Raw genomic sequence first — 124,394 nt, forward strand, 5'->3', positions numbered from 1 at the left:
ACTTAAAACACAAGCATATCTTAAAGGTAGAGAGGATAATCAGAGTACTACCCTACCTTTTGAAAAGATCTCATTATTTTGTGATTTAATCTCTGCCTGCAATTTGTATGTGTGTGTGCACTATAATCACATTTAACCTTGAGAAAATCCCGCATCTGGTGCATGTTTTCAGCAGGGAGTCCTTATACTAGTAAATCTGAAAACCAGATCTGACTTTATACTTGCTGTGATGCCAACAATCGCTCATGCAATTATTTGTCTGCTTTTAGTTTAGTGTTTGTGAATAACTTCTTATGCCAGCTATCAGTTGTTACCTTTTTGTTAATATTTTTCATCATCATGTCTGTAGAGGTCACTGGGATAGAAAGGGCAATTCATGTAGAAAATATCTTTAGTCATGAATAAGGAGTTTGAAAATAATGCCATTTCTTTTCCATTGTTTCATCCACAATGTTACCTTTCACAGTCTGACCTCAAATGTGTAACAATACCTGATGAGAGCATAAGGGTAGCAACAACCACATGTTTCTCCATAATTGCTGTTTGTCAGTCATTTCTTCAGCATTAACAACATTCCAGACAACTCAAGGTCAACTATATCTTATGCTAAGGGACAAAGCCCTGCTTATCAAAAGAAATGGGCAAACCAACAAAATCCATTGCCAACTTCCAGATGAGTGCCTGATTCTGGCCCAGTGTTGTGCCCGTGACTAAGGAAAGCAAAGCCACTGAGAATATCCTGGCAATATAAACTGGAAATCAAAGCAACTGAAAATATCACTACTAGTATGTTCCCCTTTTCTATGTGCACAAGCAATGCCACGTGTTTGCACAGTATTTTAATAGAGAGTCAAACTAGTTCCCTGAGATGACCTTCCCTGTAAACCTGACTTTAACAGAGTTCCAGAGGATATTTATATGAAGGCAATTCTTCACCTATTTCTAGAATGTATTAAAAAGTATAAAATTTCAAGACATCACCAATTTTCCACCTTCAATCTCACTAATATTAAGGAATATTAAGCTTAAAATAGATTAAATAGGATGGTGCTATAGATTTGGTCTAAGACCCTTATTAGGCCCACAAAGCTTGAAGAATTCACTTAAGTATTGTTTTAGCAGAGGTGCACGTGAAAGCAACAGAATTAGGAGGAAACCGATTAGAGAGAGTTTGGTGAAGAAAGTAACCAGACATGAACAACCACAAAGATAGCAATAGCACACCTTAAGGATGCAAATAGGAATTGCTGTTTGCTGTTTTCACCAACTGCACAATAAAACCGTAGGGGAAAAAAAAAAAAAGAAAAAAGATAATATACTTTGATTTCTCTCACACTAAAGGCAATGGGATTTTATTTGTTCTTCACAATTCTGTACTCATCTTCTATTTTTATAGAGAAAATTAAAACAAACCTATAAATATCTATCAGCTCTGGTTAGAAAAGCATAAAAGGAGAATATAGTTTTGTTCAAATACCTAAATGCCATTAAAAAAAAAAAAGGATTTTTTAATAAGAAAAAAGTTCCAGATCTAATATATACTGTACTCACCCCTTCTGTTGAGTATTAAAGGGCAAGATTAATGTATTCCAATCTTTTGATGCAAGATTTTTAAAGAAAGATTTAGAAGGGTCTAATGCCATGAAGCAATTGGCGAGAACATCAATTGACCTTATGCACCAATTGTTTCATCTCTTTTGGCACCAAAATTGTTTTTCTTCAGATCCACAGTATGACCCCTGTCCCACTGCCAAAGCAGTCCTTGACATTAAGAAAAGAAATTCTGGTGGCAGCAGATTTTAGGGCATTAAAAATGGAAGGTTCGACATCATCAGTCTCACGAGAGCAGTGGACTATGCTGATGGAATTTTCCCAAAATAAAATGTTCAACATCAACCTACTGTTACTCATAAAAATTGAGTGATGTTGCTTCTCTGCTGCTAAATGCCACACAAGAATGATTAATTCTAAAACTTGTAAAAAGGTATCTGTTTTTTCCTGGCTAAAAACCGCTCGGTGACAAAGATGCATTTCTCAACAGGAAGAAATCATTTAATGAAACCTGACACCACTCTAAACACACTATTATCAACTTCCTATGAAATTTTACAGATTAAGTGATGTTTAACTCTGCTCAGTCCAAGTTCTATGTTTAGAATGATGTGCATTAACCAATATTGTTTGGGCTCCATACAACAGGTTTTTAAGTCTTTTCATGGTAAGAATTCAGTCTGTAATTAACAGCCAGATTCAGCTCCCAGTTTCTTCCACGTATATTTAAAAAAGACATTCTGATGTGAGAACCCTCAGGTGTCAAGGTATCGTTATAACTTGATAATGTAGCACAATAAGTAATGTGTAACATATTAAGTATGCTTGTTATACCTACATACCATTTAATTTATTGTAAACTGAAAGTCTGCCTTACAGAATCCCATTGTCCAGAGTTATTTGATTACATACTCACTAAAGGTCTTAGTGTGATGGGTGAGGGAATAGAAACAAACACAAACCAAGAAGGATCAAAAAGATGATGAGACAAACAGGAGGAAAAAAAGATTTAGAGACAACAAACACTGAAACAATGATATTCTCTAAAATTTCTTGCTCCTATTAAATTTAATGCTATTGAAGTTTTGCTTACCTACATAGTACTCAAGGAAATACATGCCTATAACTCTACAACTTTTACTGCATCTCATCTTTCTGACACTTTTCTTCTTGAGTCCCCAGTTTGCTGCAAACACATGCTTAATTTTAATGTGTGTGCAGTTCCAGTGAAGTCACAATGAGGTGTCTGGTATACAGGTGTAGTATCTCTAAAGAAATCATCATTTCACATCTTTACATGAACATCTCCTACAGTAAAGTAGTGACTTCGTGTGGGACATTCAGGCATTTTTATGCACAATATTCAGTAGTTCAATAGAATAAACAAGCTGAGTATTATGTTATATTCTTCTCTAAAGGCCAATTATTATGTTTTGAAACATTTTCTATGGTGGAAAAAAAAAAGTTATCCAAGAAACTCAAGATTTCTATATTTCTGTTGAAATGTCTATTAGAAAATTCCTTCAGAAACAGTTAATGCACTGTTGCTACCCTAGAGTAAGTGGAGATATGCACTCAGCAGGGTGCCAATACTGCAAAGGAAATATTGATTTCTTTGCATTGCCTTTTTCACCATTCTTTAGACATACACAATACAACTACCTGATGCCATACAGAGTGCATTCAACTTTTTTAATGGGAGGAATAGAAAAGCTATGTGGCCCCAGAAGTGTGTCTGATTCATGTGATGCAGGGGTGTGTATTGCATTGTCGACTGCTAATAAGGTTTAAAGTTTTCTCTAGACTCCCTTATAATTTGTTAAAAACAGTAAGGATGTACCACAATTCTTTCCTTGACTGCTAATTCACAATTACAGCATTAATCACAGCACACCTAAAACTATGGTATAAGATCTTGCATCTCCAAATGTTCTGCATTTACACTATTTTTCTACAGCTAGACTGAGAGGCCATGTGAGATATGTATCAATCATCACAAAAACATCTTGGTGTTCTTACAGTCTTGTACAGCAGCTGGGCACCAACAAAGAACCCAACAATGAATTAAGTACTCATGTGTCTATTAATGATAGAATCATGGTGTGCTTAAAATACGTACAGCTGCATACCTCTCAGTATTTAATTTTTCATAGGTGTCAGTGTTGAGACACCATCTAAAGAATTAACACAAAAAATTGGGTACCTGAATATGTATTCCTTGTTATCACATTAAAATATTAGATAATTGTAACTCTGCTTTTAAAATGTTGGAATACTACAGAAGTAACAATGAGTTTAACCCAATCGTGTGGTGACATTGCAAGTAAAGCTACACTGACTTACAGCAGTGATTAAATATTCTTGTTTTTATGGAAAACATGCATTGGAAATAAACTGCACACTTAATTTTTTCTAAAATAAATCTGACCAAAAGTATGAAGCAGGTTTACTGCTTCTACAAGAGTCTTTCATAGTAGATGTGAAGAACTCAATTCTCCTCTCAACAATGCTCATGGTAGGTAAGATGGTAAAGAACTAACATAACTTGTAGTAAGTACATTGTGTCAAACCTTTGATATGCATGACACTTGAGCTAGTTTTCCCCTGCATATTTACTCTGAAGGAAAATATTAAAAGATATTTCTTCTACAACATTACTTCACTAGAAAAAGCAAGTTACAGAGCCCTTCATTGCTAGTGCTTGTTATCTGAAATTTAGAAATATATAATCAGAAATAGTGAGTTAAATGGAACACGTAGCAACTTTAGCTACATTTAGAGAATCACGGAACTCGGAGATGGAAGTTGGAAGGGACCTCTGGAGGTCATCTGGTCGACCTCACTGCTCAGGCAGGGCCACCTAGCACCAACTGCCCAGAACCATAGACTCTTCCAAGCAGATCCTTAAAGAGGCTAAAATCATCTCTCCTGAAGTCAAGGTTGCAACCTTGCTTTTTGCCCTGCTTCTTGCTCTCTAGATCCTAAGTGCCACATATTTCAATGTCAGTACAGCCAAGGATGTCCTCAGCCTTCATATTCCCAATGAGCCCACCCTTTTTTGTGAGCGTGAGGGCCAGCAGATCACTGCTCCTCATTGGCTCCTCTATTACTTGGAAAATGTCACTGATGCCATTCAGAAACCTCCTAGACTGGATTGTGTCCCACTGTGCTGTTCCTCCAGCAGATATCATGGTAGTTGAAATTGCCCAGGAGGCTATTTTTAATTGGCTGTAGAAGGCTCTGTACTGATTTTCTTCATAGTAGATAGTATGGGGCTGTGTTTTGGATTTGTGCTGAAAACAGTGTTGATAACACAGGGATGTTTTCATTACAGCTGAGCAGGGCTTACACAGACCCAAGGCCTTTTCTGCTTCTCACCCCACCGTACCAGCAGGATTGCTGGGGGTGCGCAAGGAGTTGGGAGGGGACATAGCTCGGACAGCTGCCCACATCTGACCAAAGGGATATTCCTTATCATATAGTGTCATGATCAGCATATAATGCTGGGGGAAGAAAAGGGAAGTAGGGGACCTTTGGAATGCTGGTATTTGCATTCCCAAGTAATGGTCAAACGTAGTGGAGCCCTGCTCTCCTGGGGATGGCTGAACACCTGCCTGCCTATGGGAAGTGGGGAATGGATTCCATGTTTTGCTTTGCTTGAGTGTGTGGCCTTTGCTTTCCCTATTAAACTGTCTTTGTCTCAACCAAAGAGTTTTCTCACTTTTAACTCTTCTGATTGTCTCCTCCATCCCTCTGTTTTTTTCTTTGCAATAGTGCCTTATAGGCATATCCTTGTTTGCATACAAATGCTTGAGATGACCCCACTTAAGCCTTTTGTTTTTGTTGATTTTGTGCTCCCTTTCATTCACATCATCCTAAGCTTTTTGCTGGCAACCCTGACCATAATTTCAAAGGGCTGCCAGCAACTCACCCTCCACTCAGGGGCTAGTTGAAATCCCTCCTTACTGGGTCAAACAGCCTGCTGGCAAAGATACTGTTGCCCCACTTATGAGGGTGGATCCCCATCTCTTCCAACCAGATGCAGAGCCTCAAAGTCCCATAGTCATAGAAACTAAATCTGTGTTGCTGTCAGCAGTTCCACAGCCAAGTGTTAACATACAGTATCCTTACACCCCTTCCCTGAAAGACCAAGACTAACACCTGGGCCCCAGATCCCTAACTACTGCCTCCAGAGCTCTGTAGTCAGTTTTGATACTCCACAGATCACCCCTGGCAGTATTATTGGTGCCCACATGGAAGAACAGCAGGAAGTAACAGCCATAGGTCTGGACAAGCTTTGGCAGTCTCTCCAACATGTCTTGGATCCAGATCCTGGGCAAGCAGAAAACTTCTCCAGATGATGGATGGGTCAGGTTAGCAGATGGTTGCCTCCAACACCTGCTGCACAGAGTCACCTACTACTATCACTCACCATTTCCTCCTGGTGATCTTACATAGCTCAGGGTCAGTTGGCCCAGACGCCTTGCTTGAAAACACATCTGGCTCCTTCTCAGCTTTGGGGAGTTTCTTTTTTTCTCCTGCCAACGTTTCAATGTTTTCCGCTGCTGGGTATTCAATGTGGAACCACATTCTTACCTCCAGAATTAATACATATAACTTTTCAGATGCTGATTAGTTAATCTCCTACAGCAGCTACAAAACCCAGAATTTTTCTTTCAGGGAAACTACATCACAAATTATACACATGCAATGTATTTAATTTTGAACATTACTGATTAACAAGGAGTTATTAGGACACTTCCTGTATTATAGTCAGACTTTGAGTTACACTTATTATGATTTATTATTTTTATGAAGGGCCTTAGACTACCAGACAGGCATTCATTATGAGACCGTGACAGTAACTGAAATAAACAAAATACTTTTTGTATATCCAATATCAAACATTTTTTGTACATTGAGTATTCTAAATAATTAATGTTTGATATATGAGCCAATTAGACAAAAAGAACCATTCAATTCACTTTATAATAAATATATTTTACTCAAAGTGCCCTTGAAAGAAACTATACACATCCTGAGTGTTCCTTCCTATGTACTTTCTAATCCTTGCCAATGAAATTAGTCCTTATTGATTGCCATGCTCACTAACAAAAATGTCAAAATAGGAGATATAAATGAAAATAGTACTGACCTCACTTTTGTACTTTCTGTTCCTCTTTACACAAATGACAATTTTATTCATAAGGTATTTTTTGTGGGGTTTTTTTTTGTCTTTTAAAGAAGTTCCAGTCTTTAGCGCAGAATTTAAAGCACATCAGGATCCTAACATAGTTTTTAAAATTAACTTTTTATATTTGTCTTCTGTTAGTTTAATGCAAAGGTAGGTAACACAAAACTATCAAACCCCACAGACAAGTGGGGCCATCCTCCACATTTTAGCTTTCTTCATCACATTTCACATCTCAGCAGGCAATAGCAAATGTAATATCTGTGACAGACATCTCCCCAAAAGGCAGACAGTAAAATGAATAATGATTTATAGAAGTACTATGGCTATCGGAATACTGAGCTTTTTCTGGCTTCCTTTGATGTGGAGGTCAAAGAAAGTTTTAAGTATAAGAAGTCCTGGCATTGATTAAAGTAATAAAGAATCAAGCTGAATTAATTGGTCTTGTGTGCAAAGAGCTCTGCATTTTGTGATGTCTCAATTCGGGGACCCAAATTCTTTCACTTGGTGCCAACTCCATTTTTTAGCTGCACAGCAGAAGAAACGTACAAGCCAACCCCTTTTCATATGCTTATCTCCCTTCTGTGATTTGGTCCAGTTGCATTGTTTTGTTTATGCACAATGTTTTTCATTTCAGACATAGAGATAAAATAATGAGGGAAGTTCAGCAAATTGTTCAGTTCAGCCTCTGCAATACTTTCACTTTTTTTGTAACCTTCTAGCAAGAAGTAACAGGATTTGTTCTAAACTTGTAGATTGGGTCTCTGATGTTCCTTTAATTAAGAGAATTTTCCATTAATCAAGCTATTCTGGAGATTATTTTAGAATTTATTTGTAGATCATAAATGTTATTATATATGTGGGAAGAAGAAGTATTGGTAAAAATTATTGTTTCCTTTTTTGTTAGAATTATTATTTCATGCCACAATTAGCCTACAGTGCCTACCTTAAAACTTCATGGCATTTGAGGATGTAGAAAGATGTGAAGATGCCATTATACATGCCATTATAATATTAATTATAATTTGATCTTTGAAAATTTATTCTGGTTTTTCGTCACCTAAACTCAAAAATGACAAAGTAAAGGTAAAAGAAGAGCAATTATCTGACTTAATATATTTGAAAGAAGTCTTAGTGACTCATCTGTTATGCAACTGAAGAACAAATAATTACTTAGGATGAAATACCAAACAGCACATTACGTTAAACAAGTTGTATACAATAATACAATGAAAAACTAAATACTAACACACTCCTAAATGTTTTCTTGTTCCTCTCATTACTTGGCACAACCAGAGATCAATCAGAAGTTAAACAGAGTGATCACAAAAATAAAATAAAAAAAAAAAAAACAAGCTGTACTTTCCCCAATATAAACCAAGGTAAACTTTTAAGAAGTTAATCCAGACAAAACCAACCAGTGTTAACAACATCCTTATATTTATTATGACACAGTTCTATTAAATATCTCCAGACCATTTAAAGAACAACCATAAATAAAATTTTATAAATGCACTTGCATTTATAAACACATTATTTAGGACACCTGTTCCATTATACCCAGCAATACAGAATGAAATCTACCACTGCACAGGAAGACAGTACTCATCTGTAAATATATTTTCTGACTACTAAATGAAGCAAGTCTGACTGGTTGGCTGCAATAACTGACATGTAAGGAGGGAGTCTCTAGCATTAAAAAAAAAAAAAAAACAAAACAAAAAAAGAATTTAAGGATAAGTACTGGAGCTATGACAGCCAGCATACATATATATACACATATACACACATATATAAAGTTTCAATCTGAATTTAAAATTAAACACTTTGCACAGAAAGTTGTAAGTTTTCAGCTTTCAATTCCAGAACATCTATGGCACAGATTACTTAGGAAAGAAGAAAAATAATGCAACCTCACTGCTGTCAAACCTGAAACTCAATGACACTATTTTAACAGATTTGGAAAAATGTGTAAAGAGACAGAGTATGAACATCTACAAAACAGCTTCTGGAAGAAAAAAAAAAAAAAACTGTAAAGCCAATCAGTATGTTTAAAATGCAAGACAAAAAAAAATATATATTTCAACTAGAAAAACAAATGACTACCAAAACCTCCTGATGATATGCTAAAGAGAGGCACCTAAAGAATAAGGAAAAACCAGTCAAACTCCCCAGCTTGCAGGGAATTTTGTCAAATCATTTAATATCAGAAAAATGGCATACTGGGTGGGATGATTTCTCAGTCCCTTAGAATCTCTGATCTGAAGAAGGAGAGCCCCAAAATAGTCACCACTGCAATTAATAAAAGTAATGCACAATACTCAGATTACGTGCAGCAATTGTCTTGGGTATTACCCATCTTCACCTCATGGACATGCATATCATTTTTGCATTTTAGTATTTGCACAGAATACTGTATTTCTCATTCATTATAAGCTAACAGACTACTACATCTGTTACATACACAGCAAGCAATATACCTGATAAATATTTAGTATGTAACTCATTTTGCCTAAAAGCTGAGGGCTTGAGAATGAACAGCAACATATGATCAACAAGTTTTTCCCGGTTCACAAGATCAGCAGCTGAGAATCTTATAAAACACTGAAAATAATATAATGAAAAGGAAAAAAATATAAACTTACTGCAGCAGAACTATTCTTATGACAAGGGAAGAGGAAAGAATGAACACACAAGCTCATACACAAAAAAAAATTGAGAGCTTTCTGCCCTTCCCTTTCAAAGTAAAAGACCCAAAGACAATGTTACTGGTGGAATAATGTTATCATTGAGCCAATGAATTAGAGGATGACACTGAATGAAGTCAGGGTTCTCTAAAAAACAACAATGTAACCAACTATAGACAAACATATTCCCACATACAGCCCTACAAACATGTAGACTTAGCATATATTCCTGTAATTACACACACTTGGAAATAAAGAGTTCTTGCTATTTTTTTTTTCAAATAACATAGCAATAACTCTGGGTCAGTCCCCAAAACCTCTGCAACTAATGTACAGGTTGCTCTTTAAACAGTTTCTCTTTCCTGCTGTAGTACCAACTTTCCAACAACTCTGGATCAAAGAGAGAAAGTTGGGTCTTAAGGTTTCATATAGATTTCTCAGAAAAATAGTAAGGATCTTTGAGAAGCAGTCCCAGGAACTTCCATATCAGGTCTAGAGTCTGCTCTGCTCTGGCTTTTAATGCTATTAAGATGGCTAAGAACTTCAATCAGGCTATACTTCAATCAGAACTATTAACTTCGATGCAAAAGATTTCATTGTCTGGGTTTAGAAAGTTGCATCACATGCTAATGATATTCAAGAATGAAAGCTCAAACTCTGCAAACTTTTTTTTCCATTGGTCCTTCTGATTCAAAAAATACAGACTTTGAGAGAGTAAAATGTTTATTTGTTTCTAAATGTTGAAGCATCTGAAACAGTTAAAATCTCAACACAGATGAAAAGATTTATGGTTATCACTGTTCAGTATATCTGAACCTTAAGCCCAGAACAAGAAGCCATACTGGAAGACCTATAGAACAAATACCAAATACAAACCAAACAAAACACTCAAAAAGCAAAATGAGTCATTATAGCAAGCATAAACCCTTATTTCTTAAGTAGTAACATCAAAATGTTGGGAAAAACTCATCAAGGTTAGCACTAGTGGCATAACTAGCTTAGCATAAGTTGCTACATTTGCTGAAACCTTATGCCACAAGCTGTGAAGTTTCACCTAGAATTTTCATTGAACTTTTGCCTACTTAAGTAAAGATGACCGTAGAGTAGATTCAAGCTGGAAAATAAGGAAGCCACAACCCTCAGGAACAGCAGCAACCTTAGGTATGAGAAAATAAAGAGCCTGTCAAATGAGTGGAGAGGAGCTCCGACGACGTAAAATCCCTGGGTATAATTGCCCACATATTGCCTTTGTCTGGGTCTCGCTGTGGAGGCACCCAGTTTGAACCAGTGCAAGTGGTGTAAAACCCAAATAAATTATCTCATGGGATTTAGAGCCTCAAACTCTGCTGTGGGCTAGGGTGAAGAAACATCCTTAATGAAAATTATTTCTAATAAAAACCAGGAAAAGTTGAAAGGCAGAATAAGTTGGAAAAGAACAGAAAACTTCACTAAGTAAAACAGTCTCCATTAAAACCTAAATTACACTTAGCTTTAAAAAAGCACTGAAAACCATATAAGTCCACTCAATGATTTCCAGAGAAGAAAACATTTTTAGTCACTTACCCTGATAGAAGAGATAAAAGCATCGTTTTTTCAAATGTATATTGGCCAAGAGCTTGAACATCAATTATTTTGTTCTCTAACTAGGAAGATGATAGTGTTTTCTTTATAGAATAAACAGAATTAGAGTAAAAGCTTCAGTCAAACATAACTGACAACAATCGGAAGAAAAGCTTTTGCAAGAATAATCACAGAAAATGCACAAGTATGTAAGAGTGCTCATTTTTTCCTGGGAAAATTAGTTTCAACATATAGCATATAAACTACTTCACCAAAAAAACTTTTAACTGCCTGTGAGACTGTAAAACATTTTCTTAAGCATTGCTTAGGTAAAGAATTCTAGAAAATGTGAAGAACCTAGAATATGAACAAGTCTTGGATGTAAAGTCTTATTGTTCACTATAAAATATACATATACTGTATGTGAATGTATCAGTGAAGCCAATTTTAAATAAATTATTTTTTCTGCTTATTTTTCTTGGGCTACATTGTAGGCACTGCCTACATATTTACCTGAATAATTAAAGGTATTATTTACCTCTGAACTGTAACTTTTATGTAAAACATTGTGATACAAAAAAGTGAGTGCTCAACACTTAAAATCCAGTCCTGTGTTTGGATCTACAGACATGTATTTCTGGCTGTGTGGAGTCTCATTCTTCTTGATGGATCTGGACTGGTACGTGAATTTCAATTCCAGGAGACAGGTAAATCTCTCTACAAGGTTATCAGGTTGGGGTATTTAAATTCAGCCAAAGCAGCAGATGTTTCGTGTTAGTTCAGTGGCTATTCATGAACACACATAACAGGTACCAGAGGAGTTGTTATCATAGATGATTCTAATAAAATACTACTACCAACTGTCAACATTCTACTATTTATCACTTCATGTTCCTAAATATATTCCAATTTGTTTTCTTTTCCTAGATTAAGAAAATTAATAACACTGAGAACATGTGAAATGACAGAACATTAACTGAAAATTCTAAAGATTTTTAAAGCATTAAGAAATAAAACTGATGCTTTTAAAAAGCACACAAAATGTCTACCTGGCAATAACCTCTGCATTTTTTGCCATTGATTATGAAGTACTAAGGGAAAGAAATGGATTATTTGGAGCTAGGAAAGTGAATAATCCATTGTAAAACAATCATTTAAGAAAAGGATACAACAGTGAATGTTGTGTATATCACATAATAATAGAGATATGAAGAGAAGAGAATAAGGAGATAAGAATGTAGGGCGTGTAATACAGTTCTTTTGGGTAAGAGCATTGAGAAACAGCAGTGTTAACTTTCCATCAGAAGCTGTTACTCCTAGAAGCCTGGTACCTGACCTGATTCTTCAGGATATAGATCAGATTTCTATGAATAAGAAATAATGAGTATATTTAAATGTGTTTAAATGAAAGAAACACTATATCTTTACTAAGACACAAAGCTTAGCAACATTTTCGTAGACTCAGAGAACATAAAGCTCCTTGGGCCAAAGACTATTGTCCTTTTTTACATGATTTCATGAAAAATGAGTATTGTTGCCTTGCTCAGCTCCTCTGATCACTTCCAGTAACCAAATGCAATCTAAATCCAATGCATAGGAAAAGGTCTCAAAGATATGACATTCCTACAAACTTTGTGAAAGCAGGCAGCTGGATAGGGTGTCTACTAGCTGAAAGAAAATGAAGTAAATGCAACTTTCACTTAGCAGTGCAGAATCTACTTCTCAGTCAAGGCTCCTGTTTCAAATTGATTCTCTCTTGTCTAATAAAGGTGAGTCTAGACTGCAGCCTCAGTATTAAACACTTAAAATATTAATTCACAAATACAAACCCATAGGAAATAAGGAACAGTCTTATAGAACTATTTCTTAAACCAAATACCTCTAATTCAAAGTGTACAAGCAGTCCAGTAAGCTGCCCCTTCCCTTCCCTCTGTCTCCCTGGCATGCAGCCAGCCACTCACTCTTATTCTCCCTTGCCCCATGAATCTGGCATTCCTGCCTGCACAGTGGCTGGATACCAAAAAGCCCAGTGCCCGCAGGCTACCCATCACCAGTCATCACCCTCAGACTACTAACAGCTTCAGGAAAAAAAGAGATGTGATCACACGTAGGGATTTATGCAGAACTTAGTGCTGCTCAGCTGCACTGAGAGCACACTGAGTACCTCTCCCAAAATGTTTCAGACACCTCCAAAGATGAAGGCAGCATTTCAGTGCCACTCTTTTTTTATCTCTAGTTTTTAACAGATATTATGGAGAAGCAAATGATCACACTGAGTAATTATAGGCTGGAACCCAAATTTGAGTGGACATTAAGATCAGAATAACATGTATGAGCTGAGTTTTAAGCATCAAAATTAAGAAAATTCCTAAGAATTACACTTGTTGCTATTTAATTTTTACTGGATCTCTCTGGAAGACATTACACAGTCAGGTACGTATGTTGAAAGCAGCAGTTGGAGAACACACTAACAGGCAGTGGATCATATTACTTCTCTTATTACTGCAACTGAAAAATGCAGAATTTAAATGGAAAAAACCTCTTCACACACTATAGCATAATAGTACAACTTACATGACCATTTATTAACAAATTTTAAATTTGAGCTGGATAAGAGTAAGTTCATAAACAGCATTAATACTAGCAAAAGAGAAGACTACTTTGCCTCCCCAACTAATAACACTTTAGAGAAGCACAAACGCTTTGAAGACAGAGTTTCCAAAAAATCTACTACTCAGAATTAATACAGTGAGAACAGCACTTTGTGTTTGCAGCAGAGTACTGGGAAGATGTCCCACAAATTTGTTTGGATCAAGGTATCTCCTGAAGCAGAAGCAGACAGCATTATGGCGTGAGCACAAAGCTGTGCCTAATTTAACTGGCATGTTGAGATGTACAACATCTCAGCTTGGACAAAACAATATGCTAATTCAATGATATAATTTTTGAGACCCTAGGCAGTGTCTTTGCACTTTGAGTATGACATAATCAATTTGATTGACCCCATTTTCAGGTCAGGAAAAAATATTGTGGGTTAATTGTCAAACTGTTTACTCATAATGGATAGGTGGCTTTTGTGTAGCTATAATTATCTGGTATATCTAGCTGATTTCAGTGCTAATAATGGCTTGCTCTGAGAAGTATTAAGATAAGGTATTGATTTCAAAAAGGCTGTATCACTATGCTAATACACAAGAGATTCAATTAGTAAAGATGACTGGCAACATTTATCTAAAAATGCTCCCTGCTTTCCTGTGAATATCTAAAGTATGACTTAGCTAAATACTAAAAATCAAGACCAAAATATTCAAAAGCAATCAGAAACATGAATTCTAAAACTTCAGAAACAAGAAACAATTTCCAGAGAATAAAAGTTTGGAAAGCTTGGTCACTTTAAGTATCTCAAACGGCATATTCATAACTTGAAGACAGAAAGGAAATAATTAGCTGCTTCCATTTAAAACCTCTAAAATAAATCTACTGTCTTTTGACTTCAAGGTGCTCTTTTCTTTCTATTAGCGTAGGAAGAATCTACTATCTGATTATTCAAATGTTGCTCCAGTGAGTGGCTGTCCAGCACACAGGAATAAAACTGTAATTTTTTGTCATTAAGTTAAATGATCAGATCTCATGGTTTTCTTCTGCTGAGAATCACATCTGTTCAAGCACCAGAACAGGAGCTTTTCCTGTCAAAGTGCAAAGGTGATCCCTATACGCTCAGAGTTGCAAGGGCTACCTACAGTTCATCCTTCAGTGGAAGATAAATACCATCCATTCAATACATCTTTGAAAATACATTTTTTCCAAAAGGAAAAGGGAGATAAGGGAGAACCATTGCCTCAGTCCTTTCTCTAAGATGGGCTGCCACAATCTCCTGGAATTTTAAGCTTGTATTTACATTCAGTGTTGAACTGGAAAAGGGTGTTTTTCTAATTTAGTTCACACAGGATAGCCATATACTGAAATCCACATCAGTCTGGGCAGGGGATAAATTACTGTATATTCTGAGTATTGTTTTCCTGGATTAGGCTGACTAAAAGTGGTTAGCTCTAAACATAATTGTAGCACAATTTTATGGCTTTTATCAACCTATTTGAAATTATTAGATCTAAACTTTTATATAGTACTATTGTACAATTTTCATTTTTCAAAAATAGCAGTTGCCATTTTTTGGTAAGTACTGTTAAATCTATTAGAATATACAACATGCTATTAGATATGACTCATTACTTATGCCCACTAGTTAATCTGAGACACATTTTCCAATAGTTTTCATGATAATGCATTTTCCTATCTGTAGTTTAAGCCCAATGTAAGAGAGCTGTCAATTTATTCTCACTGTTCTCTACTTCCATTGTTCCAAGCTTAAGCTTAATATGTCAGACTGACAACAAGGAAAGTTTAATGCACTTCTTAGTCATATAAACACACATGGAAAAATTACAGTACAAAAGTCTCATCAAGAAACCTGAGAAATCTCTGAAAAAAATGTAATTCCTTGCAGCTTCTGTGTGAGTGGTTACTAAAAATGCTGTGGACAGAACAAAATATAAAGCATTTTAGAATGTGGAAAATTACTCCAGTAGCAGACAGACAAACTTCCTGTCCTCTCCTGGCAGGAAGAAATTTGCCTCTGGAGATTTCAGTCATTGGACATCATCATCATCCACCTATCCCACAAAACCCTTCACTGCAGAAAGGACAGTGCAACTCATATTCAGATCACAAAATGGACATGTTGAGACAGTATCTTAACAGTAGCTTTATTTTCAGTTATAATACAGACCTAGTCCTTTGAAGGCTAGATACCAGACACCAGGAATAAAACTCCTCCCTTTTTTCTCCTTGATAGACACCTCATAATTGTTCCTTTGTACAGTCATGCTAAAGTTTGTTATTACGAACTCTTCAGCCAGAATGTCTGTTTCAGTCATACTTACTTAAGTGGCTGCTGTCAAAACAAAGATTACATCATTTTACACTCATGTTTTACAAATTAGATAGCCAGAGCATCTGCAAAATGAAGGTTAAGCTCATTTACTTTGGCAAAGGCTTTGAGATCAACTGATGAAAAATGGTATCTGTATACAGTTGTCTTAATGTATTAGCTAACAGCTCATTTTCAGAAAACCTGCACTGATTTTTATATAAATTTTTAAAAGCATTTGTTTTCACTGGTTCCTTTAAGGTTTAGGAATCCCTTTAAAGAAAAGCTCTTTTCTTCACTATTCATTTTACTCTAGGGAAAAAAAAAAAAGAAAAAAACCCACAAAACAAAACTAAGAAACATAACAGGAAATAGTTTTAAGAACAAGTTTTTTGTGTAGTTAGCTAAAAAGTAGCTCTCTCACACTCAGTTTGGACAGTCTCATCCCACACAATAAAATAATTATTGCGGTTAATGAAAACTAAAAGGATAGAGGAAAGCTTCTAGGCTATATGGACATCATTATAAAGGTGTGCAAAAGATGAACAGGATAGCGATGACCTAAAATAAATAACAAATAAAAAGAAACTAAAGAACTAAACTCAAATTTGAAGACCTCAATGTGGAACTCCTTTAAGAATGAGTATTCTGACAAATTTGCCCTACAAATCTCGAAATACACTGCAGTTCCCATTTCATTTCAAAAACCAGCTCTTTTCCCATCTTCTTTCAGGAATCTCACTAGACAGATGCTCAACAGAACTTCATTTCATTGACCATTGGAAACATGGTGAATGAAATTTTTAATTTCCACACTTGTCCATAACAACTCATTTTTATATATTTGCTCCATCCTAGAGTATCTAGGAGCCTCCAGAAGACTTTAAATGAGAGTAAGATGTCACTGTTGTACTTTGATGACATACTAAGAGAGAGCACCTGCATTAAAATTCATACAGTCCAAAGAGATTTGAACTTTAGATTCTACAAAAAGTAGGAAGCTTTCCTTTTCTATTACACAGTTGACAAACAGAGATGCATGGACAAACTGAGTTCCTGAAATCATACAGATAAGCTATGTAGAATAAGAAAGTGAATTTGAGCCATGGCCTTTGTATCCTTTTTACTACAAACATCTGTTTTCTATGTTGTTAAATGAAGACCTGAGAGACACGGGGGACTTTTTTTTTTTCTTCTTCATTAGATAAATACTACTACAAAATCAGAGGAAAAATAAAAATAAACAGATTTTTTTTAATTCAAAATCTTTGAAGGCATGCTAAGTATCCAATAGTAATGCAAAACATAATTTTTGGCAGGTTATATTGAGATAAAGAGATCAAAACACTGAAAAAAATGAAAAAGCAATACTACTGAGATGACCCAAGAATGGAAACCACAGTTTATTGGAGATCTGCTTTCTTGAATAATTATTCCAATGCTCAGATTACACTGGCGAAAATGTAATTGTTCTTTAGGCATCTATTTGAAAATGTGGTTTATACTTAGGGTGTCTATGTGTGACCACTGATATGCTTTCTAAATTTACAGCCTCTGGAGAAGCCAGGAGAAAAAAGCTTTGCTAACTAGCAAAGCAGGAGTCCAGCCTTGTTTCCCAACATAAGACAGTGTGAGTTGAAGAGTGACAGCTGCCCTCACAGAATTAAACTCTTTTCTAATTAACTGCCCTCATGCAAATACTGTCCACTACAAATCCATGCAGAGGTTTTAAAAAATTCTACACAAAAAGGTTTGTGATATGGCTTAGGAGGAGTTTCCTGATGAGCTTCATATTGGATTGCAGAGTTGTTCCTTTCAGTTCCCCAAGCATCCCTTCACATTTAATACTATGAACACACAGCACACCAAAATGCTGATAGACATAAACCCAAGCTCCAACACTTAGAATACGTCTGCATTGCAACATCTTAAGAGTGCTGGTTCTTTCCAGGACTGTGCAGTATCTTTTCCCCCGTCACTCTTTGAACAAACTCCTCACTGATGTTGGCTACTCTCTATAGACTTCTCCCAGCCTGACCTTCATTCTAACCCCTGTACACATTTATGCTCCAGAGGTCATAGCTCTTAGAGTCCTATTTATTTCAGACACATTTCTATGTCCCTCCTTGTCCAGCAACCCTTCATGAATTTCCTTGCCGGCAAGCTGCATTGCCTTTCAACATCCTGTCGCTTCTTTGCACCACCACAGCTTTATGACATATCTTTTTCACTGAATTACTTTGCTCCACCACGGTCACTTTTAGCCAATGCTCTTCCTTCTGGCAACCCCCCTTCAGTCTACAGCTGGACTGATAGAATCCTTCAGCCGTACTTACAGAGTCTGTATTACGCGTGTACCACACACACGAAACTATTTATGCACTCAAGAGACAAAAAGCTTTCAGCACAATTGTCACTGGACCTAGAGAGTTTCTGAAAAAGTATTAGTCAGGAGAAGCAAAGACAATAAATAGAGAGCACTGAACAGAAATATTTTGAGGATAAGTTCTGCTTTGCTTGTATTCAGACCCTTTCTTCTTCAGTTTCCTACTGCTCTAACCTGTCAAGTCCCCAGGATCCAGAGGTGATTCTATTGCAGAGAAGTTGTTAGGAGTTGAAAAGTCTGTTGTGTTACTAAGAATTACAAGGGTAGCACTTAAAACTATTAAATGCACACATTATTTGTATTACTACTGTTAGGATTATTCGTTGTATTAAGACAGAGCTTAAAAGCCCTCTGTTTTGCACTCCACAAACACGAAAAAAAAACCCTCCAACATTGTTTTCACCAGAGACCTTGTAATCTAAACATTAAGAGACAAGAAATGGGATAGTATGAGAAAGCAATGAAAAAAGATAGTGTAGTAGGAAGAGATCTCAAGGACATTAGCAGCGTAACTGCTGACAGTTGATACAGCAAAAAGTTTAAAGGAGGGATATTTTGCAAATAGAAAAATCCTCCTGAACTTCATACCAAACATGGGGAAAAGTTTAAAAATGGTTGAAAAATTAACAAGTGAGCAATGAAAACTATAATTTAATGAGGATACCAAGTAAATCCTAGCTCATAAGTGGGTACAGATAGAGTGTTATAGATGATGGGACAGAAGAGAAGACAGTTGGAAGCAGCAAGATGCTTTTGTGCAGTATTAAATATTCTACTATTTTTTTCTGGCCTACTATGGATACAGATAAGAACTGCAGAGTTTTATGGATTTACATTTTACAGAAGATTGCGTAAGTGAACACATACAGTACGTTACACTATTTCCAGTTTGACTTTGCAAAAAAGCCCAAACTGAGTTTATGGTATGAATATTTATCACTATCCTACTTTACATAATATATACATAGGTATATATATAGGCTGGAATTCTTAATATCGAGTCAATTTCTATGGAATTTTACTGCATAGAATGCATATGATCTACTTGTGAAATATCTCTTGGAAACTATTAGCAAATGTAAATGCATGTGAGATTTCTATCACATATTCTGATTACTGTTACTCCATTGCCATATTCTTCCAGTGGAGAAACAGGTAAATTTTTAATTCAAAATATTATCAATAACTTTCCTCTCTGAATATTTGCTTCTTTTGTCAATCAAGTTAAAACAATGACCCAAAAGGGAGATACTCTGGAATCTGTATCCATTATTCATTCTACAGTGTAGTATTATCCCTGGTTTTCATGGGAATTATGCATATGAAAGAACTGTATTATTAGGCAAGATTAAGAGAATACATTTGGAAATACTTAACTCATCATACCACTTCAGAACCTAATATTTATAATGGTACTTGAGCCTGAAGCAATATAAATAAAAGCATAAAAGACTATTCCTGGAAATATGTTATGGATAGATTTTTCTTAACTTTTTGTTAGAGGTATCACTAAAAATTGCAGTGAGATAAAACTACTTTCTTAGCTTTTTCATACAAGAAAAAATACAGAAATATGAATCAGATCACTCAAAAAAACACTTGTAATATTCTTGAGTTACGGCCCAGTAAGAGGACAGTAAAAAGATCGCATTTCAAATTTAGGAAATACATGCCTGAGTAATCACATAAGATCCTTAAAATTCTCATTGGTAGCCACTATGTCTTCATGATCAGATTGTATTAAAGTTGACCCCTGGAAACATCGCGAGTCATCTTCAATTCTCCAGACACATGGCTCTTCCGTTTTGTCTTTCGAAACATTGTTCTCCTATGCCATGACAATTCAAGGATACTATGAACTGTTGTGGTTTTGTGTGGCAAGGTTCTGGTGGAGGAGGGGTGGCTTCTGCAAGAAGCAGGCAGAAGCTTCCCCCAGGCCAGACAAACTAAACAGCAGCTGGGCTCAAGGCTGGACCCACCACTGACCAAGGCCAAGTCCATCAGCAATGGTCACAGGCCTCTGGGAATCACATTAATACATTTAGGAGAAAAAAATATGCAGCCACTTTTTGCCACCAGAGAAGGGAGTGAGAAGATGTAAGAAGCTGTGCAGACACCAAGGCCAGTGAAAAAGAGAGGAAAGGAGGTGCTCCAGGCGCCGGAGGAGAGAGATTCCCCTGCAGCCCATGGAGAAGACAATGGTGGAATGGATTGTCTGCCTGCAGCCCATGGAAGATGATGGGGAGCAGAGATCCCACCTGCAGCCTGTGGAAAGACCCCACACTGGAGCAGGTGGAAACCTTTGGAAGACGCTGTGACCCATGTTGGAGCAAGGTGCTGGAAGAACCTGCAGCCCATGGCGACAAAGGCCCACACCTGAGCACATCTTGCTGGGAGCACTTGTGACTTGGGGGGGAACCAGGCTGGAGCAGTCTGGGCCTGAGACACTGAGAGACATTCTATGATTTATGACTGCACCCCATAGCCGTGACCCACAATGGGGCAGATAGAGAAGAGCTGAAGCCCTCTGGGAAAGAACTCATACTGGAGAATTTCATGGAGGACTGTCTACCGTGAGTGGAATCCCACACTGGAGCAGGAGAAGAGTGTGAGGAATGCCCCTCCTGCTAAGAAGGAAAACAACTCATGAAGAACTGACGGAACCCCCCATTTCCCCTTCTCCCCCTGTGACACCTCTGATGGAGGAAAAGAGCAAAATCATGTATAAAGTTAAGTCCGTGAAGATGGAAGGGGTGTGGGGAGATGTTCAAGATTTGGTTGTACTTCCCACCAGCTGACTGGTTTCTGTGTGTGCTTCTGTGTAATAAATTAGATGGTTTTCTTTTTTTTTTTGTTTCGTATTGAGTCTGTTTTGCCCATGACACTATTTCCAAACTGGTCTCTCCCTGTCCTTATCTTGACTCCTAAGCCTCCCAATATGTATTTTCTCCCCTATCCAGCTGAAAAGGGGAGTGATAGAGCAGCTTTGGTGGGTGTCTGGGCTCCAGTCAGGGTCAAACCACCACATGGTCCTTTCCTTCCTCAGAGCTAAAAAAGAATTGACCTCTACTTTAATAAATTGGGTAGACAATATTTACTCTTTCCCAGACACACAGCTCACAGCTCAGATGCAGAATTATAGAATCACAGAATCACAGAATGAGTCTGCCAGGATAGTTAGAATGGGCTAACTATTTTTTTTTTCTTCACTACTGTAAATCTTTGCTGCAGTTAACCTGGACTTTATTTACTGGTTGCCACTAACACCCTTGGCCAGTTTCAGAAAAAAAGTTTTCTCACCACAATGTTGCAGTGCCTCAAACTCAGACTGTCCAGCCTGGTTGGGGTTATATGGAAAAGTTCAGACTTTAACAATTCGTGGCCACCCAAGCTGCTTTACAACAGGGCCACAGGCCAAAATTGTAACTTTCCAATATTGTTTCTACACCTTGAAACAACCCCCTGAGAATTGAGCACTTCAGATATTCTTTTCAATAAGATGGCTCACATCTGGACAGTGATGACATCACTAATGAGGTCAGCCATGTGAGGTACTTACCATGTGAGTTAAGCCTACTGGATAATATATCCATGAAGACTCCTACTAGGAGCATAAACCTTTGAATTAAAAATCTGTTCAGACACATGTTGCTTCTTTTCATATTGTACTAGACTGTATCCTGAATCAAAAGATGTCGTTGCATCCGTAATGTGCAAGTCATATTGTTAAGATTTTCTTAAGAAAATAACAGAAGTGGCAGACTGTCTTTCATTAAATGGAAATGGCAGTTGGAATATCATACTTAAGTCTGGAGCCGTGCATTCCAAGGAAGAATAAATAGGGAGAGGCCAGAGGAAAGCAACAAAAATTAATGATGTGAAATACAAGAAAAAGAACCACATTTTTTCCTATAAAAAGAAAATAATAAATGGGGATTGATTAAGAGAACACAGTGAAAACAACTAAGAATCTTGAATATGTAAAAGTCTGCTGCAATGAGGAAAAGAAATTCCCTGTAACCACCGCACAAAAAGTAAGAGGTTTGAGTAATTTACTCATTAAATAAATTTTAATTAATTAACTTCTCAAGTTAAGCTTAAGATCAGAAACCAGGAGAAACTTTCTAATGGCAGAAGAGTTGTAACTAGAAGATTTTTAAGGTCCCTTCCAACCCAAAGCAGTCTATGATTCTGAGAAATGCTGGGATAGATTACATGGGTTGCCCTTGGCTGGACCCAATACAGTAAGTAATCACAAAAAATCTTGATGAAGACAGGCAAGCATTCATTGAAAAAGACAGATTTTATTGATCCTGGCTTCAAAGGAAGAGTGAAGGGGTGGGCATGACACCTTCTTGGAGTCCTTTTCAACCATATGATTCTGTGCTGAAGTGACTGAAGAAATGAAGCTATGTAGTGACAGTAATACCATATTATAGTACTACTTGCTGTGGGATCTTCACTTGGGATGAAAAGTCATATTCTGCAAAAGACTCAATGAATTTCTTCATCAATTACTTGGATTCTGATAGAGTCTTCTACCCATGGATCACCTTGTTATATTGATCTAATCTGCAGGTTAATGATAATTACTTTCAGCACTGGACTATACACAAACATAATGTCTAATCCAGTCGCAATATATACTAATTGTAAGAGAAATTACTTAGTAACTTGTCCCATGGCCTTAAGGCCAGACAACACTAGCAACAGTTGCTGCTACAACCAATTTCCAGATGTAGCCTTCAGTAAAAAAAATTTAAAGGAATTATCTTTAAAATATTTTGCTTCAAAAAGCAACATGCACTCAAATTTCTTAATCCTGTATCTGTACTTGACTATCTGGATGGGATTTTAGTTCTTTTAAGCTTAAACCTAAAATTTGTATTGGTAGACAATCTCTAATAATTACAATTATTAGAGCAGAAAAGCAGGTTTATTTCAGAGTGGCCTTTGGGGAGTTAACACAAAATAAGTGAATAACCTTCTCTGGTCAGATATTTTGTTTCCAGTAAAAAGATATGACTGTTCCAATGTGAGCAAATGCCAGTCTAACTTAGCAACTAAGTATGGGAAAGGTATCATTCTCCAACTTCAATATTCCTGGGTTTTGTTCTATAGTAAGCAGCATATACCAGTAGAAAAATTTTGTAACAATGAATATTCCCTACATTTAAACCACGTGACATAACACCAAGTAAATGATCTGAGGAAAGAAGAATAAACTTGCATTACAATTCACATTGTGGATGGTGAGAACTAAGCTGTTAGAAAAAGAATGTTTTCTAAAATGCGTACACAGTAAAGAGCATGACAGCTGAAAAAGGTACAACAGCAATATAGCAAGCATCAGGTGTTCTCAAAGTTTCTACATGTAAGTAGCTCCCATTCAAAACATCCTAATCTGACAGAAGTTACAAACGCCTGTTCTTGGGATAAAATCCTTTAAAACATATATAATAATCCTTTAAAATATATTTAATCTTTCCTACTGATGATTTCTCCCTGATGGTGTGCACATTATTGCTTTTTTTTCCCCCCACAACCATGAAAAAGAGGCACAAAACAAAACTCCACTTCCACCCTCCGATCAGTAAAGTTGCCAAAACCACTGTTCCAAAGTGAAACGAGCCCCCCGGTTGCCCCCTTGGGCTGTCCGCAGAGTACTCACCATGACGGGCTAGTTTTGAAGAATTTCTTCCCCTCCCCCTGCACCTATGCACAATGAGGGAGAATGGAGAGCAGTTTCAGCATTAAATTTGAACTTCCCTGCTTTTGTTAGCATGAGTCACCACCTTAACATTATCTCAACTGTAGAGTTTTATCTGTGAATATCTAAGCCCTGTCTTGTGGAAAACTAATTACTGAGCCACTGAGAGGCTTCATAATGTCCTGCATTTAAGTCCTGAACATCATACATAATGCATAGGAAGCAGTCTCTGCACTCTGATTACAGAACACTGTCATTAAGAGAGCAAATTAAAGATGTGAATAATTCACTGGCTGAGCTTATTGTCAGTGCTGCATTGTGAAATTAGAATTTCTAATAAGTACTGCAATTTTTTTAACCCAATTAACACAGAGAACATCTTGAGTCTGATTAGTACAATAAAAATTATTACCTTATTCTTTTGCTTCACAACAGCCAAATTAAATACTGTACTTAATTATGCAGTATTCATTGCTTCTGTGCTAGAAATAATAATAATAAAAAAATCCCACTATCGCTTTAATAAGACTTCCAATATTTACAGTGTAACTGAAAAATAGAGCATATGAATCTCCACCACAATTTCTTATCACAAACTTACTGGGTTTTCTTTCTTTCTTTCTTTCTTTTTTTTTTTTAGACTTTGAAAATCGGTTTTAATATCAGCAGCCGACCATGATGTCACTGCTGAAGTCTTCTCTGGAAACAAAAACATAATCGGGAAAAATCCCACAAAACAACCCTTCTGAGCAAGCTCTGAATATATATTATGAATTAACTTTCTCTGGGTTGATGTGAAGATAGACAAAAAAATGTTACCACTTACTGGCTTGAAACCAAATACACAAACATGCAAACATAGATATACACAAATATATACATATATCTATATATAGGTTATTTCAGAAAAGGTGTTAGGAAATATACTAGGAAAAAGCAGGAGCTGGATCAGCTCTCTTACCTCAGTTCCCTCTTGGCACGGGATAGATAAGATCCTTTCATCCTAGAAAGGAGGAAAGTCCCAACATCCAGAGTGCTGATTTTCCCCCACACGGCGCCTGCTGCCATGTTAAATAAAGAAAATGATCACTGAGGATGCAGCTTTTGTCTCCAAATATTTTAATACTGCCTTTTAGTGTCAAGGACCCCAGGAACCTTAGCACATCTGGCAGCAGACACAACTGGCTGCAGCTGCTGAAATGGGATTTTTCCTCAACCCTATTTCATTTCCAGCTCCTTTTTCTTCCTCATCCTGGGGAAGTTTAATCACCAAATATGGTTGAGAAAAAAAAAAAAAGAAAAAAGAAAAAAAAAAGAAAGGTGGCATTGCAATCACGAGCTTTCTTGGTTTTGTCCTAGAGACAGGGACTGCAGCAACCACCTTGCATCTTTGTCTAGTTATTTTAGCATGTGCATGCAAGAGGAGAGAAAAAAAAAAGGCTGAAAATTATTCAGGCATAATGCAATAGACATAAAGAGAGACAAAAAGACAGAGCAGGAGAGAAAGAGAAGGGAAGAGAAAAGAGGAAGAGAGGAAACAGAAAGACTAAGAGAGGGAGAGGGGGCTGTCAGTGCAGATAAATCTGCATATGGAAATCAGGGTTATCCTGGGTACAGTTTTATTTAACCATGATGTACTGTTTTTTTAATTAGACAGGAATTTAAAGAAGGAAATGAGGGATTCTTACAGGCACAGGAGCAAATGAAGCATTTTTAATCACAGGAGAGTTTTCACAGCAAGCTCTAGCAGCAACAGCAAAACTTTTTATAGTAACTTTCTTGTTAGAAATAGAAGTTCCATACACTGCTGTTAATTTACACCCCAAAACCAGGCAAAACTGGGAGAGCATTTTGAAATTAAAAGAAAGTGAGGCAATCCAAACCAACAACATAATTTTCAAAAAGCCACTAGGTGCAGACTATGCATTTTTAGCTAAATTATGCCAGGCACAGGATGTAGGACTTTCTCCCTGGCCCCTGTTCTGTGGTGACTGTCACACTCAATGAAGGCCCTTTGGTAAATTAAGAGAATGATACCCAGCTTGAATTTCAAATACATTAAACACCATTTCCCATGCTTGATGAGAACTGCTTGCCTCTAGAGATGGCAGCAATACCTGACAGACATGGGAAAGGTGGATCAGTGTCTGTATGGCTTGAGAGAAGACCTGGACCTCTTGCTCATGGCTGTGAGGGAGCATGGGAATGAATGAATGAATGAATGAATGAATGGAGGCAGCTGAGAAGGAGAATGAAGTTCAGGTACAGGCTGGACAAGAAGGAAACCAAGGAAAGGTGGTGGATATACAACTTACAGGAAGATGAGGAAGCAGCAGTCTGATTTGGGGCACTTACTAGCAGTGTCAGGATGGTGGCATTCAGGTAGAAGTGGCTAGAAACCACTTGTGGTGTCTGGCCAAGCAAGGGACATCTAGAGAAGCAGTGACAACAGGGTGGTGGTGGTGGGGGGAGGTTGACGACACTTAGGGGAGCTGCGACAGCGCCATGGGCTGGAGGCAGGGGCTGCCAAGAAACCCCACCTAAATATCAAGAAGCAGGCGAGTAAGACCCTCACTGGTAACAGGGACTGGGAAAGGTGGCTGCAGAGAGGGTGTGAGGAGGGAGGAGGCCGGGGAGCGAGGGGCAGAAGCCACGGGTGGGCAGGAGTTCACGCTGAGGGGGAGCACGGCGGGGCCTGAGGGCAGGCTGGCCGAGGCTCAGCGGGCGCCGGGGGCACGCGACGGCAGGACGGGGCTGGCAGCGACCCCACAGCGGCGAGACCGACCGGCAGCGGCGAGCAGCCGCCCCGCGGGCGGCGGTTGGGGGCGCGCGCGGCGCTTCACCCTGAGGCGGGCAGGCGGAGGGGCGGGCGCGGTGCGGGGCGGGCAGCGGCGGTCCCAGGGCGGAGGCGAGCCGGGCAGCGGGGAAAGGAGGAGCGGCCGGCAGCCAATCGGTGGCGCGGCGCTTGCGCAGTGCTGGCGTGACGGTGGCGCGCGGGTCCTACGGAAAAGTGTCCGGGCGCGGAAGGAGAGCGGCGCTGCCGTCGGCGCACAGGTACCGAGTCACCTTTCCTGTCCGTGCCGCGCTCTCCTCGCGTCCCGGCTCGTCCGGGGGCTGGCCCGCCGCCGTCTAGCGGGGCTGGCGCGTTATCCCCGTCCCGGAAGCGTCTGCGGGAAGTGGGGAGTGACGCTGGGCCGCAAGCGTTATGGGTGGGGGTCGCGTTCGTGGCGGGTGCCGGCGGGATGCTGGTCTCGGCGGCTCTGTCGCCCCGCGGGTTGCGGCAGCCGGTGCAGCCGCTCTCCAGTGGGGCTGGCCTAAAGGGCTGCGGTGCTTCCCCTGGGTCAGGGGCGTGAGGGCCCAGTGCGGAACTGGCGGGAATCGCTGCCGGAGAAGCGGCTCTTGTCGCGGTTTTGTTTTCCCTGGTGTTTTCTACCGCGTGGGGCGGCTTTGGTACCCGAAGTTGGACAGGACCCTTTAGGTTTAGGGTCTTCCCTTCAGCTGCTCGTTTCTGCCTTACCAGCTGTGCCAACACGCAGGGCCCTGCTGTAAACTGGAGTACTGAAGTCACTCGCTCAGGAGTTGTGCTGCTTCACTGCAGGAATGGGGCGGGGAGGGGGAGGGAAGTGGCACAGAAGTCGTTTTCTGTATTTTCCTTGAGCTCATATTTCAGTTGAGCTTCTGTATTTCTAATGCCTGACTGTGGTGTAAGCTGGTTTCTGCAAGGCTGCTGTCAAAAACTGGCAGCGTTTAAGTTAAAAACTTAATTAAACTTAATAAGTTGAAGACTTATAAACTTAATTATTGAGTTAATAGTTTTGATTATATTGTAGAACTCTGTGGCACCTGTTGCCCAGTTCTTCTCTTTCAGTATGCTGTATAAAACATTAATTCCCTGGTGTACAGAGGTATTATGTATACAGTGAATTCCCTACAGTTCTGTATACAGGATGCTCCTGGACATGATCTTCATTCTTCATTTGCTTCTCAGATTCCCGTGAAGTCAGACTTTTTTAGTAGAAACTTCCAACTTGAGCTTTGTGAGAATCATTTTCTGAGTTCTAAAATTTCAGTATTTCAGGGCTCCATAATTATCACGTGGGGTGTATTTGCTGCTTATTAGAAGGAATTTGAGCTATGATATTTCCTTAAAATCATGGACAATTGGGAGCCTGTGCTGTATGCTTTATTATCATAGCATAGCCACTGTGGTTGAAAAACAAATTGTTGTTGAAAGTAGCTTGCCCATGCCTTGTACTGCACTTCTATCTCCTGTTTTTTTAACCCGTGTTGGTTTCTGTAGGGTTAGCATTTCACTGATATGATTCCCTGAACAAGTTGCACAAAGTGGAAGTATTGTGTAGCAGGGCACGAGACCGTGATTGACTGTGGTATCTCTGTTAGTTTGATGTTACAGGTTGTCAGATCTTGAGCTGAAGGATTATGGGAACTTGCAACAGTAAGAAAATTATTTAAGGAAACACCATGACTGTTTTTTTAATATGTCTATTTGTTTTCTGGATCAGATGGCAACAATGAACAGTGACTTTATGGATTCCTCCACACCCCTATTTCTTACTGAAAGCTTGGAGATGGAAATGGAAATGGAGAAGGAGAACTCAGAGCCACCTTGGTTTTCCTGTGCTTTTGACAACCATAATGGAGGGAGAAGCTTCTCTGCAGAGTCTTATTTAGCAAGTGGATCTCTTAAGAGGTATGGGTTATTATCAGTTTGCTCTTCAGCTCTTACGATCTTGATTATCAGTTCGGTAGTATACCAAAGTGGGAAGGGAAGTTGTGTTGTTACAATGCTTTGAACAGCATTTCAGGTCTAGTTCCTAGCTTTGTGAACTTACTTTAAGATTTTGTAAAGGGCCTGTTAAAGGCCTGCTAGGACACTTCAAAACCGGCCTGGTGGGCAACAGCATTTGAGACCCCTGAAATTTCTGAGGAGGCCACAGCATTGCTTTTTCCAGTCATATGCCCTATTCAGTGCTGGCTCCTTCTCTCTTTTCCACATGATAGAAACAAACCTGCTCTGCCCAGCTTCCCCAGATCACTACGACTGTCTCTTGTAGCTTTAAGACCATCTTTCCCAGAATTCTGGCTTTGCACACATTCTGGATTTAAGGTTCAAAAGTCACATATGTAACAAGTAAGTATTTTCTATGAGATTCTAGAACGTTGCTCTAGTTCAGCTTCTTTACTGTCTGTGATCTATCTTAGCTTTCTGTGACATTTGATGATCCTGCAAGTGTTGTCTTGTTTTTCCTACAAAAGCATAATCTTTGTCTGCTCTCCTGCCTCATATTTTGCATTGTTACTTTGGATTTTTCTAATCTTAATTTCCACACCCTTTTCTGGAGTTTTAAAGGGGATTCTGTTGCAGCTTCCCCATTCCCTACCTTTTTATCCTTTTTTGTTGTTGTTGGATCAGAGCATGTTCATTCAAATTGATGTCAGGTAAAGGAATGAGAGTGTCTCTGCGTGAACATATCAGTATGGATTCCATATTGACAAAGAAGCATTTCATGACAGAAATGATTTTATGTGAAAACTCATTCAGGAGCTTGTGTATAGATAGGTTGCCCATGTTACCACAGTACTAACACTGTTCTGTTGATTATTCACCTTGTCTACTTGGACTGTAAATTCTTGGACAAGCCTGCATGTGAGGGACTCCTCTGTTGTTGTTACCTAGGACAGGAGTAACTGGATTGAACTGCTAAAGACTTCAAAACAGACCAATGTTTAGGCAGCAACCAAATGAACTTCAGGTGCTGTGGGAGGTTGAGTTGACTGTTCAACAGATGCTTTTTCTGCCTCTGAGGGCTGAATTGGTAACAGTGCACAGTTCAAGAAGGATATGAATTCGGTGTGTAATATAATGAAAACCAAGTGCTTGCCCTGTACATCTTTTTTTATTTTTAAAAATAAAAATATTTCTTACATCTTGGTGAATTCAGCTTCACCTCCACTGAAGTATTTTATGAAAATCAGTGGGAAAATTCTGAAATTGCTTGCTTTGATGTCTTCGTTGTTGTTGTTGTTATACAATTTGCTGTAATTTTTTTTGAAAGCACATTTATGCAATATTTTTGTATTTTCACAATTAGTAATGTTTTAACAATCTATACGGATACATGATTTTCTTCACTTTGATTAAAATGTTAATTTTGATTTTATTTATTTTTTCTTTAGCCAGAGCAAGGGGTTGTCATGGCCTAGTGTTAGTTTAAGCTGTAATGATGCTTCGCATTGTGACCCTCATTGTTCACCTGTGTGGAAGAGTGCTTTTATTAATGGATGTTTATCAGTGCAATCTTTATAAATGCTATTAAGTTTATATAGAATCATAGAATGGTTTTCAGTTGGAAAAGACCTTCAAGATCATTGAGTCCAACCATCAAATATAATGGACCAAGTATGTATTCTAGAGTTAGATGTTAAGCATGTACATTGAGACAGGTTCAAACGTGCACTTACAGTGAGCATGTTACCTGACGTAGCAGACCCTTCTGCTACAGGCACTGTGTATGTTATATCTCAGCCCCTTTGTAAGGACGAAGATGTTTCAAGGTGGTAGCCTGTTAATTTGTGTTTCTTTCTAAAATATAATATACTCTGTATCTATATCATGGTTTTATGCTTCTGAAGCTAGGAGTTGTCATATTTTATGTACTATATAACATTTATAGCAATATAATATAACAAGCTGTCTTTTGAGAGTGCTGCTACTCCTCCCTATCTATAGTATACATGTTACTGATATGTTGATAAAATATTAGTGATACATAAAGTAGCTGTGGATATTACATTCCCCAGTAATAGACCCATAAAATACGTTAATATTGTTGGCTCTATTTTACAGGGTTTTGCTGAGGCTAGATCCTTCTCCTAGTGACTATGAAGATGATGTAGTGGAAATGTTTGGCTTTCAGTGGGTTACTGAGACGGCATTAGCTGAGTCCTGTGGACTTCTCTTTGGATTAAATAGGTATAGTAATTTTAATGTATTTTATAACTATCCACTTCTGTAATTATACCCACCTTAAGCATGCAATAAACTTGTCACATTTGTTGATAATAAAATCATAAGACTGTGGGCTGTGCAGTATGTCCAAACAGGTTATGCTATCTCTCTAACACTCCAGATTGTGTTGGGTAAGACACAGACAGAATTGTGTGAAGAAGCAAATTTTGTGTCACAAACTTTCAGTATTATGTGACTTAATCAACTTCTAAGCAGTGTGATGTGTGTCTTGGCCATCGCCAGATAAAAATTGATACCTGCCCTTATTACAGCAGCATTGTCATTAATTTAGATGGCTCTGGCTTCAGAATGTATGAATAAACTATTTTAAGATTTCCTTGAATGAGACTGTGCTACCCATATAATTACAGTTGTCTTTTGAAGATTTTAAGTCCTTTTTTTGTGCATAAAGAGAAGCGGAGGTTAAAAATCAAATACTGTAAATGCTGGATGCAGCACTTTCTTCAATTGTTGGGATTAGGATAGCTCCAGCAATCTCTTCAGATACAGTTACTCAGTGTTTGACTAATTCAATGTAGATGTTTAATCTGGTCAATGCAAATACACAGATCACCGATAATCCTCTTTGCTACTGATAATCCTCAGGATGTACTGCAGCACATACAGAGAGTGGATGGGAGAGCAGCTTTTGTGTGGCGCAACAAATATGCGAGATATTCCATCGTTCCTTTTATTGTAGTGGATTCTTCCATCCCTTTAGGGTATGACCAAGGCCATGATGTAAAACATCATTTATAGGGTCTGGCTTATTGAAACACAGTGGCATAGATGGCAGGAGGTATATTAAAACCAGTGTTATTTGGCTTTTCTTGTTTGAGGCAAGCTTTTACTTCGCTGTGGTTTAAAAAAATTAAAAATCTGATAATGAAGGGGTTAGGATACCTTACTTAAAAGGAACAGTGTATCCCTTTCAGCATTTAGTCTGATCTATTTAGTAATATAAAATCATTGGGCAGTGAGACAGTGACGTAGTTATCTTGTTGAATTAAATAGATTTTTTTTCTGTAATATGAACTGTTCTGTAGTTGTAATAGAGATGAACATAAGGCATAATATATTTAAATGTGGCTTTTCAGTTATTAAAGCTACACATGTTTTAAGACCTACTGAACTGGTAAGAAGTCAGGATCTCAGCTGACTTTTGCCTATGATTGTTGGTTGCTAAGCTGTCTTTTGGTGTGACAAGTCCCTCTGTATCTTTCAGTTCACTTAGTCATAAAATGGAATACTTTCATTTATATACAAATTGACAAGTAAAAGTAGGAGAACGCCTTTTTCCATTATAGAAATCATGTGTACTAAGTACAAGTTATAATGATTCTTGAGGACAAGGTGCCTGTAAATAGTTCAATTTATAAAGTGAAATATCTATGTTTAAACACATACTTGCAGAAACATGGTACTTTTAATGTGTCTGTAAATACTGGCTTGTTATTCAATATTTTAAAATATTGTAATAAATAATGTTGTATTGCAGAACTGCATGGTAAAAAGAATTCTTACCTGTGACTTTTTATGTGATTGGAGATGTGTGAGTCTAAGATCTATATAACCACGTGAGTGGGTATATTAATACAATATATCTTTGTTTAATAAACAGAAGTACTAGTTTAACTGTCAGAATATTTACTTCCAAATCAAATGATTTAGTGATTAGCAATGATGAGGGTCAATCTTGGAGGTACAAAAGCAAATTGAAATTAATGATTACTATATTATGCTTCTCCTGCCCACTTTGTGTTTTTATTTTGACAGCCCACAATATTCAGTCTTTACTCAATTCAGTTCAGTCTCTTTTCCTGTATGGCTTCTTTCTGACACTGTCTCTCTAACCTTCGGCCTCAACAGCCCTCTTTCATAAAGTCTTATTGCTTTAGACTTATTTCCTTTCCACATGGTTGAAATACTTGGAAAATTCATGCAGAAACTCAGATTTTATTAAAAAAAAAACCCCAAAACCCAACAACAAATAAAGGTTATCTTGAGTAGCTGGAGTGATTTTATCCAAGGAAGGAAGGAAGAGATAAGGGAGATAACTTTAATGTGTGCCTGCCCTTTAGTATGCGGGTTGCAACCTGGTTCTTTTGTATCCTCATGGTCCCTTCCTAGTTTTAAATGTGGGTTTTGGGTTTTTTGGGTTTGTGGGTTTTTTTTGGTAGAACGTTTGATCTGGGTTGAGTCCAAGTTTCCTGGTTTTGAATCCTTTAGTAGTTGCTGCTTTGACGGTAAGCAATGAAGCAGAGAGCATCTTCCTCAATTTATGCAACATTTTCTGTCAAAAGTCTGTCTTATAGTTGCACTTTCCATATATTCAGTTTAGTACCATGTTGTCTCTGGGGAGACTATGCTTGAAGACCACTTGAAATTAACATCTATTGCAGAATATGGCTGAGTATGCACCTATGTTACAGATTTTTTAAATCTTCATTTGCAGTGGCAGTTACCAGCTGCTTTAAAAATTCTCTATCCCCCTTCAAATCTGAACTGAGTTTTAACTTTTCTAGAGACACCTTCTCGTTTTACTCTACAATTTTCTTGCCATTTATCTTTGGGTCTGAAGTTAAGCAGCAGATCACCCTAAACTGGAAGTGGGAAAAGCTGCTGGCAAAATTTACTAGTGCTCATTCACAAATGAATTAATCTAGTGTACAGTGAGGGTATGCCATGAGGACTAACTTTCAGGTTTGTTCTGTTGTCAATTGTGATGTAGTTACACTTATTGAAAGATCACTTATGGGCTATGGCTCTCAGGGTTTTGTGTGTCTGCTTGTTTTTTTCCTCCCCTGGTACTTAGCTGATGTTGTATTTGTTGTTACTGACTTTAATGTTTTAAGAAGCAAAAAAAAAAAAGGGTCCATTTTGATCCCTTCATACTTGGATGCATCCGTTCTTCACACTAATACTTTTCCCTAAGTTACATTTCTACAAGTTCTTTCAGAAATACAAAACAAGGAACACCTCTTGGTCCTCTCTGCTCTTTTACCTATATGAATACTATAAACCTTTGTATTCCTTTAATAGGCAACAGATATACAGACTGGAAGACCTAGTACAAATGGGTTCATCTGATTTTGGTAAGTTTAACACATTTAATTTGATGATGGGATTAGGTATCTGACTACCTTTTCATTATGGAAGTGTTACCACAGTTCACACTCGTGGCACACTTCAAGAGCCAAAGCACAGAACAGCATAAACCTGCAGTAAAGGTACAAATACAGATACTCTACAGGTACTGTGAAAATACACAGTGGAAATACAGAGAGTCTGGAACAAGATCTGCCTATGTAGAAGGTGCACAGGGCATTCCTGACATTGCTGACCACCTTAGCAGTGAATTTCACATCAGTTCGACTTAAGCTCTTACCCTTAAAGTAGAGTTTGGCCAAACTATTAACTTCTTTAAAAATAGAAAGTTGTATCAGAACTCCCAATAACCATTTTAGTTCCAAAGGTAGTGGGTTGGTACTTTTTTCAGTGTTCTTTGCCTTATATTTAAACGAGTTAGGTATATTTGCTTAATTTAGAGTTATTTACAAATTTAATTTATCTTTGTAGCAGGATCAATAAAATGGGATCACTGCAAAGTGCTTTGTTTCAATTAAATACTGAGGCATGAGGAACAGTATGTTTCGGAAGCATTATTGCAGCCTTGGGCTTATTGTAGTTTGAAGGCTGATTTGCTTAGCAAGTTGAGAAGTTCAGTAATTACTCAGAAATAAACTGTAGTATCTTCTCATTACAGATAAATTGTTCTAAGAGTACAAGTGAATATTTTTGCACATTATTATTGTTTTGGTTTGCTATTGTCATGCTCTGCCATTTAAATCTACCTGGACTAGTGCAAAGCATTTGACAGTGTCCTGAACAGTATCCTTATCTCTAAATTGAAGAGACATGGATTTGACAGATGGACAGCTCAGTGGATAAGAAATTGGCTGGACAGCTGCACTCAGAGTTATGGTCAACAGCTCCATGTCCAAATGGAGTTTAGGGACTACTCCTGTTCCTCAGGGGTCAGTACTGGGCCGAGCATGGCTTAATGTCTTTGTCTGAGACATGGACAGTGGGATTGAGTGCACCCTCAGCAAGTTTGCTGATGATACCAAGCTGTGTGGTGGAAGGAAGGGATGCCATCCAGGGGGACCTTGACAGGCTTGAGAGGTTGGCCTATATGAACCTCATGAAGGTCCACAAGGCCAAGTGCAAGGTCCTGCACATGTATTAGGGCAATCCCAAGCACAGCTACAGGCTGGGTGGAGATTGGATTGAGAGTAACCATGAGTTGGGACAACTTGAGAGTGTTCATGGATGTAAAGCTCAGCGTGAGCTGGCAAAGCTCAGAAAACCACTGGTATCCCGGGCTGCATCAAAACTAGTGTGACCAGCAGGTCAAGGGAGATGATTCTGCCCCTCTACTCTGATCTTGTGCTATTCCACCTGGTGTACTGCATCCAGTTCTGGGGTCCCCAGTACAAGAAAGGCATGGAGCTCTTGGTGTGAGTCCAGAGCAGGGTTGTGAAGATGATCAGAGGGCTGAAGCATCTCTCCTAAGAAGAATTGAGTGCTGGCCTTGTTCAGTCTGGAGAAGAGAAGGCTCCGAGCAGACCTAAATATGGCCTACCAATACTTAAATGGAAAAGGGGTCTTACATGAAAGATGGAGAGGGACAGTTTAGCAGGGAGTGTAGTAATAGGATGGGGGGGAACAGCCTCAATCTGAAAGAGGGTAGGTTTATGGTTTTTTACTGTGAGTGTGGTAAGGCCCAGAGCAGCTGTGGCTGTTCCCTCCCTGGCAGTGTTCAAGGCCATGTTGGATGGGGCCTTGGGCAACCTGGGCCAATGGATAGTGTCCCTGTCTATGGCAGGGGGTTAGTACTAGATGGTCTCTGAAGTCCCTTCCAACCCAAACCAGCCTAAGATGCTATGATTTAATTTCTTATCAGCCTTAATGATCTTAGGAGTCTTGTTACTGAAAACTGTGTCATGTGGAAACTATGCAAAATCTTTCCTTATGCTTTGTGTTGTTTTGCTTTTTTTTGAAAATGCCTGATCTGTTTTTAACGCTCTAGTGTTCCTGTTTTATCCACTTATTTCATTGATCAATGATTTATGACAGTATGCAGAATATTTTTGTAGTGAAATACTGTAATGTAAAGTTTTGTTTAAACAGAACTTCCAAGATCTTAGGATAAAATATTTGTAATTGCTACAAAGCAGAAGTAATATCTATAAATAATTCCTTTAGAACAGAGTGATTTGAGCTTCTAAAACTCTGGTTCATTACCATAACAGATCCTATGGATTATGTGGTGCAGATAGGCTGTATGCTGGAATATTATGGTACCAGTTGATTTGCTTCACTCAGTGAATTTTGTTGCTCAAAAGATACTGAGGTAGGCTTAAACGCACAGATCTTTATTTGTGGCATGTATGCCAGAACAAGCAGTGTACATGAATGTAGAAGTTATGTGAAGGGGATGGGGCAAAGAAAGGGGACAGAGGGAGAGAAAGCAAGAAAAGGAAAGGGGAGACTCTCCGGTGACCCTCTAGCGACATGAGCGAAGGAAACTGCCTTTCCCTGGGCGTGCAGTCCAGTGCGGCAGATGAAAGTTTTTGCTATGCATCTCCTATAGTGTGATAATACTTTTCACTGGGGCCCGCTCACACTCCTCATTTGCTGTTCCCGTTTACGGTGCTTTTCATAACGATTGTCACATACTTAATCAAGTCCAAGTATTGCAGGCTGACTGGCTGCTGAGCATTTCTATCTGTCTATTATTGGGGCAGTAGTTATTTGGTATTTAAATTACGGTATCTACTTTGTTACACACTAAGTTTTATCTTTTTCTAATGTAAGCTGAAAGCTACAAGGCAAGGAAGGTGTGGAAATAAGTAAGGAGTGATTCCCATACCAGTGTCAATAGCTTCCAGTGACTCCCTTCCAGTGCAAGGATGGTGTTTGAGCTTGAGCTTGCATGTGCAAGGTAAGGAGGGTAACACCATGACAGGAGTTTCAGAGAGCAAAGGAAAGGAGGCACATAGCTGCAATAACTGGCTGAAAGGATACAAAGCTGCTAGTCAAGCTTCAGGGATGTGGATGGCCACCTCTTAGCATGACACATCTTAAGGCACTGTGCAAAATGATTCTTCCTAGGGAGAGAAGTTACAAAGTATGCTTCCAAGTAAGCTTTTGGATGAAGTACCCCACAAGAAATGAATGCTGAGATATTTTCACATGTGTCTTCTTTGAAGGTGTCTTGGAAGCAGACAGGGAGCAGTGCAGCAGGACTGAATGATGTCTTCTAGCACTAACTGCTTGTCTCTGTCACTTTTCTTGAAGGACTGGATGGCTTCTTTTCCCTCTGTACCTGGATATGTGTCTGAGATAAGATAAATAATATATGCCTCTGGCAAGATGACTTTTAGAAGTGGTTGTTTGCCACCAGCCACTTCCTAGGTTGTCCTCAGAAAAGAGGGTGGTTTTTGAGTGGTCAGGTTATAACTACAGTGGAGAATACATGTCATGTGAGTCACAGTGTGGGCATATCTGCTTTAAGCTATTGATCTCTTACTTCAGGTCAAGCTGCAAACTTGCATTCTGAGGCAGAGAGCATCAGGCGCCAGTGTGTGGAGTTTCTGCACTATGTGAAAGTTTTCGTCTTCAGGTAAGACTTGCATACAGTTTACTACCTTACGTACTGAGCTCTGTGTAGCTGCTTCTCACCCGTTTTCCGATTGTGGGTATGTGTGTTCAGGTATCTGGAACCCCCTAAAGAGGAAAATGGTGGAATGCTCCATCCACATGAAGAACTGGAAGCTCAGTTACCATCAATGCTGGTTGAAGAGCTTCATGCTTTGATCATGCACATTGGTCACCTTTGTGAACTCCCTAGTAATGTCCTGGCAGCATTTACCGTTCCACATCAGGCAAAGGTATGTTAATAGTACGTACTCAACTTCATAAGTTTTGGTTGAATGAGAATTAATCTTTAAGCTCAAATAATTGAAGTTATGCTTTAGAGGTTGGGTTTGGGTTTTTTTCCCCCTTTATTAACTAAGTGTTTGGCAAACACAACTGATTTGCTCTGGATTTTCTTTTGTTGCTTGTATTTATCTATTTAATTTTATGTTTTATAGGTTTTGGGATTTTTCCTTCACTATACAAATGATAGTACCGATTACAGGTAGCTAAGTAGACTCGAATTAGTGTGGCATGTTTAAAAATTCATCAGTATCTGTACTTACTAATGCTTAAAATATCTGAGCTTCCCAGTAGGAGGGGCACTTCTTAAAAAATAGAGTCTGACATCTGACTCAAAATAGAAAAAGAACATGAATATAATGAAGAAAAATGCAGATGTGGAGGTAGGCGCTGCAGCATGAAACACTAGTGAAGTATGGACCATTAAGATTTGTGCATACATACAATAACTAATCTTTTAGAAAGAAACAGGGAATTTCACTCCTAGTTTGTATGAACAAGTATGTGGAGAGGAATGATTCATTGAGAAGCAGAATTTTGAATTTTTCTGTTTAGCTTGTCAGTAGGGCCACTGTTGAGCTGATGAAAGAAACAGTAATTTCAAGTAAACTTTAAGGCAAAGAATATTTAAATTTTATAATTACTTTAAGAACACACTTCATCAGTGTGTGTGCTACCTGATGCTTTTATGGAAAGGGAAGAACTAAGTGTGTTGTAATTGTCAAGCTTGAATCAAGACATTATGTTTAAATTTAGATCAGATAAACACAAACATCCTCTACAGACAGAATTAATTGTCATGAAGGCTTTTTTTGTTTGTGTTCTGGGTTTTTTTCCTTCAACTCAATGGGTTGTTTGTATGTTACAGTGTATTTGACCGTAACTATCCCTAATGTTCACTGCAGGCAAAATGTATATCCATCTTCACATGTCTTAGTACAGGATCCAGAATTTGCTAAAGAAATGTTATAAATATTGTGTTTCTAATCACAGATCTTTCCCCCGTCATGGCATTTACTTCACCTCCACTTGGATATTCATTGGCTAGTATTAGAAATTCTTCATGTACTAGGTGAAAAAATGATGAGTAAGTATACAGGTTTTTTTCCTTGAACTTATTTTTGTGCATATGAGTATACCTAGACTTCTTATCTTAATTTGTGCAGAATCTTTACTACTTTAGGTAGTTTTAAAGCATAGCTATATTTAATCAGGTTCTTCGAGAACCTTCATTTAGCTCAACTTAAATGAAATAGGATTTTGTTCTATCAAAACTTGACCAAGATTAGGAATTTGTTCTCAACCAATGCATTAAATATTTAGTAATGATACTCTTTCTTACATTGGAAATAAAAATGCATTTGCAGAGATCCAGAATGCATATCAGTGAACAAGTTTGATGAAAACAAGATAAGGAAAGTGTCCAAGGATGGGCTAGAACAAAGAATCTCAGAACAGATAATTCACATTGTTAACCATATGCTACGCTAAGAAAATATTGACAAAGGAAGAAGCCTCAGACAGAGGAGCTTGTAAAAGTACAGCAACAAAAGGGCAAGGCAATAGTCTTTTTTATTTATTTTTTATTTAAAAGGGCAAAAAGTAGATTGATAAGAGTAAGCTCTTCATAGAAGCTAGATAAAAAAGGTCATAGAATGCGATTGAAGAACCCAACTTCAGAGTAACTCAGTTTGCTGAAGAATTCTTAAATACAAAAGAGAACTTTATTTGCTTTGTGAGAATTACATCTATTGTTCATGTCCCTGCTAGCAAAATCTCAAAAATGTATTTTCTTCTATAATAATTGTGTCAAGCTGCTCCCCCCTCCCCGTATTATAAATTTTCAGTGTAAGTTCCATATAGTAGTTGCAACAGTTGGAGTAACGTTGAGGTCTAGAAAGAACGCACTGTATGTCTAGCCCAGGTAACTCTGGGAGTAGTTCTCACCTGGTCTGAGTGCTGTCCCAACACACCCTTGTTCAGATTGATACATCTTCACTGTCTCTGCATGCTTGTGTTACTGGATAATGTGCAGGATGGCTGTTCTACAATTCCAAGGGGTTTTTTTATTATCCATTGTGGAATAATCTGTTTTTCTCTTTTTGGTCTTTGAGGAGAAAGGATGGGAAAACTGTTGGAGGCAGTTTATTGTCCAGAATTCTTTTTTTTTCCCAGATAAAGTTCTGAATAGTAATGCACTAATCCATTTTCATAAGAGAAAGCTTGTGCTTTTTAACAACAAAATTTACTAGTCCAGCACTAGTATCTTTGCATATATTATCTTGCCTTGTATTCTTATATGCCCTGTAGAATTTTTCAGATTCTCATTCTGTGAAGTATGCTGAGTAGAAACTTCACGCTGCTGAGACCAGTGGCAGGATAGTGGGTTTGGGGCTTCGCCCTGCATTTCCAAGAATAAACTATAGGTTCATTCTACATATCTTCTGTTCCACTCACATCAAGGGAGTTGTACTGAGGAAAAGCTTGTGGGATAAGATCTTACAGGCTCTTAACTTTACCATTTTATCTGTTAATGTCTACAAATGCTCAAGCTGGAATATGATCGTGCCAGCTTTTTACATCAACACATCCAAAGGAAAGTGTTAGACCTCTCCAGAATTGTTTGTCATCAACTTGCATATCTGCAAAACATGTCATGATTTCAGAACATGCGCACTGGCATGTGACAAAGAGGAACTTGCAGATAAATAAATCTTTATTCCACTGCAAAAACCGTGCCAATAAAAGGCTGTACAGCGCCAAACAATTTTACTGTCGAACAGAATAATACCAGAGTTTAATGTAATAATGAAGGGACTGTCTTCAACTTAGAATGGATGAACTTTCCCAAATGAATTTGTAAAAGAAAATTACATACAACTCAACAAACCGATTCTAAAATACATAAAATAGAAAAACATTTTCCTGTCTTTTTATGTTCATACAGTCAAACGCAGGACTAAATATGTCTAATTTTCTTTTGTATTTTAGGGCAAGTTGTATATGCTAACCATTTCATAAATCTAACCGGAGAGAATTTAACCAGTACCAGTTTATTTGAAACACACTGCGAAAATCTCATATCTGATTTAATAATCTTGTCAATCAACAAGTATACAAAGGTAACTTTTTCCTTTATATAGGACATAGGCAGTTAGAAACTTCTATTAGGAACCATATGAGTTGGATATTGCACCAATGCATAGATGACTTCTTACTGCTAAATTTTAAATGTTATGTATGGCTTTATATCTCCATGTTTTAAAGAGTGTTATTTGTTAGGAGCTCAAATTGTGTTATATTTATTCATGACCATCTGGCAGTTGAATGAGAGAGTAATATTGAAATGCACCGTGTACAGAGCAGAAGTGAGTGCCACACTTCCCAAGTTCAGTGTTCCAGGTTTAATGCCAAACATGGCACAGTCTAAAAGGTTTAGAGCTATAGATGCAAAAAAAGTCTTTTCAAACTCTCTCAACAGGAACAAAAAGAGAATAACTGTAATCCTGGCAGTAAGCTAACTGGACACTCACAGAATGTCATATTGCAGTTTATTGTTGCACTGTTCCTGCTTCTGCAACCTCATCTTTCTGTTACAGCGCTTTTACATTTGCAGAGGGAAAACTTGTCCTTCTCTTTCCCTTCCTTTTTCTTTCCTTCTATAGCTGCAGCATTTTTCTCACTTGTTTTGAGCACTCTGTGGCTAGAAAGCTGTAATAGTTCCATAAAACAGCTAGTGCAAGAGCTGTATAATCTTTGACTGTGTCATCGTGAAACCTGCTTTAGGTGGGTACGTGTGATCTGGGAATGCAGGACTCAACTCTGAGAATAAGTGTCAGTGACCACTGTATAATTTATGTTTTCCTATTATAAAGACGTGAAAAATGAAGTTTTCCTTCTTTTGTGTTACTGCTTGGGGTGGGGGGAAAGGCTACACTAGCATTTGATAACCGTTCTTTTAAACGGTCTTTCTGTAGAGAACACTGTTACCTTTTAAAATCAGTTTTGATCTATTAAATTATCAGATAATACTGGAACTTCCTCTCCTGTCAAAAGGCACATAGATGAGAGTAGATTTTTTTTTTAAAGGAAGATTCAAATGCTATCTGTTGACCATTGTGCTTGATGGTAGGCTTTGAAATGTCAGATGATAAAATGACAGATTATCCTACTTCCACAAAACCATGTTACAAAGGGAGAAGGTTGTTTTGCCACTGTTTTTTCTTCAGTTCTCCCTAGGCTTGGACCACACAGCTTGAACGAGTTCTGTTTGAGATTAATTTCTGAAGTGGAGCTTGTGCTTGAACTGGATAACGCCTCTTCAGCTGGTGCCTTCTCTTGCATGCATTCAGTGCTCTAATCCAGTAATGGAAACAGCGCCCCTTAAAATTGTTAAAAACACAACTGATACCCATAATAGATGACACTGTCAGCTCATCATTAAAACACATCATTAAGCTTCTGGCTGAGAATATTCTGAAGTATAGCTCTTAACATTTGTGGATATTCTTGGAAGGAGGGACATAAACTCTAATCCGCTAAACTCATATTTTTAGATCGGTTTCTTGGACAGCTCTTGTACAAAGATGCTTGACTTGGATCATGTAGTGAGCCCATTGTGTTTTGAGATGCATTTGGCACAGAAATGCATAACCTTGGATATCCTTTTTCTATTCTCAGCAGTATATCTCTGGCACCAGAGCTCTATTGTCCCAGCAGTGCCACAATTTAAAGTTATGACCATTCTTACCAAGGTACTGAACTTGGGATGTTGCAAGAGGAAATCCATACTGTCTCTTAAGAAAACATTGTCGTGTTTATCTGTAGTCTAACCAGTATCTAAATGGTGTCTTGCTTTGGTACTTCATTCTGGATGGATACTGCATATCTCCTGCAGAAGAGATCCTGCTGTCTTCTAGAAGAGCACAGTAGTAGATGCAAGTAGTAGCTGAAGAAACCTAGTTGCTGCAAGAACGTGTACTCCATGTAAAAGGCCTAAAGCTCTCATTTATAAGTCTGTGTACCTGATAATTCCATAAAATCCCCCAGTGTTACAGCCAATCTGCAATAAGTAGACTGCTACTTTTGGAGGAATCTGGTTTGCTCTTTGGTGTTGAGTAATAACCACAGTATTTTTGAGGTGCTTCAGTTTTGGAAGTTAAATATTGAATTTTTCAATGAACATTGGTGGTCACACTATTTATTCTCAAGATCATTTTTATATAAGATTAATTCAGGTTGTTGAGAGATTCCTATATCAAATCTTTAACTAAAAGCATAGGCATGTGGAAAGCTAAACAGCATATATGGAACTTCAATAGCAGAATTATGTTAAATATTTTACTCTTGATCTCATGCTGTTCTTAAATCAATTGTTAGGGTCCAGGGCAGTTTCATAGGGTAAGCAACGTTCTTTGTAGAGAGAGAAGAGAAAAAATAAAAACGTGTGACACTTTTAAATACGTATAAATATGTATGATTAATTTTTTGCTGTTTAAACCTGATTTGGAGCTGCATGAAAAAAGTTGTTGTGAGCACACTATTTTAAAGGTGGATGATAAATAAAAAGTCTGTGTCTTTATAGAATATTAAACAGATTTGAAACTATAGGTGATAAATTTACTTGCTCTTTTAATTGTGAGTGGTTTTCAGTCATTCACTCCCTCTTCTGTTGTATCTGTTTCACACTGCTACTGCTGTCACTTGCATTGTGTATTTTTATTTAATTTTCAATTTATGCTGTTAAGTCTCCAAATCCAGAAATTATTTTAAACAGCTGTGATTCAAGAGTAGCTGCGCATGAATGGATCAGGAAGTGCACGAGGACTTAAAAATCCAGGATTCACCTCAGATCTAGGTGTCTAGGACTTAGTTGGCTAAACTAGTCACCCCAGGTTACTTCTATTTTCAGAGGAGGATAGTAGCAGTTCTTTCTCTTGCAGTGAGTTACATGGTTAGTTTCTCTAGGTGCCCGTTCCCCTCTCATTTGCTTTAGAAGGGTGTAGGTTGAATATTCAAACTTGTACTCAATTTATCCCTAAACAGTTAGTATAAGCTGCTTTGTCTTGCTTCTCTTTCTGTGTTTTTGCCACTGTGCCCTTGATGAAGGTAAAATGTTTTGAAATAGGCTGTTTAAGGATAGCTTTTCTCACTTTTTACCACCTCTGAATACAGTTCAGTGGATTCATAGGCCCTAAGACAGAGCAAGTCACGTTTTGTCTATCCTGTGATTATTTTGCATGCCGTACTGGTAGGTCTTAAAAACATTAAAGCATACAGAGAATTTTTATGTATTTAGCACTTCCTTTTGCTGTTTTGCTTATTTTGTTTCACAATTCAGGAAATGTAAAACTGAAAGATGAATCACAAGAAGACTGCTTTGCATTTGAAATGCATCAGTCTGAGTGAATTTTGTTAAATATGGAATAGTAATCAAATAACGTACATGACTTGAAATATGCTGTTTTCTGCATATTAAAAGAATGCCTTGCAGTAAATTTACTGAAAAGCAGATTTTGTGAAATGTTGTGGGAACATTAACATCCTCATGCCAACAAAAACATATTCTTCTAGCATTATGCCTAGTCATTAAAGACTTTTTAGTTAAAAATAACAACAATAATAGCTATTAAATCACTTTAAAACATTTTTTTTATCTTCCTGAGAATATAAAGAAAATCTAATCAATCATTTTCTCTTTTCCTTCCTGTCAGGCAATGAATCAGTATTGTGATTCCTTTTTGTTTAGGCCTCAGAAACCCATTTTCATTTGATTAAATAATGTTTGAAAGTGGCTCAGAGGGAACTAAGAAAGAGCACAACCTGTAACTTATGTAGAATTAAGAAACAACCTTTCTTGTTCAAGAGATATATTTTGGATATTAATAATATAATGAACTTTCCAATATGTAATTTTAGCTGTATTGTTTAACTGCAAAAAAAACCCCACAACCCCAAACAACCAAAACCAGAGAAAAATATTGGTGCCTGAAATGCAATTCCAAAAATAACACTTCCCTGAATAGTTATATTACATATTCTCTTTCAGGTGAGACCTTCTGAGGCTCTTACTACTCACCATTATCCTTGTACCTGCATTAAGGAATTATGGATTCTACTTATTCATCTGCTGGACCACAGAAATAAAGGGTCTCACACAGAGGTAATGGAAGAATAGAGTTCCATATGCATGTATGTTACATAGTAATGGAGTTGGCAAATGTTCCCAGTTTGCCACAATTGCACTGGTTCACAAAGCTGATGATAGAACTGAATTTCCTATTTGCTTTAGTAGGACTGTATGCTAAGTATGACACTGATGTCCTGAATGTGCTTCAAGCCCTGACTACGTTTGTTTTTACTGTTTGGTTTTGACTAAGCATGTTGATAAGGAGTTTTCCTTGTGCTAAGGAAGGCAGTGGAACAGACTGAAAGTTTTGTGGTAGAACAAAAGGAAAGAAAGAGCTTTTACCCACTTTTAAAAACATGTTGTTATTTGCCATTTATGTTTTATGTGATGCAATTATTTTATGCATCTCCAGACAGGTACAGTCAGACCAATGATCCACCTAGCCCATGTTTTTGTCACTGTTACCCTGTACAAGAACAATCTGGTTTATATTTTTGAATCTTGTAGTTCCTGACTGCTTTTGATGCTCCCTTTATACTTTTGTTGGAAAGTGATAAGCCACTACACGTACAAGTAAGACTTTATATGCCTCTTCAGGTTGGGGTTTTTTTTTGTTTGTTGTTTTTTGTGGCACCTTCTGCCTCTTCTAGGCTGAAGCAGCTTACTGTATTCAGGCATCTGTTTTACAGGTGTCATTCTCTACCTGTGGTCATCTTTGACACCGTCCTCTGAACCTTTTTCCATACTACTACTACTCTTTCAAATGGCAGAGTACCAGGTTTGCATGCAGTATTCAGAGTATAGGTTAGATGGCCATATGTCTTCATACATTGCATAATGACATTTTCTATTTTGTACTTTTCCTTTGATAATTTTTTTAGTGTTTTGATTTTTCTTGACTGCTGCTTAGAGTGAGCTGATGTTTCTCTGGGTGAATATTAAGAAGTGTTAAAATCCTTTGAAAGTTTTCTGAAATAGTCTTTATAAAAACCAAAGCTGCCATCTGCACAATGAGTACTGTTCACTTAGTGCAGAACGAAGTACTTCTTAGCCCCAGCTGACAGCTGAGCACCCTGCAGCCGTTTGTTCATTCCTCCCACTCTGCAGTGGGATGCAGAGGAGAACCAGAAGAAAAATGTCAAACTCTTGGGTTTGAATAAGGATAGTTCATGGAGACAGCGAAGGAAGAGGAAAATAGCAACAGTAATACTTGTAACAGAACATACAAAGCAGGTGATAATGCAATGCAATTTGCTCACCACCCAGAAGCTCATGCCCAGCCCATCCCCAAGTAGTGATCCCTTCTCTCAGCCCCCTTCCTACTCCCTTTATATATCCCTCCTCCCTCTCCCCTCTGCATATGGAGCATGACATCATATGGTATTGAATATCTCCTTGGCTAGTCTGGGGTCAGCTGTCCTGGCTCTGTTCCCTACGGCTTTTTGTGAGGAGTAACTCTATCCCAGTGGAAAACCAGGGTATTCACAGTAGAGTGCTTGTGCTGATAATTAGTTACTGAGCATTTCACTAGCACTTTGAAGTGTAAGTTCAGATCAGGACACAGCGCTGAGGTAGGTGAAATACAGTTGCAAAGATGTCCCAGAGAGTTTCTGTATCGTCAGGGAAGACAGACACAAGCTGTAAGGAGAAGTAATACTGTGGTTTAGACAGTGATCTGAGCCAAAGAGAATTTATCAGTTTGTCAGTGCTAGAACAGACTTGGAACAGAACAGGGGATTTGAACCTTAGTTTGCTGTATGTCACACTGATTCTCTACTATCTACTGCTCTGTTCTTGGTTAGATTAGTATGGTGTTAACTTCTTCAAGCATATGTTATAAAAAGTCTTCATTAAAGAACGGTTGTGTCTGTCACGTGAATGTTGGTGTGCTCGTCCCATCCACACACTGTCATTCCATCGGCTTGTAACTTTGCCTGTGAATATCCCACCATGTTCTTCCTTGTGACCAAAGCTTGTCCTTTCACATGGCTTTCTACTGGCGTTTGCAGGAGGACATTCTAAAGTAGCTCCATGTTTTATCTGGTAATATTGAATACTGTTTTTTTGTTCTTTTCTTTAAATGGCTGTCATCTTGTTTATTCTTTATAAAAACAAATTAGTCAATAAGACAGTATTGTACAGAAAATTGTTGATGCAGGTTAACTTTTGCATTTTTCTACAGTGTTTCTGGAGCTTGGTGAACAAAACTCTGAAGAATGTCTTTGAAAGGTCAAGTAGTTCTGAAAAGGTGCCTGGTTTTGAAACAATTCAGTGCAAAGACCCATTGAGTTTTACCTGGTGGGTTGTTACTCATCTGGCATCACTCTACCAGTTTGACCGGAACGGATATGTAGATGAAAAGGTGGGTATCCTTTTTTCTAAATACCTTAAAAGTGTTTATAATTTATTTAGGATTTTTACTTTTAGGAATTTTTAGGAATTTAACTTTGCTTGGTTACTTTTGTTGACAGGAAACAATGTTGTAATACAAGAATTTTCACACTCCTTAAAAGGAGTCTTTACGGTTGATGATGGTAATGTGTACTTTCTCCAAGTGAGTAAGCATTCCAGGAGTTCCTGATGTATTCATGTTTTACATGAGATAGTCAGTGTACAACTGTATTAAGGAAACTCTAAATATACCAACTTGTTAGAGGCACATATACTTAATGATGTAGAATGTGTTTGAAGATAAACACTTCACTGTGTGTCTTGTTTTGGGAGCGGAAGATTGTATATTGTACTGTAGGAAGTATAAACCTCAAACACTGACTGTGTAATTGTTAATGCCACTCTTCTTTAAAAATGGTTGTTCAGCTCTGGATAAATTCCAGTCTGTCTAGCTGCATTCCTTTTTCATCACAACCATAGCATGATGAGGTGTATATTTGTGTAGACAGCTTAATTTTCTGTGTTTGTGTGCTACCAATAGACACTATCTGATAATGAATTCAAGTTTCAGTTTAGGAAGTTCTGGCACTAAGTTGCAAGGCGTTTGTTTTTAGAAGGTGGCCGTACATTTTCCTCTTGGCTTGAGCAGACCAGTCTCTGATTAATCAGGTTCTTGTCTGTGAATCTCATCTTGAGGGATTTGACATTGCTACACGTTCCGTAATGGGTCTCGATGAGACCTCTGCGTGCCATTCCTGCACCTGTAAGGTGTATGTAGGACCACACTTGGTTCTGATTCATCAGATTCCTTCATGGATCTCACTGCCATTTTCTGTACTTACGGGGTTAAGTAAACCCTGACCCTTCCTTCAGTGCTTTACTTTGAGGTTCATCCTGTCTCATTTCTTGAGGAGGAAATAGGGACTTGGTGAGGCAGTTCATCCATTTTGAGCAGCATGAAAATTTCTAATTTTTCTTTTAATTAACTCTAGAAGTAGTTGACTAGAAGCCAGAGAGGCAGCTGAAGACACAGAAATCAATTTTTGTTTGGAGTTTTTTTGTTTGGTTTTGTTTGGCTGTTTTTTGTGGGCTTTTTGGTTTTGTTTTTGTTTTTTGTCTGATAAGTGTTCTTGACACTAGGGAGAATCAGGTTTTGCCATCTCATGTCATCTGTCCTTCTTCTCTTTAATCTTTTGCTTCACTGTAGTTGTGTGTGTGTTTGGGGGTTTTTGTGTTTAGTTAGGGCTTTTTTCCCCACATCAGCTGGATTGCTTATATTTGCTAGTTTGCCAGGCATCAGCTATGTATATTTCTTCCACAAATTTGCCCTAATTATCCTTTCTTGTGTAGTGTCTTTTATTATTTGTAGTTTAATACTGTGTCTTAGAAATGGAAAGGTCATGCTTTTTCTGTTAAAATCTTACCATGATTTGCTGTCCTGATGCAGGATGAAAGGTTAAAATCTTGAAACATGTTTGTGAACTGCAGATCTGTAACAAGAGTCTGATCACATCAGTTCATCATTTTTGTTTTGATAACCTAAACCCTCTCCTCCCTTCATCTTTAGATCTCTAAAAGCATCAGTGTATAAACAGAGGAATGAAACGTTGAAACGTTGAACCTCTGTGAATGCTTATAATCCTAAGTAAAAATTAGACTTTCTAATATAAGTAAGAATTGCTTTCATTGATTTTTTTTCATCTTGCAAATTCTCTAATTTGTCAAAAACCAAAATATTGGGAAAGTGTGGTAACTGAGTACTTGAATACTCAGTTGAAAAACTCGTGACTAGAGGCCTTGAATGTGGAATGCTTCTGCTGCTTGTGTGTTGACAGATCCTTTAGGATCCTATGGCAGGATGCTCGTTATTGCAAGATTCAGTCTTTTCTAATGATACCATGGCAAAACAAAGCAACTTTTTACACTGTATGAGAGTGTAAGATTGCAGACCATTTCTGATTGTTACACCAAAGGTTGTCTCAAGCTTCCCTCGCTTCTGCTCTGTTACTACTGTAGTAGTACTGTGCTGTGAGAGAGCATGACAGTCCACAGTGTATTACAGAGGAACATTGGGAAGATAGAATTACTACACTCCCTGCTTATTAGAGGAACTTAGATGGAGAGAGAAGGTTATTCCCAGGTCGAATACAGAAACTAGTGTAAAGCAGACATTTATCTTGGGTTTCTTATATTTTATGCCTTAATCAAAATGCAGTGATACTGTTTACTTTGATCATTGGATTTTTTTTTCCTGTCTCTCATACTGATACATACTACGTATTTAGCCTCATGAGAGATTATTTTTTTGCCTCAGGCACTATATTATTTAAATAAGCCAAACAGATGTAGAATGGAAGAAAGGATTCCTGATACTCTTATTTTTAAGTAGGGTTCTGAGATGCAGTGACAGGAAGTGACTTGCCCAAGATTAAATAATATTTTTTCCTTAGAGCCCACCTGGGACAAGAGAATTTCCAAGGCTCGATTAGTAAATCATGAGACCATCCTGTACGTGTTCTTCTTAATGCTTCCTGTAGTCTTTATGTTCAAACTGTTAGCTGTGCTTCACATTTCTCTGAGTGTTAGTCCAGGCATCCCTGTTCTCTTAAGTGCCATGGGGGTTTACAAAACATCTATCAGTAACACCAGTGCCTTTTCACATACCACAAGAACATAATCTGTCATAGATAGTCGATAGTAACCATTTCTTTAGGTTTTTCTGGCATCATCCCTTGCTCCTCCTTGAATTACAGCCTCACATGCTCTTTGAACATTGTAAGATAAAGTAGTCTGTGATAGAAATTTGTGAAGTCATTGGAATTACGTCAGGGCTCAATGTAGTCCTGTCCTGTTGGTTAAACATCAGATGCGATCACTTCATGACGTGTACTTTCTCTTTAATTAACTGTGATCAGAGGGGTGATGTGTCATAATGATGGTTATTCATGTGCTCTATAGCAAAAGCTGCCTCTAAGCCTATGTCATCTGTGGAAGATTTTCAAATTTTTAATGTGGTCTGCATGGCCTTGAGGTTATTATGAAAGCTTTTAAAATTCTAAATAGGTTTCAGACTTGCTTCTTTGTATTTTTCCCCTTCAGCTCATATAACATAATTCCAAATATGCAATGATTCACATATACTGAATATATATTTCATACACATGAAACAATTTATTGAAATTAAAAAATTTGGCCAGGTTTCCTAGAGACTCTGTTCTGAGGGATGTACAGTACGTGTCTCTTTCCATGATCCCACATTTAGGTCCCACTTCACTCTTCTAAAAGGCAGGATTTGTACATTTAAAAACCAAATGGGACCTGATGAGAAAATTTGCTACTTAACATTGCAGGGGTCAATTTCAATATACTGTGGGTTAGGGAAATAGAGCCAGAATTACTTGGGGCTAAGAATTTTTGCTTTTGAATAATCAAAAATGACTACATGGCAAGATATGCAAACATGGACTGCCAGCTGAGAAGCTGAGTATGACTCTTCCAGGTAGTCAGCTGTTAGTCTTTGCAAAAGTTTCTCAGTGAGAACCCAGAGGGTCTCAGCTCAAGTTTTTGGATTTAACAGTACTCTTATGTACTGTATGGTCTTAAAGTTGATTTTAAGACTCTTAGGGGCGGAGAGAGGATGTTGTAAGCCAGCAGGTTTGGAGTAAGAGATGTAAATTCTACAAGGTCTCTAACAAGGATGGATTGTAAACAGATGTCATGCCATGTTGCCTGTTAGGCATGTAAATTTAGTGGGATTTGAATGAAACAAGTCTTTTAAAATATAGAGACAATTGAGGCTAAAAAAGAGTGCAGCAGGTGGTTGGTGTAATTTTTTTTTTTCCCAAGTTTGGACTGGACCTGGGTTCTTGTAGTCAATTCCAGTTGGTGTCAGGAGTTTGCCCTAGATTATTCTAGGATCTTGTAAGGTGATCAGCATACTACAACTGAGGTGGAACTTATAAACACCTTTTGTACAAATCATGTGTCCTTGGAGTGTTAAATGCATTTTCTGAGCAGGCTGATACAGACATTCAGAGGTCTCAGAGCCATTTGGTATGACTCTTTTAATGTCTACTCACCTGTGATAAAACTGGATTTTGAGTAGTTGGTTACCTTTACTTGGAGTCTGCAGTAGGACCATGCCAGTTTGTAGGTATTCACATACCACCAAGCTCTAAAGTACAGCAATCAAAATGAAAATTTGCCACAAATACTAACTAGAACTGTCTGGGAGTGCTGATTGTGCACTTCCTGGGTTTTGCTCATTATCAAAGTGTTGCCCTTACTCCTTGGCTGCTTGTTGATGCAGTGGCCTTTCCTTTTGACAGGATGCTAACGCTGGTTTCATGATAAAAAGACTTTTACATCAATAACAGCTTAGGAAGTCCTGTTTCCCACCCTAGGGATGATGTGCCCTCTGCTGTTCTGGCACAATTATTTGTGTCCATATTCTATAACCTAGGTCAGGCCCTCCTCCCTTTCTTGTTGCTTTTTTCCTTCCCCCCCCCCCCCCCCTTCCTAAAGCTCTGGGTAGGTTCACTGATCTGGTTCACAGTATGTCCCACAGACAGAAGTACCAGAACAACTGAGCAGTGGGGTGCTACAGCTGTGAGGGCAGGAAGAGCAGCTGGCAGGATGAGGAGGAAGCAGTGGGAGCTCCTTAATTGATACTGCTTGAGCTCCTGAATCGTGAAATTGCAGCTTTAGAGTAACTTTGCAGATCTGTCCTTTCATTCTTGTTTTGTAAACAGTCTACAGACTGTGACTGGCTACCATTGGAAAGCTTTCAGTATTCTCTTTTTCTTGTGTAAAAATGTAAAGCAACCAAGCAGTCAAATTGTGTTACAGAAGTATTAGTGCATCTTTTTAAAGAGTTCATCTTTAAAATTCTCTTGGTACTCTCTGGAGGTCTGTGTGGAATTGTCACCATCTCAGAGCGTTAAGTAGTATAGTCAGCAGCAGAGGAACATGGGACACGATGGTGTTGCTACTGGAAAGTACCTATACTTCAATTACCAAAGCATAAGATGCTCTTTATTGTAAGCTCCATACAAATATATAAAGGACAGAATAATTTACAAGGCTTAATAGTTGTGGTAGTGGAGGGAATGAGTAAAGCAGGATGATGTTGAAAGTACTGTGTTCACGTCTCTAGTTACCTAAACAAGACAAGCTATATACATAGTTAAGTGTAAGAGATGATTTTTATACATTCTAAAACTGTAAATATGTTGGCTTGGTTGCTTTTTATTTTTCTCTTGGTAAATTGCCTTAGTTGTGAAATCTTCTACCCTTTTCTTTGCTTTTTCTGAATATATATTTTTCTCTTCTGTTTTAATACACATTGCTGTGCAACTCTCTTACTTCATTAGCATGGTCTAGTTAATTCAGATGGTTAGTCATCTCTCTTCCCAAGCTGAAGAATATGAGTTAAGGCCATAATTAACATACTCTGTATTTTTTCTGTCTTTTTTTACTATCTTGTCAACTCATTATCAAATTGTCAAAAAAAGTCCTTAATATTTGACCTGGGAGAAAAAAGTTACAAGGTGTTTAATAAATAAAAGTGAGATTGTCCCTTTTCTTCCTCCTTACCCCTTTTTACAGAATGTTAAATAAAGGAATTGAGACATACTAACTGCTTGTACTAATGCCTGAACGTTTTCCTTCTTTACTGAAAGTGAAGATTGGGATTGCAAGTGAGTCACTTAAACCAGTTTAAATTGCATACTCTTGTTTTCAGCTCTTTATTTGTTTCTGAGGCCTAATTTTTACAACAGATAACAATAACTTTAATGAAACAAAAAAAGAAATTTGTTTTCAGTGATAACTACAATATGCTGTCATGCAATGAAATACTTTTGGAAGTCTCTTGCCTGCTTATTTTCCTGTCATTACGCCTCAACTGCTATTTCATGTTGATGCTCATTATTTTTCAGAAACAGAAGGAATCCAATTGGAAATTTGTGGAGGAACTCCTTAAAAAGTCCACTGATGCACAAGTAAGTGTGTAAAGGAAGAAAGAACGAACAAGGAAAGTGTCAGGGATGCTTTCAGGGAAAGACAGTGCATGAAACAAAGTCCAACTACCAAGTGTATTTTTGGAATTCTAGTGTTTTTATCACAGGCAAATGAACATCCTTGACGTAGCTGAACTATGGCAGTTTACAGTTCCCTCCTTGTTAGCAGTTAGACTTGCTTTAAAGTGGTTGTGCTTGATGCTAAATTGTCAGATAAAGGAAAAAGATAATCATCCTGGAAGGGTAGGTATATGGCTACTCAGACAAGATGTATTCAGAATAAGAACTGGATGCTTAGAAAATGTAAACCAGATACTGAATGTAAGGATATCAAGTTGAGGAGACATGATGAGGGAGATAGTCAGTTGCATTGAAAATTCAGCTATATCCTCATCACAGCGGGAAGGTGACTTGCCTTGCTGAGCAATTTGTCTTACAGGCTTGAATCAAACTCTTACTGATAAGGTTCTAGTTTCTGAGCACTCATTTCATACCTTATCATTTTTCTTTCTGCAGAACTGTTAATGCAATGCTTCATGGCCCAGAGGTCAGAATTGACCTCTTTTTAAAATGCTTTTAAATATGCTGTTCATCATGTTTTTAAATATGTTACATTGCAGCTCTGTAAATTTCTTCTGAAGTTGCACGGAACAAATTGCAAATGCTGTATCAGCAACACCTATAAAATAAATTCTTTAATTTGTGTGTGCTTAAGACAAGAATAAACATTTATCTTTTTATTTGGTGTAGGGTGAAATTAAAAAAAAGGTCTTGCAAAGTTCTTTTGTAGAAAGCAGAATAGGAATCAGTTCTTTTTTTATTATTACTGCCTTGCTCATATAGTAGCACCAGCTGTGGTTGAAGCTGGAGCGCAGAACATTGTTTGTTAACTCCAGTTTTTACAAGATTTTTTGTTGTTGTTAGGATAGTTGAAATAATAGGTATTAAAAAGTAGAAAAATAATGCTATTTATAAACATTTGTTTACGTAGTCCTTCTGCTTATAAGGTTAACTCTTTTTGAATGATTTCACTGTATATAACTGAATCACACACTGTGCATATACATTAAAACTACAGTGAGGATATCACTTATTTGGATATTAGGAAGAGGTTCTTTACTGAGAGAGTGGTTGGGCACTGGATCAGGCTCCCCAGGGAAGTGGTCATGGGCCTGAGCTTGACTGAGTTCAAGAAGCATCTGGATGATGCACTCAGTCCCATGCTCTGACTTGGCTGTCCCTGTGTGGAGCCAGGAGTTGGACTTGATACTTAAGGATCCCTTCCAACTCAGGAGATACTATGATTCTATGACTGCATGCTTACCATTCTTTGAGAGAAGAGGCATAAAACCTGTGAGTAGCTCATTAACCACCTCACTCTGTTGCATCTTGTGTATTTCAGTAACCCGAGAAACAGTAGGAAGACACTTGTGGTTTTTTTCTAAATATTCCTCTCTTTTTGTGTATGTTTACTATTTTGAACGAAGAGTACTCTGAAGTTGAATATATGTAAAATATAGAGCTGACTGATGCTTCTGCTAAATATGGAATTGTAGACAGTTTAGAAAGGCAGTTATGTGCTCGGGTTCAGATGATGTGAATGAGTCAATCGTGACACAATAGTATGAGGCAAATACCTGGTTTAATTTCCAAAGGCAGCTGTTGTTGGACAAACTCTCATTTGCCAAGGATATTTTTGCAACCATTACCAACTATCTAAGGAACAATCTCCTTAGTTTACTACTAAAGTTTACTAAAAGTTTACTACTTTATATTTAATTTTTTCATTGTTTTTTCCTCGCATTGTGGAGTTAGCTGCTTGTAGGAAACGCTCCTTGGAGAGCATTAGTCCCTATTTGTGTTTGCACAAGTGCACAGAAGTACTTCCTCTAGAAAGGAGACTTTCTTTTACCTGTATACATCTCCATCTCCTCTGTTGATCCGTCAACTTTGTGTGGCCACTCTTACCTTTTATCTTATCCTTTTGTATCTCTGTATTTTTGACCCCAGAGAATGTAGGAATGCAAAGCATAATGAGATATCAAGAAGCCAATAATGAAATGGAACATGAAGAAACAGGAAAAAGCACAAGGGCATGTACAGCTCTTTGAATGAACAGCAGGACAGTATTGATGATACTACCCACACACTTGTCTTGAGTTTGGTAGTAAATCCTACCAGAGCCGTCCTTTGCAGCATATACCCTCTGTTATCTATACTAGAGATACGCAGTAATAGCTGTTAGGAGAAATGATAGTACCAAAACTCGACTTGCAGGAAAGGCCAGGAATTGGTGCTTAGAAACTTCATTTTTAATTATATGAGAGCATAAAAACATATCATATTTAGTACATAGTATGTCAGTCAACCTTATAACCCATTTGTGTTTGTTGTTACCTAACTTCAAAAGCAAAAAGACTATACATGTATGTTCAGAAGGAGCACAGGTCTATGCAAAGGATAGGGAGGGAAATGGAGTTTAAATCAAATATGCAAAGTTTTGTGTGTTCAAAAGCATCTGAAACAAGTGCAGATCATACATCTGTACTGTAAATTGATAATCCCTCTCCTACCAGTAACTGTTAATGTCTCTTCATGTGAGCTTCAATTTCTGTGTTGTGAAAAGATTATTTAATAGCTGTTGTTGCAGACATGGATTTTGAGAAGGGAGCATCATGAAAATAGAGAAGAGAATGGTCATGCTTGAATCACCAGAAGCTGCAGTTAGCTTTAACATGTCCTAATCCATAGCTGTCACATAAGGATGCAAAAATGACTAACCAGTGTTAAACCTGCAGCATTTTGGTAGTTGCAGTAAAACTGTTGAGTTTAGTGAACCCCAGCACAGAGAGGGCAACAGAAAACCTGAGCTTGAGGGTGATAAAGACTTCCTGAGGAAGATGTCCTGTGTCTCCATGGAGGTGGCAGAAGGGTGTTTCAGTGCCCCGTTTCCAGGTAGGAACTCCTTCTTTATAAGGTTATAGGCAGCCTGCTTCTGAGCAAGGGAAAGATGTGAAGGTACTGTAGAGGTTATGGAACCAGTGGAGATAGGAAATCACAGAATATTAGAATGCTTTGGATTGGAAGGGAGCTTACAGACCATCTAGTTCCAAGCCCCCTTCCATGGGCAGGGACACTCTACTAGCCCAGGTTGCCCAAAGCCCCATCCAACCTGGCCTTGAACACTGCCAGTGAAGAGGCAGCCACAGCTTCTCTGAGCAGCCTGTGCCAGGGCCTCACCATCCTCATAGTAAAGAATTTCTTCCCGGTATCTAATCTAAAGCTACCCTCCCTTAGTTTAAACCCATTACCCCTTGCCCTGTCACTACACTCCCTCATAAAGAGTCCCTCTCTGGGTTTCCCATAGGCCCCTTTAGGTACTGCAAGGGGGGTATTTGAGTATCTGTATTTGTGAGCTGTAAGCAAAGCTCACAGTGAAGCAAGAATGGACACCTGGGCAAGTGTAGAATGGTGCTTCCTTGGACATATCCTTTCAGCTTCAAACAGTTGACAGACTGGTGAGTTTCTCAGCCAGAAACTTTTTTTTTTTTTAAGTAATTCTTGATGGATAGGGTTGAAGACAATTTGTGTGAAAGATCTCCCATCTGTATCACAAAAAAGGACTTTTATGGGGAAACTAGTTACACGGAGTATTCCCTGCTTCTGTTGCGGTTTGGATTTCTGTTACTGGGCTAACTACAAATGCAGAGCTGGTTTACTGTTCTATTTGTAGTCCAAAATGAAAATTGTTGTACTAGGAATATTAAAATAGCTGTATTTGTATACCAGGCAACATCAAACTAACTAAATCTATGAATTGTCAGTATAAGATGAATTTGTTTTTACAGTGTATTGCGAGTGAGAATCAAAAGCTTTTTTGTTCGTGAGAGCTAACAGCAGTCTGCCTTATTAGCCTTCTCTCATTCTGGAAAATGAAGGCTTTGTATTGTTTCGTATTTGCCTCAATTTTGTTATACCTTCACTATATTTTTTTGCTTAATTCTACTCTGAAAGAGATACAGAAGTATTTGTTGGAGTTCTAGGAAACCAATTTTGTTACTACAGTAGGAGGTCATAAGAGAAAAATGTTGTGCTTAGATAGTACTATCATTTTGATAGTATCTGGTGTTCCTTCCTTCTGCGATAAATTAAAAGCTGACTACCTCAAGAGTTGTGATAGTATTTCCAGCAGTGCAAAAGACCATTTTAAGCAAAAGAGCAATGAGAGAATCTATTAATCCCAGGGATATTTGAAGTCTGGAGGACTCTTTCATATTACATTTAAGATCAAGCCTTCAGGACTATCTTGGTTGTGGAAACTGTTCTAAAACTATTGTTGAACAGATAAATAATAGCTGAAATTGAAGCTGCTCACAATACCATGTTTATTGTTGAATGAATTTAACTGAAGCAGTCCTTGTTTGTTGAATTAGATCCTAAACATAATCCTATGCACAAATTACAGCTTTAAGACCAAGGATTCTCTTTCTGAATGGTGTGTGTTTTGGTTTGATTCTGGGGGGGGCGGGGTTTATGTCTTTCATAACTGGTTAGATCAATTGAGAAATAGATATGTTTAGCTGCAGTTTTTTGGTCTATATTAAAGCTTTTGCTTTCATTCGTTAAAAATAGCAGCAGTTGAAAATAACTGTTTCTGTCCCTTGTTTTTTGTAAGATTGTTATTTTGGGAAGACTGCTGATTTAATAGTTATGTCATCTATAAAAACAGTACTTGAGGATCACCATTCGTTTGTGGGTATTTTTGTTATATTTGAGCTATTATTCTGTACATCTGTTAATGATTCTCTGTTGAAGGGTTTCTTTTCTATTTCAGTGAGTTTCGTATGTTGTTAGACATAACTTGAATAAATAACCTATGTCAACTGAAAATGCCCTTTCACTTTTTAAGTTGGTTTAGAAGTACATCACTTCAGAAGCCATATGCCCTCATTGGTAGAAGAAGAGAAGGTAGACATGGTTAGAAGTTACTGTAGATGGTTGGTGTAATTATTTACAGTATTCTGATAAAGTCTAGGAAATAATGTTTTCCACATGAACTTATATTAATGCATTGGAACTCATTTGTGTAGCATTGAACAGAAAAAATCCACAGCTGTAAGACATAGTAAGCCATAGGAGATAGCACTAATAGCACTGTGGGTTAGAGCAGAAGTCCTGCTCTTCAAGTAACAGGTACCTAATGAATGACTATTTTAAATGAACAACAGGAAACAAACAACCCCCAAACAAATTCCAACACAACCTAATGCTCTCTTTTTCTATTACCTGACATTAATTATATACATATATATATATATTTAAGAGTTTCTTGGGCAAGAGTGAGCTTGGAACATAATTTAGGACCTATCACTGTAACTAGAACTAAAGGGGATAGCTTCCCAACATTTATCTAAGACCCTTCTTGGGGCTAGATTTTGAGTCATAAAACTCATCCTGTATCTCTTATTTTTTTTTTACCCCATTTATTTCTCTTTAGCTTACTTTATGGAGTTAGAAATTCATGGTCTGTGTATTGTTTAGATATATTTGAAAGCTAGAAGTAGGTCAGGGATTTCTCTTGTCACCGAACAAGTTTGCTGCTATCCCAGAGACATGTTACTTACATGTGTAAAAGTGTTCCTTTAGGACAGCTACACACAAACTGGTCTTCTAAACCAATTTCGTAGTGGAGACGACAAAGCCCTTCCAGGGCTTCTTATCCTGTACTTAGCATCCTGAAGTAGGTATCTAAAATAGACTGGGTTAAACACATGGTTAGCATCTGAGCATGGAGTTCCCAACATTCGAGCTCCGATGCAAGTCCAGTTTTGCTGATATAAGAAGCTCTCAGTATCCCACTGTTACAACCTGAGTGCTTCACTGTCTTCTAATTATTTGGAATTTCCTGTGTTGTGAAAAGATGATTTAATAGCTTTGTGTGCAAAATTTGAAACTGATGAATACCAAAAAGTGTAGTGTGGGAAGGTTTTTGTTTGTGTCCCCCACCATTTAATGTTCAGAGACTTATTTTTCCTTGATTTATAGTCACCTGGGATGTTAGCAGTATAGCCATGTTGTAGAGGTTTGAGAAGGAACATGATTCAGAAAGAAATAACCTCCTGTTTGGAATACTATAATGAGAACCATGAGCTCTTGGGTAGTTGCACCTTCCTTCTGTATCAGTGGTGAATTAGCTTTCTTTCTGACCTTCAGTAGAGAAGGGCTTAAGCATTCAGTTGACTCATGCATTCAGTGCAGCTAATGCCTGTTTACTGTTTTGTGAGGTTCTGTCCCATGCAGTGATATTTTCAAGTTAGGCTCACTGTATTGAGGTGGCTGTTACCACGTGTTTACAACTCTGTGGATGGCTGAAATGGTGCGGGAGGCACTGTTATGTTGGCTGGGTTGGAGGATGCAATTGTCAGCTTTTATCTTCTGGTTTATTGCTCATATGAGCAAATGCATTTACTCAACATTATATAATTAAAAATAGTTTTTATTTTAGGCAATTACTCTTAATATTCTGGTAGTATTGGGTTTATGTATAGACAAGGTGATGCTCTCCTCCTACAATAAACTTTTCATTCCCTTTTCAAGACTGGTGTGTTAGAGGAACACTTACGAATGCATCTTCAGTGCTGTTTGACTTTGTGTAGTTTCTGGGACTTGAACCTATCTATTACCACCATACTCTGGGATTATTACAGCAAGAACCTGGTAAGTAGATAAATTTAAAAAAAGTAGGATTGCATGTGTAGAATTCTAAATTCTTAACAATTAATCCTGATTCTCCCCTAGCCCAGCTTGGTCACAATATGTCTGTAAAACTGTCTGGTCACTGAAAGTATCCTTCAATTTGCTATATTCATGTAAAAATCATGTTTAAATATGTGTTACAATCCATTATGTTATGTCACAATAGAATTAATTAAAAAAATATTTTCACTCTTATTTTTCATCAGGACTCCTGAGTTTAAGATCCTGTAAAAACACTTTGCACATAGTTAGAATACACTTTTTTCCCCCAAGTTGTGTTAGGAACACACCTTTTGTTTGTGTGAAGGACTTCATCTTACTGCCTTTGAAATAATAGCGTTTATTGTAACTTATCTTCTCTGTTTTCATTATTCCTGTAGAACAGTTGCTTTACTGTTCCCTGGCTTGGTCTGAAGGATCTGGCAAATGTTGCTAAAACTTCTTTGTCGATGCTTGAGATGGTGAAAAGTTGCTGTTGTGAACAGCAGATCCCCGACCTGTACAAGTCCAGCAACAGTTACTTCATTTTTCTCAGCATCTTGGCACGGATGATGAACAAGGAGGCAGAGAGCAGTGGCATGCAACCTTGGAAACAAATTAAAGGACGGTATGTCCACTATTTAGTTTGTCTCCTGTTGGAAGAGTTCTGGTCAGTCAGGTCATGTAACCCATCCAGCCACAGACCAAAGCAGGGGGATACTGTGCTCAGGACAGGGTAAAGGGGATGAGGTATGTAGGGTGATTCATAGTTTGAAGAAGGCAGTTGGTCCCTGAAGTTTCTGTTGCCAGCTGAGGCAATGACAGGGTCCAAGAAGCACCTTGGCATCCATAGCCTGTGATGATTTACTTCATCCCACAGGCCAGGAATTTGGTACACTGGCAACCTGTGTAGTGGTACAAATCTACTGCCAGACAGGGAATGTAATTACAGAGCAGAAATGCTGTTTGAACTGCGTGAGCCATGTGTTGTCCAAGTACCTGCAGACTGGCTCTTGCTAGGCCTGCGATTTCATCTATAGTTCTATTTGCTTTTTCATGGTTTCTAAAATTTCCCACTATTTTTTTTTTCCCCAAGGGTTCTAATTTTTTATTTAATTTTGAAACATACTGATTAAAAGGTATGGTCAGTCATTATATAAAAAACCCATGAAATATATATACTCAAAATCAAATTCTGATGTTTTATATACTTAATTAATCCTTAAAAATTTAGTAATGAGATGGTACTGATCATTAAAAAGATGCTAACAGTTAAAATATTTTTTTCATTAGACATAGAGGATTCAGAGTTAATTTTGTTGTGGGTTTTAAAAAAATTTAATTTCATATTAATAACATTTTTATTAAGCATTGATAAAATATTTTTGTATGCCAGTACTTAATGCATAAAGATTTCACAAGTGTATGTAGACATTGCAAAGTTATGTGGTATGTTTTTTCCAAGAAGGAATGGTTATCTTTGCTATCAGAAAGGGAAAATAAGTCTGATGTCTCTGTGTGCTTTGTGAGTTGTTATAGTCAGTACAGTTCAGGGTTAGAAATTCCTACGATTACATAGAAACAAATATGTTATCAGATGCTGAATCTGTGTCTTGCTTTAGTTATTAATTCTAATTAGCCTGCTCTGTTTTTACTGAAAACAAGTAATACTTAGATTTTTGTGCTCGTATAGCTTGTTACTTTCTCTGATTTAAGAGGGGAAATAATAATACACAGCACACACTGTGTCAGTCTACTCAACCAGTATTCATCATTTCTACCTTGAATAAATCAATTACACAAGTAGCAAAATTTAACAGCCTACAGCTATGATTTTGGGATGAATTCTGTTTTCAGCAGCTAACCAAGCATTAATTGATGCATGAAGAACGTAAATGCCTGTCAGTAGTAATTTACTACTAAATAACATTAATTGGATTTGCTGTAATTTTTGGTGGCTAGATTTGATAACCTCAGCAACCATTTCCAACTATTTTTCCAGGGGACAGAATAGGAAAACAGCATTTATGGATGTTTACTGCATGTGGAACTTACTTTAATTTAAAGGTCGAGCCTATACCTGAGGTTTTAACACAGAAATCGAAGTTAAACAAACCATTTTCATCTTACTTCTCTCTTGTCAGAATGGTGACAGTTATTGAAAAGTCCAGTTATTGAAAAGATTTCTGCTTTTTGCCAATCCCTTTAAAGTTGCAAAGTAGCAGTGCTTTAGCTACATAGAACTTGAGCACTGTTGTAATAAGCAATACAGCTTAAAGTTTCTTAACATCTTGCTAAAGGGAGGTTTTCCTCCCAGATGCTTTAGTTTCCCTGTTTTCTCTCAAACCCGTAGTCCACAGTCCATGCAATAGGTGTGCAGTACAGGTGGGTACAAACATTGGCAAAGCACTGTAGAGAAAAAGAGCTTTCCATTAGAAATCTTCCTTTTCCTTCCCCAGTGATGGTTATGTAGGTGAGCCTTTGATTGCAGCAGCTGTCAGAGTATAAACTTAAGAATAGAAATCAGTAGCTAAAGGAAGGAGGTTCCCTAGTCTTTCTGCCACCTGGAAATAATGGAGTTTCAGGAAAGTAGTTGTACAGGAATTGTTTGCTCTTGAGAGATGCCACTTTAACAGCAAATCACTTCCTTTCCTAGCTGCCCTCATGGGCTAAGTTTGACTGATCTGAAGGCATGATATACAGGACACTCATCACAGATAAAGTAGAGAGCATTTGCTCATAATGTTGTGCTCAACTTTGTGCTTGAGGTTCGGCGGTTACCTGGGTTTGAAAACTCTTAGTATGTACCTTGTATTAGGAGCAGAAAATGAAATTGCATATTTGTTCCAGTAGCCAATTGAAGAGGACAGGAAAAAGAAGATATTTAAAATAAGTGCAAACTAAAAGTGTGAAAATACAATTTTAGTTTGTCAAGCATAGAAAAGTGTACAAAACTTTCTTTTTCTTGTTTTTTTTTTTTTTTTGATTGGTTGTTTTTTTTTAATGTAGAATTTACTCCAAGTTCCATCGGAGAAGAATGCAGGAGCTGACAGAAGTGGGGCTGCAGAACTTTTTTAATCTGTTCCTCATGCTAGCAATTGTTGCAGAGACAGAAGACATAGTGAGTCGAGTGGTGGATCTTTTGGATTTCCTGACTCCGTCCTCCATCACCATGTCTCGGAGAGCTCTAATCTGGAGAGGTCATTTTGCTTTCCTTTTGATTTATGTTGAGAAGAACATGGACATTAGTGTCCTAGCAGAGAAACTCTCAGATGCTTTCCGTGAGAAGGCAAAGGAGTTCTTAGTAACCAAAAATGACTACACACAGAAACAAAATCTCTGGACTCTACTTTCAACCTACATTGATGGTGTCCAAGAAGTTTTTGAGACCAGCTGCTACTTGAGCCTTTCTGAGGAAAAGTTGCTAAACGATGGCTTTACTATGCTGCTGCCTGCTTGTCGAGGAGCTGAGCTGAGTATGGTCCTAAATTTTCTTCAGGTTGTCCTAGCCAGACTTCGGTAAGTTATTTATTGTGTATATAGACTGGCATGTTGTTTATCTGTTCAGGGTTAAACTGTAGTTCATATTAATTTCTAACTGAAGTAGAGTAAAAGGAAAGAGAAATCTCTGGAGGGCTGTGAATGGTATGTTAAATTTCAAACCCCACTATTACTTCACTGCATTTAGAATTGTAGAAAGTTCCCTTAAACATTAGGTTTCCTGAAACCTAATGTTTCAAGACATTAGGTTTTACATCCCTGATATTTTGTTATAAATTAGTGGCTCTGTAGAAAGTCATTCAGTTGCTATTATTTCAAACAATACCATCTTTCTTTGGGCACTGGAAATCTCAATATTATTACCTGTACTAAATTACTCAATTTAGGAGGTATTTATGTTTTGGTGGGATTTTTTTTTCTCTTTAGTACATCTATTCTATTTTTCAGACTTTTTCTCTCTTTCACCAAGGTTGCAATCAAATGCAAGTTACAGGGATTTAAATACATGTCTGAGGTTCGATAGGAAAGAAGGAAATCATATTTTACCACTTTCAAGCAGTTTTCCTTTGATGTGCAAGTTCAGTTTCAACATCTAGCCTTTCAATAAGCATATTTTTGTCTACTGCTGCCTTTCAGAGGTAGTCCTCGAGTTTGAAGCCCAAACTCTTTTTTTATATTTTTTTTATAAGATATTAAGAGGCAGCTATTGATCTGCCATTACTTCAAATGTGCTAGACTGAAATATGTGGAAAGAGCTGTGGAAGTGTGCATAATAAGAGTAGTGAGGCCCATATGCAACATCTCTCTTTAACTAGGTTCTTTGTTATTGTCTAGTAGTTTGACTGCAGCTGTCAATAGCTTATACATCCAAAGACAACTGTTTTTCAGGCAGTCTTTTGAAAAAAGATGAAGCAAGAAACTAAGTTTAGTTGATTTATTATTTATTATTTCAGTTCAACTGAATGTATTTACTGGAATAAATTGGAGACTTCAAAAATACTTTGACATTTTCTCCATTAGCTAATACACAGCATTTGTTTTGTTGTTCTTAAAGATGAAATAGAGGAAAAAATTGAGACTGGTGGAAAAAGTTGTCTGTTTCATAACTTGTCATTATTTTGAAGCTTTCCAGAACTGAGGGTTATGTGGTCCTCCTGTAATGAAGAGAGGAGGGTACAGAAATTTGTTACAGACTTTTCAGGTCATCACAGACTTCTCAGGTCATCACAGACGAGGTACAGGACAGTGTTTGTGCCTTTTCTTACAAAAAGCAGGTCTGCTGAAAAATTTAAATTAGCAACATGCTCAAAGACTGATCAGTATGAGAGAAATTATTAGAGCCTGGTTTTCAACAGTTCTTCACCTCAGCTTCTGTATTTGTATGTTTGGTTACTGTTTGTTTTTGCCATCTACAGAGAAGCTAAATTCCACAACCATATAACACTTTGATCTTCAGGTTGTATGGTACAGGAAAATGTTGCTGGGAAGAGGCTCTTTACTGAGAGGACAGTCGGACACTGGAACAGGCTTCTCAGGGCAGTAGTCACAGCACTGAGCTTGACTGAGTTCAAGAAGTGTCTGGATGATGCACTCAGTCCCATGCTCTGACTTGACTGGCCCTGTCTGGAGCCAGGAATTGGACTTGATGATCCTTATGGGTCCCTTCCAACTGAGGAGGTTCTGTGATACTTCAATTCTCCCACTTGGACAGACTGGCTGAAAAGAGTCCTCTGTTGCCATACTAGTAAACCAACACTAAAACAAGTGTCTTCATTGAAAAATGTTGGATTTGTGTGACTGTGCCAACCAGATGTTTAATGATGGTTGGCTTAATCAGGCCAATTAGGTCAGGTCTATCTGCAAACCTGGAAAATGATGAAGTGGTTCAGAGCCATTTTGTCTCCTGTTTTTAAAATCCAGGCAGATATGATATAATGTACTTTTTCTATACACTGCACTCTACTTTTAAACTATATGACAGGGAATTTAAAGGTAGGAAGGAAGTGAGATCACTGATTAAAGAAAGAAGCAGCTCCCTCTAGGCTCTTAGGAAATAATAACTTCATGTGCCACTTTCTGCTAACCCCAGATGATGGCTCACAGGAGCATTCTTTATTGCTGATTAAGTAGCATTATGAAAATACTGACTTGGTTACGTTAATGAAATGCCTCAGTATTTAAAGCTTAAAATGTCAAATAGTTATAGCAGTCCCCTTTAACATATCTTGGATTTTTAGAATCACATTCCAGGTCTCCCAGTTGCTTTTATTTAAGGATACTGTAAGAAAACGGCAGTCTTTCATTTGCAGAGTGAGGTGTAGCCAAAAGCTCTTCTTTAATTATAGCTATTCATGCTGCTACAGTTACGGGTCTGTCAGCATTTCCATTATAAACCTTTCTTTTCAAGGGTTTGTAACACAGCAATGAAAACTTGCTCTGGGCTAAAACTTGGCATACAAGGTTTTGAAAGTGGGCTTGTTTTCTTCCTTTCTTTTTTCTTAAAAGGCATCTGGAAAGAGACCCCCACCTGCATCATTTTTATGCTGCTGTGTTTTAAAATAACCCATTCCAGGTTTTTCTTGTGTTTTTCTTGTCTGCTAGAAAAGTACTGGTAGTTTTTGATTGTTGTGTTTACCTATGCTTTGAATGTTTTTAATAAGCTTTTTTTAAGCCCCCTTTTTTTTTGGTTTTATGATTATTTTGGTGTCAGTGTATCTAAATAGAACTATGACTTGGCAGGAGAACTCATTTCTATTAGTTTTTGATATGTGGTGAGTGGATAATTGGAAACAAGATGCTACTTGCTGGCACTTTCAAGTATTTGATCTTCATAGTGAGATCTGGTACGAAGTAGAAGATTGTATTTTAATACAGGCTCCCTTTTAAAAGCATATGTAAAATAAACAGTAAACAATCAAGAAACTCCCCAAAATAAAAATGTACCTGTGCTTACTTGGAGCGTTTAGCTTCTAGCTCAGATGTATTTTTTTTTTGTTATTTTTGTTTCTGTTTCTAAGCAGATTTTTTTTCTTTAATGAAAGGTAAATGCAAGATGTTTGGCCATGTGTGCTTTCATTTGTTCCACATCTCTAGCACTACCTGTCATCTGAGTATTTCATGACAAAAAAGAAACCCTAGGTTAATAAAAGTGCAGGCATTTGACAATTTACTGTGAAAAATGCATACAGTTTAATAGAAATCTGCTGAAGGCCTGAAAACAGTAGGTTCTGGCTTTGCAATATGTTATTCTTAAAAGAAATGCTTGAAACATGCTAAAATGTCTTTTATTTTAATCAGGTATTGCTCTGATATGAGCTTTCTCTTATTACCATCATCCTGGCATTTGGGTTTTGTAGTGTATTAGCACTGAGTTACAGGATTATAAAATGCAGGCACATGCCTAGGTGTCATATCACTGCTGTACTCACGCCTCTTTGCCGAGTTTTGGGGAGGTGCCACTGATTCCCATAGGAGGAATGAGAAGTACCACAAACCTGATAACATACTAAAATGATAATTTTATTTTAGAAATCGATTCTAAATGTTTATGCCCATTTGTAGTGCTGAAGGACATGCAAAGTTGCTGAAAATTTCAGTGTATAAATTTAGTAAGGTCTACATCCTAATCAGGTAAACCTGCCTCTAATTAAAAATTGTATTAATAATTGGGCCATTGATAACAGTGGAACTGGATGTTTCTATCTGTTAGAGTGTGTCTCGCCTTGAGGTTGTGAGGGAAATCACGATAGGAATGGATTATCCAGTATATCTTTGCTATGGAAATGTGTCATCATTTGTGATTTTTTTTTTTTTTTTTTTTTTTGTTATACTTGCCATCAAAACAGCCTGTGGGAAGCTTTCTGAGACCAGCAGAAGCCTCTTTCCCCCTCTCTGTTACTGTGTAAGTCAGCAGATAAGCTCAGGAGGAGAATAGAAAGGTCCTCCTCCCTTCTTCCTCCTTTTAATCCACCTCAGGGGTTTTAGTGTTAGTCTTTGTAAAATGTATTTTCTGATGTTGAACTTCTGAAAACTGTATCCAGAAGAGTTTGGAAGAGCGTAAGTCTTCTCTTAGCCATCCCATCTCATACAGAGAGCTACCGGCTGTGATGTCCTGATAAGCACAGAGGGCAACTCTGTGACTAAACCAGAAGATCTTCCTTTGGCACCAAGACCTCCCAAGCTTAAAGAATGACTATTAAAAAACCCTTAAAAGTTGCTCTGAACTTTGTTTACCTCTGTGGAAAAAAGAAAGTATTTGACTTCACGACATAGATCTCATGGTTAGGAAGCAAGTGTGTCTTGCTGTGCTAACTTGACTTATGGTTTAAAGTATTTTTAGGTTGGTTTAAAGTTCACTTCTTCAATTAATAAAACAGATCTGAATGAGTGTAAAGAAAAATCTAATCTCTGAATATTTTAGAGCGTGGGAAGCAAGCACTGCTTTGGCATATAGCACCATTTTGAGAGGTTTGCTGTTTCTAAATCTTTAAAATTAATCTGTTACCATCTTCTGTGGGAATACTGGATGTGTTCTTAGCTACAGTTGCTGCCTTAAGGTGCATCTAATTAAAACTGAAGTAATTTTCTCTTCCTCTACTTTTTATGTAGGATTTGAGATTTTTTTTTTTCCTAGGATTTTATTTTTTGGTTTAAAATAATGGACTTTATACCTTTGCCCTGTATATTCTGATCCTCAAAGCTACCTACCTAAAACCAACATGTGTTTTGATTGTACATCCTTTGCTCTGAGAATATTGCTATACAAAAGAATGAAGTAAGATACAGCATCTGCTGCAGCTGTGGACCTAATACTTTGCTTCTACCAAGTTTCTCTGTGTGTCTAGCATTGGTTCAGGTTTGCAAGATACTCGCTTCCACTTCTCATGTCTGTTTTCTTGACTCAGCAGTGGGCAACATGAGAGCTGAGTAATTGATTAAAATCAATTTTATATTGGTGTTTCAGATGTAACGTAGAGCATCTGCCTTAGGTGGGGAGCAACAGAGCTGGTGAAGGGGCTGAAGGCGTGTCCTGTGGGGAGCAGCAAAGGACTTTGGACTTGTCTTGTTTAGAGAAAAGAAGCCTGAGGGCAACCTCTTGGTGGTCTCCAGCTTTCTGAGGAAGACACATGGAGAAGGGGGCGCTTAGCTCTTTCTCCCCAGGGTCCAGTGATATGACACATGGGAATGGTTCAGAGCTGTGTTTAGACTGGATATGAGGAAGCACTTGTTTACCAAGAGAGTGGTGAAATACTTGAATAGGCTTCCTAGAGAGGTGGTCAATGCCACGAGCCTGTCAACATGTAATAGGCGTTTGGATAATGACATTAGTTATTTGCTTTAGTCTTTGGTCAGCCCTGAATTGGCCAGGCCTAGATGGTCCCTTCCAACTGAAAAATTCTGTTCTATTCTAGACTCACTGTAAGAACAGACTGAAACAACAAAAGCTGTCAAAGGACCCTCTGATTGTCGATGCCCAAAGACAGTCTTGGTAGGCACCCGAAGCTAAAGAAACTCAAGTCTAGTACTCAGGCATCAGTCATGAAGATACACAGCTCCGTCTTCTGTGCTATAGATTGAAACACTTCTCCTTGTTTCATCCATTGTATCTATTTTATCTACTGAAAATTAATCCACATAAGCTTTCTGTGGCCTTCCTGACAGCAGTACAAGACTTACTGTTGTGAAAGAGTAAATCCACCAAAAAAAAGAGACTAAAATCATACCTAGGTGTACTGAGAACCCGCTGCTTGGGACCCTGCAGTTGTTTAGAGAAATATGTGCTCCCTAAAGGACATAAAGCGCGGATTCATTTTCTGATGGAAGTGTCTCACTTTTGAAACTGTTTTCCCCAAATTAACTTTCTTCTCAGTTTTCCTTCTTTTCTTCTTCACACGAGGTGTGAGAATGGCTTTTCATAGGGAATATTTTTTTTTGTGTGGATGTTAAACAAAGAAATACTTCCTCCAATAAAACCATTATATGCAAGTAGCCTTCTAATCTCTTAATTTTGATTGTTTCTTCGTTACCTTACAAGATATATATTCCTTCTCTCTTTAGGATATCTCTTGTCAGATTTAAGGCTTATTTAAAATGAAAAGAAAGCTGAAGCAATTTTCTTTATTCCATTTCAGTCTCCTAAGGCCTATTTCCCCCTGGTGAGCTCATAGCAACAGGGGGGTTTAAGGGAATTCAGCTTTCTGCAAATTAATGTCTCACATCATGAAAATTCAGGACTTTTTTTTTTTTCTATATCTTGAAAAAGTAATACAGTGAGTGCGAGTATTATTTCTTGCCAGCGGGTGGAAGATGAATGATTTTGTCACAGTTTTACTGCTTGATGAGCAGTGTCCTGAGGGTCAGGCTTAAGTCTGTGTCACTATGCTGCTCATTACTCTTGAGCTAAATAAGGGCTGATTGGATCTAAATTGCCTAGCACATGGGCCGCAGATGAGCTCAGTGAGTAGGGGATGACCTGCTATTCAGGCTGGGAGTAACCCCGGTGTGCAAATGCTGCATTAGAACACCGTGGGAGAATGAGAGGCTACCGACCGCTGCCAGCAAAAGAAATCGAAATGTAAAAACTCTTTGATGCTGCAATGTTAGAATTTGAAATGTAGGAAGTGACAGGTTGATGGTACTTATCAGCTTTGGCTGGATTAGAGAACAGTGTCATCTTGCTTATATAATGACTGAAGAATGAAGCTAGCTCCCAACTACTTTGCAGTGTAGGGCTGCTGCTGCCAGAGTCAATGCTGCCTCCTACTGCCAGTCTGTGCCAAAGGATGGGGGAAGTGGGTGGATAGCCGGCTCAGGAAGATGTTCTCAGCCTCTCTAGCAAACCACAGTGCGCTCTGTGCCTCTGCCCATCGATTCCCGTGTGTTTCTGGTCTCTTAGCAGGGAATCGTGAACCTGATGGATAAAATAGGAAGAGTATGTTTGATACAAGAGCAAGCCACTGTAGTCTTCAGGAACGGTTAGGCAAGTTGCCTACATGTGCTGAACTATACATGTGTGCCTCGGCTCCACACAAAGTATTTTCCTTTGTACTCCTCTCTCTGCTGCTAGCCCCTGAGAAAAGAGGTGATCTCTGGAGGGAAGGATTAATTTATGCCTGTGTATTTTAAAGAGAGTTGACCTTTAAAGAGGATGATAAAAAAGCTGGATGAACTCAGGGGAGAATCCTTATGCTAACTGAACGCATGAATATACTTGTCTTGATGGAGAAAATGAAAAACAAGCAGAGCACCTGCCAGGTGCTGAACGCAAGGCAGACTGTAGTAGTTTGTGTGGTTCTGAAAGATTCAGTGGTTCAGTAGAACAAAGTATTGGGTTTTGTTCTCCCCGACTCCATCACTGGTGGAAACTGAGTAATAGCTATAATGTTGATAAGTAGCCACTTGCCTCATGTCTTTTCAACATTTTCTTTCAGATTCTGTTACTGACAGTTGTAAACTACCAGCAGCAGCTTCTCTTACTACTAACTTTAGAGGACTGCCTCATCGGCAAAAGCGATTTGGCCCTCCCATGAAACCAGTGACTGAAGTGAGAGAACGGATGAATCTAAATACATTGTTTACTGTTTCCTGGGTGTATATCATTTGATTCTTCTTCCCCTGGGATGCTTTTCCTGATGAAATTACTTCTGGGCTGTAAAACAACTTCCAGGTTACTGCTTCTGGGTATTATAGCAAACAGGTAGATAAAAAGAAAAGCAGCATTAAAAGTACAAACAATTTTACAGTAAAACGGTGTGAGTTTATAGAAGTGAGAGAAAAAATTCATAAAGAACGTAATTAATGTGAAGCTGCAGTGTTACTTTTATTGTCTTAGTATTATCAATGTTGTAGTGGTTTGACCCTGGCTGGAGACCAGATGCCCACCAAAGCCACTCTATCACTCCACTTTTCAGCTGGACAGGGAAGAAGATATATCTTGAGAGGTGTAGGAGTCAAGATACAAAACAGGGAGGGATCATTCCACAATCAGTGTCATGGGCAAAACAGACTCAACACAGAATAAAGGAAAGAAAACTCTCCAATTTGTTACACTGCACACACAGTGACACCAGAGTCAGGTAATGAGAAATGTGACCTGATATTAAAGCACCTTCCCCCCACCCCTCCCTTCTTGTAAGTCTTCACTTTAGTCATGATTTCGCTCCGTTCTTCCAAACCCTATTATGGCACAAGGAGGGGCAGGGACTGGATAAATGGGGGTTTCAGTCAGTTCCTCACAAGTTGTTTTTTCTCCTTAGCCAGGGAGAGCATTCTGCACACCCTCCCCCTGCTCCACCGTGGGGTCCCACCCACGGGAGTCAGTCCTCAATGAACTTCTCCAATGTGTGTCCTCTCCCACGGGGCTTCAGGTCTTGCCCCAGCGTGGGTCACTGCTATGGGGTGCAGTCATAGAATCAGAGGATGTCTCTCAGTCTCTCAGGCCCAGGCTGCTCCAACCTGGTCCTCCACGGGATCCAAAGTGTCCCCTCCTCACCCCCAGAAAATCTGCTCTGGCGCGGATCTCAGTCTCTCTCATCTCTGTGTGTCTGTCTCTCTCCATGGGCTGCAAGTGCTGGCAGGGCCTTGCTCCAACATGTGTCAGAGCATCTCCTGTATGTCTCCACCTGCTCCAGCATGGGACCTCTCCACGGGCTGCAGGTGGGAACTCGGCCCTTTCCGTGGGCAGCGGGGGGACACCTGCTCCACCATGGGTTTCTCCACGGGGTGCAGGGGCACCTGGGGTGCCCCCCACCCCTTCACTGACCTTGGTGTCTGCACAGTTTCTTACATCTTCTCACTCCCTTCTCTGGTGGCAAAAAGCGTCTGCTAGCGGGTTTTTTCTCTTAAATGTAATTCCCCGAGGCCTGTGACCATCGCTGATGGGCTCAGCCTTGTGCTGGCTGGGGTTTACTCTCTCAGGCCTGCAGAGAGCTTCTGGCTGCTTTTTGCAGAAGCCACCCCTGCAGCCCCTGCTTCTCCACCAGAACCCAGCCAGACAAAACTACAACAAATGTATAGTTATACCACTTCAGATCACTGAAAATGAAGAGCTGTTTAGCACAACTATTTGCAGCAGATGAAAATAAATTGCAGACTTTGTCTGAGTTTGTATGGGGACAAAAATTACAGGGTATTTCATTCTGTTCAAATGGACAGCAGAACCAGAATTTAAAATTACTTTGATATTTTGAAAAAAGTTATCATTGGTAAAGTTATCATTACCTTCATACAGTGAAGGTCAAGTACTCAAATTAGGAAGGAGAAATACCGAGCTTGGCTGACTTCAAGAAGCATCTGGATGATGCACTCAGTCCCGTGCTCTGACCTATCTGGCCCTGTATGGAGCTAGGATTTGGACTTGATGATCCTTATGGGTCCCTTCCAACTCAGGATATTCTGTGAAATACTAATTAATGTATTCAATGTGGAGCATGGCAGCTATACTGTCAAAGCAAGGGGAGGATGTATGCCATGAGGTGAGAGAAATGGGATATCTTCATCCAGGGTTGGTTGAAGTGAGGTTGCTGTAGCTCTTACCGCACCTGTCTGTCTTGCCCTTCCTTGTAGGCTTTGCTTGCCAGCTCAGCACAGGTGACTCCCTTTTATCTTAAAAATGAGTGATGGAGATCAGTATGATTCTTATGTTTGACCTCTATTTTCGTAGGTACTTGTTTACTTGAATTTGTAAGGACATAGTGTCTCCAAGAAAGTAATTATTTGAAATTTGTTTTGAAATCTGTCCATTGGGTAATTCCTGCACACAGCCTGTAGAAACAGGAGCCAGGATTTAATGTGACTCTACTTCAGAATAAATAAATTAATGTAAATATCATTGTGGGGTGTGCTAATAGAACTTTTGCAGGTGAGAGGAGCCGCTTATTCTGTCTTTAATTGTAGTTCTCTATGGCAGTTACCAAAACATTCATGAAGAAATTGAAAATTGGAGTCACAGAAATGAATGATGAGGCTGGGAAGTTTGAAGAAGTTTGGCAGAACTGATTGTAGGTAGAAAATATTAAGGGAGACATGCTAGAAGTCTTCTTTGCAATATCCTTTTATGTTACAAGTTGTTTGTTGTTCATCATGCCAGTGAAGGAAGATCAGCTTAATCTGGGGCAGAAGAAGTTTAGTGTGGTTATTTAGAGTAATCTGTAAGAGAGAGTTGTGGAACTGAATTTCATTTTTTACTTTGTAGACCATGAATTAGAGAAACGTTTGCTGGGAATAGTCTTTGTGATTTGATATTAATGAGTGCTCCATACAGCTGGTGTTGGTTAAGGATGCTTCTTAGACAGTATGCTGTGCTTTTGCTTACAGAACAAAAACATGGTGAAATCAGAAGGTAAAGAAGCCATACTTGAAAATGTAATCTGCCATAAATTATGGAAACTTTGGAAATCTATTGTTCATTTTGATTTGTACTGTCTGCACTCTCTTTATTTCCTCTTTCTGTCAGGGAGGAAAAAAACTGGACCTGTTTAGTGCTTCTGTATCTTACTGGTTCTTGGAATTTCTGGGGTGGGATTGCGAGAGGCGACTCCTACTTGTGTGCGTGGTGTGGTGGCTCTGCTGAAGAGGGTGCTGGGTTTACAGTGTTTTTGTGTTCAAGTCTTGAATTGTCTCTAGAAAACTACTTTGAAAAATGCTTTTTTAGACATTTTCTAATTGACACAGGACATGTAGGTGTGCGTTGTCACATTTTATTTGGCTTGGAGCAAGTCCCAGGTGCCATTAATTGCTAGTGGCTAAATGCTCCACTTTGCTTTCAGTGGTACTGAACATGGGCTGGTGAAAATGAGACTGAAATAGTAGGCCACCCTATCATACCTAAAAGAAAATGGAAAGAGTGGAGCATACTCTGCAACCTGTACATCATGCACAACCTCATGTTTTTGTGGGGCTCCCTTCCTGACATTATTACTGGGAGAAGAGTGAGTAGAGAAAGGTAAAAAGAGTTTGTGGTTTACTTGGTTCTCTGATAAGCTAGAAGTACTGCCTATTCTCTCTTCTCTTTCCCAACCAGAAGGCCCTGTTTATCTCTAATCGGGGTTAATTAAAGCCTTGGGGCAGTGCTGAGGCCCTGCCAATGGCTGGAAGGTACAGACATAATCAAGGCTGCATCCCCTTGCTGTAGGGAACAGTGAGGTAACCGGGAGCTTGACAGGCTCTGATAATACAGCTGTGCTAATTCTCCCTGAAAATACACCAGTGAACTTTTTTTCTCTTTTTTTTTCTTCTTGTCAAATGGTTCTGTTCATACATTGATTTCTGGCTGTTACCAGAGAGCGGTATGAAGTCTCTGGTTTAGTCTGTCTGCTTGCAAATCCATGGCAAGGAACAGAAACGTTCTGGTTCTCTCTCTGGTAACGCAGGGACCGCGCAGGCAGCCAGGGCAGCCATTATGCACGCAGCAGGAGAGTGGAGGCAGCCAGGGACGGGTGTCATCTCTTATCGAGGGAGAGGAGGGACAGGCAAGTGCATGTGTGCTTTCCAGGACAACGAGGTTTTCTTTTACTGCTTTTTGCAGTCATGTTTTCCTTACAAAAAAGTCAAACATGAGAATAAAAGCAAATGTTTTCATTGGCGGGAATATATTGATTAGCTATTGGTGATATGCATTTGAAAATACTTCAGGAAGTGTTCCAGGTATCTGCCTACAATATCTTAAAGCTGCTAAAGATTTGCTCTTAGGATATTCCTCTGATGCACACCACACCTCTGTTTTCAAGGGTGTTCTACGACGGCTGAGCTGAGGAAATGCTCTCTGCGTTCAGCGGAGTTTTGTACTAGGTGAAAAGATGACATCAGAAAGTAAAGCACTGTGATTATCTCTTAAATAATAATTAACTATAGCACAGCCATGATTAGCCAAATGTCACAGGGAGAGTGAATATATTCAAGCAATCAAGGGATTTTACAATGTAATTATTAGACATTGGGAAGATGTGACCCTGTTTAGGGTAACAGGGAGCTATGGTTAATTGATGTTAGGGTAATCAAACTTTTACTGTTTTATTATTCTGGGACCCTAAGCTTTGCAAGAAAATGTGTGCATGTGCTTAGGAAAAAAGAAACCCCAAACATATGAAAATGTAAGCCTGAAAGTGAATCTTGGGGTTATGCTTACATTACCTGGCAGTACTGAATTACTGCTATGATTATAAGTGTTGAGAAATCATTTATATTGTCTGTAAATCATCCCCATTTTACATCACAGTGAAAATTCAATACATCTTGATTCTGAGTGTTTTGTAAAGGCATCTATTTCCCCCAGACATCAAAAATGACTAGGTTTTTTTCCAAGTCAAACTCAGAAATGGAAGGTGTGTTTTCCGGCAGCCCAGAAGTTTTTATCATTTTCTGTCTTGAAATAAAACCTTTGATACGGCCACAGTCTGAGCATTACGGCAGAAAATGCAGTTGATACAGTCCCCCTTGAGCTTCATTGTCTTCTCCAGGTTTAGAACGTGAGGACATAACACAGAATTTCCTTTCATTAGCGTTCATTATGAAAGGGTTTCCACCGCACTGCTGAATCTCTGGAATTTCTAATAACTCAACCTGCCCTCTGGAAGATTTGAAGAATAAGTACAGCATTGCTACTGTCTCTCACTGAAAGTTTTTCTCTTGCTTTTTTTTTTTTTTCTTGCTTTTTTTTTTTCCCCTCTTCCTTGAAACAGAGTAATTTCTGAAAACTCTTCAGCAGTCCTATCTCCATGTAAATTAATACTGTAAATTGTGCTGCTAGTGAGGATGGAGGGAGTAGTAAGAGTGGGTGGGGGGAGAGAAGAATTAAAATCATTCCAATAAATGGTTTAATTTATGCCTCAGCAGTTAAGCATGCTCCTGGTTAACAGAAATACCCTTCAGCTACACAGGATTTGGGAGGGTTGGAGGGCACTCATTTGCACATAAATAGCCATTAACTGATAAATTCCCAGAGGTCTCCTGTTGCATGCTAGTGGTTCTGACCTACTTAGCTAGCTTAAATTTGTTTTACAGAATTATTATAATTCCATCCTTGGTACTTAAACTTTGTGATTAATGCATGCCTCACAATACAATTAAAGTATAATTACACAGTTTTACAGTTTGCTATCATGGTGTTATTATTATTACAAAGAGCTGGATTTTGCAAATATTAGAAGAATTAGGGTTCTGATACCCATCACTTTGCTGTTATTAAGTGATTATGTTAAATGGGACCCCTTTATGTCTGAAGAATGAAGTGGAGAGAGGGGAATCATTAACTAACACATCAGATGGTTTCTAAGTGATTGAGGAAGAGATGTGTGGTGAGGTTTTGTGCACATCTGTATAGGATAGGTGCAGATACCTTTTGTTCATCTTTGCCAGCTGCCTGTGACATGCTCTAGCACATCTGTGCTTCAGCACTTAAAAAAAGTTTCATCCTCAACATCTTTTCTCTGTAATCTGTTAAAAACCCATTTGCATGTGTTAAACATCTGATTTTATTCTACTTCATTGAAGCTTTGTAGTAAAGGGACAGCTTTTTTCATACCCGTATTAAACACATTAAGGACCAGATACAGAGGTGCAGTAGATCTGTGTAGTATAGGTTAGGGTGTGAGTACAAAGATACAGATCTTTCTGTGAACTCTGAGCCATTCTTTGTGAGGGATCCTCTGTCTTTTCAGTTTGTGTGTGTTAAAGTATTGTATATTTATACTGTCTGTAAACAACGAGGCCCAAACACTGCTATTTATACCTTAATTGTAAGGGTTGCCTGGCCTCCCCCATTTTTCTGGCCAAACATAGCCCTGTGCCTGTTCATTTTTCAAGGAGTGATCCAAGAATCACTAATGTTACTTGTACATCCCTAAAAATCACGGCTCTACCTCAGAATTCTTCTAATGTGTTTTGTGGTTAGTTTGTTTTGGGTTTGGGTTTTTTTTGCCAGTGCAACTGCACAAGAAAACTTCTGTCTTTGCATTAACAATTAATGAAATTAGCAATGAACTGGAATTGTTTAATAGTATTTCTCTATTCCAATGTAGGTTACAAAACTAATTTTATTTTCTTTATCTGTGGATGTTATTGCAGACTTCAGAGGTGGGAAGTGGAGTAGTTGACATTGTCTGAGCTATGCTTTCTGTTCTTAGGGTTATTATAGAACTTTTTTTTAGCTATAATTGCACAGTGGAAACTCCAACTGATGTACAGAAACTGAGTGTTACACCCTCAAGTCTTATTTGATCCAGTATCTCGGATTTCTTTTTTTGCTGAGTTTAAAAAGACCTGTTGCTTTCGTGGTTTTCTGGGGTTCTTTTTTAAGTTGTGCTATTCTTTTCTTTAACAATGAAAATATTTCTTCTTTTTAATTTCAGAGAACACAAAGAGTAAAAGGCAAATAGAAATCTTTTTCTTAGAATGACTCCTTTCACATCTGTAATTTTAGTCTGTATTTATGCTACTACAATGCATACTACTATAATCTCTGCTTTCTCTATTATCATTTGCTGTCATTGAGCTCAGAAAACATTGGTCATTATTACTGATGCATGGAAGCATGCGAGCAGGTAGCCAGTAATTATGCTTGGGAGATTTTACTATATTTCAGTGCTTCCTACTTGAATATTCGTGAATTGGTTTTATTTCCAGTCTTTTAAAAAAATACTGCATTGAAGTGATTTAAATCATTTTCATGTGGCACAGCAAAAATGCAAAGGCACATTACCAGAAAGAAATGGTCAGCAATAAGAGCTGTTTTGCAAAGTTGGCTTGCAACAACTACCACACTATGTGGAGAAAACAGTTATCCTGTAATAATAAGACTAATGAATTCAGAAATCCATTGATTGAACTGGCTCTGGGTAGATTATGTGCAGGCTTGCTTCAAGGAGAGGAATTTATGAAATGTTTGCCGCATCCAGCAAGCACTGCTGCTATAATACAGCTGCCTCCTCAGTGGTTTGCTTTGATCCTGTGGAATGAAAGGACAGGAGGATCAGCTCAGGTCTAAATGAGATTACAGCTGGTTCGGCAGCTTATCTGGTCTAATGCCAACTAGTGTGGCTTTGCACGTCCTAAGGGGTTTACAACAGAAACTGTTTATTGAGTATCATCGGTTTACTCAACACAAGCAGGCTAATCCTTCCCAGCCTCAGCATGTTGTAGGATTGTGCATGAGCCAAACCAAAAGCTGGTGTAGCCAGGGCCTCCAGAGCCCTTTGTCTCGCTTCATATTGATTTTTTACCTGTGTTAAAGACAGTAAAAAATAAAACCAATAACCAGCCCTATTGTGAGCAAAAGGTTAATCTGACCTAAAATCTTACAAAAGCATCTTTTAACCCTAGAAAGGATGGCAGCCTTTCGCTGACTTCTCACTCAAGGGATTTTCTAGTTTAAGGTTTTAAAGAGCAAAATAAGAAAAACAGTTTAAACATTTAACTCTGTGTGTCTTGCTGAGGTCTCTGAACTCTTTCAGCAGCTGCATAGAAAACTTTAAACCCGTATTTCTGACACTATTAACATTGTGTAATCTGGCTGGGGTAGGTGATGCTGTGTAGCAAGGACATGACATGCTAGTAGTAGGAGCTGGTAGGTGTCCCGAGGCTTACACTGTTGGGTTTTTAATGTAAAAAGCACCAGAAAAATGCTTTTATCAGCTGCTTTCTCAAAAAAAAAAAAAACAACCAAACAAACAAACCCAAAAACCCACCAGATAATAAACTAGGTGTGTGGAGTATGTTTTAAGGGATTCATGGAAGTACCAAACACGCCCACAGAAGCAGAATGTTTTAAAAAATTGTGCTGCAGGTTTTTAAACAACATCCCTTTCTGTGAAATACAGTGGAATATTAGATATAATAATATTTTATTGAGTATGTTTCCTGTCTGTGGTGAGTCGTTTGGAAGACATTGCGGCGTATGTCAGATTATTATAAATCAAATGTTTTTTATGGTACAGAGAAAAAAATAGATTAAACTCTAGGAAGCCTTGCAGAGTCATAGCAATATATTTGCACTGAAAAGAAACACAGTAAGTTACTGGATCTGCATTGTTGGAATTACACTGGTACCTAATCAATTCCTACATTTGTATAGTTTGCATATGATTGGGAGTCATTAAATCAGTTCAGCTGTGATGCGGGGAAGAGAAATTGGGTGACAGACCTACGTTTTGGTAACTGTGTGTGGGAGACTTCAACTAGGAACTGTTTTGAAGACTGTTGAATACTAAGAAAAAAATGTTAGTAACTTGAGGAATTATGAATGGCTGTTTGCTGTTTACCTCACCTAATTGGAATGAATGTGTGTTTTAAGCTATATGTAAGCAGAGTGGTTACCATGGGTACCAGGGAAGCATTCCGAGTGTTGTGGGGGGAAATTGCTCAAAATGGTGTTTAAGATAAACGCGAACTTTACTAATTCTGAAGCCTAATGGACAAGATGTGTGCAAGTTTAAAATGTCCTATTTGTCCAATCACTTGTATTTTATCAAAGCTGGTCTTAAAGCAATAGGTCGCTCTCATGTTGTATTGCACTTTTAGCACATTTGGAGATAAAAGCTATTGTTGGTGATTGCTTAAAGTCTCTTTGTTCAATCATCTGAACAGTGCAAATCAAAGCATTTTGTCAGGCTGTGAGAAGTTTCGCCTGGATAATGCTTCCCACACACGCAGGTCACCAAATAAATTATGTGCAGGGTTTTACAGCATAGCTGGTGCTGGAAGTTAAATGGATGCCCAGTGGTAGAACTCGTAAAACATTTTCCTGTTAACATGACCAGGCAGAACTGACGTTGTTGATGGTAGCTTCGATCTAATAAACTATCAGTTCTAACAGTGATGTTTACTGTGTTTCAGAGGGGATGATGATTAAAGTTTAGCAAGCCTACCGTTCTTCCTGGATGACAGAAAATTAGCTCTCCTGTCTGTATTACCAGATGTTTGGAACAATGTTAGTAGGGGATATTTGATACCTGAAGTAATCTTATTCAGTAAAATGTATTACAGGAACAGCACCCTGTAACAGAACAGATACTCTGGAAAGATAAAAATTGATTTTTCAGGGAGGAAATAAAATACTTTGTTTCGGAATTTGGAAACAAGTTACTTCATTATCTTGAGTAGGAGCCTTCCAAAAGCTGTTTTCTCTCTTGGAGGGAAAGATTTTCTTAAGCCACTTACAGTATATGACTCCCAGCAGGTTGCTAGAAAGTATCCATATGCATATAGTTTTTCATTTTCTGCAAAGGCAGCTAGAGGAGCCAGAGTAAAAGTTTCATTTTTAAAAACAAAAACTTTATTCGAACTAGTTTCTCTTTCTGTTGATATCTTATTTTAAAATAAGAGAAACACTAAAAACTTGAAGTATTTTCTCAGGCTTCCTCCCTGAAAACTAAGAATGGCAAGATAGCATAGGAGTGTTAGTGGAAATTTTCTTCAGAATGTCTGAAGAGACAACTGTGGGTAGAAGTACTTTTAGTTTCTTTTCAGTATTTGGCATTTAGGTTTTGATACTGTTCCTTTGCTTCCCCCCAACCCACCCCCCCACCCCCCCCCCCCCCCCCGAAATTTTGTTGTAGTTGTCCTCAGGGTCCATTTGACATCTGATCAAATCAGGATATTTCAAGTGTGATGGCACTAACTCAGCATTTGAATTTCTGCAGCCAGGATAGCTGTTTTACCAGTTTCTCTCTATCTTCTGGGTCCTTGAGCCTGGGTGAGGACATGCCCAATGAGTGTAACTACATCTCTAAAACTCTGCTAGGTAAAGGGCAAAATTTGAGAGATGTGGTGAAGTGAATTTGTTTCAAGGAACTTGCCAAACTTTGTTTTCCATAGTGTGGCTAAGAAGAATATTAATGATCTTCACATGCCTGTAAATTTACCAACACATCTCCAAAACTGTAAGCTTTTTCCAAAGTGATCTGTATGCTTTGATCTGTTTGAATGGAACACCATCAGCTTAAACAGAGATCCACTGATTAAGCTGCACAGTGTCTGTTCCCTGGTGTGAGGAGTCCTTCAGCACTAAGAGTCCATTACACTTCTGGGCTATGAATTGTAATAAGTCAGCTGCTTAAGGTCAACTTGTTAAGCTTTAAATTTATTTTTTTTAAATTTCTTTACAGTGTGAAAAAAAGGTTTTTAAAAAGTCTAAACAATATCTTACAGAAGAATTGAACCTGTTGCATCATTATAATTGTCTGTCAACTGGTGATATGCTGATCTCCGAGTCCCACAGAAGAGCTGAAGGCAAGATTTTGGAAATGATTGTGCTTAAAATTAGGTTTCAGTACGGGCCTTTCAGGACTAGGTGATTGGCATTCCAGTCATACTGCATAGTTACTTCTTGTGGAAATCTTTTGTGAACAAAAGACAGTAAGGAATTGGTAAAAACGGCTTAGCTTGTAAAAATTCAGAAAATTTGTTGTATCAGAGTCTGGGTCATTGTGTTTCTATAGACAGCTACACTTCATTGCCCTCCTGGTGTCTTAGAAGTATGCATTTTGAGTAAATTATGTTGTGTAAGTAAGTAGCATACTGGGTTCCCTGTACAAGAAAAACATTGAAATTGTGATTTAAGTCCAGCAGAGGACTGCCAAGATGATTAGGGGTCTGGAGCAAATGCCCTGTGAGGGGAGGCAGAGAAAACTGAGGTTTGTTCAGCCTTGGATGTGAGTTAGCAGGGAGAAGATGTTTTATTGTTTTGTATGCCAATTGAGGGGGGGGTGTAAAGTTAAGATGGAAACAGACTCTTCACAGAGCTGTGTAGTGGAGGGAAGCAATGAACTGAGATTGTGAAGAAGGTTTTTACTAGGTAGAAGGGTCAGGTTTCTAAGTCAGGTTGTCAAATTTCTCTCCTTGGGGTTATTCAGCGGCCTTGTTTGAGTCGTGATTGGACCAGATGACCTTGAGAGGTCCCTTCCAATTTAGATTGTTTTATCACTAGCTCTTAAGAAACAAAAAAGATGCAAACAGGCCCCGAGAAAACCACCAAGCCATGGGCAAAAACATGTCACCAATCAAACAGAAATCCTATTTAACACACAGTTTCTAGAAGATGACAAATTTTAGAAGTTTTGAACCAACTGAGGGGTTCTCTGCGAGATACTCATCTGCAGTCTGCAGCTTGTCTCTGTATTAGTAACATGGCTGAAATCAGGAGCACTTGTTTTTTTCACTTAAGCATTTTTATTTTATCTCAGCTTCTCAGATAACCTGGCATTCTGATTCTCACTATAAATTATACTCACATAGAATTCATTTTTTAGTGATGTGGAAGGCTTCTGTACACCTTCATCAGGTATTTGAGCTTGCCTGGAGCAGAGAAGGCTCTGGGAGATGCTTATCATTATCCCTTCAATAGAACTAGGGAAGGTACAAAGGGGGCAGAGCCAGGCTTTTTTCCATGGTGACAGGACCAGAGGCAATGGACACACAATGGACAGCAACTGAAACGCAGGAGAGTCCCTCTAAACATCAGGAAACACTTTTTTCGCTGTGAGGGTGACTGAGCACTGGCACAGATTGCCCAGGGAGGTTGTGGAGTCTCCATCTTTGAAGATACTCAAAAGCCATCTAGGCTGACGTGGTCCTAAGCAGCCAGCTCTAGTTGACCCTGCTTGAGCAAGGGGGTTGGACCAGATGACCTCCAGAATTCCCTTCCACCCTCAACTATTCTCCGATTTCTCACTAAGAATGAAGAAGGCAGGTTTTGTACTCCACACTCTGTGTTCAGGGCAAAACTGCTGCAAAGAATACCAGGATATTGCTTGATGTGTAGCATCTTTTTAGAACTTTGAAAGCAAAGAGCTCGCTTGGGAAGGGAGCCTTGGTGGGTTTGAGTGGATCTTTCTTTTGAATATTTTGAAGAGAGGTGGCCTTTAACAAGGAGCAAATGATGCTAAGTCAGCTTATTTGCTGTGACCCTCGAGCCTTTTCTTGTAATTCAATCCTGCTCTGATGGTAAGAGGAAGAGGTCTCCTGGAAGGCTGTTAAAAAGGATTTCATGTACCATCACTGATTTGCTATTTCCAGCTAAAAAACATAACAGCTAACATTGTCTGTTCCCTATATGACGGATGCTAGCATTTGTGCTCCTAATAGGCTATGAACTTGAACAAAGATCATCTGCAGCTATCTAGATTTCCTATTCTTTCAAACATGAAATACTTGGGGAACCAAATTAGGCTCATGTTTTTAAAATATAATCAATTATGTCCCTATAATTTAAAGTTACAGAAATTAATTACAAAATTCACAGTAGTTTTCTAAAAAATCTTTGATATAACAGATGAGCCCTGTTTAAAATAAAAAAAACCCCAAGCCCCTCAAAACCAAAGGCTGAACTGTCAGGGCTGATCAAAGAGTCCCCAATGACTCCTGCAAGTCCCCGCCCCATCCCTCGCCAGTCGGTCAGTGGTGGATCGCGTGTTTTTCTTTTAAACTCTCATCATGTGAGGTGATGTGTCTGCAGACTCTGCCCTCATGACTGGATATCTGCCTTTAACATAATTCAATTGCCTGTTGAACACACTTGGAACCTGAGGGGGGGTGGGGGAAGACAGCTTTTACAGGTCAGGCTGTATGGCACCCAGCTCCCTGGCGGATCTGAGAGGACTCATGCAGAACAATGCAACAGAGGCTGAGATATTCAGAGTGCTGAAATTTTGCATGTGGTACAGGAATTTATTGGGGAGTTTTGCCTTATTTTGATCAGAATTAGTTGTAATGTCAGTCTGTTACCATGATTGCTATTCAAAGTAAGTTTTCAAGAATTGAAATGGAGCTATTTTAACTTCTGTGAAATAGCAATGATTTACATACACTGTTTAGTTTAGGTGGGGTTTATTTTTGTATGTATGGGAACTAAAATAGGAGGAGATAAAATAAGAGGAGATATCTCCTGAATAGGAGATATTCAAGGTCAGGATTGATGGGGCTCTTAGTGACCTGACCTAGTGAAGATGTCCTTGCTACTTGGGCTAGATGACCTCTAAAGGTCCCTTCCAACCCTACACATTCTGATTCTGTGATTCTATGAAATGACATCCTAGAATAGAATCAACTTCAAATGCAACCTGTCTTTTTTTCTTTATTTTCCTTTGTTCTTGCAGAGGATTAAAAGATTTTGATTCTGACCTATGCTGAAAGGCCACTTAGGCAAACTAAATGTCTTTTTAAATGTCTGCTTTTTCTGTGTTGTTTCTTGAAATAACTGAGCACTGACTTTACCTGTTCAAAGCAACAAAATGACTCCCAGTGCCTTGACCAGTGTAGATTCTAGCATAAGGTGCTTAGCTGAGATCTGTGAGCAGCTGAGCCCTGCTGCTGAGGGGAGCACTTGGACTGACTCTCATGGGACTTGAGATTTTTGGACAGTGGAGAGTCACTCTGTGTGTTCCAGTTTATACTTTACATTAAAGATACAAAGAAAGCTTGCTGAATACCACTGAAAGTAATGAAGGAAAATTGCATTTAGGCTCAAATTAGCTCTGTTTTTACCAAGACTGTTCCACAAGCCGAAATGTGAACTACTTCAACTGAATTAGCACACGTTATGTTGTCTTTGCTGCTCTTGCAACCTCACCTTAGTTAAATGTGGTTAGGTAGAAACAAGAACTCTCTGGCACAAATTTGCTAGGGTGGCTGAAGCGGATGTAATATTCCCTCCCAGCAGACCTAGCCAAAGCAGGCTAGGGCTTTGTTGCTTGCATTTAAATTATGGTCATAGCAACTTGTTTTGTAGTTAAACCCTCTGAGAACTGTTAATGAGAAAGTGCTAACTAATATTCTGCAGCTCTAAAGTTTTGGCTTCTCAGTACCTTCGTGTTTTAGGGTTGAGTGTCTGTTCTTGTTAATATCTTTACTTTGTGTTTGAGCATAGTAAAGATGTTGGGGATATCTTGTTCTCCCTGTATATTTTAAAAGCATTACTGAGCACAAGCAACATGCTGTCACGGTGAACACGGGGTTCTCTATTACTGTGCTTAGCTATAGAGAGGATTATATTAAACTCTGTAACCTTCCTGAAGCCCCTTTGTACATTGCTGCTATATTGATAATCTTCACATGATTCAACTGCAGTTGAAAACCTTTTATCACAGCATTAACACTTTCCGTCCCAGTCAATATGAGAATCTTTGATATCAGGAGGTGATCTCTTTGATATGAAGATTGCTTATTTAATTTTTTATTTATTATAATTAGTCCGGTCCTGTGGATGTTGCCTTGGACTTTTCTTCACCTAGGCTCCTCAAGACTACCCATTCAAAAATGGGTAAACAGATTGATTGATGAATTAATTTAGTGGTTAACTATGGGATGGTTATGCCATTTGATTGCTTATAAAATAGTGAATTCTATAGGAAAATATTTGCATTCTAAAAGACATCTACAATAACAATTTAGAGTAATTAAGAAAAACATTTCCTAGTCTTCTGCATCTAAAAATAAACAGTATTACCTATGCATCAGTGGATTGAAGGAGCAATATAAGATGTGTTTACATTTTGTATCTGTGATGACTGCAGACCTATTAATGAACAGCTTTCCTCTAAATTGTAAAGTTAAATGCATAGAAAGTCCTGGGAACTTACTGCCCCTTCTTCACAGAATCAGAGGACATTAGGAGTTGGAAGGGACCTCGAAAGTTCATCTAGTCCAACCCTCTGCCAGAGCAGGATCACCTAGACTGAATTGCACAGGAACGTGTCCAGGTGGGTTTTGAATGTCTCCAGAGAAGGAGACTCCACAACCTCTCTGGGCAGCCTGTGCCAGTGCTCTGTCACCCTCACAGTGACTTCAGTATTGCACATTGTAGAATCACACTTTTCCTTTTAAAGGGAATCCTGCAACTAAAGAAAAATTTCAAGTTTGATTTCCTTTTCCTTGTTCTTTATTTTATTGTATGCCAGTTTCCAAATGCTTGCTGTATCTTGTGATTTAGTAAGTGTTTCAGGTAGACTGCTGGCCAGTGTATTTAAGCCCTTCATCAAACAGCCAGTGGAAAATTCTTGCAAGTGTTTATATGACAGCTTACACTTGCATCTCACAATTATGGCATCTCTTTGGCCCAGATTACTGCAGGTCTTACTGCATCTGCAGTCATCTGGAAAAGTCAGAGGGACAGGACAGGCTGATCATAACATGTTCCAGGTGTCTCTTCTGCCATAGAGTGCGTGGGGGAAAGGTCACTGCAGGCACAGTGTGATGAAAGAAGTGGTTTTACAGAGGATGGAGAGCTGTCTGCGCTTGGAGGTCACTTCATTTCTGGTTTTATTCTGAGTTAAACTTTTCAGCAGGTGCTGTCTGTCCACTTTCCTATTTGAAGGATTTGCACATTCCTTCCTGCAACCCCATGAGTTTTAAAACAGACTTTTTTTATCCTCTTGTCTCTCCCAGTTCTGACAGTGGTATGCTGGGAACTTTTGCTGATCTCTAGTAAAGGGTGGGAATGTTCAGGCCAGTACTGCTTTGGCCCTTGTGCTTCTTTGGCTTTCTCACTCCTGTGAGCTAATTTCTTCTAAAAATCCAGAAGATGAGCTCCCAAGGAATGAATATATTTAGCGTTTCAGGGATGGACGTGTTCAGAGATGGTGCAGCTTAACAAACTAACGTATTTTACTTTGAATGCCTGGTTTGAAAACTCTGAAGGGGATCAGGTCATGGTCACTTTTACTATTTTAGTGATTTTTTGATTGGGAAAATGGATCAAGCAAGAATAGGTAACTTTGCTGGTTATATATCCTAACATAATGTATGATTGTTTCCATATTTCTGTGGAAAAGGTGACTGTCTTAAAACCTGAGGCTTTCAGTTCACTTTTTTCTGTGCTACGTGCTGTTTGTAATGGTACATTTAAATCAAAAGAATTTAGTGAAAAACATGGATCTACCAAATTCCTCTGCATTAGTTTCAGGCAGAGATGAGACGCATTTCTTGAATCATATTTCTTTAATGAAATAGCTGCCAAGCTGTGTATTACAGCCATCTGTTGGTTAAAAAAAACGTTTGGAATATTAAAATTTGAATAGGGTATGTTTTCCATTTTTACTTATTAAGAGGTGAGTTACAATGGTTATGTTTGCAGGGGGGTGTTTTTATGTTTGGTTTTTTTTTTAAATTAATATAACTTAAACCCAGAACTCTAATGCTTTCCAAGTGTGATTTACTTTATATGTCCAATCAAATGCTTTTAATTGTGTAGTTGATAGACTTACTTGCAGAAGATACATAAAACAAACACAGCCCCGCCCAAACAGGCATAGTAAAAAATATAATTGCTTGTGAGAATATTAAAAAATCATGAGCTAGATTCCCTAGCTGTTGATACTGTAATTATTTAATTACTGACAACTTGCATCGTATGTACTAACGCACAGTCCAGTAATATGAGCAAATACTGCTCCTGCTGTACTCACATTGCAGCATTTAAAAGGGTCTCAGGTTTTCCCCATTCTTTTGTATGTTTCAGTGAATATCCCAAGTAATGTCTGAGAAAGGAAACTTGGCTTTAGTCTTCCAGTCACTGAAAGGAAAAAATAATTGTTTGAAGTGGTTAACTGTTATTAAAATATTTGTATATTCAAAGAGCATTATGTAATTTCCTGAATATGTTTAGTAATGAGTAAGGATCATTTAGTTTAAGGTATTTTCTGTTGATGATATTTTACTTGGGAAGGTGACCCTGAGTTAAATTGCAATGTGTGATTTGAATGCCCATGAGCTGCCCTTCATTGGTTTGATTGGGGGAGATTATCTGGATTTCTAATATACTTTAATTACTCTGCTTATATAAATTGTCACATTAGAAGCTTCTTAACAGTTGAGTCTGTTCCGTCAGCGATCCAGTAACAATAGGAATATACTAGGCTCTTCCACTGAGATCTGAAGATTTATACCATCAATGAAAGAATTGGAATGGCTCTGTTTTTAAACCTACTGTATCTTCATCAGGAAAGAGTATGTGATCTTTTACTCAGGCAGCAATTGGTGTGTGGTAAATTGAAGGGATCTGTAGCCTTTTCTATTTTGTTGATAGGCACTTTTTCAATTGAGGGAACATAATGCAAAATAAGTTTTAGGATGTTTAGAGATGATATTTTCCTGATGTGTATGTGGAAAAAAAAAGAGAAACCAATATGGTTGGCATTTTTGGATGGAGAAAGGTGGAGTATCTTTTAGCAATGCTTAGATAAGGTTTTACAGAGAAGCTCTCCAAATTGAAGTGCTGCCCTAATGTTTGTGTGTGTCTCATATAGCTGAAGCTTAGATGCCTGTCTGTCTGTGTCTCTCCACACACAAAAAAAGTCCTTTAAATTATGGTCTGAAACACCTCAGTCCTAGAGTGTTACAGTGGTAACTGTAGGTCAAGGCCTCTTGACCTTTCACTCCTGAGCACAAAGACCATCTGCCTGTCTGTCAGCTCTGTTCAGATGAACTAGGAGGATGTCAGAACTTGGAAGACTCCTGCTCTCAGACAGTGTAGATGTCTTCCAAGGTACAATGGTCTAATGGCCTAGAGTTACAGGCCTAGCTGGGCAGTATGTGTGTCCTAGAGAATTCACTCTTGCCTCCTATGTGAGACTTCATATTTTCTGTAGGCTAGCAGTAGACAAAGTGAAGGATTGAATCCAGTTTGTGTCTGGTGGGCCCAGGGAAATCTGATTCAATATCACGGAAAACAGAACCGTTGTTGAGTCCCAATGCTGAAGATGTGTACGTCAGCATGTTTGGGTTGGTTGGTTTGGTTTTTTGGTTGGTTGGTTTTGGGTTTCAGTAACAGACAACATAATTTGAACAATTAAATACCTGTTACCTAGTAGGCATAATATAAGGAAGTTGAGTGTCAACAGCTCCAGTCCTTGTAGGTTTTTTGCACTTTTGTCCAGTGACTGACTTAATGTAAAACTCAATCCAAGAGCAGAGCCTGATCCCAAAACCAGTATATCAAACCCGCACTTCAGTGCCCTCCGCCCTGAGACTGTGACTCCTTGGTTATATTTAACAAATACACCTGTATTCCAGGTTTTGAAATGAACGTGGCTACTTTTGCATTCCATGCAGCCTGGTTTTCTTGGTGTAGGTTAGTCATGGTCAGATTTCTGGGTCCCAGTAGATGAAGATTGTGGGTTAGATGCCTGGCTTGGGAATTTGTGTAGTTGAACTGTAGGCACCTAAGGAACTTCCCACTCAAGTGAGCAGTTTGGGAATTATGATTTGGGAGTCTCATATCTGTTTGTGCCCTGCTTCTCAACCATTATGTCCTTTTATCCCATTGGATCTCATGCAACATCCGAGGCATGTCACTTTCTGTATGCCTCATGTTGTTGTGCCTGATAAAGGCATGTTGTAACACTGACATGTATGATGTTGTGCAAGTCGGTGCTATAAAAACCTTAAGTATAAATGGGTGAATTCAAGCATTTGATAAAAATCCTGGATGTTACAGTTGTGAAAAGTATCTTTCTTCCCTTGTTACCCTTCCCTCCCTCATCATACCAGTCAGGGATCGTCACATACAGACATAATCAGATATTATTTGCACATCCCTTTTGCAGTAAACATTTAAATGTGCAGTTTACTGTGGATTATTGAAGCAAATTAACCTGAAGGAAGAACAGTGAAACACGATTTAGTAAATCGTGATCTGATGGGGGCGTGTTAATGTGTGATAATGTATCATTTTTCTGGTTCTGTTTGTACAGCGAGCAGTATAGCTCTGTAGTGGTAGTGATGCTGTTGTTATGACGTACACAGTGCTGACACTTTCATTATAAACTGGGGAGGTCCCCCAAATGTTTCTCTTAATGGATGGAAAAACTTCTTTTTGGCCTTAAATTTCTCATGTTGCTCATCTTTGAGATCTGTGTTTTTTTAAATTCCATAAAAATGGGTTAAAATTCTGTGCTGTCTTAGGTTGGTTCGGTTTTTCTGAGTTAACAAAGAGTGAAAAGGCTGTTGTTCATATATATATATATATATTTTTAAAAAAAGTATGGATAATTTGTATGTATCCTGCAGATATGGAGACGACTAAAGTTTGAGACATTCTGTATCCCAAAGAGCATAGAAACAGATTTAAAAGAGAACTTGGATGTTTGAATCAGACTTGGATAGAAGTTAGTCACTTTCCTTCATGCATGTTTTACTGGAAGAGCCGGCATATGGAAATGTCTGAAAGTCTGTAGGTAATTCCATTTTAACAAGTTCCCCAGGTACCTAAACTTGTGTGCCCAGAGAGACAAGATACTAAAAGCCTTTACCATGTGATGCCTGCAACCTACATCTATGACTTTTCACCAGTCTCTAAGCGTGCTTAGTTTGGAGCACTTTCTTCTTGGAGCTGCTGGGCCATTGTGGAACCAGTGTGCCACTCCTGTGTATCCAGTTCCATTTCATTGTCATGACTCTGCATATGCAAGAGAGGTAGGACCATACAGCTTGTTATTCACAGCTTGGCATAACTCCATGATACCACCCACAAGAAAGCAGACAAAACCAGATGCAACCATTGTGTCTTTGACTTTGTGCATGGCAGTGTGATAGTCCATGTTTAAACTAGCTTTTCTTTGCTGAATGTGTTGGAAAAAAATTGTTCAAAAAGTAACTAACTCTAAAAATATCTTCACCTTCCCACTTTGTATTATGTTTTCCCTTAGTAGAACAGGTTATCATTTCAGAAATGTGCACGTATTAAGTGTAAACTGCATATTTGAAGCACAGACATAAAAACAAATGCTTATGAACAAATTAGAAAGTGGAGGTTTAACAGTGAGTTTGTCAACATAGGAGTTGGTATCCGTATGGATCAACGAAATAAGTGCTATAGTTTCCATATTGTATAACTATCATGTATCTAAATACAATCATAAGTAACTAGATGAATACCCAGGCTGGATTATTTCCCAAGGCATGTGGAGGGCATGTGAGGATCTTGGATAGGACTAGTTACTAGAAATGTGTGTGGCATCCACTGAAACCTTGCTTCCATTTCTGGTCACTGTAAGAAGTAACAGTTTTGGTGGAATGAAAGGAAAAAATGAGTAGAGATATTCAAGAAGTATTGACGTTTTGTGGCATTTGAAATTGGTTGAGTAGTTTTGAACTAAATTCTGAAATGCTGCTTGGTGAATATTGTTTGGCACGGAAGCTGAGAACACTGCTCTCTAGCAGAGATCTCGGTGTTTTGCACCTGTAGTAGCAGCAGAAATTTTGAGTATATCACTGCAGTGAGATTTATGAAACCACAGAATGAATGGCTGAATAGATTTCTACAGAAAAGCCTGCTGCTTTGCTGTATGTTGGCGCTAGATAATTTCTTTGTAGTGGCAATTAAGAGGGCATAGGAAGCAGGAACACCTTTCCCTATGAAATGGAATTGTGTCAACATTGGCACTTTTATTTTGGATTTTATTTTGATGCCATCTTTATTGTGTAACTTACTGCTAATCTTTTCAGGAGAAACAAATATGCTTTTCATTATATTAATGTGGCTTTTGGTTTTGGGGAAACCTTAAGATGATAACTTTTGGGCACATTTCTGGGTAGCTGACACCTCTGTTTCTAGGGCTTTCTGAGAAAATGTGAACCTATTCTGTCATCTTCACTGCAACCAGAACTCTTACTTTGTTGCTCACTGCATAATCTCCATGTCTGGCTGTTGATGCTGCAAACTTCATAGCTACCCCGTGCCTGATGAAGCCTCAACTTCCCCCAGTCACTCTGTAGCTCTGTGGCAACACTAAAGTAGGACCAAGGGACAGTCTATTTGTTGCTAAAATATCAAAATGAGAAACTGTGTTGATAATCTTCCACTGATGGTTAAAGAGGGAAATCTCAAAGTTCAACTATTGTTCCAGTTCCATTGGTCTGCAGAGAGTGCAGAGCCCCTGTTATTTCAATCTGAGTGTGGTGGTGCTTTGTTTCATTTTACTTTGCCTGAGTTTTCCTTGAAAGAACTGATGTTAGTTGAAATTCTAAGCATCAAAGCCATTTATCATTTCAGAAATACTCGTATATCTCTACCCAATCTCCCTAGATTTATCCAAGGGTGATGGTCCTGCAGGTGTTGGCTTTTAATTATTTATTTGTTTCAACATCAAAAGGTCGTTCATTTCCTTTAAAAAGACTTTCCTGAGCTTAATCTTGGCTGTACTGGGCAGCTGAGTTCTGTGGATGCTGTGACTGGTGTGGCGTGGTCTGGGAGTGGAGGGACTGGGAATACTGTCCATGAAGAAACCAGTGTCTGTATTTATAGTCTGAGAGCCTCTGTGGGTGATAGTGTGTGTCCCTGCAATGCTGGTAGGAGGAGAGAGGTATTCTCTCATGTTGGGGTGTTCTGTACCCTTGTAGTTCAAATTAACTGACATTGTACCAAGTCTAAATGTCAGTGTGCAGCCTGACTGGATTATGGACTAGCAGTGACTTGAGTTTCCATTCTGTAGGCAGGTTTCTGTGTTTTATGTCGTTTACTTTTCCAGTTTGACTTAACATTTCACTCCAGTAATCCAGGCTTGCAAAAGTGTGGGTTTGTTTTTTTCTTTTTTGCAAAAGGGTGGTTCCTAATTACAGTAACTACATCCAGACAAATGGCTGCAATTCCTTACTGAGGTGGAGGATGCAGAAAATAATCCCACATGCTACCACTATTAGGTATACATCCAGCACAATTCTCGTTCAAGTAGCACAAACATACCCTTTTATAAACACAGTGATTATTTGATCTGATGGTAAAATGAAAAAGCACACTTCTTTTATGTAAATAAGAAATCCACAATTTAAAACAAGTAAAACCCACACCAAGTTATGTTACCATTGTAATGAGGCAAACAGTGTTTCTACACCTCTTAACACAATGGAAAGCCTCACGTATGTGCTTTCAGAACCAGTGTGATGTTTGAGGGTGTGCTTGTCCAGTGCTAGAAAAGTGTGGAAGCCTGAAGAAAAAGTAAAATTGTGTTTATCTGTGTTTTTCTGGAATGAAAAAAAGGTGTTTGTTGTAGAAGTAGCTGGCTAGTTCTGCTGCAGCACGTATCGATGCCCCATCGATTCTAAGCATTTACCTTATTGCAAGCATTTGTGTAGGTTACTATGAATAAACATAAATACTGAGTTGTACGTGTTGCCCTTCCGCTGACACGGAGATATATTACCTTACTTGGGAAGTCTGTACACCCTTCTGCTTTGCATAGATGGCTAAAGGAGATGCAAGGTACCCTTCTTTGGAGAGGCAGTTTAGAGGACAGAAAAAGGTCTTTGTGCAATTTTACAGTGTAGTCTGGGTGTAAGCATGGCAAAAATTGGTCTTGCAAGTTTTATTCTCTACTCTATGAGGCATCGTGCTTTCCTTTCTTAATAAAATAAACCCCAAAAAAGGCAAAAAAAAAATCCCTTTATGCTTTAACTGTTTAAACTTTTTTATTTTTTGTAATAAGCAAAAATATATTTTTAACTTGCTTCCTTAGCCCTGCTTTTTACTTTATTATTGTTTGTCCACTACACCCTTTTCTTTGCCCTTTTTTAGATAAGGGATGCTCCCAAAGAAGTGTTGGTTGGCCTTTTATGCTAATCTTGCTTCTATTTCAATTCATGTTGACTTCGAGAATATGCCTTATAAATAGGAATACCAACTGACTTACTGAATATAATCCTCAGTTTCTAAGCATTGATTGTTTTCACAGCATCCTTAAAGGGTAAGCTGTCTTACTATCCAAATATCATGGCTGGGAAACTGAGGCTAACAAAGGCTGTATGATTTCTGTGAAGCCACAGAGGGAATAAACGTTGGGTTTAGAATTACTGGCTTCTGTTCCCATGTTTGGACTCCTACCGTCTCTCAAAGACACACTTGATTCCTCCTAATATTGCCTATCTTTCTGTGTCTGTTAAATGTATCCATTTGAAAAGTAGCTGGTACTCAATTCTCTCCCTGTCTGTCCTATTGAAACTACTGGATGCCTGCAGGCTGGCATAAGGTATCCTTACCTTTGACAGCCAGGATGTTTTATGTTTTAAATTATGTGTTAGGCAGGATTTTTGGATACTAATTTGGTATAATGAGATGCGCTTCTAATATCAACCCTAGTACGGGAAGGCCTTGCAGCCAGTCTACTCTTTATTTAAAATTATTCCATTTCAGATGTCCTAATGAGTGCTGTGAGTTGTGTAATTCTTTCATAATTTTCCCACATTCCCAGAAGGGAAGTAGGAGCTGGAGTTTTTTTCTATTTTTGTTTTGGTTTATTTCAAATTACGTTGAGCACGGAATAAAGAACTAGGGGAAGAGTTTTGTGAAACACTTGCTGTTGTGAGGATGGCAATTAAGAAAAAAACATATTATGGTGTACAAACGTTAGTGCTAAGGCAAGTCTCGATGCCTCTGCTGCTTGCCATTATCTTATAAATATCTTGACTCTGACTTTACAGTGCTGTTTATAGAATTTAATAAAGCAAATGTAATAATGCTGCCTGTGCTTTAATGCACAATCTCAATTGAGTTGACCAGAAGATAAATAGGAACAGGAATGATAGTGCGTTCCTACAGATTGTTTTTAATAAGCATGTTATTTAGTTGATCAGCCCAGTGCAGTAATGCCTCCTATCCTGCTCTACCAGACAAATTTATTAATGCTTCCTCTGCGTCCTCCCCCCCCCCCCCCCATTTCTCTGAGAACATTGATTCCCTGCAGACATATCTCTATTAAACCTCTAGAAAGTCACAACTTCCAAATTAGATTAAGTAGCAGGAATGGTACTAGAAGAATCAAAGAAAATTGAGTGCGTTATTGAATTCATGCCACATTGTCTCAGGAAGAGATGGGAGTTATGTGTAGTGGTAACTTTTGTCCTTACTGTACTAACAAAGCTGTGGGCATTGCTGTCAAACCTAATTGTCTGCAGTGCATCAGGATAAAATGAATCTTTTCTCTTATCTAAACTCGTACCTAGTGAGGTTTTACAAATGAGAAATAGGTTTCAGAAGGAAGCCTTACAATTGATCAAAATCATTCGCCATTATTTGCTGTACACAGCCCTATCCTAAAAACCCTACTGACAAAAATTACAGGCAAGCAGCTGGCTCTGGGTTGTGAGCAGGCTTGCTTGTCACGCTAGCAGTTGCAAAATGCAGATATTCGTTTTAAAGCTGCCTATTTCTCATTTTGATCTGACATATTAAAAAGCATATAATTAATGGTTGACATTAGTAATTAACATTAACTTTGTGGTGCTTAATATGCCATCATTCATCCATCAAATAACTGGTATGCATAATGTCTTGGCATAAAGGATTTAATTGCACAAAATGATCCTTCGGTTCTCGGGCTCCGCGGTTTAAAGTAGTTGTAAATGCGTATTTAAAAGATGCGAATTTTTCATTTATTGAACGTAAACGCTGTTTGTGTTTCTCCCTAGGAGTGTGCACAAACGTGTAAGCCAGGGACTTCAGCCCGGGAACGCGGTCCCAGAGGCTCCGCTTCCATTAGCGGCTAAAGAGCACCACCTTGCTGTCGCCAGCGCTCTCTGGAGGAATTTCTTCCCCTATCTGAAAAGCCAGAGAATGTCGCAGATGCCACCTTCCCCACAGCTTGCTGATACAGCTGCAGGTTAGCACAGACCCTCCCTGCGGCCGCTGGGTTGGGTGCTGTTTTCTGGGTCACAAACTTTCAAGGCTTTTGCGGTTTGGGGTACTTCTCCTTCCAGGTATTAACCCAAAGATGTGAAATGCAAACGGTGGATTCCACGCTAAATATTTTGACAAGAAGAAATATTGCTGTGTGGAATTGCTTGATAGAATGCAAACCCATTGAGAACTCCAAAGGGGTCTGAAGCTATATAAGCATGACTTCTTTTTCCCCCTACCAACCACAGATTATGATCAATGCTCCAGTGTTATACAATACAAACGAGAATAAGCTAGACCTATAACTAGAGTTTAGATCTTTCTGTAGAATGTATTTGTATTATAATTTTCTGTTGAATTGTTCGTTATGGTGGCAATTCAAACTACCTTTTTTAAAAATACTATTTCACATTTGAAGATGAGTTTTAAAGGGTTGATTACACGACTTGTTTTTTGCTGAACATTCACAGTCATGATCATAAACTGATTTCATAATTCATGTTATTTATCATGCTTTTACACTGAAGGGTTTTAATCTTGAACTGCAGTGTTCCATATGTATGTGAACTCCATGTGCAGCAAGTCAGCATGGCAGTGAGTAGTAGAAAGAAATCCCAGTTTGATCTTTTAACACCAGTCGCTAGCATTGTATTCTGTAGTCACAATGGAATCTTGCAGCCATTTAACTAAAATTTAGAGAAGTGAAATACACAATATTTTTTTCCCATCATGATATGAATTAGGTAAAGTTACAGGCTCGGAAGTACTGAGTTAGCAATGGAAAAGTTAAAAGACCCTTCATCTGAAGGAGCTCTGCGGTAGTTAGCAGGTTGCGCTAATGAAGGAGACGGTGTGCAGCGGCAGTGGTCTCACACTGCTGAAGCATGTGTGGGAAACAGCAATACAAATCAAAGGAAGAGGTTGTTAATGTCACAACTTTCATTCATTTCCCACAGTGTCATATCTTTTTATTTTATATTAGCACGGTGAAATAGCAAGAAGAACAACCTATTATAAACTCAGCTTCGAAGCAGGGAAGTGCAGTTGTGACCTGCTTTATAGAGATGTGTTAGGCAGTACTGCCGAGGAAGGCAAACCCTTCCCACGCTGGATCAGCTTCTTGCCTCAGAGGTTGCAGCCCAGAGGAGAGAGCAGCGGTCACAGCTCTCCTGTTCCTCCTGCCAGGCAAAGAGCCTGGGACTCACATTATCCTTTCTGTCTCCCATTTCTCCCCCTCTCCCCCTCCCAACTACGTTATGGCTGATGCTGCAGAAACAATGTGATAATCTGGAAGAAGGCTGGCACAAATTGCTTCCTCACCTAAGGCAGAGTGGGGACTCTGTATGACCTCCTTTTTTATTCCAAGGCATGTCAGGAAATGTGACGTCCTTCCTAGCTTAAGGTAGTCTGTCCCTATACTGTTAATTAAAAGACCTTCATTGCTGTTTCTGAAAACTAACCTTACCTGTCTAATTCAAAGTCAGCTTCTGAATGGATGCAGATTTATAAATCCTTATTTTATTAAATTGATATTACAGTTATTTTTAATTTGATTTGGAAGATATGGAAACTCGTGAGCCCCTTTATTTCATTGCCTTCCATGGTCAGTTTTCCTGACTCATTTGATGCCTCCTGTTTCTGATAACCTAATAACTGCTTAGCATTTCAGATTACATTTTCTTCCTTAGTTTGAATGCATTTGTCATTTGCTACATCTTTTATGCTGGAAGTGTTAGATAGAGATTTCACGATAGACCTAACCGAAACAGCAGAAGGTTGTGCTTCATGAGCAAAAACTGCACAAAGTACTGTCCCAGTTTCTAGATCTGTGACTGTTACATGAAGGTCCTTTTTTTTTTAAGAATAAGCTTCTCTTATGTATCTGTGCTTTATTTACACAGTAGCTTCTGATACATGAAAAGTTTATTTTTAAAATAGTAATGTACCAGCTTTTACTGAGTGGTTTCTTTCTAAATACAGTTCTTCACTGTGAGAAATGTGTAAAAACAACTAAGCAAAGAAATAAAACTGAACCCCATAAAGCACAGAAATACTTCTGTGTACAAGGGGAGAAGTGGCAGATGGAGACAAGAAAAGGAGGCCAAGAAGAGCAAGTTTTTAAGTTCTGTTTTTTATTGCATAGGTGATAAAGGTATGCCTTCAGGGTTTATAATCTGTGGTTTCATTAATGTATTTGAAATGGTGCATCTTTGGATCCATTTTCACTCTCTTGCATTCAGTGTGTCATGTTGACATACAAACTCTCTGGGACAGAGACTACATTTAACAAGTGTACAAACGCTGTTAGACTAGTTGCCTAGTTTTAATTGAGATTTCTGGTCCTCCCAGACTGCACACTATTAATCATAATTAATTTTCAGCACCTTCTAGCGGAATGGGGTTGTACTGAGAAACCACTGAACTGATGCCTTGTTTTTCTTTCTTTAAAAATCAGGGTTTACTCTCTTAGCGTTGGATATACCCAGCAAAGCCCTATCAGACCTCCAGCCACAGCCCGTTCTATCAATGATGCAGCTGTTTGGATGGGATGACATGGTGTGGCCTCAGCTGGTGTCAAGATACCTAAGTCACCTAATTCAAAACAGGTGAAAAATGTCAACTGCATGTACCTTCTCATTCCTTCATTAGACTTGTGGAAAACGTTGGTTCAGAGAGTAAAGTTTCATCAAGATGGTCCAGGGTCTTTGCATCTGTTAATGTTCTAGGTTTCTTGAAATAATCTGGGATCATTCACAAAGGTGATGGGTGTTATTTGGGTTGGATTGTTGGGGTTTCATGTGTAAATAGCTTAAGATACTCAAAATTTGATAGGTAAGTATTTTGAAAAAGTTATTTGTCTTTTTATATAGCAAACCACTTATTTTTTTTCCTTACAAGAAGCAATGTTGTTACTCACAGATTTTCAAAAATGGGGACCTAGACAATATCTTCAGAGAAGTACTTATGTGAAGAGTAGTGCTGCATCAAAGTGAAATGCCTGAACCCATAACCTACTTTTAATTTGCATAGTTACAGTTATGCACTCCCTTCTATTGTCACTACACTAGGGCACCAGTGTTACAGTTTGGCAAGGTCTCCTGCCCTGGCTGCACTTGAACTTGAATAATGTAACTTGGTGAATTTTATAATTTCTAATTAAAAGGCCTGGTCTTATTTTTCCTCATAGCAGTTGCACTTAAAACCTTAAATCCTTTTCTAAAAAGTCAAGATAAACATTGTCATGCAAATCTGAAGGTGCTGTGTAGTAAGTCTCCAGTGTTTAAATGTCTTGACTTCTTCAACATAAACAACTTCTTTAGGAAGCTGAGAAGGATGGATTGGGCAGTATCAACGTACAAGGAAATGCATGCATTGAGACTTTATTTTTTACAATCCTGGGTCACTTTCTGGGTGTATATTAATGTTCATGCAGCTCAGGTTTCTGAGATCTGCTAAATGGATACTTTAAATTAAAGAATAGGTTTAGAAAAATTATTACATTCCTATGCTTTACATGCCAGTATTGACTTTTTACAGAATTACTCGGTTGTTTAGGTTGAGACTCTTGAGATCAGGCAGTTTGACTTGTCCGATGCTTCTGTGCAAGCAGGGTCAGCTAGAGCAGATTGCCCAGGACTCTGTCCAGTCAGACTTTTATATACCTAAGGAATTTCATTTGCTTTCAGTAGGCCTCTGAAGTTGAGGAAGATGGATGGTGGTGGTGGCGGTTGTTGTGCTGTGTTTTTTTCTGAAGTAAGGGAGGTGAGAGATTGGAAATGTTTCTATGTCAGACTATATTTTAAGTCAAAAACGTTGCACATTTTAAGGGTACGTATTATACTAAGAAGCATGCTGCACATTAGGATGTGGTAAGGACTGTTTCATTGTGATCAGCAAAGATGTGCCTATGGCCACCTTGTAGGGAGACGTTAAAATGCATTGAATTTAGTTACTTGGGTATCACTTTGGAACTCAGGAGAGGAGCATCCAGTCCTCTGATTTCCTGTATTTCTTTCATAGGGATTTTTATAGGGTGAGTTTCATGCCAAGTTGCAGATACCTAACACATGTTGAATGAAGTAAGAGTTCAGTGCATAAATGTCCATTTATAACTTGAATTTTGCTGCTCTTCTAGTGAGATCAAGGAAAATATTTTGATGCCTGAACTGGAATTTTGGGATAATTTAGGTGCTTAAGGCTAATTACTGGTTCTTGCAGTAAAGTCTTAAGTGATTGAAAGCAGTTACTTAAGTATTCATTAGCAATATTCATTAAGCACCTGAAATATTGTTATATATATATCCACAGACACATTGCTATGCTGAGTGAGGTAGCATTTCCTGTGTTGGGAACCGTGGCCAAAGCATTCCTGTTCCCAGGTGTTTGGGAGCACAGTTGTATTAGCAAGTGCAGAGATGCTCATGTGGCTAGTACTGAGTTCTCCGTGCAACCCCACTGCCGTAATTTCATCTAAAAATACAGTTAGAATTGATGATAGCTGCCTGATGTACACTAGTGGAGAGGTTAGAGCAATTGAGCAGGAGTTTAGAAAACCCAAGTTAAGTGGGTCTTGCACTCTGAGGGAATTCAAACCTTTGTTTCTAAATACTGCCTTAGAAAGGAACGAGAGGGCCTTGCCCCCCTCTTGCAGGTTGTGCCTTGGACTAACTGAAAATGTCAGGTTCACAGATGCAATATTGAGAGAACTAGTAGGTAAAAGCATGACTGCATAGTTGAGTGATGATGGGTATTTGTTGCTTATGTGTCTGTATATGTTCTCACTCTTTCTGGGCCCCTCTCATACGTTCTCTCTCACTCTTACTCTGCTTTTCTGAATCTTCCCCCCTGCTGGAAGCATGGGATGGAAAGCACTCCCACAGAGAAAGGTATTTTTGTCCCTTTCGTAAGGGATTTGCCAGCCCTCAAGGAGAACTGTCTGTTTTTCCCCTCTCAGTTACTTCAAGGCCCATTGAGGTAAAAACTGAAGTATCTGAAAGGAGGAGAAGGTATGTCATTCCCTTTTCCGTGAGCAGTAAGGTGTGCAGATTTCCTTATGCAAGGACAATGAGTACCTAAGATAAGCCTTTTTTTGGTAGAATTATACAGAGGTATCATACTCTAAACATTGACATTTTAGGATATGCTAATAAGACAGCATTTTTTTATTACTTTTTTTTTGTAACATGATTCATGTACTTATTTACCTTAGGCAGTTGCAGAGCAAAAGTTATCAAAGTATCTAAGTGCTGGGATCTTAAGACTTCATGGTTACTGCGCTCTGATAATTTTCACATCAAACATTCTCAGTTAAAAACTAAAGAGATTGCTTCATTGCTGATACTGTTATATACCCAGCAAGCTCTGCCTGGTCTCTTTAAGATTGAGGCTTATTCTGCATATCATTTATTTCAGGATCGAACACAGAGGTTCTGATGGACAAGCTGTACCCTTAGGAACACAGGCACAAACTTTGGTGGCATTTCTTTTGCAGCCTAAAAGTTTCTCTGCAGATGCGTATTGTGTAGCTACAATACTACTAGTATTGTAACCTGTTCAAAAAAATCTTGGAGCATGTGTGTAAACTCACTGGTTTAAAAGGACCACTTGCTGTCCTTCTGGCAGGTACTTACCATTCTTTCCTTTCTTAAGGATTAGGAGCATATTCCTCTCCAGTTTTAGGAAGATGTTAAAGTGGCGTACCAGCACGTGAGAGAAACAAAGAGTGGCACTACAGCAGAAAATGTTTTTGTTGAGTTGTTGGCTAGTTGTTTGCTAGTAGACTAGCTGTGTACTAGGTTATGTAAGGCTGTGACTTTTCTGATGTTTATACATTACTGCAAAGAGTATTAAGTCCATAGACATCCTGGGTTTATCCCTTTTGGTAATGGAATTTAATTATCTTTTTTAAATGTTTTATTTGCTTGCATTTGGTCTTGTTATTTATTTTGTCAATCAGCAGGGATGTTCAGACAAAATATACAGTTGTCGTTGGTTTTAATGAAATGAAACAGGAAAAAAAGCTCTATTAATGTTGTTCAGTGAGAAACAGGATCCAGTTTGGTTTCTGTCTGGACCTGTGTTGACTTTCTGTTGCAAACACGAGTAAAAATTCAGGAGAAAATAAGTAGATTTATATGTACATATATCAAGAATAGACTACAAGCATTTTTCATTAAAGTCAAAGCACCTAGGACTGACCAGGGAGGAAATCTCTCAAGTAAAAAGGTGTAACTATTTTCAAGAAATTTCAGTGACCTGAAGCACACAAGGAGCTCATCTGATAGGAATTGCAAACAGGGCGCAGAACAGACCCGCTGTCCATCAGCAAGGGGTTTCTGCAGAATTAATGATGCAGGCTGATATGCTTGGGAAAAGTGGCTACAGCAGCTACTTGCAGTGGTAAGGCAGGTACAGCTTGGGGAACACTCAGCAGTAGAGTAGAGGGGTTGTGCATTGAGCATTGATGGTGCCATTCACGCCAGCCTGACACCTGACTGGTGGAACAGTAGTGATTGTTGGATTGGAAGCATATATACAGCACGTTTGCTGTGTGTGGGAATGTATATCCTTGTGTATGTGTACATACATAAATGCATACGTCTGTAAGTGTACATCAAGTAGAGCGGTTTCCTTTCTCATCTCCAAGCTGCCTTTTTATGTTACTCCTTTTGATCTGTTTCTAACGTGACATGTCTGTATTTGCTACTGTAGACCTCCTCTCCATCTTCTATATCACTAGGACTAGGCAGACTTCAGAGGAGCGTGGGGCACCGGAGCTAACTTTATTGGAAAGGCTGGGGCAGCTTAAGCAGTTTTACATAGAGAAAACATATGTATATGCGTATATATACTTTTATTTTACCATGGGTAGCATTGCCGAATTTATCATGCTCTCTGTGTTTAGGCACTGGGATACTGTGAGCAGATTCTGTAGAGCCATGCCAGTTGGCCTTTCTGTTGCTTTATTTCTGCTCCTTCCTGTGCACTGTTCCTATATGCCTACAGCCAAACGAGAGACGCTGCCGCCTTCCTGCACGCTTCCGTTTGATCTCTCTACCTTTTTCTTCCTCTTCCACCTATACAGTGCGCTGTGTGAAGCTTTTTCTGGTATGGGGTATGCATCCTATGAAGCTTTGACAGTACGCTCTTGGTTTCGATGCATTTTGCAAATGTTCATAGATCAACCGCCTGGTATCCTGGCCAAGACAGATGCTGAGCGAACAGTTGGTAAGTGTTCACATTTCCCTAATGTTTGCAGTAACGATTCTATATTGCAAAACTGGCAAACATTTTCAGCTAATTACAAAATGTATTTTTGTTTGTATTCCTTTACTTTTACCTAATTACAAAATGTGTTTCTTTACGCTGCTTGTGCTATTTATTGATAGTTTGCCTGCTCTGCATATGACAAATTTATCACAAACAAAGATAAAAGAGCTTGTTTCCTTGGAAGCAAAGAACAAAAACTTGCTCCCAAGGAAACAAGCTATTTTTCCCCCATGGAGAAAGTGCTCTGAAAAAAGTGAAAACCTGAAGTAAATAGTCAGAAATCATGCTGTGAATGCCCTAAAAGAGGAAGGGAAAAAAATAAAGGGGAGGGGAGAAGGGGGGGCGGGTATCCAGTTACATGTAATTCTTCCCATTTTTTATATTAGATATTTTGCTTTCTTAGAGCAATACTTCATAACTTCTTTGGTGAAGCACCACAGTTCTAATTATTTGTAGAACACATTTTACTTGTTTTTCATACACACTTTGAGGATTTTGAAGAAAGCCATCAGGAAAATGAAAGATTTGGTTATCCCTCCTGAATACTCTTCGTTCTCCTCTCTTTGTATCAGAAACGTAACTAGTTCAGACACCCGTTCTTTGTTTAGGGAGATGCAGTGGGTTGCAGAATCCTTGTAGTTTAGACATTTTAAAATCCTGTTTCATTTTATGATTTTGGGACTAAAGCAAATTGAAAATCATAACTGTATAGTATATTTACTGCTGTGCTCTCTTGTTACAAACAGCAAAAGCCTATAAGGACCAGCTGACTGAAATGACAAGACTGGTTTTTAAACTCTCAGAAGTAGAAAACATACTTTCAAAGGCTCATGTTGAAGAGTCAGCTTTCAAGCAAGACCCTAAAAATGCTCTTGTCCAGTTCATTAAGGTACTGTACCTCTCTCTCTGTCAGCATCAGGAAAAGGCATTATGTACAGAGATTTTGTTTGGTGTACAGAAAGAAATTATGCAGACATCCTAAGAGACTTAGTAAGTTTATTTATATTTATTGCAGTGTTTCTGTTTTCTCAGGCTGTTGGTAGAACATACAGTGGCCTTCACACGCTGCCTGAGAAATCTGCCATGGTAGCAAAGGCCCTGGAGTATTTAGGTGATGTATTAAAATATGTAAAACCTTATCTGAAGGTAAAAGGACCTCCAGAAGGTCTGCAGCTGACATACTGGATCATAGGTAAGTATTTTGCAACTTTTTATCTTTTAGGAAATGATGTTAAGGAATCAGTAAAATGTGATTACTTTTTTTAAATGCTTTTTTTCCTCTCTGCTGTCCATCTTATATGGTTTAAAAAAGCAAAGTTACCAAGATGTTATTTAGATATTTAACTTTCTTCCACTGATTCTTCTTTGATTTTTATCCTGACTATAACCTCCTTGTAGTTTTGGTGGGGATTTTGGTTTTGTTTTTTCTAATTACCCCTGCAAATCAGTGTTTTTGAAAGCAAGATGTTTTCATGTCATTGGACACTGTGAAAACCACCTGTTTTACTGAAACAAAACCAGAAGCTGTGACAAGCCAGCGAAGCAATGCTACGACATGCTATATCACATTTACTGGAGTTAGGGTAGTGGGCAGGTTGGCTTAGGAATGTAACTTTCTTTTAGAGCTGCCTCTCTTACGTACACTCTGTGCTTGATTAAAGCTTCAATTCTAGTATTTGTTCACTAAAGTGGGGAACTACTCATTTATTATGAATGAATGCGCCAGTCTGACCTACTTACCTTTAAAAACAGAGTAAGCCTTATGCACCTTAAAGACAGGGGTAATGGTTGGCGTGTACATGCAGTATACGTTGTGACTGTCAGCAATACAGAGAAAAGCATGACCACGATGCAAAAGGTGCGTCTAATCACAGAATCATAGGGGTTTGAAAGGACCTTAAGAGATCATCAGGTCCAACACCCCTGCCAAACAGGTTCCCTGGGACAGGTCGCACAGGTAGGCATCCAGTTAGGTCTTGAATATCTCCAGAGAAGGAGACTCCACAGCCCCCCTGTGCAGCCTGTCCCAGGGCTCTGTCACCCTCACTGTGAAAAAGTGACTAATGTAACAGAGTTTGAGATTTGTAAAAGACTTAATTTACTATTTAATTTTACTATTGTAAAAGACTTAATTTTTCTGTTGCAAGATCTGCGTATGTTGATATGAGACACATGTCACATGAAATGGTTTTAGGTATCCAGATGCTGGGTTGGAGCCCTGTAATGTAATTTTAAATTGGTATTTTCCTTTAAGTTCCTTGCAGTGGGGAGTGATTAATCTCCAGTCAGGCTGTCGTATGCAAGAAACTGTCCTTTCCCTTTAGTTAAGAAAACATTAAAAAAAGGTTTAAAAGAAAAAACCAAAAAACTATGCATATTTTCATCACTTCTTCACATTCTGTGGGCTTGTTAAATTATATGGACAAAGCATGGGACGTAACACATCTAAACACCTCGTGCCTGTGGTCAGATTGTGTCTTCTGCTGTCCCATACATCACAGCAGCGATAATAGGAGGAGTACTTTTAGCTGGAATGAACACGTTTCTTTCAAAACAGGAAGCTCAGACAACGTTATTAGAAGTATTGTTAAGTGACTGTTCCCTTTCTCTATGATTGATCATTGTGTTTTCTTTCACTCCACAAGATTAATGTTGTTTTGTGTTGCTTTTAGAGATGGTAATGGATGACTTTTATAGATTAATAATATCTTGTAACAGCCTACTTTTGATCTTTCCTTATTTTCAAAGTCTTAAAACATATTTTCTTGGAAAATTCCTGTTATTTTTAACCCAGCAAACTTCTTGCTTCTAATTGAATGTGAACTTAGAGCCTGTGGGAACCTACTGCATAGGAATCTGCCTTTATTGAATCTGTGTTTTCAGTATTAACACACAAATGTGTATTTTAACTATAGATTTATTTTCTTAGGAAAAATTGTACCTCACATGCTATGTGAGTACATGTGTGCTCATTCCAGTAGTGTTATGTGCCAAGCTTTATAGTTTTCCTGCAGGGATGTTAGAAATTGCCTTTCCTTTAGCGTTGCTGTACTTTTCCTAAAGCATCCCCACTTCCCTATCAACTTGTAACATATTGAATCAATTTAATCCTTTCATTTGTGGAACTGTAAATGGACTTTGAGTACTCTTTACTGGGCTTTTTCTAACGGAATGCCATGGAGTGAGCACATGGGTGTGAGACATTTCAGTTGCTGTTGCTACTCTTGGATTATCTAATTTTTTTTTTTTTCCCAACTGTAAATTGCTTTGAGATTTCTTGGTTTTATTGTTTTTTAATTATTTTTTTCCAACAGGATGCCTTGTAAAGTTCTGGGCACCGATACTGGCTACTTCCAAAGCACAGCAACTGCTGTTCCGCATCGTGGATTGCTTGCTGCTGCCGCACTCTGTGCTCCAGCAGGACAAAGAGCTGCCTGTGGCTTTGCTGTCTGCCATTCAGGAAAGCCTGCATCTTTACCTTCAGGTAAGTATCTGAACTCAATCAGCAGACAAACCTATCTTCAGGAAAAGATTCATACTGCAGAGGATGTTTTCTTTTTTCCCTAAGCAAAACAAGTGTTGACAATTTAAAAGAGCAAGAGGGGTTTGTGGTGGGTTTTTTTCTTCCTGTAGAAGTGGAAGGAAAACTGCCCTCCCCTTGGCTTTCCTCCCATTGTGTGCAGCTATGCTGTGGTGCGTTCCAGAGCTGCTGGTCTGATCACTGTATACAGAGAAGCTGTTAGCCAACCTGCTGCTTACACTGATCTCTGATTGGAGAGGTTCCTGAAATGGTGGGATCAAATAAGCATAATGTGTGCCAGGATACTTGAGGAGAGGAGAGCAAACAAATGTTTTAAATCATCCTTTACTTAGCTAACTGGAGATAATTAAAGATGAGCTACATTTATCTTTTCCCCACTGCTCTTAGAACAGAAGACGATCCTCTGCATCCAATGACACTTTTATCTTAATAGTTTGATAATGTTTTTTGCTGAATCAAATTCCTGCTGCTTACACTTATGTGACTTCTTGCTCGTTATTCCTTCTATTCTTACCTCAGCTTACCTATTACTCTTGAAACTCTGTCAGGCTTGGTGATGCTGTAGAAAGAAACTAATTCCCCCAGGTGAGGAACACAAAAGGATTTTTAATTTTTTTTTTAATAAGTAAGTTGACATGGTTTTCCTTGTAAATCCTTGGGTCTTTTTTGCTTGCTTTTTTCCCTTCCCTCTTAGCCTTCAATTTTAATTGCAGACTTAACTGATTACAGCATTGTGTTGAGAACCAGCACAGTGGTGGCATTGTGAGCATCCCTCAGATTTGTTGTGTCTTTCAGAAGTTGCATGGCGCTCGATGGTGTGTTGTACAGACATGAATGCTGTTATATAATGGTGTGCAGAATATGGCATGCTTTGCTGCTCTGTAGGTATTTTCAGAAGCTATATACTTGTAGGACCATCTGGACACTGATATTACACAGAGTGTGACTGCTTGCTAATTTAGTATTTTAGTCTGAGAGCGCTGCTTCTCTGTAGCCTGCGCATACGGATGTAGCTTTAAGATGAAGCCACTCAAGTTGGTTCTGAGCTCCAAGTGTTTCCTGTTCTCTTTGTCAGTCTCTGCCTTCCTGACCTCGCTGTCCCACTCTTCAGCACTCTGCTGTGTAGCCCACGTGCTTTCCGGCAAAACCAGATGATCTTATTGAACAAATAGTTTATTTTAGACAAATGTTGCTTCTAGAAAACGAGTAATTGTTTAATTTCACAATTTCTCTTCTGGGGAAACAAGATGAAGAAGAGAGTTAAGTTTCCTATTTCAATATGGAACAACTACATTTTATTAACTGTTTGTATTTACAAAGTTCCAGCATTTTTAAGCGCTTCAAACTGCTTTGTTTGTCTCAAAAGACTTTTTTCCCTTTTATTTGGGGAAGTGGAAAAATTTCAATTTAAGATCAACTCAGAATGGAAATACTTCAGTATCAGTTAAGAAAAAATAAATTCTCTTAGGACAGCATCTGAGCTCCTTTGAGATCGAATGGATTCTAGACACTGTCTGACCTCTCAGGTTATCATTGCATAGTTGGCTTATGGCTAAATTCATTCCTTTTCACACCACATGCATTCCAATTTAATTTGCTTTAATGTTTCAGTAAATATGGGAAAATTGGTGGGTTGATTCAACTAGTAACTAGCCCTACAAAAGAAACAAAACCAAACAACAAATCCCCAAATGGGCATACCAGAAAAGTGCTAAAACAGCATGTGCAGGAAGGAAAGCATGTAAACAGGGTGGGAGGACATACAGACAAACAGCATCTTCTGGCAATAACCACACCTTGACTACCTAAGGTGCTGGTGAGATGTCAGGCTCTCCATGGGGGGCTGCCTTATGTCTGGTAACCATTACAGGAGGTGGAGCAGAGGTATTTTAGTGCAGGAGCCTTAATTCACCTTAATGTGAGACAAACATTGTTCCACAGATCTATCCCTGTTAATAACGTAGCTTACAACTTAATCCTTTGGCAGTTACATGAAAATAAAGAAACAGGAATTTGGAGACCATGCAAGAATCTTCTTATACATGCAAATTCTTTATTCATAGTCAAAGCATAAAAGCCCTTGAGTAGCAATTTCTTCTCAGAGGTCTTTTCAAGTCTTTTTTTTTTTCCCTTTCTTTTTTCCCAGTGTCCTGCAAAGTTCTGGGCTCCATCTCAATCTTCTTTTGTTTTGAATTCTCCTTTGTCGGGTCCTTCAGTGTGGACTCCCCCTCCTTTGTCCAAAAAAAAAAACCAACAAACCCTTCTTAGATCTCAGAAAACTTACTAGAGTTGTTAACAACTAACTGTGGTTTATTTGATCCTTTTTTTTGGATTTTCAAGAGGATTTGAAATCATTCTTGGTAGCAGGTAATGTTGCAAACTCTTTGATGCATCGGTCCTATGAAATCCTATGGAATTTCTGAATTTGATAGGCAAAGCTTCTGCAAACACTCAAACACCCTAAGTAATGGTAATGCAGCTTGATGCACGACTTGGGCATCAGGCCTGAAAACAAGGTCAGTGTTGTCACTGTGCTGTGCTAAGAGATAACATCACCCATGTTCATCACCCTAAAATGGTGGAGACCAAGTTTTCATCTCTTGGGGCACTATACAAAGCTCCTTCTTCTCTCCCCAAGGCATAGTTCACAAGTCATCCAAACTGATGACTGAATCCCATCCTCCCCTGAAAATGACAGGTTTGTTTTTAATAGATCAAAATTACAGGTTTGGTGCAATCTTGCACAGACACAAATAACTGGAATAAAAGTGCTAATGAAGATTAGACAGTGTGTTTCTGTCACCTCAACTTTTTATTTCCACATTATGTTTCAGCTTACTGCATACCTGTATAAAAATTTTGACTATACAGCTGTGCCTTTTGACAGTTACTGGACAACAGATCTGTGCTCCACTATACATTGAACTTACCTAGAAGTTTCCTTCAAACTCAGTGTCTGATTCTTCAAAATAGCTCAGCTCTAGCAACTTTAAAACTAGCAATTTTTTCTCGTGCCTAAAGGGTTGGTTACTCTCTGGATATTATTTCTTTCACTGTGTTTTGGTAATACTTGATGACCTAAGAAAGATTCTGTTTGGATATCATATCAAATTGTCCTCAGAGTTGTTTGAATGATGGACTTCCCAAAGTAAAGCTTGAAGAACAGGGACAAACAGCCATCTTATAATTTTATGGAAGTGTTGTTAACTACAAGACAGTGAGGCATGTAAAATCTAACATTAGATATTTTGCCATTGTAAAAAGCAGTTGAGAGTTGATTTGTGTGATAATGGGTTGCTGAAGCTCCCCCTGGAAGTTTGACAGCAGTTGGGATTGCTCTTGCATGGATTCCTTGGAGGAATTTTGGTACACATCATACATCAGTGATGCAGGGAGGGAGTGAAGCATTGTACAGACAGCATTCAAACTGGTATTTCTTCTCTCCACTGGATCTTGCAGAATACAGTGTGGCTGTGTGTAATATACAGAACAATGGGAGAAGTGAGATACCCCTCTTGATTTATCAGCATCACTCATGTCCAAACACTGACGACGGTTGATTTCTATCGAAATACGAGGGAGTGGGGAAAGAGCTGTGCTTGGCACATAGATTTTCCAGTGGTTTTAATGGGCCTGTGCAGGCTCAGCATTTGTCAGAGATCAGACCTGAAAAGCCCTCCCGTGAGCCACATCTGCGGTCCGATATTGGAGCAAGCTTATTAATACCCTTTGTGAATTATAGTATGTGTTTAATAGGAAATGTACAACATTAATTGGTGAACAGCAGATTTATTCCAACAGCAGGACTGATATTGTAAGTCATCATTAGGTAGCTTGGCGCTTCTGCTCTGAATAGTTCCAGTAATCCATACTAATCGGTTCTTTGCTCTCCACAGGTGACTTACAGATAGATGGATAAATCAGAATAAAGAGGCAGCTCTGGCCACTAAAGGTTCCTGCAGTGCACATGCACGGGAATCCGCATCAGCAGATGTTGCCATGGCCCTCTGCTCCTCCAAAAATGTCTTTGGTTTTTGCCTGGGTTTTTTCTGGCCTCAGAAGCTGGCTGAAGAACATAGTTAAGAAAAACAGAGTGGCTCTATCAACCCTTTAAAGTCCATCTGCTTTGGAGGGGTTGTCCTAGGGGTCTGATGTGATTGATTTCAGATCTCTGGTGCAGAATTACAGTCCAGTAGCATGTTTGTCTTTTCTAGGATATAAAAGAAGAAAGTTCTGAGTGATTTCCTTGCAATGTCACCCTTGGCCTAGGGTGTCACAGGGTATTTTGCCATTTGCCATACTGCAGGATTTGCAGCTGCTGTGCTGGGATGGTGGTTTATCCTTTGTTCACAGGGGTACGGCATTGTCTGACCTTGTGCAGGTCTGTGGCTCCCTGTGCTTATGAAGGGGCGGGGGGGAAAAGAGTCCACAATAAAGAACACAGTGTTGAGTTAAAGTCAGTGGGCCTGCATGTCCGAAAGAGAAATCCAAGTTCTTCTCTGGAAGCGTTTAGGGAACAGTAGAGAAGCCTCAGGGTCAAAGGTGTGCTGATTCCTCCCTGCAAAGCTTTGATGCTGGAGCTTTGATGCCCTTCCCACGTGAGGACTGATTCCGGTATTTTTCTACCATGTAGAAGAGAAGGGGAGTGATTTTCTGTATCTTGGAAGCCATTGGTGCTAATCCTATAACTTTTATTAGGGAAAACAATGAGGATCCTCCCTATTGAAAGGAGAAAATTTTGGTATCACTACCTGGTTTTAAAATTGCACCCTTCTTGAGAGGCAGCATCTCTGCTTGACCCACCAAAAAGGAACCTAGAATCCTTTCTAGAGAAAACATTTAAGTTACAGGAAAAGGGCATTTCCTATGTTTCTAAATGCTTCTCCACAACTCTCCTTACAGGGTTTCAAGAGTTCGCTCTATCCTCATCAGATAACTAAAGAAAAACAAAGCACTACTTAACATACGTCCTTTTCTCCCCTCTCTAGTCACGAAGGGTATCTTTCAGTAATGCTCTTGACAGGGTGATGGATTATATTTTTTTAAAATATTTGATCCTTTCCTCCTTTTTCAGATTACATCTCTTCCCCCCCTCCCACTCCTCAAAAAATTAGGATGTTTACTGCTACTCAGAGAATGAAAATGCTTGTCTGAAGGATCAGGCTAGGTTAGTGGGTACGTCTTCAAATTCAACTATTAGAAGATCTGCAGAAGTTAGCCAGTGTTCCCTCAGATGTCTAAATTCTAATATTTTTTGTTTTTTATTGCTCCTATTAAGCATCATTAGGATCATTTCTTAACAACAGCTATTCTTACTATTTCATAACAGCTGATTCCTTCCTTTCTTGACTCTGTGTAGCATTTGTTGATCCTCAATTTGAAGAACTGTCTCATCATAGTAACTATCATTGCTAGTTCTTCAGAGATGTTACGTTCTTCAGGTGTCCTCTATAAGGTTGGGGTGTTATTTGTGTCCCTTTTACAAGAGAGATCATTATATTTCTCACTTAGTTGTGTGGTTGGGTTGGTGGTTTTTTTGATAGTTAAAACAGCCTAGAGCCTTAAGAGTGCCAGCTCTGATTTTGGGATTAAGGAATATTTTCTTTCTTTTTGTAAGAGCTGTACTACAAAAGGCACAGGCAACTCTTCTCTGCTGCAGCATCTTCCTGAAAACACCAAACTCTCAAGCTTATATACTAAATAATCTGTCATCTGTGGGCAGTAGCTCTGACTGCCACATGCCAACATTGTTTTTTAAGAATTGTGATAGAGCGGCAGCTGCTTTTTCCTACAAAACTTTTGCTGTGTATACAGAAGAGGAGGAGAGACTCTGCAGTGTTCCTCAGAGCCCCAGTTCAGGAGGTGTGGGTTTTATCATGGGGATTTACCGGATTACCAAGGAGCTCTTAGCAGTCTGTGGAGTTAAACCCTAAGTGAACATACCTGTGTTCGAGGGCCACCAACAGCAAGTCTTCAGGCAGGTCCTGAAGCACCTTGTATCTTGACATCCCAGGTTTCCTGTATTTGTTTTCAATGGAACCAAAAGTAGGAAGCCCCTATTTCAAGAAGGTGCCAAGACAACCCTCAGCTGTGCCTCCTCCCAAGTTTTTGTCTGAAATAATTGTTCTGTCGTGTTCACACAGACAGGTAGAGATGAAAATATTTGTGGGGAGAGCCTCCTGTGCAGAAGGCAACAGTAGCTGGGGAAGAAAAGCAGCATGTCTTGAACTCATTGTGTATCAGAGACATGAGCTCACCTCAGCAACTGTCAGGATTCAGTTTGGCAGATACTCCTTCTGCCAAAACCAGAGTCCAGACGGCAGTGCCAGTGGAAGTTCTGAGTGCTGCTGAAGCTTATGTCTAGGGAACTCTGTGCTCGACCTTCTTTTATGCCATTTATCTTGTTGGACTAAACTGAATTCGAGAGGCTTACATTTGTGCCACTGTGACACTTGTGGTAGGAGATCAGTGGGCTTTATTTTTTTTCTTAGTGATTTTTTTTTTTCTTCTCCCTGTCAAAGGAGGAGGAAGAAAACCCTTTAACTTTCTCACACAGCATCTCATACCAGTGAGACTGTTTTCCAGAGATGTACCGTGTAACTGTGGGTAGTGTTCAGAGGTACTTTCTGGGCAGGGTCTTTCATTATAGATTTTTCTTATATATTGTATAAATCACAGCAGTTTTAGCCTTCTCTTAAACAGATTAAAAAAAAAAAAAAACAACTAAAAAAAAAAACCCCACCAACCAAAAAACTCCAACAACCCCTTATAAATTATGTCTAATTTACCCTAATGAGCAATATTTTTCTTGCCAGACCGCGGTTCTACGTGCTTATTTTTCTGCAATACCATTCATACAGTAGTCTCCGAGTGCTTTACAAACTGATGAGGAATTCTCTCCCTCCTTTTACAACTCATTACCTGACTAATATGTTTCGTTAGACAACATAAGGAGTTGAAAAAGAAATGAGGATGTCTTAGCCACAGAAACACTTTCTCAGGTCTGAAAAGCCGAGGTTTTATTTCAAATTTGAAGAGGAGCTTCTGTGTCCCAAAACTTACCTACCAGTATAATAACGAGTCTAGTACAAGGTTCTTCTCCCCTTCTCAAACCTTGCCCTCTCTCTGTCTTGATTTGCACACCTCAGGTCTGCAGCAAATTACTGGTGCTTGTGTGTCACACAGTGGTTACCCTGTGCACAGCAGTTTACGCCGCGTGCTGTGAGTGTGTGTGGCCTCTGGTTGTTAAAGATTTATTCCATAGTTGTCTTAAAGATTAATTCCATTTCTCACTTTTTAAAATAACTTTCTTCTGCAGGGCCTGTCCTTTATATGTTGTCAGTCCCAAACACAGGGTGCCTATTTAAATCAACTGCTTGGGACCATTATTCAACAGTATTTTGGACGATTTCTCCCTTCTTCTCCGACCGCACCTGGAGCCGGACAGCACCCTATGCTGACTGCCTTGTGCAGTTCCCTTACAGCCCCCCAGATGCTCCGTCTACGGAAGACCACTCTGCGTGTCATAAAGTAAGGACTGGTGAAGTTAAACACCCAAACATTGCTCAGATTTCACAGGTAGCTAATGAGAAAGGGAATGCCGCTGTGTCCCTCTCGGTTAACTAACAGTTTGGCTGTGGGGAATGCCTGCAAGCTGCTGGGCAGGGAGCAAAGGAGGGACAACGTGTGTTCATCAGGAGAGCAGAACTGGGACAATCGGAAGACTAGTGAGCCACTGAGGATAATAAGAAAAGGAGAAGTACCATGTGAGGCCATACGGAGAGCAAGTGTTTCTCTAGAGAAACTGCACTCTTGATATACATCCTCACACGTGTGTCAGGCTGTGTTTAGGGTCACTGAGTTGTGGTGCTTACAGTTGCCACACTTACCTGTGTGCTGGAGGCCCCTGCTGCTCTGGAAGCATCAGGGCACATGTGAGTGTCCCAGCTACCTGGGGAGATGGAAGTGTAGCAGGTGGGAGGAGGAAGCCGCGAAGGCGAGGCGGCAGTGCTTGTTCACTGTGCTGACACTACTCGCACAGGGGCAGCAGCAGCTACAGCTGCTGGGCCACTAATGCTGAAAAGCCCCTGTTCTGCTTTAGGTACTGCAGAAAGGGGAACAGTCTGTACCTTGTCTCTCTGGTGGGAGAGTGATCAAACCCCCTTATATATAAGGGGGTTGCTTATATTCAAGGAAATTGCATTTTTCCATGTTACACGATGATTAAGAGAATTTTAGTGGTGATCTTAGGTAAATATGATAGGCAATCCTGTAAGCAAAGCCTGTATTATCACGTATCTAGGGAGTGAATTAAGATTCCATAATCTTCAGCTCTGACATGTTTTTAACTTCATAATACTCAAACTTCATCATCTTACTAAAGTTACCTGTACAGAGTTCGCTGGACAAATACGTCATTTTGCCCTGTGAAAGGCAGTGAATTTCTTGGTGCTGCACAGAGGCAATGGAACCACATGAACAGGGGTGTGTTATCCAGGCCAGAGAACTGTTGTAGTGGAAGAGGACACCCCCAACAAAAAAACATAGTGTGAAATTTTCATAGTAAATTAATGTCAGAGAAGATTTCAGCATTCCTGATACTAAAGCACATGACACAGAAACATAGAAGTGTTACAACTTTAATTTGCCAAGTTATACGAGTGCTTTGCAGCTGTGCAGTGAAATGTTCAGGTCTCTGGAAGTCAGGTTGTAGAAGCATGCTTTAGTATGTTTTATAACACAGGTAGTGGATTTGAATCGATGCATTGCTGAGTAAGCATGCGTGCCTGGTTTGGGTAACCAATGTACCTAATATTAAATAGCTAAAAACTGAGTCTGAGGGCGCTGGGAGTGCTCCTGCAAACTGATGAATAAATGCTGTGTTGTTCTTATCTGCACTCTTCTCTCCGGAATGCTTCAATTCAAAGTTACTGTCTTTAGATTTTAGTAGTTTGCAATGCCAAACCATCAGTAATTCCAATGCTTGTATCCCTTTTTGGAAAAAATAACAAACCAAGCCCTTCAAATTTGAACGCCCAGAGTGTGTGATGGCAAAAGCTGCTTTTGTGGCAAACTGACAGGTCACTTCTTGTCATCATGACAAGTTCTACAGTGGAGATGTTGCAGTTAATTTTGACAGAGCAACAGCACACCTTGGCTGCCCCTTGCAACATACTGCTGACAAAAACAAAGTAACAGCACGGGTGTAACAGCAGAGCTGGAACCATGGGTTGGATTGTGGGTTGACAAAAGCACATGAAGCCAAAGAAAGTAGTTGAACAGTTGTATTTTGGATGTTGGTTGGTTTAGGGTCTTGGAATCTTGACTCCTCCGTTTATTCAGGTATTTCTTTTACAAAACTGCCTTTGTTATTTTTAACTTTTATAGTCATGCTTGGCGCTTTAACTATAATTATAGGTGCAGCTGTGATTTCTCACTTCCCTCTCAACAGAAGAGTCAGGAGGCATCACTGTCCTCTGATAAATTGGGAGTCTTTCCTAAGACTAAGACAAATAGAAGCCATTAGTTGAGCCCAGATAAAGATAGAAATCTTTGTAATAGGCCTCCGGCTGAAACAGCAGCAGAGAGTTATTTGAAGGTGTGTGGTGCTTCCACTGAATGGGAAAAAACCCAAATTACAGACTCTGTTTGGTTTTCTTTCTCTCCCCAGTGAAAACTACATGCAGTTCAAAGGTCACGCTCCACCTCCTCGCCTGGCCTCAGTTCTTGCTTTCCTTCTTGAAGTACTTCAGAGAACCCAGAGCACGGAACTATGTGACATTGACTTAGTTCTCCCAGCCGTGCTGAAGTGCTTGGTGCTGGTTAATGAGCCACAAGGTGAGCTGTTCCTTTGCTTTCAGTCCCTCTCTGCACACCTCTAAGGTATTTGTACCACCAAGATCTTTCGTCCCATAATTTAACTCTTAGAGGAGGTGAATGAGGTAGTTTGGCCAGATAAACTGGACAAGCTTTTTTTTTGTTAACTGGTCTGGAACTACTGTCCCAAGAGACAGAGAAATCCTGTCTCAGTTTGCTCTCTAATGACCTAATGATTGGACTCTGAAGAGCATTTCCTTTCTTCCCATGTCCTTTCTCCCAGGCTCGATAACTGTGGAAGTTTTCCTGCACCTAAAGGTTTGAGCCCAAATAAGAGTAGCGTATGTTCTCCCCACAGAGGTGTTATAAGTGGGTTAAAAGTAGCATGTTGCTCTCTGAAGACATCTTTGAGTCTTCTTTCTCCTTTTAGCGTGCTCTGTTGGTAGTGAGACTTCTTTATTTTTAGCTGCTTTAAGAAATGCAGCACTCAGTTGGCCCCACACTTATACAGTGAATGCACACGGCTGCATAAGCTCAACATTTCCACTTAATGTTGCCAGTACAGGCATTAGGCAAGATGGGGATTCACCTCTGGCTTCTCCTGGGAATTCTGTCCGATAAAGTACTTTTATAGATCAGAATCAAAAAGTTTCCAGGATAAAATATGCCTAGGAAATTAGACGAATCATCGCACATCTTCCTTCCCCCTTCTGCCATCATAGCCATACCTGCTCTAAGCTGGAAGAACTTCACAATGTGCTGTGGAGTAGAAGGAGTTTTGGGGTTTCCCCTCCACCCCCCCATAAAACCAGAATGAAAGTAAGGTGTAGATCCATACTGCTTTGGGCAGGATGTAATGCCATGACTGCTTTTCTTTATTCCACATAGGAATGACTGAAGAACACAAACAGAACTTAAATTTCAATAAAATCTCCATTTCCACTAAGTGTGTGTCTCTCTGCTTTGACTTAAAGAGACCATAGTGTACTTAGAAATGTGTATGTTTAGAGGATAATGGTGGTGAAAACAGAGACTTCTGCATAAATCTGTGATGTGGTCTGCTCTTTCTAGCCAGTCTAGCCAACTGCTCTCACAGTCATTTCCCTTGCATCAAAGTAAAAGAAAACAGTATTTTATTTTTTTCTAATTTGAAAATTCTCATCTTCATGAAAGACATTCTCCAGATGGTCAGTTCAAGAGCTCGGTGTGACTCTTGTGAATTTTTCTTTTACAGTTAAAAAATTATCCACAGACATTGTACAGTACATGGTAGAAGGCTGCCAAGCAGGGTCAGGAGGAGAACGTGCCACCCAGCTGACTTCTGTATTTAGGTAACCAGAAAAGATGCCAATTGGCAGCAAAGCCACTGCAAGCCAATTGACAGCAAACATGTTTTTTTTAAATAACTAATTATCCTTAACATACTGCGTCGTCACTTGTTTACGGTATTTAAATGATGGTACTTTTGGCACTGGTTTTAAACACAGCTTGGCCAACAAGCCAGAGCACAAAAGAGAAAACATAACCTGCTGTCTGATGGACCAGGTCCTCTTTTGGAAGGTGTGTGCTGGAGAGGCTGCTGCAACGGGGAAGAACTGAATGGTGATGGCTGGTGTTAGGTGCTGTGAGCCGTGCCCGATCTGAAGAGATCAAATCCTCACATAACAAGCTTAGCTTTTATTTTTAAATTGCTTTGATTTTGTGACCAAAACAAATAGATTATATCTAAAAACAAATAGATTATAATCTAAATGATACTTAATCCATTCCTTTGGAAACTGGATGCTGTTTCTCACAGTAGAAGAGCTGCTTGGGCTGACACCCAAAGACATTTTGCAGACCTAAGCACTGGTGTGGTACCAAGCCACGCCTAGGTGACGCTCCAGAGACACTCCCTGAAATACGAATGGGTGTTTGTGGGCATGCCAGTCTGTACACAATACATCACTTCATGGCATGTGTCATCCCTTGTGTGTTACCTCTGGTCTGAATGTGATCTGTGATCTTTAAAGACCTCAAACCCTCAGGAAGACAAATGGGTGTGCTTCCATCCATGGTCTGCCCTGCATAAGACCCAGTGGAGCTTTGCAGGGAACACTGGTGTTATTTCTGCAGACAGGCATTGAGAGCTCTTGTTTTGCTGGTCATCATTATTATTTTTATTAAACAATAACTGCATGTTTTAGCTTTGCATTCAGAGGCATTGCGAAGTGCAGTGCTCTGGAACAAGTCAGCCCTGGTGGAACAGCAGCAGACTGATGATTTACTCAAAACCAAGATGGGTGGGATTTTTAGGATCAGCCCCCCAAAGCCTGGCTTCAGTTAAAGACAGAAACCTGCGTAACTAAATATGAAAACTGCCATGCAGCCAGATTGCTTGTTCTGATGAGACTCTTCAGTTGTTCTTGGCATGTGCTCTGCATCCAGTTTTGACCTTGCACTAAATGCCTCCGTGTCCCCCTCAGGCAGTTTATCCAGGACTACAGTGCCCTGTATGATCACCGGGTTTTCAGCACGCTAGAAATGGTGGCGGTCTTGGATCAGACGTTAGTTGCTGGCCTGATTCCCACGATCACACAGTCTCTGAAGGATTTGGAACGCAAACAAGGTCTTGGAAGAAATGCTGCACAGAGGTTTGATTTTTATGTACTATTGTTTTTTTGACAATGAGTAGGAGAGGTTTATTCCCTTGACAGCAAGCAGTGTTAGACGGCAGCGCAGGCGCTAAAAACTGAGTGACTTTAAGTGCATTCGGCCAGGAATCTCCCTTGGCTCAGGCCTTTCATGGTTTTAAGCCACCTGTATTTGCTAAATATTTTCAGGGAGATTTTTGACACCAGGGCTATGGGCCCCAGTAGCATTTAAGTGAAGCCAGGTTGCCTCTGCATCCTACTTGCTTTTGGTAATGTAGCTGTAGCTGGCTGTCCTTTCTGTCTATACTGTTTATGGGGTAAATTCATCCCTTTGCCTACAGGATGGAGCTGGGGGAGTAAAAAAAAAACCCAACTAGTTGAGCATCCTGAAATAGGTGCTTGGAGATGACCAAAGAGCTAAATTTCTTTTAGCCTCATCACTTAGCATACATATTATTAGATCTGTTGTTGGTCTTTTGTATTAGTAATTTGTATGTAGGAAGTGCTCCTTCACCCAGAGTCAGAGGTGACCTGTGGACATGTTACTGTAAGAACAAGACTACCCACTGTTCCCCACTTCGGTCCCAGGCACTGAGTAACACTCTGTTAACATATTCTGGGCCATCACTGCAGAGATTGAAGTGCAAACCTGTTACGTAAAAGGAAGAAACAAAGTTCTGAAGTTGCATTAGATGCTCATAGTGGCGATGTCCACTGTGGTTACTGCAGGGAACTGACATGAAAGCCGCAGGTTTGTTTGCTGAAGTTACTGTTTCATGAAAAGATCTATAATTAGAATAGGCCTAATTGTCAGAGGCAGTACTTTAATGATAATTATGTTGTCTAGGATGGGAGAGTATTAGAATGAACTGCAGGTCAAAGTCTTACCAGCACATCCATGCACTGTCCTGGAAAATCCACTGGAGTGACAGTCACCTTCTGTGTTCCAGGTTTATTTTAAAATGCTCGTTGCCCTTTCTTGAGGATGATGGTCTTAAATCTGTGCCAGAGGCTTACATCCATGTGCTGTATCGTGACTAACAAAGAGACTTCTCAAGCAGGAATCACAGAGCAGACATGATGAAGTCTGGATTCCAATCTCATTTTAAGCCTTGCAATCTCCAGGGTTTAAAATAAATAAATATTTTCACAGTGGTTTACTAAGCAAGTAGATGTCTACGTGTCCTCACCACTCTTGTAGCCATAACCAACGCAATCTTTACTCTTCCCCCAACCTGGCCATGCTAAAGCTTCATGGCAAACAAAGAAGTTGAATAAAGGGGGAGTAGGGGGAGTTACTGTTTTTTTAATACCCCAGTGTGTGTCCAGTGTGTTTGGGAATGAGGTACTTTTACTTCAAGGATGTGTGAGAATGTTCAAGTAACAGGTGCCATTCCCTTGCTTTTTCAACAGAGAAGCCTATAAACGACTCCTGTCGTACCTCGCGGAGGCCGGACGAAATGAGATAGAAAAGCTGGAAAGCGAGAGGGGTTAGCAACGTGCTGGGATCAGTCCTGTCCTCCTCTGTGTTCTGATGCTTAGCAGCGTGCTGGGATCAGTCCTGTCCTCCTCTGTGTTCTGATGCTTAGCAGCGTGCTGGGATCGGTCCTTTCCTCCTCAGTGTTCTGACACTGGCGGTACCTAAAACTACAGTCTACAACACACCGGCCAAGTTCTTCATCTTCACAGTGGTAATACATCTCCCAATTTTGTGGGGTTCCCCCAAAGTTAGGTATTGATTTTAATCATTCCTGTGGGATTTGAGTATTGCCACATGTCTGAAGAGTAACTGGCGATATCCCGTGGCGGGGCAGTCGGGCGGTACGGCAGATGTACTGACTGCGTGGTGAAACATGGACTCGAGCAGTCGCCCGCACTGCAGCCTACGAGGTAGGATGCCAAAGAATGAATGATTTCACAAAGCTCAGCTCACACTGAGTGAGACCTGGCCCCCTTCTCATAGTACTTGTGAAAAAATGTCATTGTGTTCTTAAGGAAATGGTATTTTGTAATTTTTAATTATTTATTACTTTAGTATAATGAGGGAAGTTGTGCTGTCTAGTACTGAGCTTGCTGAATGCTGTGCATTCGCCAGGAGCTGCGCCGGTGTGACGAAGCTCTCGTTTGTAACGAGGCCTCGGGTATGTGTTGCACAAAATGCACAGAGCTGCCTTAACCTCCCAGCTGTATGAAAACATTAAAGTCTCTCAGATTGTGGTGTAAAAAATCTCTTCTGTCACCTTTGTGGGTAGTGTAAGGAGAAGGTAGGTTCTGGTTTCCCGTCCTCTCCCTTGTCAATATCACCTTCTTAAATTTAACCCGTAATCCACAGTGATCCCAGGATTGTTTGTTATCAGTCATGACACCATTATTTATCAAAGGTGTAAACTGTGAGAAGAAAAGAAAAGCTGACAGATTTATGGAGGAAATACTAATTTGGGGGATTTCTTCTATCTGACCACAGGCAAGCAATTACTCCTGCTAGCCTGCAATGTCAGATCTTTCACATATTTTGCTGTTCCAAATTACCTTTCAGGTCATTCCAGGACAGTTTCAGCTCCGCACCTTTTTCTGAAGTTCTCTGGAAGCTTTGATTCTGCAGTATTTCTGCCACTACAGCCTGGGCTTTGGGGGTGTTAGTTCGCCCCTAATGGCAACGCTGTATAACAGCTGCTTACTTTGAAAGTTATTCCAATTTTAACTTTATGATATTAATGGGATGGAAGATTATTTTTGTGTCTGATAGCTCCACAGAAATCCCTCAAATCTTTTCAGAGCGGCTTCTCTTCTGTTACAGTAATCTTATCAAGTCCAACTAGATAATCTTTTTGCCTAAATCGGCTGCCGTTACTTCAGATAATGCAGTAACTAAAAGCCTCTTTAGGCTACTTACTGGTGCGGAACATGAAGGTGCTTTTCATTCCAAAAGTGACTTACTGAACTTGCCTCGTAGCTCCATGTGAGCTTCGGTACCTGGGAGGAGTTTCAGTCATCTTGAGGGGATTGTGCTCCTAAAAAGCTTTTTCCAACTAACTAACTTCTCCAAGAGAGATTAGTAGAGGTGTCTTCGAATTTGAGTTCTACCACACAGTAGATTACAGAGGTCTGACTGTGGTATTACTTACTGAAAGTGAAACCTTTGACTTTTGAAGGATAGAGCGGGTATTATAACAAAATATTTACTGACGTGCTTAGTGGATTGTTAAAGACACAGTTGGTACTGTCTGGAGTGGCTGAAAGTTCTTGAAAAAGCAACAGAGCTTTATGTAAATGTGTAACAGCTCCTGGTGCATGAGAAACTAATTTAAACAGTTTGGAAAATTATCATTCTTCTCTGTCAGGAAGTTAATGTGAACAGAAATAAAGCGTTTTGCATCGTATTCATCAACCGCTGCCAACTGGGCAATCTGGTTTGGTCTAATTATTTGGTACGGACAGTTGCAGATGTGACTGACAGTTCTGATAATACTAATGAGAGGAAAGCTTGCAGACTGCTGGTCTAGTCTGACTTACCCAGTACACACCAAACCAACAGTCCAGTCAGTTCAGGGAAGAGCAGGAGGCGCTCAATTTAAGGACAATATAGAAAAACGGCCAAAAATCACCATGAAGTAAAAGGAACTGTGTGCTCCCTCTTAGATGCTGCCTGAGCATGATTTAAATTAAGTCCTTCTATATTATTTTATATTTGAACAGTGGTTTAAAAACAGTACAAATGTCTAAGTGTCCTTTATACAGCGCTTGGAGAACTGCTTAAGTAAAGAGCAGGAGATCCTGGAAAGCTTTTACAGCGGTTGTGCCCACTGATGGGAGATGCAAAGTCTACCCTTCACTTGGCTTTGTAACCAAGAGGAGAGAGCCCTCCTTTAAACCCTGTAGAACAAGGAGCAGGAACTGCGACTCCCATCTGCTGGTGTGTGGACAGAAAAGGAACAATGACAGCAGAAGCACCTCGCTGATCCTTCTGCCAGGAAGCAGTAGCCTGGTGGCACAGAGCTTGGTGCAGGCAGCTAAAGACATCACTGTAGGGTTGAGCCAGCAGGTACCTCGGAGTGCAGTGACTCTGGACAGCAACCAATCATGGAATGAACAAAAAACAAGAATTGTTTGCACACCTCAGTACATCCCTAATGTTAAACTCACATCTACCTCTTGTTTAAGAGTGTGGGGGTACTTTGTAAGCATTTTAAATCTAAACTGGAACCAGTAGACGCTTCTGGTGTTACTGGTTAGTCATATACCAAGCCTGGAGGCACAGCAGGAGGTCATTGTTGCTTTGCATTGTGGGTGTTGGGACAGGCAGTCCCTGACATCAGTTGTCAAGACAGTTTAGGGAGAAATCCAGGGAGCATCAGAGCAGAGCATCCTCTGCAAAGCATGGGGGGAGACATGTCACCGCCTCGCACCACCTTACAGTTTGTGTTTCTCAGGAGTAACAGGCAGTGAGTTACCAGAAGCTTCTGGCAGTGCTGGGCAGATGCCCTTCTCTGCTGACCCAGCTGCAGGACGATCTGCCTCCCACTAAGCAGTAAGCCTTAAGACTCAGATGCCCATTTTCCAGTGTCCCAGGTAAGTGTCCGAAGGAAGCTTTTGAATAAGGCTTCTGTGTGCCTGTGACCAGGCTGTTGATTACAGCAAGAGTCATGCTGCAAATCTGAGGTGACTTCCAGCAGAAGAAAGAGGTACATACCAAGCCTCAAGCCTGGTGAGTAATACAAG

At 39.1% G+C, this 124,394-nt stretch overlaps 1 protein-coding gene across 1 annotated transcript; it reads left to right on the forward strand.

The window, feature by feature from the left end:
- Window positions 1-28,535: 28,535 nt before the first annotated feature.
- Window positions 28,536-121,170, forward strand: MMS22L (MMS22 like, DNA repair protein; the record flags this gene model as incomplete). Its single annotated transcript, XM_084262541.1, has 24 exons — window positions 28,536-28,723; window positions 30,881-31,006; window positions 34,085-34,137; window positions 37,643-37,730; window positions 37,821-37,998; window positions 39,041-39,134; window positions 41,039-41,169; window positions 45,096-45,209; window positions 47,359-47,538; window positions 53,507-53,569; window positions 60,185-60,304; window positions 60,724-60,950; window positions 63,332-63,841; window positions 96,209-96,399; window positions 98,872-99,022; window positions 103,501-103,643; window positions 104,432-104,574; window positions 104,718-104,877; window positions 107,000-107,169; window positions 114,545-114,756; window positions 116,897-117,063; window positions 118,277-118,373; window positions 119,508-119,675; window positions 121,089-121,170. 24 exons carry the CDS (start codon window positions 28,536-28,538, stop codon window positions 121,168-121,170), a joined length of 3,756 nt encoding a protein of 1,251 aa, XP_084118667.1.
- Window positions 121,171-124,394: the final 3,224 nt, after the last annotated feature.

The sequence above is a fragment of the Gallinula chloropus genome (assembly GCF_964237585.1).
Source record: "Gallinula chloropus genome assembly, chromosome: 3".
Classification (NCBI taxonomy): domain Eukaryota; kingdom Metazoa; phylum Chordata; class Aves; order Gruiformes; family Rallidae; genus Gallinula; species Gallinula chloropus.